A 124,336-nucleotide genomic window follows, 5' to 3' on the forward strand; every position below is an offset into this window, starting at 1 on the left:
GCCCTCTGATGCCCTTGGACAGGGTGCTCTTCAGAGCAGGCCCCTCCCCGGACCTCCTTGATCCAGATACCGGACCCCCCCCACACACAGACAGCCCCAGAAAGCACACCAAGTCATGCATCAGAGGGGGAAATAAGCAGGCTTCAGGTGAACAGTAGCCCAGCTGCGGGGTGGGGGGCGATCTGGTCCCAAAGCCAGGTGCGTAATGGTCGATGGCCCACGGCCTGCGAGTGCTTTCGGTGCGGGCGAGCCAAGGGGATTCTCTGGATGTGCATTATTCGTACACACACTTCCACCGACAGCCAGCTCGGGTGCCTTTAAGAACAGACCCAACCCCAGCTAATCAGGTGCCCCCAATACACCCGCCTCCTGCCTCTCATCAGCTTGACGTCAGGAGCTGTCCATAGGCCTCGGTGCTGAAACAAAATGGCTGGCTGCTAGCGACCCGGGTGAGGAGCAGCCCACACAGAGGCAGATGGAGCAGTATGCAATTTTCTAGCAAGCACACACCCTTTCCCAAGCAGGCACCCAGCTAAGGGCTCACTCGGAAGTCCCCGGAGCCCATGTGGTAGCAGACAAGAGGACGGAACATGTCTTTGCTCTGCGTTGGAGGTAAGGCAAGGACCAGACCGGGTGTCTCTATTATATCTCCGGGCACACACATTGGGTAGTGATGTGCGATACGTACCGCTCGGCTGCTTAACAGCTGGGAGTCGAGCTGTGTGTGTTGCAACCAAGCGACTCCGTCGATATATGGACCCAGCTAATGGGTGCAGGAACAGAGCATTAGAAACAGACACTGACCGAGGGAATGGGGGGTGGGGGAGGGCGTGAAATGGGGCTATTTAATAAATGATCCACTCTGGCAGCTGAAAGACCATTTCCTTCTTTCCCACCTTCAGCACATGGCTAATTTGTGGGTGTGCATGTGCCTGCCTTTAGGATGCCTTTGTAATAACGGAGGAAGTCGATGGAAATCGTTGCAAGACCCACACATTTTTGTTTGCATTGAATGGCTCCTATCTGCCCCCCTGTAGCGCCCGATCCGTAGGATTTTTTTGGAAGCGATTATTGCGGGTGGATGGGGTTGGTATTTATTACACGTTAGAGTCTAACTATTGGGATTTAAAGAGGGCAGCTGAATGTGGGTTAATCCTAGAGCTGCTTTCTCTGCAATGATGGTTAATCCTGTGCAGGGCATTTGCACTGCTAATTTATACCAGAATTGATTTTCACTTTTTTTTTTGGCAAGCTATTTTTGTAGCGAGGAGTGATTTGCACCTTCTCTTTAATGCGCTGGGGGGGGCGGTTTCTCTCCTTTTGAACCAATATTAATTCCAAAACTGTCTTTCTAATGCCATTTTATTCATTTTGAAGTCAGTAAGTTGAGAGGTGACATTTGGAAAGATTGCTTAGTTTATACTTGGCATTTTACAGCCCATCTGAGGGTGTGTGTGAGAGAGGGAGTGGGGGGGGGGGGAGTTTCCATGTACATCCATTTAATGTTAAACGTGTCGGTATTCTTGTTCTGATCCATTTCCAAAGAACTAGCAATGTCGTCATAAGGGATCGAGAATAAGCTGCTGGCTGGGGCTGAACTTTTAAGGATGTGGAGCATGGAATTTAGGAGCCTTTTTATGATTTTGAAAAGGGTCCCAGTGGGGAGGGAGGTGGCTGGCTAGTAGCACTATGCCTCACAGACACTAATCCTGCTTTGAAAGCACTCGGTGGGACAACCTTCAGGATTTAGACAGATGTTTATTTGGCAAAGCTCGGTTGTTTTCAGGGAGCAGTGGTGTGCTGGCTTCCCGGCTGAATATCCCGCTGCGTGGAGCCCGTCTGAAAGCCGGGGCGCTCAGCAGTGTGCGAGCCTTCCCCACAGCAGCTTCATTCACAAAACCCAACCCAGTCTAGAACACCCAGCTGGCATTGTTAGACGGTCTTTGCATATTTGGCAGGTGCACTGAAAGAAATTGCATATGGGGGGAGGGGAAGAAGAGGGGGATGACACAAATGATGCCCTCTTACCAGAGCTTGTCCCAGCAGACCTTTCTGGAGGCGATCGGCTTTGCATTAAAAGCCGTGTGTCTGGCTTTGGAGGAAACCCGCAGAAATGTTACGGAATAAAGCACCCCCTTTGCCCCCCATGCCGGCCGGAAAGAGTCAGAGCCAGCCCACCCGATCCAATTACACCGCTCCATTTACATGTTCCATTGATCAGTCCCCCGAGCCTTGGGCATATGCATGCAAATTAATAAAGAGCCTGCCATAAATGATTGGGGAAATAGCCTTTTGCTGCCTTGCGGCGCCCTGTGGATTGATGAGGGGGCGGGGTGTGCTGGGAAGGGGGGGTGGATTCTTATTATTAAAGGTTTCTCCTATAAATCACGGCGCAGATTGTTCGGTGTGCTCCAGCGACAGGCTTCGGTTGAGAACAGTTTATGAATGAATTCACTACAGAGGATGGCGTCCTGTGGTTTGCTGGGTGGTGCAGCCTTCGATTTTTGGCAGGCTCTGAGTGCCTTCCCTATATGGCACGGATGTCCTGCCTTGGGCCCCGGCCTGCCGGGGACATTGGTTGGTGGCTCTGCCATGGAGCCATGAGCATGGGTGTGTATGTGGCGCTGTTCACAGACTCCCTTGACGCCTGCCCTGCCAGGCTGCAGCCCCTCTTCCCGCTCCTACAGAACGGCTCATTGGGGTTCTAGCTGCACTTTCCCCTGCACCTCCTGGATTAGCGTCAGGGGGACCGGAACCGAGGGGCCACAGGGTCATGGCCCATCCACTTTTCACCATGGCCACAGCCCCCTGCCCCTCCTCTCCCCCCAAGGCCCTGCCCCCCAGGCCTGGCCAGAAGCTGGAGCCCAGCCCGGGGAGCCTGGACAGCTGTGGGGAACCATGGACCCTCCACCTGCCTGGGGTGGGGGTCCCAAAAGCAGCCCCCGGTCTGTGTTCCCACCCCCCAGTCCCTCCGCAGGGCAGTTGGAGGGTCTCCCCATAGCTGCCCGCGCTGCTCTTATCATGGCCCAGTGTCTGCTCTTTGGCCCCCAAGACCCCACCCCCCCAGCCAGGCCAGAAGCTGAAGCCAGGTCGCGTTAAGAGCTGCGTGGGCAGCTGTGGGAAGCCATGGGCCCTCCACCTGCCCTGGGCGGGGACACGGGCCAGGGGCTGGTCTTGGGACCCACCTCCCCAGGCAGGTGGAGGAGCCTGGGCTCCGTTCCCCTGCTCGGCTCTGGCTTGGCCAGGGAGAAGCAGTGGGGCGGGGCCATGGAGGGGGCAGGGACTCGTGCCCCTCCCCACATTGTTAGGAAGAATCCATCACCCCTATTAGCGTACACTCCATCCGTGGCCCCACCAAGTCGTGAGACCTCCTTGTCAACCTCCTCCTGGCGCTGGCCAAGACACCAACCCTCACTCCAGGAAGAGGAAGCTGGATGGGGGTGGCTCTGTGACTGTGGCGCCCGTCCCCAGCCCCTTGTCCGATCACGCCTCCAAGCAGGATTCCTCTGGGCAGGGTCCACTGACTCCTCAGACACCCGTGAGCGCAGGTGGACACTGTCCGGGGTTCTCTGGGCTCAGTGATTCCTCCCCCTCGGTTGAGAGGGGGACCCGCCTGTCCCCATCCCGGCAATAGGTATCCAGCACGCACGGCTGCCCATTGCACCTGGCTCTTGGTTTTGCCCTGGTTTCTCCCTGCCTTTCCCTTTCTTTTCCGTACAGTTTGCAAGTTCCCCCAGCAGGTGCATTAAAGGAGCGCAAGTCTGGAAGCTTCGGAAGTCAAGCCAGACCTTTGCTAAACTACTCGCCTCTGCCACTGCCATTTTAATGTCACTGTAAAATGATCAGGGAAAAGTAGGGCAAGAAATCTGATGGCACATATTTATTTTTATGCAGGGGGCTGGAGGATTTAAATAACAGGGCATGAGCCACACCCCCGCCTGCTTTTCTGACTAAGACTGACAGCTCTGAGCATCTTTCTTTAACGAGCACAGCTTCCAGGGGGCCGTCAACTCGGCTTAACTATCATTTATTTCAGAGCCCTTCACAGGCACCGTCGCTCCAGGGCAGAACAAGTTAGATTGTTTGAATGCACAAGCTTAATTAACAATGGGCCCAGCAGGGTTCGCCTCACCGTTTTTTCTGGGCAGGCTTCCGGGTGGAAAAGGATCAAGGCCAGATTCTCAGCTGGGTTAAATCGATGGCGTTCCAGTGGCGGGACCTCACTGACACCAGCTGAGAATCTGGCCCCACATCTTTAAGCGGCTTCAGATGCACTTGCTGCAACTTTGGGAAGTAACATCACTACAGTCCTCCCGGTTTTTGAGTCTATTTTTGCTTCCATGTCTGATAGAGTCAGTTCACTCTTGCCTGTGCCTCCCTGCTCTGAATTAAATCTTCTCCTCGAATCCTGAACAGGAGCCGGAGCCCTACACAGATGCCCCCAGAAATCCCAGCGGAGGACTATATTCTGCTTGCCATTGTGGGTCCTACAATGAAATACAGCACAATAATAGCCAGGGCTGCAAACTGGGGTGTAGCGTGACCTCTATGAATGCAGGAGACACAAAAAACCCAGGCCAGCGCTGACCAGTGACCTCGTCCGACGAACATAAGAACAGCCATACTGGGTCAGCCCAATGGGCCAGCTAGCCCAGTATCCTATCCTCCAAAGGTGGCCAGTGCCAGGTGCTTCAGAGGGAATGAACAGAACAGGGCAATTATCGAGTGATCTATCTCCTGTCCTCCAGTCCCAGCTTCTGACTGTCAGAGGTTCAGGGACATCCAGAGCATGGGGTTGCATCCCTGTCCATCTTGGCTAACAGCCATTGATGGACCTATCCTCCATGAACTGATCTAATTCTTTTTTGAACCCAGTTATTGTTTTGGCCTTCACAACATCCCCTGGCAATGAGTTCCACAGGTTGACTGTGTGTTGATTGAAGAAATACTTCATTATGTTGATTTTAAACCTACTGTCTATTAATTTCTTTGGGTGACCCCAGGTTCTTGTGTTTATGTGAAGGGGTAAATATCACTTCTCTATTCACTGTCTCCACACCAGCCATGATTTTATAGACCTCTGTCATCTCCCCCTCAGCCGTCTCTTTCCCAAGCTGACCAGTCCCAGTGTTTTAATCTCTCCTCATGTGGAAGCTGTTCCATACCCCTCATCATTTTTGTTGTTCTTCTCTGTACTTTTCCAAGTTCTAATATCTCTTTGGAGATGGGGTGACCAGCACTGCACTCAGTATTCAAGGTGTGGGCGTACCATGGATTTATAGAGTGGCATTATGATATTTTCAGTCTTATTATCACTCCCTTTCCCAATGGTTCCCAACATTCTGGTCGCTTTTTTGACTGCCGCTGCACATTGAGTGGATGTTTTCGGAGAAATCTCCACAATGACTCCAAGATCTCTCTTGAGTCATAACAGCTAATTTAGACCCCATCGTTTTGCCTGGATAGGTGGGGTTATGTTTTCCAATGTGCATTACTTTGCATTTATCAACATTGAATTTCGTCTGCCATTTTCTTGCCCAGTCCCCCAGTTTTGGAAGATATGCCTGTCCTTTCCACTGCACTTTAAATCGAGGAAGAGAGATCCTCAGCTGGTGTAAGCTGGCATGGTCACATTGCCTTTGGTGAACCTGTCAGTCACACCAGCTGAGCATCTGGCCCTAGGTATCTGAAATACATAGAACAGTAAGAAATCGCTCTTTCACACAGTTGGCCTGATTCTGTTTCCTTTCCTCCGGCTGGGTGGGATCCAGTCCTGCGAGGAAGGCCCATGTGCCCCTCACATCCTCCAAAGGGGGCTTGCTGGTGCACATGTAACGCGGACAGACCCCGGTTGGCGGGATCGAACATGGGACCTCTGGAGTGTCACTCATGAGCCTCTATCACATGACCCCGATTGGCGGGATCGAACCTGGGACCTCTGGAGTGTCATTCATGAGCCTCTATCACATGACCCCGGTTGGCGGGATCGAACCTGGGACCTCTGGAGTGTCACTCGTGAGCCTCTATCACATGACCCCGGTTGGCGGGATCGAACCTGGGACCTCTGGAGTGTCATTCATGAGCCTCTATCACATGACCCCGGTTGGCGGGATCGAACCTGGGACCTCTGGAGTGTCATTCATGAGCCTCTATCACATGACCCCGGTTGGCGGGATCGAACCTGGGACCTCTGGAGTGTCATTCATGAGCCTCTATCACATGACCCCGGTTGGCGGGATCGAACCTGGGACCTCTGGAGTGTCATTCATGAGCCTCTATCACATGACCCCGGTTGGCGGGATCGAACCTGGGACCTCTGGAGTGTCACTCGTGAGCCTCTACCGCATGAGCTAAAAGCCAACTGGCTGTTAGCTAAGGCTATAAAGCAGATTCATTTTATCTCTCTCTTTAAGTGGTCTCGGTGCCACTAGATGGGACAGAACCCCACCCCCAGGAGGTGTCTTGGTTACATGCACAGAGCCTGGGTGGGCCCTCTGCACATGAATGAATTCCACCTCCCAGGCCACCCTTTCCTTGGTGAGCCTCTTAGACAATGGATTCTCACCCGCCCAGCTGCACAATGCCATCTCTATTTGCTCACGAAGGCACTGATCCTTCAATCCGACCGACCCACGCATCCAATGGGGCCCCTGGTATGGGCCACATGCAGGATTGGGGGCCTCCTCCGGGAACGGGGCGGTTAGTTGCCAGCCTGACCCAATGACAGCTCCTGGGAATATATTTAGCACCAGCGCGACATTGGAGTCATTTCTTTGTGGATTCTTACTTCCAGGCGTCCTATAAATAGGAACTTGGGCGGTGGTGTTTTCTTGACGTTATTAAAGTGCCTTCCTGAAGTGTCTGTAATAGTAGGATGCCGCAAAATGTTTGTTCAAAGCCCTCGTTTTGAGAGGCTTAAAACAACTTCAAGTGGGTCAATTCAACATCCAAATTTCGCGTCGCAGCAGGGTTTGGGTGGGGGAGTCTGGAGGGGCTATTCTCCCCAGGGGGATTAAAAGACTCCCTTGGCCATCCCTTTGCGAAATGCAATTCAAAGCCAGCCCAAGCCAAGCAGGTGCTTTGGGGTGGAAGGCTGGGCCTGCCACAGCCATGGGGACAGGCAGGAAAGGAGCAGGAAGGGTCTGAGCCCCGTCTCTGCCTTGTGCCCTTGGTTACGCCTGCCCCAAACGCTCCCCGTTCGCATTTGGCCGCATTTTGCCCCCTTTGCTCTGTGCCCCAGATACCAAGCACTGCCCGGCAGTGGAGAACTGGCTTACGGTTCCCAGTATCAATAGCACAGATTCGGGGAGCTAATTCCTCAGCTGCTGCGTAACTCATGGCCTTTGACTGACACCAGCTGAGGAAGCAGCTGCTCACACACACACACCGGCCTACGCCTATAACGACTGGCTCAGTCAGAAGCAGAGACAAATCCCCAGGGTCCTTACATGGGGCCTGAGTCTGCTCTCACAGTGAGTTTAAACAGAAGAACATAAGAACGGCCAGACTGGGTCAGACCAAGGCTCCATCTAGCCCAGTCTCCTGTCTTCCGACAGTGGCCAATGCCAGGTGCCCCAGAGGGAATGAACAGAACAGGGAATCACCAAGTGATCCATCCCATATTGCCCAATCCCAGCTTCTGGCAAACAGAGGCTAGGGACACCATCCCTGCCCATCCTGGCTAGTACCCGTTGATGGACCTAGACTGTAAACTGGCTTCCATGGAGTTACTCCTGATTTACACCAGAGAGAGAGGAGAACTGAGCCTTGGCTTGCTCCATAGCTCAGCAACACCCCCTGTGACTCCAGTAAAACAGGATTCAGGATTTGACCCCACTTGGAGCCCACGACTGTGTTCTCTGGGTGGCTTTACAAGGCTTAAGGTACTCGAACTTAGTAAAAGAGACCAAGGCCCAGAGCCTTCATGGTAGCACCAAAGACCCACTGAAATCAATAGGAGTTAAGTGCCTAAATACAATTGAAGATCTAGGACCAAGTTCCCTGCTGCTTGAACCAGACACCTAGGAAATCAGAATCCTATCCATGGAGAGGGTCTGGGCAGATCGTGCAGCTTGTGTTCACAGTCACCGGGTTCCTGCTCCATTGTATTTCTGCAGGCGAGTGAATTCCAAAGGCGTGGGGCCAGCCTCCACCCCTGCGGCCATCGAGTCCCAAAGTTCCAGGGACAGGCGATGACGGGGGATCGGAGCTTTGGTGGGTTCCCTTACACGTCCTTTCTGGGCCCAATGAATTAGCATGCCAGGGAGCACTGGGTGCAGGAAGCCTGGGTGCTGGCCCTGTAAGGTACGGAGCGCGCAGCTAAAGGCAGGTGCGGTGAAAGCTGGGACCCAGGGATGGCCTTGTTAGCCTGGCCGCTCTTGCAGGGGTATTAAACACACCCCGAGACAGCAGCTGTCAGCTACTGGTCACCAGAGTCAGTGGGAGGTGGGAGCCTGTCTCCCTTTGCGGATCCCAGCCTGAGGGTAGGTTGAGATGCTAAACGACGTGGTGGTCTCCATCCATTCCCTAGCTGACCGGGGTCCCCAGCCCAAGCTGCCATCTGGCACCAGCTGGGCCCAATCTTGGTGATCAGAGCGGGGCAGTCGAGAGATGAATGAGGCTGTAGCGTGAATTGTCTCTGCTAGAGGCAGTCAGGATGGAGGTGTGTTGTTGGGGAAGTATGGAGGGGACCATCCTCTGCCCACACTGGAGATGGTATCTCATGGCCACCGTGGTTAATGTAGAAACCTTCACCACCATTCAATTGACTCAAAGGGTGGAGTCCAACCTGCACTTCATCAGACTTCAAGAGCAGAACCATGGCCCGATGTACACCAGGTGATGCCCCTGCCGGACAAAGCTGATCAGGACTACGGTTCTCACCTTCCCCCGTGGTTCTGCAGAGCGGGGCAGGGAGGGAGGAAGGTGGGAGGGGTAGGTGCAGAAGGAGGTGGAGGTGCAGAGAGGGTGGGCAGGAGCAAACCAGCAATCAGCAGAGGAAGTCCAGTCAATCGCATCGTCCTCTAGTGTCTGTCTCCACATGGACCCCCATCTCCATCACCCAGCGAGCCCAGGTCCCAGCTCTCAGCACAGGTGCCGGAGTTCGATGTGGTGATTCTAGTGCCAATGACTCCTCCGGCGGGGAGGGGATGAAGCTGGGACTGACCTCTTTCAGGCTACCTATTTATTCACACACTTTGGCGTCTGCGCAACTTATTGCTCCATTTGCTTCTGTTCCGCTCCATCAGGGCCACACGGTTCCTCTCCCATCACTTGGCGCTGGGCTGGTTTCTCTCTTGGTTGCCTTCTCCCGGCATTGATTTTGCTTTTGGAAAAAATGATTTTCGCTCCTTTTAATAGTACAATTACCGGGCCCCTCCCCTCTGCGCTGCAGCTTGTCGCTCTGGCACTGAGGGAAGGCGTTGATGCTTAGAGGAAGGGAGCTGGGCTTGCATGTGAAGGAGTGTCTTTTCCCAGTGCCCTTTGGGTGGCTGGGAAGAGATCCCAGGCTGGAAGCTCCCGGAGAATCAGGAATGACCAGTACTGGCTTGTACCTCTGAACCCCCAGCACAAGTTCAAACCCTGCAATTGACTCACACAGCGGAGTCTGTGGAGCAAGTCCCATGCTGCAGATCCCAGAGCGGAGGGGCCTGTCAGCTCAGGAATTGTTCAAATGCTCGACTTCCTGCAGAATGAGCCCCCAGAGCCGTGTGTTCCAACAGAAAATGAACCGGCCACATAATCAGAAGGAACAAGCCAGGGCTGAATGTCGACAGGAGAGTTCTAGCCTGGCTGCATGGCCAGGGGTCTATTCCCAGTTCTACCACCCATGTTCGTAGACTGCCAGCTTTCTGGGACAGGGGCTGCCTCTTTGTACAGCCCCCAGCACAGAGGGGCCCCAGTACAAATCATTAACAGCACAGACTGGCTGGACCCCCATCTCATTTATGCTCAGGGCCTTGTCTATCACCCTGTCAGTGTAAGGGGGCTGTAAAGTGGGCAGGAATGGCCCTCTGCAAATGCTCCCTTGGCCCTCCTCCCCCAGCAAGTCCTGCTCCCAGCCCTTTGCATAAGGAGCAAGATCTGGGGCATGGCCACAGCACACTGCACCATGACCATTCACTGGCCCCCAGGGGGACCATACGGCGGAAAAGCATAGATTAGAGCAGCCCCGAGGCTGTTCTAACTTACTCCAGAATGCAAGGATTACTGAGAAAGCTTAAAGCCCCTCCATCCATATCTGCCTCTGCAGGGAGTCAGGCTAACTGGGAGTCAGACCTGTTGTCTGCCCGTGGGCAAGTCATGTCCCTGCTCTGTGCCTCAGTTTCCCCATCTGTAAAATGGAGATACTCTTCCTCTCCTGGGGAGAGGATGAGCTAATGTCAGCAAAGCTCTGTGTAACTGCTCAGTGTTATTACATAGCTGAGGGGAAGGGGCTGCCTTTCAGCAGCAAGCGAATTGCCTGGGAGCGCGCCACGCTCTAGGAATGAAATTTGCATTTGGAGCGTGTTAATTTTGTGCCCCAACTCTTTGGAGGTGAGGAGGCTCTGGCTCATCTCCCCCTTGCTCTGGGCACCCTTCTTACAGAAGAGCATGAATGTCACGTTTTAAAGGAGCAGCTACAGGCTCCAAGCCTGGTTGTGCTGGGCGCTGCCCAGACCAAGTGAGAGACAATCCCTGCCCCAGAGAGCTTCCTGCCTAAAGACACAAAGGGCAAATGGGCACAGAGAGGGGCAGGGACTTGCCCCAGGTCAGCCGGCAGGGGAGTGGCAGAGCTAGGATTAGAACCCAGCTCTCCAGCCAGAGTCCTACCCACTAGACCACACGGAACCCAAAGCTGCTCTCGCCCCTTGTGGCCACTGTACACCCGGCCTTTGGGCTCCTGCCACAGAAATCCACCTGCCCGGACGCCTTGCACTTACCCCCATCTCAGCGCGCCGCTTTCCAGCCGATGGGCTGTAAACCCAACCACATAGGAACGTATCAGCTCCCCGCTGGCCCACTCTTCCAGCCATGCGTCCCTCCCCAGGGTGTCACGCTCCTGTCCAGCCACTGGCCGCGGGCTAGGCTAATGGAGCAGGCTTCTCATCCGGCAACAACAGCCCGGATCATAACGTAGCCCCGTGGACCCTTCACCAGGCCACGGCTGCCTGCTTGCTACCGAAGGGTGGGGCCTGGGGCGGATCGGCGCCACACAAGGCTGAGGGAAAGGACTCGCTTGGATTTCTTTGCTGGAGATCTCGGGGTGACTCCCTGTGCTTGGGGTTCCGGTCAGCAGGCAGCTGAAGAGAGCTGGCGCTGGGCACGGGCACTGTGCCACGTGCTGCTTCGCACAGGGGCTCATTAGACGTCCTGGCGCGGTTCTCCCTCGGATGGTGGCTTTGGGGTACGGTGATAGCCAGACTGCTCACGCAGCTGACGGCTGTCTCCGATCTAGCTCCAGACAACGCCTGTTGTAGGCAGCCTGCTGCCCAGCCAGGGAGGCGGCTAGCGGTTAGCGCCAATGGTCATGGAGCAAAGCGCGGCAACTGCTGGGCTGGCCTCTTCCGTTCCCCGGCTCAAAGCCATCGGCGCAGCGTGGCTCAGCTAACACCTGTGCTGGGGTGCTCGATAGGGCCCTGAGAGATTCAGCGAGTTCCTGCTGGCTTGTATCTTCTGGAGTCCATTTGTACTCGGAGGGAGACCCAGTTCGGTAACAGGGTTGGGGGAGGGAAGGGGAGACATTTCGTCTTAAACTTCGGCAGGTGGGCGGATTCAGCGTGGAAAACACTTCCCCAGGCTAGGCAAGGGCACATTGCACTCCCCAGAGCCAGAGCTCCTTGCTTTCATCCTTCTCCAGGTACATTGCAGGCCTCAGGGAACGTGGCACACCTTGCGAGGGCGGAAGGAATTTATACCCCCTTTACAGAGCAACGAGAAGCAAAATAACTCCCCTCTCGTCACTGCCAGGATGACAACTCCAGCATCCTGACTCCCATTCCCCTGTTCTAACCACACATCTCCCGTGTCTACAAATCCTGCATCTTGGCAGGGGTCAGGCAGGACGCCCCTGGTGGTCCCTTCTAACCCTACGTTTCTGTCGGACTCCCAGTGCTCTCCTCTCACCGTTAGCTCACACTTCCCTGTCACAAACACTCTCACATGGGGCTCCAGTGTCCGGCCCCACCTGCGATTGTCTGGACCGGGGCACAGTGGGGGTGGAACACCCCCCTTCTGGTCTGGCCGTGTTCCGCACTGTCAGACAACAGGGAGAGAATTGCCAAGTCAGATATTGTTGGCACTGCTGGCTCAGCCACCTCGCCCATCTGTCTAGCCACATGTGATGCCACCCGTACAACCGGCTGGAACGGTAGGAAAGATCAAACCCAACCCACTGCTCCCTGGGGGTCCAGTTCCCTTCTCAGCCACCCCCGGGGAGAGCGGGAAGAACCCCTCTGCTGTCCATGCAGTTAGGCAGGCAAAGGGAAAGGACAGTGGGCCCTGCTGAGCCTTGTTTAGGAGGCAGTGTTGTCTACTGGATAGATCACTGCGCTGGGACTTGAGACACCTGCGTTCTATGCCTGGCTCAGTCACTGACCTGCGGCAAGTCACGGCCCCTCTCTGTACCTCAGTTTCCCCATCTGCAAAATGGGGATAAAGTCACTGATCCACTTTGAGACCTACTGATCAGAGCTAGGTCTTATTATTATTGTTTAACAGCCTTGTGATGGGGTGTACTTGCCCCGCATTGGAGATGAAAGGGTTAAGCTAGCACTCCTGGCAGCTGAAACCGTGCCCCCTCGCCCCTGCTGGGCCACACTTCCCTATAAAGGGGAGCAGCCCTGCCTCGTTCTAGGCTGACTGCTGGAGAGGAAGGATGCACCTTGCAGGCTCCAACATGGGAGTAGTCCAAACTCTAGACCGTGGGAACCAGAGGTGCTGAGACGCAGGCAGATGCCCGGATATCTGTGGACACCCAAGGGAGGTTGGAGCTGCCGGGAGCAGGGCCAGCTGAGGAGATCGGAGAACCCGCAGGTGTCCAAACCGCAACTTCAGGAAATACAGTCGGAAGTAGCCCAGGGGAATTAGACAGTGGACCAGTTACAGAACTGGATCTTGAGTCAGCATGTTTCAGTTGGATCCCCGCTGACTCAGTGGCACACGCACTCGCCACTGCCAGGCCCTTGGCTGGGACCCCTGGAGAGGGTGGGCCTGGGTCCCCCTACCATGGCCGCCACACCCCTGCCCCAGGTAGTGGCCCATTTCCCCAACTCTGGCCACTCGGATCCATAGCACTGCTAAGGAGGGCAACCTCATTGACTCTGGCCACTAGGGCCGTACAACCGTGTTGAGGAAGTCAGTCACACTGACTGTGGCCACTAGGCCATACAGCCTGAGTGAGAGGGCGATTATATTGACTCCGGCCATTGGATCATACTGCCCTGCCATCAAGGGCCGCCATATTGGCTCTGACCATTGGGCTGTACTGCCCTGAGGCTAAGGACAAGCAGGCAGACTTAACCGCGGTGCCACGACGCCGTTGCCTCTCCCCACAAAGGGGGATGGGGTGTACTTGCCCTGCAACACGCCTGAACTTGCCCCGCCCCCCTAACCTTCCCCCCCGGCCTCACCCCTGGCAGAGCTACTTACGTCTGTGCAAAGCAGGCCTGACTCTCCCAAGCACTAGGCCTGATGTGTGCTGAGCTGGAGGCCCAGAGCCAGTGGATGCCATCATTTCAGGACTCCCCTGCCGCCTGGGAGAATCCCAGCTAGTATACAGCCACTTAAGCAGCTCCTCTACGGGTCCCACTTCCAGTGTAGAGGGTGTGTGTGACGAAGCGGGACTGTTCTTAATGTTTCCTCTGAATAGTGTGGGGGTGCCTCAGTTTCCCCTGTGCAGTTCTTAAGTCTCTAGGGGGTGGGATATGTGTGTATGATCATTGCAGAGCCCTAGAGGGCAGGTGTGTGCAGGGGTCTGGACACAGAGAATGGCCGACACCCTCTTTCCTGGCAACTGATGGCCTGGGCCCTTCCCCCCTGCAAGGTGAGAGCTAAAGGGTTGGAGAACAAAGGAATCAGGTGACCTCCTGGCCCGGGAAAGGGACAAAGCCCAGAGGAGGAGGGGATGGAGAGAGTTTCAGTTTGGGGCTGGCTGGAGACATGGAGTGAAGTGCAGACATGGCTGTCTGGCTCACTGCCCCCCAAAATGGACCCAGCTGAGGGGTCCTGTTCTCTGCACCTACAAGCTCTGTTTTAGACCATGTTCCTGTCGTCTAATAAACCTCTGTTTTACTGGCTGGCTGAGAGTCCCGTCTGACTGCGGAGTTGGGGGACAGGACCCTCTGGCTTCCCCAGGACCCTGCCTGGGCGGACTCGCTGTGGGAAGCGCACGGAGGGGCAGAGGATGCTGAATGCTCCGAGGTCAGACCCAGGAAGGTGGAAGCCGTGTGAGCTTTGTGTCCTGCAGACAGGCTGCTCCCAGAGAGGAGACTTCCCCAGAGTCCTGCCTGGCTTCGTAGGGAGCAGCTCCAGAGCATCACCCGGGGACTCCGTGACAGTTGGCCTGGGGAAAGGGGCGTGGCTATGGCTCCCAGCATCCATTTGGTCTCCAGTTGCTGGAACAGCCTCTGGGGATGGTTGGGAGGTGATCCAAAATAGAGCAGCCTTAAGGCTGCTCTACTCTGCACTGGCTATCAGGCAGGTTGGGATCAGGACGACACAAAATCTGTTTTTTGAGATGTACGCAGCACTTGCAGCTCTCCTTGTTTTCAGCTCGAGCGCAGGTGCTCCGCGAGTCTGGAACCCCAGCCCCAGGAGAGCTCAGAGACTGCGGCATTTAAAACCAATAGCCACCTTTGCAAATGCAGCTGTGAGAGTTTATGCCTCAGCGTTTGGAAATTAGCAAGGGAGTGTGTGTCACAAATCTGGGCAATGGGTGCCCTTCATGGCTCACTCCCCCCTACCATTAGCCTGATGCCTCTCTCGCTCTGAAAAAGACATGATCTCTGTATTGCAGGTGGGGAAACTGAGGCACAGCAAAATGACTCACCTGTGGTCACACTGTGAGTCAATGACATAGGTGGGAACAGAACCCAGGAGTTACGGGCTCCTGCACAGCTGCTCACTCCCCCAGTTTGTGCCTTTGTCTAGTGTCATCCATGCCACCCTCAGCACTGGAGCCTCTGACCCCCTGGTGTGGGGAAGGTGAGAGGAGAAGGGGCAACTGCATCAGGTTCCCTTTGTGCCATGGGCAGCTGGGTGGATCCCATGGGGCACATCATGGGCTGGGGCAGCTATTCCTCATGGTGATCCACGGGGGCACATTTGGGGGAGCTGCACCTGGCCTTTAGCTCCCTCTGTGCAATGGGCGACTGGAAACATTGTATGTGGGATGACAGACCGGCTGGTGGGGAGATACACTCGGGGCTGCTGGCTGCACCCTGGCGGTGGGCCCTCTTTTGGCCACTTCCATGGGGAGACACTGAACGGGTGTCCCACCAGGTTCTGCCAAAATGAAAGCTGGGAAACGCTCCCAGCTGGGGATCGGGGCTTGTTCCCCCCACCAGCCCAATGAGGGAGGTTTTGCCCTTGTCCTCCAACAGAACCCCTTTGCCTGGCCTGGGGTGAGCCGCTGAGCTTTCCCCAGCGGGCAGGTGGGCAGGAGCCTTTAGTCTGACTGTGGCTCAGGAAATCCTGGAAAGCAAGGAACACACAGATCCAGCGCGTATGGCGGGGGGCAGGTGTCCACCTGTGACTCTGTATTTGATAGGGTGGTTATTTGGGGGGTGACTTTTATTAATGGGATGGAAGGAGAATGAAAAAATATCATGTAAACCATGGATGTGGTGAGATGGGAGGAGACGCAGCTGAGATCTGAGCCACCCCCTCCCCAGTGTGCTCAGCCCTGCTCTGACATTGACTCGCTGTGTCCCAGGCTGCTGGTTTTGAGCACCTGGGTATTTGGGGGCTGAGCCTGAGACACATGGGGCCTGTTTCTCTGAAGTGCAGAGCACTCCCAGTGCTGACTGACAGCCATGGGAGCTGCAGGTGCTCAGCTCCCCAAAGAGCACACCAAAGCAGGGGGGGATTTGCCAATGCAGGTCTATGGGTGCCTCAGTTTCCCATCTATAAGTTGGCATTGATGCTGTAATGGTGGTTTCCTCCCCTAGGTTGCTAAGGGTCATGGTTTGAGACTGGCTGAGGGAGATGGAAAGTGGTTTGGGGACGGGGAGGTGCCTGTCCTGAGGAGACGAGAGCTGCTGAGGGGGGCGCTGGCTGAATCAAGGAGTTCCTGGAGTTTTAAGACCCTTCCTCGGGACACCCTGTGACACTCTGGCTCTGCCCCATCTCCCCAGGGTGTGGGGAGGGTTCAGTAGCCAGTGTTTGCAAAGTGTTTTAATGGAAACTAAGGCTTGAATTTCCCCCAGTTCTCATGCACACTGGTCTCCACTTGGTTGGACCGCAGGTGGGCTGTATGTCAGGTTCGTAAGGCTGCTCTCAGAAAGGGCTGATTCTGCAGAATTCCTGCCAAACCTTCCCTTTCCTTCCTGGTGGCCTTGCAAGAACCCCACAACAGCCAGAAATTGCCATTGTCTCCACCCTGTTCACCACTCTTACTATTTCCTGGCAGCTGTAGGGATAAAGGGACAAGATCCGTCCAGCAGAGCTAACGGAGAATCTCTTAGCAGTCAAGTGCCCATGACACGAAGTTGTGCAGCTCTGATTCCATCCAGCAGAGGGCAGGGGCACAGGCCTCTGAAGATGATTGGTGATTAAAATCCACACCTGCAGCACCATAAATGTACAGCAGGTTTTGCCAAGGCATGTTCCTTGGCTGGGTAAAGCAAGGGCTGTTATCGGCCCAAGCAGGGTCTAATGTGGATAGCTGCCCACCAGCACTGAACGGTTGAGGTGTTATATTGCCCGATGGTTTTATAAACCCTGACAGGTGCGGGGCTGTATAGTGGGGAAGTGTGCTGCAAAGGGGGCTTTAGACCACAGTTTGCCGCCTGTCAATTCAGGCCTGAAATACAATCTAATTAATGAGAATGCTGGAATGGAGAGAGAGACACGCACACACACCCCGGCAAGTCTGTTAATTAAAACAGCTCCTTAAATACAGCTCCTGCCGGAGAACAATGGCCCACTGCCACCCGGTGTTCTCTGACAGTGGCTGATAGCAGATGCTTCAGAGGACACGCTAGGATCAACCAGCAGCAGGGCATAAACTGAGGCTGCCTAAGTGCACCTAATTATATACTTAATGGGGCGGCATGGCAGGAACCCCTCCTGAGCTGGTATAAGTCAGCCTGGCTCTATTGATTTCAATGGAGGGTATTGATTTAGGATCTGGCCACATCTCCGTTGCCTCCTCTCTCTCCAGGCAGTAGCAGCTGTGGGCCTGAAGCGTGTTGATTTTAGTACGTCTGGCTTCTCTGAGATGGCCTCTACTGAAATCCTGAGTGCGCACGCACACACATGCAAACACACACTTGTGCACACACCCAAACACGTGTGCACACACACTTGTGCACACATCCATACACATGTGCCCACACAGACTTGTGCGCGCGCACACACACACACATCCGGGTGCACATACACATCATCTCCTCCAGCTCTTTAGTTGGCCTCGGTCACTGGATACAAAGGGGTTGGGGCTAGAAGGCTCTCGAGGCTCACCGGGGACACGTGCCGCATAGCCGGGAGTCCTAGCTAGCCCCAGGTACCCAGAGGGCGCTGACCAACAGCACGGGGGGGGGCGCAGTCTCCACGGCTTGCCGGGGCAGCGTGGTGGAAGCAATGCTCTGTCCCCATTGGGGAGGGGTGACTTGGCTGCACCCCCCGCTGGCTAAGGAGGGAGCAGGACCAGACAGCTCCATGCTGAGGAGGTTCCATAGGCCATTCCTGTGGGGGCCCAGCAGAGCCCATGGCAGCTCCAGTCCACAGTCAGCAAGCGAGGGGATCCTGGGGCAGGGTGGAGGTGGGGTGCCAGAATTTCCCCCTTACCGTGTGCAGTGGGTGAAAAGGAGCCAGGCTCCAGCCTCGTTCACGTGAGCCATGAGCTTCGAGATCCTTGCCGGGGAGCCGCTGGAGCGATGCAAAGCCGGGTCAGGCCGGTGCCGGTGCTGGTGTGGGACACGGACAGGAGAAACTGGGGTCTGGCAGATTGTAGGGGGTGGGAATAACACCTCATGGGGGTGAGTCAGCCAGAGACTCCCCCATCCCTCCCTTCTCCCTGACCCTTTGCTAACCCGGGCTTGAGCACGGAGGGCCTGGGGCCAGCCCCTGCACCCGCTGCAGCAGACGGAAAGACGCCCACTGGTTGCAGTGGAGCTGGGCCCAGGCAGAGGGAGGTGCCTGGTGAACTCAATTGTTTTCCATTTTCACCCCATCTCTGCAATTCCCGATCCAGAGCCAGGGCAGCAACTCTCTCGTGCTGCATTTACTGAGAGCAGAACCAGGCCCAGCTGGGTCCAAACCAACCCCTCCCCCAACGGCACCTCTTCCCGTCTTCTTCCCAGCCTGGTTCCAGGGGCTGGGAGAAGCAGCTAGGAAGGGGGAGGAGGGGCGTGCTATCCAACTACAAGCACAATGCTGGCCTGCCCTATCTATGGGGAGCCCCAGTTGGCCGCAGTAAGCAGGGGCTGTCTCTATAACCCAAGTGACACAGCACCTGCTGCGGGACCCTACCGCTGGCTTCCTCCTCTCCCTGCATTGCTGGCATTAGGGAGGGGGGTTAGACTCCATCTCAATCTCTCTGCAAATGCTCCATCTCTCCTCCTGCTACACTAAGAGCGGGGCCAAGCACGGCCTTCACCAGCTACCGGCAGCTCCAGCCCTAGGTTTTACAGGGCCTGCGTCCATGTGTGTGTGTTGGGGGTCCCAGCCAGCCTTCCACTGGGGAGTAGGGTGGCTTCAGGACCCTTGGGGGAGGCGGGATGGGGAGCTAGGGAGAGGATCCTGGCCCTTGTGGTCGCTTCTAGCCCTGTGATTCTGTAGCAGTGAGCCCGCTGGCGAGATACCTGCTTGTGCGGAAGGAGGTGCCTGGAGCAGGGGCCGTTCCCAAATGCAGGGCTGCATTGCACACAGCTAGAGCCAGACCTGGCTTGTCACACCCCGCTCAGGAGCCAGGAAACCCCCGCCCAGCTGTGCACGCTGCTCCCTTTGTCGCTTTGCACAGATGTGCAAGCTTTGTGGAGGTGAGTGATGCCTCCAGCCAGGAGATCACAGCCTGGGGGGAGGGGTCGACACAAAGTGCAGGGGCAAGGAAAGTGGGTCGCGTGTCCCCAACCCTCTGAAGCCAGTAGATTTCATTCATCTCGCTCCCCCGTGGCCAGGTCCCGGAAGATCTCCAGGCATGAATGATGCACAGAACGGAGTGAATGGAAAGGGCTGCCGCTGGCTGCTCTGCCGGATCCGGTGGCAACACGTGGCGAATACCAAGTGACCGGGGTGGGGGAGGGGACCCAGCGCAGGTGGGAAAGGGGAAATAAATGACAGGGGAGTGGGGGGGGCTGGGGAGGGGGCTGGTGTGTATGAGGCCGAGGGCAGCGTGCATGGGAGTGGGAGGAGATGGCTGGAAATTTCCAGTGCAGCCAGAGGGGAGCCAGGTTTCCTTCTCACCCAACCTTGGCACTGCTCAGAGCCCGGGGGCTGATCCTCCTCTCACGCCAGTGTGAATCGGGAGTCAGTGGAATGAGCCTGCTGGGAGCGAGAGGGGAACTGTGCCAGTTCAGAGCCAAACTGCCTTGCACGACTCCCCTTCTAGCCTCTGTGGCCTGCTCTCAGGAGGCGCCGTGCCCCAGTGATCCCCGTCGGCGGGGGTTCTCTGGCTGGCCAGGGTCAACAGCTCTGGGGTTTGCTGGGTCCATCCCCTCCTGCCTATGATGGTTGTTGGTGTACAAGGCCCCTTTCCCACAGAGCTAGTACTGCATGATACCGACACTAAACAGCTCTGCAAAGACACAGTAATGGAGCGAAAAATATCGGGGCGGGGGGGGGCGTGATTTAAGGTGTGCTTTAGGTACAGGGGAGCTGTTAAAGATTGGGTGCTAGGGATTCTGGGAACTGAGGGCCAGGTGCACACAAGACATGTAGGTGAGGGTAGTGACATTAAAGGCCCTGATCCTGAGAGCCCCCCTCCCCGGTTCCCAGTGGAAACTGAAGATGTGTGAGACTGGATTGGGTCCTGAATGAGCAAGGAATCGAGCAGAGATGTGGAACTATGGGCTGGGGTGCAAACTAGGCTCTGGAAATCAGCAGGGACTCGCGTCTGGGGCTGGATCTACAGAGTCCGGGCATCTAGCTCCAGCTCTGCCTTGGCATCGCTGTTTAATTCTTGGCAAGTCACTTCCCCTCTTCATGACTCAGTTTCTCCATCTGTAAATCCGCAATAGGGACCCACTGTTGTAAAGCCTTTGGAGATCTCTGGATGAGAAGTGAAAGGTCAGCCAACACCAGGACCCCGGCTGCCCCCTGCTATGGCTGTGTGGCACAGGGATGCTGAGGTGCTTCTGCCATGTGAGAAGTGCAGATGGGCCTGTGCTGGGGTCAGGAGCAGATGTAGTCTGTGCCCTAAGGAGCGACGCAGCCAGTCCTCTCCAGCTGGGCAGGTCCGTGCCAGGCAGTGTTCCTGGCCCGGCTGGCAGCACCATGGTGGGTGGTTAGGGGAGAAGCTTGAGGGCTCCAGGAAAAGAGTGAGTTTTGGGGAGTTGCAACAAGGGATGCTTGGCCACAGGGTGGGGAGGGCCCCCCAGGTGGCACGGAAGGGAGGGGGAGCCGAGCGATTGGAATGGGTTGGCTGGCTGGCTGAAAGAACACAGCTCTGGGCATGTGGCCTTTGGCTAAGGATCCAACCAGGGGACGCAGGTCGCCTCAGATTCCCTGTGCCCACGGGGCAGAGTCACTCAATCTACCCCATGTCAATGGTCCCTGTCTGCAAAGTGGGGGTCGTGCCCCACAACCTCTTGGCAGGGCTGGGAGGGCAAAAATCCACTGGTGGCCGTGAGGCACTCCGAAGTGTTGTGATGAGAGCCCGATAGGTCCCAGGTCCCAGCTGTGGCCTGGATTTATTTTATCGTGATTGTTATTTTAACTATGGTCATGATCCTGCTGCCATCTGCCTCAGTGGAAGATTTTGTCCCTTCACTTCACTGGAATAGGGATCTGGCTCATTTCAGACCTCCCCCCCAGCCCACCCCCGCTCCCTCCCGCTCCAGCAGAAGGGAAATGGGCGGGCGTGCTGTCCTTGGTCCTGATACTGCGCTTTCCCTATCAGCTGCTATTTCCAGCGCTGAATAATATGCCAACCGCAGTGACACCGCCTGCAAATCAGCCCACGAGAGCTGTTAATCGTAGGACCTGGAATAACACGCGAGGCGGTGAAGAGGGCTCAGAGGAGAATAAATACGTCCCTTTGTACAGCCCGACGTGTTTAAAATAATCCACTGTCCACACCATGAAAGCCACGTTTTGGGGCAGAAATACAGTTCCACTTTGGCAGATTCTCCTCCGCTCAGACGAAGGCAGCCTGGCTTATTTGTTTTCATTGCAACCTATTTCCTGCCTGCTGCCAGGGCATAAGAACCAGGTCTTGGATCTGTGCAGAGAACTTCCCACCTGGCCTGGCTTTAAGGCCCAGAGCCTTTAGCCATTCAGAATCTATTGATTGACTGTGGCTTAACCCCACAGGGTTTTCCTCCTCATAAGCTGTTTCACATCCACTTTAGCTGTCTCACTAATTTCACAGAGATTATTATGGAAAGAAAGCGCCCCATAGCTCACACACTTCCACTGACAATGTGGTCTTGGCAGAAGGCCCCAGGCGAGGGGTGCATGAATTGATGTGGTTATTCTAGCCAGGGCTGCCGCAGTTAAGGGTCTGTTGGTATGTCCTTCCCAAGCCCCGGTTTCAAAGGTTTATTACAACTTGTCCCAGATTGGAAATGGGTATGAAATGGTCTCACTCTAGGAGGAAAATTTGCCTTTGGTACGTTTGCTTTGAAATCAGCCTGAGAATTTGTAAGTGAAATGGGTCAAATTTCTGAGCAAAGGGAGGCTTATATCAAAGGTATGTGGGATTTTTATTTTATTCTAGACATCTGGTCAAATATCTTGCACAAAGCCCAGAGTTGGGGTGTGTTTGTGGGTGGGTGTGTGAAAAACAAGACAACATAGCTTCCATGGAACAAAAAAATGTGGCTTTATATGTCCCTGCTTAGCACAGTCACACCAGGATTGTTTGGCTTTTAGGGTTTTTTCTCAGCTCCTCCACCCTTTTATCCCACATGGAAATAGAAGGCCATACAGTCCCCAAATACTCAGCAATGTGAAGGATCTGAGGGGAAACAATTAGGACGGTTCTCAGGAAAGAGGGACTTTCCAACAGAGCTAGCACAATGGGGCCCTGACTTCTCCGGCCCAGACGTTTCGAGGTACTAAGGCACTGTGACAAAGTCAGGCTGGATGGCTGCAGGGGGGGCTGGCAAAACAGGTATGTTAGCCCTACAATGCTAAAGGCCCTTTTTCCTACAAGCTGGGAAGGGGTTACTTCAGGTCAGTTAGGGACATCTGAGTCCAATTAAGGGCTGTCTGAAACCTGTTAAAATATCTCTCCTGGTGAGATAAAGGTTGGGGAGAGATAGGGGGTTTGTTTGAGCTGGCTGGCTTCCTTCCTTCTCCTCCAGTGAGAGATTGTGACCCTCCCCATAGGGGACACACCCAAAACCCAGTGCCTGTTTAGGGGAAGGACTGACACCCCAGGGCCAGCAACAGGACACCTGCCCCAGTGAGGGGGCCAGGGAAAGGTATCCCCTTTTGTTGTTTCCCTTTGTTTGGCAGAGGAGCACACCTCAGGCAAGCTCTGAGGCCTCCCGGGAAGGCTCTGAGAAACAAACCCCTAAGAGGGAAGACCCCAGGGCGGGGGCTGATTTACCCCAGGCCCTGTCCCTGCCAGAGGAGGGAGCGCTAAGACTGGCGAGGCAGAAGGGGTTCCCTGCCACAGCACCTAAATATCTTTCCAAATCTGCCCCTTGACGCCTAGCGCGAGGGAGCCCCTAAGCGCTACTGTAAAACAATAAATAATAATCCGGGCAAACAGCCTCTCTTAATTTCTGATTTAAAATGAGATACTTTCACACTAGATTTCCATGACTCTTCGGGGATCTTTGTTTAAAGACCCACTTTCCACCCTCCCGCTCCCTGTCTGATCCTGATGGGAGGCATCACGTGACCTGACTTTCTGTTGCCACATTCCTTTCCATGGCAACAGACTGTGACATGACAAATGAAGGCTTATGCCTTCTGGCAGGAGAGGAGGACACACAGCTAAGGTAGTGGGTCCAGTCGGGGACTGGAGGCCAGTGACTATGGCTGGAATCCACGCCAGGGATGCATTGGCTGACACTGAACTAGCCACTATTCCTTCTGTGCCTTGGTTTCCCCAGCTATATCATAACCCCACCGAGGGGCATGAGAGGGTCAGTGCATCCCGCTCTGCAAAGTGCTTTGCGATCCCTGCGTGACAGGCCCTGTAGATGTAAATTCTGTTTTATAAATCCCATTCCAGCCGCTTGGCTCCTGACGGAGCAGTGCGTGCTGTGAGCTGTATGGGAGATGAGAGCAACTGAAAACAGCCTCTGAGGTAGGAGGCGCTGCTGGGCACAGGGCACTTGCTTATTTAGGTGCCCAGCCAAGGATTTAGGGCTTTGGGGATTTTCAAAGGCGCTTACGGGAGTTTGGTTTCCAAATGTCACTGACAGCCAATGGGATCTGCGTGCCCAACTTTCTAGGTTGCCTTGAAAACTCCAGCCGAGGAGCCTCGCTTTAGGTGCTGGTTGTTGAATCTCTTACCTCTAGGTTGCAAGAGGGTGCGGCTTTCTCTCTGCCACGCGTCAGGTTTAGCCCAGCAAAAAGAAACAGGCAGATCCAATGCTGGGGCCAAGCTAGCTGCTGAGAACGCCCCTTTCATTCCTTCCTGGGGCCTGCCAGGGAACGGGCGAGCCGGGGCTGCATTTGACCAAGAGGTGGCAACACGCTAGCTGTGAAAGCTAGGCCAGGGTGCAAAATAGCAGCTCCAGACGGCTGCAGAAAGAGACAGAGACAACAGGCCAGACTAGACGTTGTTCTCTGGGTAATTGTTGCCCTCAGCTTGGTTCTTTTCTTTTCTTTTCTTTTCTTTTCTCTTCTTGGGCTTAGGAGGAAAAGTGGCTGAGTAGTCACTATCTGTTCCTGCTTCTGGAGCATAAAGGAAGGAGCTGGAGAATCTTATTGGGGTCCTTACAATGCTTTAATAGAGGCAGGGAGTTTGCTGTCAAAGGGAGGAGCCTGCTCAGAAGCTGCTCTCTCTGCTTCCAGGACGAATGGTAGCCCTCAGGTGTTCCTTCCTGGGGCTGGGCCTGTGACTCTGAGCCACAATGGCAAATGCTTAGCTCCCACTTTTGGCTCCTTGATTTCCAGTGCGGTAGCCAGCCCCCAGCAGCTCCCGTTTTCTCAGTGGGGGCCGGGTGAGAGGGGGATTCACCCCTGTTCTCAATGGGAGCTGACTGGCTCCTGAGCAATGGAGGAAGCTCTGGTCACTCCATGTACGTGCCTCAAACGGGAGCTGAGCTCCTCTGAAAATTGGGCTCCGGTTATGGGAACGGCGCGCTTTGAAATCCAGCCTTCGGGGGGTGGCTGGGGGGCAATGTGCCAGGCGCTGCAAGCGGGGAGACATGGGTGGTCAGGATGTCTTCATGCTGAGCTGGTGTTAGACACTCCTGGGTGCCGTGGATCGAGGCTGGCCTTTGCCAAAGCGGCCTCTGATTTTGGATGCTCAGCTAGGGGCTCCTCTGGGGCATCCCAAAGGAGCAGCCCTTTCTGGCAAGGCGGGCAGGACTGCAGGGCAGTGCTTCCCGGCCACTGTGTTTGAAGGGGCGGGGGCTGGTATATTTTTCCTTAATGGCTCAGGAACTCAAATGAGCCGCACAGAAAATACTCTGAAAAGGGGGGGCTCAGGGTCCAGTTATATTGTTATAAACAGACTTTTAAGCTGTGTGAGCCGTCTTTGTCCGACTCCAGCGTCCTGCTTGTGCGGCGTTGATGTGTGGTGCTATGCGGCTCGATTCCAGGCACTCAGACAATCCCCGTCAGGAGCTCTGCACCCAGATGGGGAGCTTTTTGCTTTTCATGTGCCTCCCACCTCCATTCCACCGCGGAGAGAGGAAATGAATTTCCAGCTGGGCTCTGTAGCCTTTTTACCACCATAAAGACTAACTTGGATTATCTGTCTCTTAAGCTGAAGGGATGCTGTCAAGATAAAACCCTTCCTCCCTTAGAAAAAGGATCTCTACCCATGTGGCTAACTGCCCGATCCTGTCATCAGGTGTCAGCAGAGTCATGTCGAAGTCCACAGAGACACGCAGGCTTCCAACTGCAGGATCAGGACCTAGATGGTTAAACTGGAAGGATTTTTCAAAATGTAACTGGCTTCTCACTGTTTCTGCTGTTTGTTTACTTCTTGCACTTCTCTCAGCCTGGAGGGGGAAACTTGCCTGGTCTGTTTCACTTTTGCAGATAGTCAAGTTTCACTCTCTGGTTCTTTTGCGCTGGCCCCAGACTTTTGTGGGTGGATTCAGCTCATGGCAGGGAAATGTTGGCCAATCTATTGGGAGGGCTTTTAATTGCCTCATCGATTACCTCTATATTATCGTCCTTCCTCAGCTAAAAGAGAAGGCTGGATTCCAGGAATTTAGCCGTCAGCCTGGCACTGGGACAGCCTGTTCAGGGTAGGCTAGTTTTGGGGAGAGTCACACGCTCTCCCCAGCCACACAGAGTTTGATGAATAACTTGAAGGTGAGACAGGGTTGCCTAGTGGTTAGAACCAAGGGCTGGCACTGGGAGTCCTGACTTTGCTTCCCAGCTGTGGTTGGGGGTGGGGGGCACATGAATGAGTGGCTCAAATGCTCTGTGCCTCAGTTTCCCCATCAGTAAAATGGGTGACTGTAACCATAATAATCCATCCTTCCTTCCGACAGGGTGGAGTAGATGTTTCTGAAGTGCCTTGAGAGCCTCAGATGAAAGTCAGTCTGGGAAGGGCCAATTTATTAGTGCGACCGAGGGACGGCTGCCCGGTGTGCAATATTCCTGATCCTCCGGTGGCCCTGGGGTTAGGACACCTTGGAGTCCATCTAGCGTATGCCCGGCTGCTCCCACAAAGCAGGCCCAGGGCTGCTGAAGGAGACTGATTAGTGTAGCAGCCCACTTCGCACAGTTGCTGACCCCCTCCCAAGCTGGCAGCCAGCGATAAGCAGCTGGCTAGCTGCGCGGCTTTGAAATAAAATTCCCTTTGAGATTGCAAAGGGCTATTTCAGGCCCGTTCTAGTCACCTTGGTTTTCTTTTCAGATCACAAAGGTCCCCTCCCCTCCCTTCATTATTTCGTCCTTTTCCAGCTGGAAACCCTGTTGGGGGCCATTTCCCTGAGCTGAGATACAGAACTGCGAGCAGGCACCTGGCCCAGCCTGAGACGATGGCCGTTGAGATCAGGGCAAAGACGCCCCCTGACTTGTGCCTTCCCACCTCCTTGGGGTCAAATGCCACGTTTTGTGCAGCGAGAGAGACCCCCTCTCACCCGGCCCTGCAGCAGAGGGGAAGGCACCGGGAGCTGCAAGCCGAGGTCTCCCCAGTATCTCTGAGCACTCGATAGCCAAGGCCCTGCCTGTTTGGTGGCTAGCAGAGGTTGGACGAGGTCACTCCAGGCAGAGCTGGGAATGGGAGCCAGGTCTCTGATGTGACAGACAAACCACATCTGCTTTGCCCGCTGCCGCTCAAAGAAATGACTCTATGATGGGGGGGGGCGTCTCTCTCCGGTGTCCAGAGTAAACATAAGGGTTTGTGAGTCTGTTTCTGCCTCCGTGCTGGCCAGGATGTCTGCTCCGATGTGTAGATCCAGGGATCCCAGCTTCGAGGCCTGTAGGAGAGGCAGACGGGGACATGGTCCCCCTGGGTCTGTGCTGTTTCTAACCACCAGACCGTCCTGGGATGCCTCGAGAGGCTGGAGGAAGCTGCACTTGTGCCTCCCACCAGGCTCTGTTTGCCTGTGGGGCAGGTGGGGAGAGCCGGGGGGGTTCTGGGAGGAGGGAGAAAGAGACTGTGGGGAGAGAGAAAGAGGGGGGCTGGGAGGGGTGAGGCTGAGAGGATGGGGGACTCTGAGGGGGGTGAGGCTGGGGGGCTCTGAGGGGGTGAGGTTGGGGGGCTGGGAGGGGTGAGGCTGGGAGGATGAGGGGCTCTGAGGAGGTGAGGTTGGGGGCTGGGAGGGTTGAGGATGGGGGGGTCTGGGAGGGGACAGCTTGTGATTGGGACGGGCCCTGAGGGGGGTGAGGCTGGGAGGCTGGGGGGCTCTGAGGGGGTGAAGTTGGGGGGTTGGGAGGGATGAGGCTGGGGTCCAGAGAGAGGCGAGCCTTGGGAGAAGGTACAGCGCGTGGTAGCTGAGAGGAGGGGGCAGCATAGGGGTCTAGGGGGGTCAGGGGGAGCCTGCAAGCAGAGAGCAGACGCTGTGGGGGTTAGCAAGGCTGGGAATGCCTCTGGCTCTCCGGAGGCTGCAGCAGTCCAGGCCAGGAGCCAGGCAAAGGTGGCACCCCAGGGAAAGAGGCAGGAGGCCAGGGAGAGCTGGGGCCTTGGGAGGCGACAAGGGAAGCCTGTTGGGGAATGCAATGAAGGGGGCTTGGCTTGTGGGGCTGCAGGGGCATGTCTCTGTCCCCCTCCCCCAACACCTCCCAGCTCCCATTGTTCGCAGATGCCCAGCGTGCTCTGGGTCTGCACCGACTGGGCCTGGTGCGTTACCGGGCGAGTCCAGAGTGCTGGTCTGGAAGATGGAGGGGGCCTTCCCGGGACGATACACGGCTCAGTGTGCAAGGGGTCTGTCTGCTTCTGTGTCCGCATCACAGGGGCCCCTCCGGTCCCCTTAGGCCAGTGGGCAATTGAGCCAGACAGGGTGCCAGCCACATGCTGTGCCTCCATCCACGCAGCCAGAGAATTGACCCCTCCCTCGTCCTCCTCCTCTGGCATGCTGACTTGTGTCTCTTGCACATCTGGGCCTTTTGCAGAGTGCTTTGGATTGTGCATCAAATTATTTCTTCCCAAGCAGGAGGCTCATGAAAATGCATCGCTTTCCAGGAAACGAAATGCACTTGCAAAAACTGGCATCACCTCCGAGAGAGCCTTTAAGCCATCCGAAAAGGGCCGGCTCCTCCGGTTAACGAGATCCTGTCAGATCCGATTTGGCCCCAGCTTTCGCTTTTGTACAAATTTTAAACGTTGGCAGGAGCTAAGCTCTCTAGAAATGGCTCTGGGGTTATTTTAAATTCCAGTGGAAACAGAGTCAAGTCTTTAAGGAACTCCCCACAGTTAAGCCTCCCCCTGTAGCATTTGCGACCCAACCACTGTAGCCTCGTGCAGGTGCCCGAGAAGCTGAAAGGAGACTAGCTCGAAACCCCAAACGAGCTCGAGGGGTTCGAAGTCCAGCCCTGGGCATGTATTTTGCAGAGCAGCGATCGAGAGCTAACCCTGTTTCATGTGGGTAACATGGCTCCGAGTGGATTTTGTGAGCGAGAGGGCGACAGCTTTTTAAAAATTCAGGGTGACATTTTCCGAAGCACCAAAATGAGCCAAGCTCCATTGAAAGTCGGCGAAAGTCCTTACGGGATGGTTTTTGTGCTGATGAAAGGGGATGGACCGGGAGCCCTGCAGACTGACTACATGGCACGGGTACTGTCTGGCAAGCAATGCCCCTCACTATCAATGTGACTTGCGAGGGACCCACCGCTAGAGCACGTCAGTCTCTGGACTCTTCTCAGCAGAAGCTGCCAACAGGGGACCAATCAATGCCAGCTACAACGGGTCCTGGAGAACAGGTGAGACTCACCATCTCCTCTCCCATAGGACGCAGCTCCCGGGGCTGCCCGTCTTTCTCCACCAACCCTGAATCGGACTGCGTCATCTTGACACAGCCAGGGGTGTTGGGATTCTATCCCCCACCCCCAGGACTGCCTTTCTGAGCCCAATATACAGGGCGATCTTTTGCAGATGGCCAGGGCTTGTCTACATGGCCCTGCAGTTCGTCCTGGGGGGGTGTGATCGGCAGCTTGTTGTGCTGGAACTGCACTGCGTGAACGTGGCCGGTGCGAAGTAAAAGGTACCTAGTTTGCAGTGCATTGCATAGTTTGCATTGTCCTGTCTGAAAGAGCCTCCACTCTGTGGGCGTTCCCATGGCTAATGCCGGGCAGGAAATTTTCATCCAGTTTTCCATCAGAAAATGCCATTTGGACTAAGCCAGTTTTTTTCACGGCATCGTATGGATGTTGATGAAATTTCCCTGAAATGGGAATTCCAATATTTGACCAGCTCTGGCTACGACAAACTCTGGTTTTAAAAGGCTGGTAAACTGGCAAGTCACAATAACTAATCTGAGGCTGAAATTCACCTCCCTGGGCCTTGATACACACACACACACCCCTCCCCCGGAGGGGTTGGGGTTTGTACAAAGTTTAGAAGAATATGCTTTGGCTGATTGCTTAAGCCCTGTGCATTAGAAAGAAACCGATTAACCAGTTTGGGAGAGAGGCCGTGTGTGTGTGTGTGTGTGTGTGTGTGTGTGTGTGTGTGATTCAAGAACACAAGAACATCTTGAATCTGTGAAACAAAAGGCAACTTGGCAGTAGCCCAATCTGTAATAGGGTCTAATTGCTTTAGGAGCTTTGCAAAAGAACGACAGAGCCGCCTGGTTCCTGAGCCTTAATATTTAGCTGCTGGGCCTGGGGCTGTAACTTTCCTGGAATTTTCCTACCAACTTTTCCCAGCGTGCTGCGTTACAGACATGCAGCCCCACAGTGCCTGATCTCCAAGGCACAGGAAAGAACCAGGGCATGTTTACAAGAGAAGAAGAATGGTCTTGTGGCTTACAGCAATGCTTAGCTGCTAGTGCTTATCCATAGAGCTCAAAGCACTTTACAAAGGAGGTCTGCATTATCCCCATTTTACAGATGGGGACACTGGGAGGGTAAGTGGCATGCCCAATGCCACCCAGCAAATCAGTGGCAGAGCTGGGAATTGACCCCAGCTCTCAGTCCAGTGCTCTCCTCGCGAGGCCACAGTGTCTCCCTGGAGCAAGTAGATCGAGACTCAGGAGAACTCAGAGCATGACCTTTGGCAAGAGACTAAGGGCCAGGTTTTCCACGATGCTCAGCACGTGGGTGCTCTTTGGAGAACCAGGCCCTGGTTGTGGGTGTTGAGCCCCTGAAAGTCTGGCCCCCGGAGAGCTGGCAAAAATGTGGCCCCACAAATGTGACCAGATTTTGAAATGTCTCAGCACCCAGTGTGGCGTCTGATGTTCAGGAAATTTGACCCCAAATTTGCACCTCTATAAACAGCCCTTCCTTGCTCTGTGTTGTCTATTTCACTTGTAAACCCTTCTCACTCACAGAGGTGGAGCTCCATGGGATCCAGTGGAGTTATTCCTGATTTACACCCAGTGTAACTGAGAGCAGACTCCAGCCCCCAGGGCTGGCAGGGAGCAGAGAACCAAACCCTATATAAGCTGCCCAGAACCCCTGTGCCAAATCCTCCTGGACTGTGAAGGGTTTGAAATAAAGATGCAGGTCGAAAGCTGGGATTTGTGGCTGAGGGCTTTGTTTCCCTTGGCCCAGCGGCGGTGCTAAATGAGCTGCCCCCGGACAGAACCCTAGTGTAGATGCACTATGTTGGTGCAAGCTCTTCTTACACCATGGGAGTGTGTCTGCATGAGCAGTTTGCACCCAGAGCTGAAAACCCCCATGCAGAAAAGCCCCTCGTGCAAATTCTTGAACTGACTGAATAGTTCGCTCAACTCTCCATGCACTTGGGAGACTGGCAGATCCCCTGAGACTCCTGCTGCTTTTCCTTCTGGGCAGCTCCCCTGCTGGCCCATTGTGCCGGAGGAACTGGGAGGTGTTTAGTAGCCAGTTTGGCCAGCTTCCCCAGAGGGTAATTGCATTTTGCAGCCCTACAGCTCCCCCCTTCCATTGCAGCAGGGCATGTTGTGCTGCTCTTTCCCTGCTGAGTGGCAGAGCTGTGACGGCGTCTGGGTGGAGAGTGGCTGCCACGTGTCCACCCCAGAAGTGGCTGCCTGTTGGCAATGGATGATAGTGATTTTTATACATGTCCTAGGCCTGATTCTGATCCTACTTACCTCAGGGTGCAAATCAGGAGTAAGTCAGTGGGCGTACACTAGGGGCTGGTCTGCTCCGGGAACTTACATCGGCCTGTCTACAGCCTCTCAGGGCACCGGATTACCTACAGCGATGGGAGAACCCCCTCCAGTAGTGTCTACATTGAAGCGCTCCAGCTGGGGCACTGTTGGGCTTGATTCTGATCTGGTGTAAATCAGGAGTAACTCCACTCCAGACAGTGGCGGTGCACACTGGTATAAGGCTGATGTGACAGCAGAGTCTGTCCTCGTGTGTCAAGGGAAGTTATGCTCATTGCTTAGGCTTGGGCAGCCGTGCCGCTCAGCGGGGTGACGTACCCACACCCCAGCTGATGTGCTCTCCAGACACAAACCCCAGTGCAGACACAGTTATGTCGACGGAAGAGGGGTTCTAACACCATTCGGGAAGGTGGTGTTCCCATACTTCTGTGGGTGTGTGCTGCTTCGGCACCAGGGTGGGGCACAGGCCGCGTAGTGTAGATGTACCTTTAATGGGCCCTTCATCTTAGTTATGGAGAGGCCTTGGAGTCTGACTGTCCTTTCACTCCACTTTTACAGCTGTGTCACTCCCCTATTGTCACTGGCGCTGCTCCTGCTGTATCTTAGCTCAGACTCAGACACTTCTGAGTGCCGCAGGTGCAAAGCCCCTTGCGGTGGACTGTGTTAAAGCCACGAGGGGCCTCACAGCTTAGTGTTTGGAGGCTGTTTCAGACGAGACCTCACCCCTGTAGGTCTTGTATGTTCTGCATGGACATTAAAGATCCCACAGACCTCCATAAGAGCTTGGTTTTGCAGCTGGAACTCTCACTCTGTGCTGAGAACTAGATGTCCACCCCAGAGACGGTTGCATTTCAGCAGTGAGTGAAGTGACTCCATGTGCATGTAACTCATAAAGGGTCCTTGGGGCTAGGACGTATACCATGGTAGGGCCTGAAACAATGTGCCAGGCCTGCTGGAAGCTAGCAGAATCTGAGGAATTTTGGGTCAGTGCGAAGCGTCGGACCCGCCTCTCATGGGAGTTCTGCACTCTGGCAGCAATGTACAGAATCAGGCCCTCACATCCGAGGGCACATCCTGAGCGGGTGTAAATCCACTGAACGGAAAGGAGCTGAGAGCACAGAGCTCAGGGAGCGATTTGTCTCTCACCAATCCCAATGTAAATCAGGAGTAACTCCACTGAAATCTATCATGTAAACCGGTGTGAGAGCAGAATCAGGCCTCTGATCTCTAAACTTGCCCTTTGTAAAACAGGGACCATGTTATCAGGGAGCAGAAAAGGTTGGTTTCGGGGACAGAAGCCGACTGCAGACAGCGGGCCAGATCTGCAGCTGGTGTAAAGTGGCGTATGTGATGAAGTGGGACTGTTCTTAATGTTTTCTCTGAATAGTGTGGGGGTGCCTCAGTTTCCCCTATGCAGTTCTTAAGTATCTAGGTGGTGGGATAAGGGTGTATGATCATTGCAGAGCCCTAGAGGGCAGGTGTGTGCAGGGGTCTGGACACAGAGAATGGCCGACACCCTCTTTCCTGGCAACTAATGGCCTGGCCCTTTCCCCTGCAAGGTGAGAGCTAAAGGGTTGGAGAACAAAGGAATCAGGTGACCTCCTGGCCCGGAAAGGGACAAAGCCCAGAGGAGGAGGGGCTGGAGAGAGTTTCAGTTTGGGGCTGCCTGGAGACATGGAGTGAAGTGCAGATGGGGTTGTCTGGCTCACTGCCCCCCAAAATGGACCCAGCTGAGGGGTCCTGTTCTCTGTACCTACAAGCTCTGTTTTAGACCATGTTCCTGTCGTCTAATAAACCTCTGTTTCACTGGCTGGCTGAGAGTCACGTCTGACTGCGGAGTTGGGGAACAGGACCCTCTGGCTTCCCCAGGACCCCGCCTGAGCGGACTCGCTGTGGGAAGTGCACAGAGGGGCAGAGGATGCTGAATGCTCCGAGGTCAGACCCAGGAAGGTGGAAGCCGTGTGAGCTGTGTGTCCTGCAGACAGGCTGCTCCCAGAGAGGAGTCTTCCCCAGAGTCCTGCCTGGCTGCGTAGGGAGCAGTTCCAGAGCATCGCCCAGGGACTCCGTGACAGCATAGCTCCAGTGACTTCACTGGATCCATGCTGGTTTCCACCAGCTGAGGATCTGGCCCAGCCGCAGAGCGGGGGAAGACGGGGAGGGGAGACTGTCAATTACAAACAGTTCCTCAATGAATTGATTTTCCCTTTGAAAGCAGCGGAAGGAGTCGTGTCTCTGGGATTTAGCTCACGAGCGGTGATGGCTCAAAACTGGGTCAGTGGCTTTTCCGGGGATGGAACGTGCTGCCTGGAGAACGAGATTTAACCCTCGCTCCCAGCCAGGCCAGAACTGGGCCACCGATTTCACAGCAGCTCCCGCGTGTCCTGGGGGGTAAGGAGAGGCTGACACGGCTCCCAGCACACATCCGGGCATAAGGCCGTGGGCTGAGCAGATCCACAGGGCCTTGTGCTGCTTCTCGCTTGCCCTCCCCTCAGGCTCCTCCGATTTACACCAGGGTGAGAGAGAGGAGACTCGCTTTGCTGACGCTGATCTCCGGTGTCGCTCCACTGAGGCGCAGTGGGTGATCTCAGCCCAGTGTAGCCAGCCCCAGCATCCCCTCCCAGTAATGGTCGGGCCAGGGGAGCCTGCGTCCATCAGGAATAGCTCCTGGGACCGGCCTGGAGTCACCAGGGCTCCGGCTGACCTCTGAAGAGGGGCGCAGCCGCACGGGAGGCTCACCCAGGCCTGTGTGTCCGCACACCCTACCCGCAGAGAGCCCCCAGCATGGCCAAGCACTGGAAGGATCCTGCTGGTGGCAGATGCTTTTCCAGTCCCACCATCCTTTTGCTGGGGAGGGACCCCGGGACATGGTGGCGGGGTGGGGGCGATGCAGAAGGAATGCGCTATCTCTGGAGTGACAGCCCTGCCCCCGGCGCTGCAGCTCCCTTAACCCTCCTGGGTTACGCGTCTCCCCATGGCGGGGGAGGCCAGGCTCCCCCAGACAGATGCACGACGAGCCAGCAGTGGGTGGGGCCCAGCCCATCGCACGCAGCGGCTAAGAGGATGTGATGTGTCAACAGGCGGGGTGGATCTGCTGTGACAGGCCCTGGGGGACCTCGGCAAGTGGAAGAGCCTGGTGCACAGAGGTTGCCAGCGGCAGGTCTCATCCCCTCGCCGGGATCGCTCTTGCATGAGGACGCCCCCGCTCCCAGGGTGTTCAACAGGGATGGGTCCAGACAGCAGCTCTGTCTATGTGCCGGGTGACTGCGTCACCTGCTTCCCCAAACCCGCTCGGTGGAACTTCCAGGAGACCCCTTGCAGGTCTGATGAACGCTCTGGAATGAGACCGACCAGGACACCTGGGTTCTTAGACCCAGCTCTGCTGCTCACTCATGGTTGGGCCAGTCCCTGCCCCTCTCTGTGCCTCAGTTTCCCTGTTTTTAAACTAGGTGCGACAAATTCTTTGTTCCCTCCCATGCTCTCGGGGGACACTATGAGCTCTAGACACACACACACACACACACACACGAGTACACAACCTCACTGTTTCTCTTCCGATATTTCCCCAGTGGCAGGAGCGTTACATCCTAGCCCTCCCGGGGAGCTACGGGAGTTGGCTGCCCTTCCTTGGGATGTGGCAGGCTGACTGGCCCCCCAGCCTCCTTCATTTAAACCTCATCTGAATGCAGTGAGGTTTCAGCCCCACATAACTAACCCAGCACCTGCCTCCAAGTTCCTGTAGCGTCCGCAGCCGAGCTGGTTCCGCGCGTTCAGCCTTGCTGTTTAGATCCTGCTGCTTTAAAGGGAGCGAAGGCCTAGGGCTGGGGAGGGACAGAAACCAGTGGGAGCCAGGGGCCAGCAAGGCAGGAACAGGGCAGCTGCATGGCTGGGTTTGGGGACAGGGTAAGAGATGAGCTATTGATGAGCTAGGCTGGGTGAAGCCACTGCCGGCCTCTGGGAGCAGTTCACACAGGCTCACAGTCGGGGCTGCTCTGCGCTCGCTCCAGACGGCTGAGCCACATGCAGGGGAGTTTCCTCACTGCTGCCGGGGCTGTCTTGGCGTTCGAGGATTGGGACTGCGGGGCAGGGCTCAGATGGAGAAAGAACTGGGGGGATGGGGGCAGTGTTCTTGGGTCTTGTCTGCCCTGCCCCTGGTTGTCTGCAGTCTTGTAGCTGGGTCTGTCCCAGGATGTTGGAGTGACAAGGTGGGTGAGGGAATAGCTGTAGCTGGGCCAAGACAGGGTATTACTCTCCCCCCGCCCCCAGCCCCTGCCACTGCTTAGCTTTCAAGTGGCGCTGTTCAGCCGTGGATATCAGAGCCCTTTGCTCTATCCCCATTTTCGAGACGGAGAAACTGAGGCACAGAAAGGGGAAGTGACTGGCCCAAGGTCACTCAGCAGGTGAGCGGTAGAGCTGGGAGCAGGTCACAGGGCGCCGGAGAGCTGGAGCAGGGCCCTGGCTGCCTCCTTCAAGGCTATCGCTCTGATGGGTGTGGCTAGCATTCCAACAGCCACATCACCCAGCCCTGCTCCAGGAAGGGTCAGGCGACAGTGGTCAATGCCCAGGCATCCGTGCTCCAGCACAGAGCCATGGGGGGAGGCTTTTCAAAGCCTGCTACAGGCTCAGCTGCAGGGAGAGGGAACAGAACAACTGGCAAGTCCTAGGCTTGTGCTGGGGTGTGCGTGCGTGGTTACAGTCACAAGGGTGGAGGTCCTGACCATGGGATGAGAGCGCCGAGCCATGCGTTTCCCTTGCACCTAGGAGCCCAATCCCCTGCACTCCAGCCACTGCTGACTCCGTCTGACCTGAGTGCTTAGCCAACGTTCATGTGCCTGGGGGTTGTTTCGGGGAGGAGGAGAAACTGATGATGAAGTCAGGTATTTCTTGGATGCAATTAGGGTTCTGCACAAAGAATGTACAAAGTCTGTTTCCCTGAACACAGCCGGAATCGAACAGCGAGAGACAGCTTCTTTGCTCACAACCCCACACCTCCTTCAGCCAGCACTTTGCCCAAAAGCTCTCCCCGTTAGCTTTTTCTCAGGGCCACACTCCCAGTGTTTCTGTGGCGGGTGCTTCTCTGCCACCTTCTTAGCGCTGCCTCTCTTTTACCCGCACGCCAGCCTTCCCGAAACAATACCCAGTGAAACTCCTCCCATGTGGATCTGTGCTTTGGGTAGGGGGCTGTTACTGTTTCAGCTACCTGGTTCCGCAAAGGAGCTTGATTGTGGCTTCCATTTATCCCAGATGAAGGACAGCGTTGCCATCCAACTGTTTCAATAAAGTTTCAACCCATAACACCCGGAACACCACTTCCCATTCGCGCGGCTGGGATGGGCTGCCCCTCAGGCGGCTAGTCTGGGGCTGCTTCCCTGGAGCCAACCCCCCAGCTTTGCAGGGGCGCGGAGGCAGAGGGGAGACAGGGGAGCCCACGCAGGGGCCTGGCCGGTGTGTGTTAAAGATGAAGGCAGCACGCAGTGCAGGGGACTCGGGGAATGGCTGCCGCGTGACTCAGCTCTGGAGAGGCTGCGTTGGCCTGTCTCGCCGCGAAGGAGAGGCTGCAGATCAGGCGGCAGCCTCCCTGCCGGGCCTCGCTGTGAGTTTCGCTCTCATTGCACAAGCCGCTGAGGCCAGTATCCTCCTTGGGCTTCCTCCAGCTGAGGCCCTGGCTCTCCAGCGGGCCTTTGGGAGCCCACCCTGCCGCCCAGGGATCTCCCAGCCACTGCCAGCTAATCCTGGCCCTGTCTCGTGGTTCAATCCCGTCTCCCCACTCTCTAGCTCACGGCGCTCGGCTTCCCCCACCCCTGAGTGACTGGTCTCTTGGCGGGAAGCCGATAAGAGCGTTTCCGACATGTTTCAACTCCTGCTTTCGCTCACTGGCTTCAAAGCCAGCCCCAGCCTGTGAGCTGTGTTGGGACTGCTCCGACTGCCCAGATGGGAACTGCTCTGTGGCTAGACTCCAGCCAGGTCCTGTGGCGACCTGAGAGGCCGAGCTTCCTCTAGCCCAAAGGATCTCCTGAAAATCCCAGTGCCAGCTGGCCACCCCGCCCCGCCCTCTCTGCTAAAGCGTGATCCTTCCGGAGAGTGCTTTGGCCGGCATCACCATAAAATGCCTCAGATCAAGGGACTTCCCCTCTGCTCCTTAGGAGACTCCTCCCCAAACTAGCTTTTCCCCGCTGGCCGTGCTCCTAACTCTCACTCAGTCTCAGGGCCCAACTCTCCTCTCCCTTGCTCTGCTGCAGATTGGCAGCACCTCCACAGAAGACCAGGGGAGTTTTGGCTGAGTACCTGATTTCGTTAGTGGAATTGTTCCCCGTTGCATATGAATCTCCGCTTGTGCAGGCACAAATCCGTTACCTTCGCCTGACTTGCTCCCTAAACGAGCTCCCCTGTGATTTAAAGACCAGGTGACGCATTCAGGATCTATTGCGTTCTGGGACCAACGGGAGCTCACCATCATGTCGGAGGCAGTGATGGGAAAGCAAGACTCAGTCGTGCCCTTTAAGGTTTATTGAAGGAAACAAGGGGGCGGTGGGCGGGAATGAACCAGTCCCACTTGAACCCTCCACCCTCCGGCCACGGAGCAGAAAGTTCGGCTTGTTACAGCTGGACTCAGCCTCGACTGCTGAGACGCGCCGCTGGGTTATCCCAAATTCTGGAGAATATTTGCGGCCTCCTTTCTTACAACACAAACAGCATTTTCAGCAGGCCTAACCTCGGGCAGCTATCTAATGGGTCCTCAGGAGCGATTGTGAGGAAATGCTGGCACAAGGAAGGACTCGGTGAGAGAGAGCACAGTGGGTGTGTCTCACCTGGTACAATCTGCACTGAGATGGATGCACAAAGACAGCTGACTCCAGCAGACTCCTAGAACTGTAAAAGGAGGCGGGGGGGGGACAGGAAGTGGTTTGTCCCATCCCATGTGGGGATGAAGCCAAGAGCCTTCAAAGTTTTTCATCTAAAAACAGGGGGGTAGGGAGAGGAGAGGAGAAAGTGCCCTAGCTCAGCAGTCAAGGGCTCATCTGGAAGTGAGACTTGAACCTCGGCCATCTAGGCTATTCTGTGGCGGGGTTCTCCCCCGTGGAGTGAGTCTACTGTGATGAACTGAGCTGTAGCTCACGAAAGCTTATGCTCAAATAAATTTGTTAGTCTCTAAGGTGCCACAAGTCCTCCTTTTCTTACTGTGTATAAGTATTAGCTATCCATTATGGCAGAGTATGAGAGAGGTACTGACTCTGTAGCCCAGTGCTTGGGGCCCTGACCTCAGATGTGAGAGGCCCATGCTCCAATCCCTGTTTCTTCAGCCAGGGTCCCTGCCCCCTCCAGGGAGTGCCCTTGCTACCAGGTTATTCTGGGGTCTCTCTTCGCTTCGGTACAGGACCCGCACAGAGCCTCATCAAACCCAGCCCTTTCCCAGGACAAGCTTTGTCCATTTCATCAAGACACTCCCGACCGGGGCTGCGGCAGGGCACGTGAAAGGAAATCACTAGCTAACCAGTGACATGCCACAGTAGCATCCAGCGAGACACTGGCATTTCCTTTAGCAGCAGAGTGACAAAGTGGGACTGTTCTTAATGTTTCCTCTGCATAGTGTGGGGGTGCCTCAGTTTCCCCTATGCAGTTCTTAAGTATCTAGGTGGTGGGATAAGGGTGTGTGATCATTGCAGAGCCCTAGAGGGCAGGTGTGTGCAGGGGTCTGGACACAGAGAATGGTCGACACCCTGTTTCCTGGCAACTGATGTTCTGGGCCCTTCCCCCCTGCAAGGTGAGAGCTAAAGGGTTGGAGAACAAAGGAATCCAGTGACCTCCTGGCCCCGGAAAGGGACAAAGCCCAGAGGAGGAGGGGCTGGGGAGAGTTTCAGTTTGGGCTGGCTGGGGACGTGGAGTGAAGAGCAGACGTGGTTGTCTGGCTCACTGCCCCCCAACATGGACCCAGCTGAGGGGTCCTGTTCTCTGCACCTACAAGCTCTGTTTTAGACCATGTTCCTGTCGTCTAATGAACCTCTGTTTTACTGGCTGGCTGAGAGTCACGTCTGACTGCGGAGTTGGGGGGCAGGACTCTCTGGCTTCCCCAGGACCCCACCTGGGCGGACTCGCTGTGGGAAGCCCACAGAGGGGCAGAGGATGCTGAATGCTCCGAGGACAGACCCAGGAAGGTGGAAGCCGTGTGAGCTGTTTTCCCTGCAGACAGTCTGCTGCCAGAGAGGAGACTTCCCCAGAGTCCTGCCTGGCTTCGTAGGGAGCAGCTCCAGAGCATCGCCCAGGGACTCCGTGACAAGCAGCGTGCAGGAGAATCTGGTTCCTTTGATCTCGAGAGCAATGCCACATTAAAAGGAGAAAAAGACTCCTTGTGCAGCACAGTTCTGCCAGTTTAGGATCTGGAGTTGTCTGGCCAGTATTGGGGCGAGGGATCTGGGGCCTCTTAGTCGGTCTGTGCACAGTGCCTAGAACGGTGGCGCCTCTAGGCCCTGCCCCCCCCATAACAATACCTTCGCTAAGCAACCTGTGTAATGGGTGCAATGACACTCATCTGTCTCACAGAGCTTCTGCAAAGTTTAATTAGCATCTCTTTGACGCTTTGCTATCTGTGGCTGACGGGCGTTATTCCAGAGAGAGGCGGAGGAATTCCTGGCCCTGTCTATCCAGGAGAGAGCAGGGGTCCTCAAGTATCCTAGCCAGCCAGATGCGAGAACAGGTCTCATGACAAGATCGCAGCATCCACTCAACGCAGGCCTGGTGAGAAAGGTCCTTCTGAGCTCCTGCCATCAGCTCCCCCGTGCTCACTAGCACCAGACGACACCTGACGCACCTCCCAGGACTTGGCTGCTGTTCTCATGCAGTGAGAACCACCCGAAGCACGGCTGAGAGCCCCCCAGCCCAGCCCCGCCCTGTGTCCAGAGCGCAGCATGACGGGCAGGGTTTTCCACCGCGCTGTTTCTCTGGGGCTGGCAGACAGCGCTCTTAAGGTCGAGTCGCTCGTGTCAAGAATTCATAACTGCATGGCCGGACACGAAGGCAGTGGGGATTGGGGGGCGCCTGTGAGTGGCTCGAGGCTGAGAGGGGGCCAAGACACACAGGGGCCAGCATCTTTCCCAGAGACATTTGCTAGTGGGAGGGGGTTACTTGTCTCCATGGCATTTTGAGATGGAGATGGGGCTCAAGTCTGGATCCAGGCCCAAGTTCCAGGGGGCTCGGATCTGGGGGGTGGTTACACCCGGGACACTGGGATGCAGACCCAGTCATCCCCACCTTTCAGGGTTGTAGGACAAGGGGTGACTGACTGCACCCCAAAAGTCTCAAAGACACAGGAGGGTCCTGACCTGGGCCCGAGCTGCCAGCCCCCATTGCAGTGGGCACTAGTACATCCGGAGTGGAGGGGAGAGTGGGGCCCCTGGTTTCCTGCAGAGAGGGGATCTCCAGCGGGTCTCGGCCTGGCTCGCTAGGAGCGGGGACAAGACGGGTCCATTAGCACTTCTCAGGCAGCTCTCTGGGCATGGAGGCTAAAACATTTTATTCTCTCTCTCTCTCTTTGCAGTTAAAAAAGCCAAGTTTGATGGGGCGCAAGGTAAGTCACTCCCACCACCCCTGGTCACATGGGCTACACGAATGCTTGGGGCAGGAGCCTCTCCCCAGGTCCCCATCCACACTGCAGGAGGGGGCCGGGTTTCCCGCAGGGGGCAGCCAGGCTTCCAGTGTGGGTCTGACTTTAAAAAGCAGGATGGGCTAATGAGATGAAGGGTCATTTAGGGCCCCTGGGTGAGCAGCTTGAGTTTGCTGGGGAGAAAGGTACCGAGGGACTAGGCAAGAGGAGCCTCCAGGCCTGAGGGAGGGGACCCTGTAGCCACAAGCCAGGCCTTGCTCTAAGGACTCATGGTGCAGCCCGTCCCAGCTTCCCCAGAGTTTACCGAAAAGGATCAGCAGATACAAGGGACAAAATAGAGAGGAGGTGGGGTCCAGTGGTTAGAGCAGGGGAGCTGGTGTCCGGAGTCCTGGGTTCTATCCTTGGCTCTGGGAGGGAAGTGGGTCTAGTGTTTGGACCAGGGGAGTTGGTGCCAGGACTCCTGGGTTCTGTCCCTGGCTCTGGGAGGCAAGTGGGGTCTAGACACACATGGGTGACACACACACAGCACCCACATCTACAGGCACACAAGCATACTATGCACACAGGTGTGTCGCACACACAGATCTCACTGGCTTCCTTTCTGTGATGCCTGGGCAGGTTCACCCCATCTGTGCAGAGCTGGGGGGCACCCTGCTCCCCTACCTGGGATGGGAAGGCCCGGCAGCCCCCTCCCCCCCGGCAGCCAGTGTAGAGCAGGCGTGCAGAGGGGCTTTGCTGGGGGCAGGGGCCATCCAAACCCATCCAGAGCTGAGGGAGTTTGGCCCCTTGTCCCCGTTTGCACAGAGCTCCAAGCATCACGGGAGCTGAGCCGGCACCAGGAGCGCCCCCTGCTGGACAGCGGAGCTGCTGTCAGTCCCCTTCTGCCCCGGCCTCTACCAGCGCTGGCCCGGGAGGGTGGGAGGTGTCCCACGCACACAGCAGTCGGGTCGAGGTGGGGCTGCCCCAGAGGAGCGCCGAGCGATGCGCTGGGGGCTGTGGGAGAGGGGAGCCAGCCACGCGGCCAGAGGCAGCTTTGCTGAAACACCCAGCGGGGTGAGCGACGCCCCAGGTCCGGGGTGGGGGAGGGTGCTGAGCTGGAGGAGAGAAGTCAAGCCGCTCTCAGTTTTGTCACTCCTGGACATTTGGCACCTCTGGAGTCCCCCCCCCACCCCACCCCTGCCCACCAGCTGGTGCTGCCATCTCTGTCCAGGGCGAGTGAAACGCAGGCCAGGCCAGAGTGGGCTGGGGGGTGGACTGAGGGGCATGAGCAGAGCTGTGGGGGGGCAGATCCCAGGGCTGGGCTAGCAGGGATATGCGGGTTGGGACGGAGGGGCCCTGGCAGAGCTATGTAGGGCAGTCGGGTCAGGATAACCTGCATTAACCATGCTCCATGTGAGCTGAAGCAGCGTCGGGAGCTGACCATGCCCCTAGCTGGCGACAAACTGCTGAAAGTTCTCGCGTGGGCCAGTCCCGGCGCTGAGATGGTCGGGAAGGATGGGGGGGGTGGAGCTGGTGCTGGAGGAGTGGGGGCTGGGCCGGTCCCGGTGCTGAGATGGTCGGGAAGGATGGGTGGGTGGAGCTGGTGCTGGAGGAGTGGGGGCTGGGCCGGTCCCGGTGCTGAGATGGTCGGGAAGGATGGGGGGCTGGAGCTGGTGCTGGAGGAGTGGGGGCTGGGCCGGTGCCGGTGCTGAGATGGTCGGGAAGGATTGGGGGGGTGGAGCTGGTGCTGGAGGAGTGGGGGCTGGGCCGGTGCCGGTGCTGAGATGGTCGGGGAGTCATGGGCAGGGTCGGTGCTGGAGCTGGGCTCAAGGAGGGCAATGCAGGGAAACCCCCCTTGTGTTGTTTGGAGACTCCGCATGGGGACGGGGAGGCCCCTGGGCTGATGGGAAGAGCCAGCGGGTGGCCTTTGAGGCTAGGGGTGGGGAGCATTTCCAGCCCCACAAGGCTGTCCCACCCGCCCAGGGGACTCGCGGTGCCTCCCCGCCCGGGACAGGGCTGATCTGGGCCCAAGGCTCCACCCTCTGCTCCCTTCCCTGCAGAGAAGTTCAACACCTACGTGACCCTGAAGGTGCAGAATGTCAAGAGCACGACAATCGCAGTGCGGGGGAACCTGCCCTGCTGGGAGCAGGACTTCATGTTGTGAGTACAACCCTTGGGTGGGGCGGGGGACGCCAGGAGTCTGGGGGCTCCCGGGGCCTCCTGCTCTTGGGAAGCTGGTGTCAGATAAACCCCGTGTGCCGCATGAGTTCCACAAATCCTCAAAATCAGATATGTGCCGGATAAACTGGGAAGTCGGGAGCTCGGATGCAGGATCCTCGGAGAGTCTCAGGTCACCCCGCCTTCGATGGGTGGCCCGGAGAAACTCCCGGCCCCTCGGCAGCCTCCAGGCCATGGAGCCTGCAATCGCGTGGAGGGGAAGGGGAGGCGTCTCTTGACGCACCCATGGCCGTTGGCCCTGCTAGACCCCCAGGTGGGTGCCGGATCCCTGCTCTCTGCCTGCGCACGATGCCTGAGGCACTCGACACACCGGTGGAGAGCCAGAGAGAGCCACTGCAGTCTGCAGAGGGGTCCTGGGGAACCGGAGCAGGGTGAGACCAGGAATTCCCTACCTGTCAGCAGTGTAAGCACCTGCCATGTCACAGAGAGAGGGGCATGGGGCATGCCTGGAGGCCACAGCTAGGCACAGAGCCTGGGGCTGCTAGGAACATGGCAGCTGTTAACCCCCAAGACGAGGCAGCCCCTGGGGGAATCCCAGCAGCAAGGGAGAGACTGGCGCTGAGGACCGGGCTGCTCCACATGGCAGGAAACCGCCTGTCCCCTTTGCTCCCTCATTCTGCATCCATCTGCTTAAAGCGTCAAACACCAGCGCGTCCCAGACCTGGGGGTCGGGGGGCTGCAGGAGGGGCCGCTGCAGACACAGCCGTGACTCACCAAAGGGCCCTAATTACCATCACACTAATGATGCTCCCATCTCAGGCCACACACTCCAGTGGGAGATTAAAGTGATGTCACAGAGTGTGGGGGAGTCCGAGGCCTGCACCCCTCTTCCTGGGATTCACCGTGACTCTCAGCCAGCCAGTAAAATGGAAGGTTTATTGGACAATAGGAACACAGTCTAAAACAGAGCTTGTGGGTACAACCAGGACCCCTCAGTCAAGTCCTTCTGGGGGGCAGGGAGCTTAGATCCCAACCTTGGGGTTCCCTGGTTCCACCACCCAGCACCAAACTGAAACCAAAACCCCCCCAGCAGGCTCCCTCCTGCAGCCTCTGTCCAGTTTCCCGGGCAGAGGTGCTACCTCCCCGTCCCCCTCCTGGCTCAGGTGACAGGCTCTCAGGTCTCCCATCCCCAGTGAAACTCCCCTGCCACATTCCCAGGTCAACACTCCCCCCTCCCTGCTGCGTCACAAGTGCCAAGGGTCAAACCGTTGGCAGCTCCAGATTTGTCCTTGCTCAGAAGCCGGCTCCTCCGACGGTCGAAGACTCTGACGTCTACGCAGCAAAGCAGGAGGAGATTCGGAAGCATGTTGGTGTGGGTTAAACTCACACCTCGGATGCTGGGAAATTCAAACTCCCCCTCCACACACACGTTTCTGTAGGACCTACCAAAGAAAAAAGCGCCCCCCCTCCACAATTAACTCCGACACAATTTCCAGAGCTGAGCTGTGTCTAGATGACAAGTCACAGCCAGTGCAATCTTGGGAGCTGGCGCTGTCTATCTAACCTCCCTATGCCGTGTTCCAGCGCTGGCTGGGGGCGGGGGGCTCCCAGTTCCCCCAGTCCCAGCCTCTCCCAGCAGGGGGCGCTGTGGGGAATGGGGCAGCAGCACCGACTCCCAGCCGCTGCAGTGAGTGGCCCTCACTCATATGTGGGGCCGGGAGCCAGGCCGCCCAGGGCTTCGGGAGAGGCAGCGAGCCAGATGGGGCCAGCGCTGATGGGCACGTGGTCACTTTGCTTCCCTTGCAGTGAGATTAACCGGTTGGACCTGGGGCTGACGGTGGAGGTGTGGAACAAGGGGCTGATCTGGGACACCATGGTGGGGACGGTGTGGATCCCTCTGCAGACTATCCGGCAGTCCAACGAGGTAGGCACAGGGCGCTCTCCCCAGCAGGACCCAGACAGCAGCCACTCCCGGACCTTCCTGGCTCCCTGTCCCGGTCTCTGCCCTTCGGAGCCCGGCCAGGACTGGGCATCGGTCGCCACCTGCCGGCCTTCTAGGGGGCGGGGCGAGGGGAGGGTCTGTGTCTGGGGGGAGCCACCCGTCCCCTGGACCCCGAAGTCCCCTTCCTGTGCCGAGGCTCAGCCTCCTCCTAACCCACAGGGCACTTCCCAGCAGAGCCAGGCTGGTGGTGCCAGGAGACAGGTGGGGAAGGGCAGGTGTCCACCTGCTTGGGGGTGGGGAGAGTCAGCCAGGGGGATTTGAGGTTCTCTTCCAGCAGCTGGGAGGAAAGCAACGTGGGGGGGGGGGGGGAGGAGGAGTCTCCAGGGTGCAAAGGTTTAATGATGAGCCTGTGGACCAAGCCCTCGTGCCCCCTGCAGCGGTCGATGCTCTAAGGCGCCATGGGGCAGGCCAGGGATTTAGCTTCCCTGCCCTGGTACTGCTCCTGCGTGCTCCATGACCTAGCACTGCCGCAAATTGTCCTCTCCTGAAGGGGGGCTCGAGGCAGGGGGCGGGTGGAGTGGACATGGCTGTCCAGACAGCACAGCTCTTTGCTATGGCTGCTAGCAGGAGGGAGAGCAGGGGTCTGGGACTCCCGACTCCTGGGTTCCATTCCTGGCTCAGGAAATCTCTTCCCCCCTTGTGCCTCAGTTTCACCCCCCAGTAACAGACCCTCCCCCAGCACACAGAGCTGTGAGGCTTAGCCCCATGAAAGGGCCAGAGCAGGGGAGCATGACTGGGTTATTTGCCAGGCTGGGAGAGTCTAAACTGAGCTTCGTTCCCCTGGCATCTGTCCTGACCCCCCAGTTCTCTCCCCTAGGAGGGCCCCGGGGAATGGCTCACCCTCGACTCCCAGGTCATCATGACTGACAACGAGATCTCTGGCACCAAGGACCCCACCTTCCACCGCATCCTGCTGGACACCCGCTTTGAGTTACCGCTCGGTACGGTGCCCTCCTCAGGGCCAGGGGGCAAGAGGGGCTCCTGGCCTGTGCCCCCATCCCTATCCGTGTGCCCGGGGTTCTCCCTTCTTGGGGATATTTCCCGCCTCACACCCCAGATGTGTAGATGAGGGGGGATTGAAAGATGGGGGGGCCCAAAACTGGAAACACAATGGGGGCTGTGGTTCAGGATTGAGGGGCACCAGCAGAGCTGTGGGGTGAGCCCAGGGCGGGGATAGCTGGTGCTGTGGGTCAGGATTGAGGGGCACTGGCAGAGCTGTGGGGCGAGCCCAGGGCTGGGATAGCTGGGGCTGTGGTTCAGGATTGAGGGGCACTGGCAGAACTGTGGGGCGAGCCCGGGGTCAGGACTGAGGGGCATCATCACAGTCCTTTCCTGGATCCCCTCCCTCACGCCGTGTGCCCAGCTTACAGCTCCTCCTCTCCACCCTCCTTTCCCTTCCGGTGACGAGCTGATTGGAGTGTGGGGCTCCCCAACTCCACTCCCACTCCCCAGGCTGGAGCTGGGAGCCCTGGCTCCTGCCCATCTCGGTCCCAGCCTCTGGTCCTTTCCCCTGGTGAATTAATGCCAACAATCAATGCAGTGACATCGCTGGCTCCCTGTAAGGGCAGATTTCGCCGTCGCCCGCCACAAGCCAGCATCGGGGGCAAGGCTGGGACGGCAATTGTCCTTTCTCTCCCATCTCCTCTGGCCCAGCCTTGCCACCCCCCTTCCCTCCATGCCCCACAGATCCACCCCCCCCACCCCCAGCACAGGCTGCCTCTCCCTGCCATCCTCTGCTCAGCTGCAGGCCCAGCCAGAGGCCGGTCCCATGCCCCAGACGTGGGCCCCCATATGCAGGGCCCCAGGAGCTGCGTTGGGAGGGAGGGGCCGGGCTGCGGAGACCCCACGGGCTGCTGGCAAGGGGGCCTCTCTGCTTTCAGACATCCCCGAGGAGGAGGCCAGGTACTGGGCGAAGAAGCTGGAGCAGCTGAATGCTATGAAGGATCAGGACGATGTAAGTCAGCTCTGGGGCCTGGCACCCCCTGCCGGCCCTGATCCCTTGTGTGTGTCCTCAGCTCCCCCCGCCCCCCAGCACTGCTGGGTTGTGTGCATGCGGGTGGCGCCTGGCTGGGCGAGCGTGCCAGGGCCTCACTGGCAGAGACAGGACCAGGGGGACGGGGCAGGAAATCAGAGCGTCCCACAGGGATCTGCACTGAGTGCCCTGGGGGTCACCCCCTGAAGGGCTGCGGGACCTGGGGGAGGGGGCCGGGCCGGAGACTGCCTGGCCGGGGGGCCCGTGACCGTCCCTCTGTTCTCTCCCCAGTACGAGTTCCAGGAGGAGCAGGACAAGCCGCTCCCCGTGCCCGGCTCCCCGTGCTGTAAGTACCGATCACCTCCAGCATCCAGCCCCCAACTCCTCTGGGCCTGTGACCCGCCCGCTCCCGCAGAGCTGGGTCACAGGCGCCTCTCGGGCCAGACCCCGGGGGGGGCTGGATGGTGCCTGGACAGAGCTGGGGGGTGGGAGGAGCTTGTGGCATCTCCTGACTCTGTGCAACACCCCGGAACTTGTTTGACCCCCCCCAGGTGAGGTGGGATGAGGATGATCATAGGGCCTGTGTCTCCCTTGCCCCCCAACTCACGGTCCCCACCCAGTTCCCGTGCATGGCCCCCCCCAACCTGATTAGCATGGGGCCGACGCCTCTCACCCGCACCCTGTGCGTCGCCCGCTCTGGGTCAGCAGCTGCAGCTTGGCAGCGTTCCTGCAAGGGGGCGACAGCTGGGGAGGGGTCTGGGCTGACGACACGCCCCAGCCGGGGAAGCAGGGACTCGGCCTCGGTCGCTGGAGCCATGATCCCCCTCCTCCGAAGTCCTTGGCCCCCTTCCCTCTCTCCTTCCTCCTGCTCTGTCTCCCTCCCCTCCTCTGCCGTGTGTTCGCTCTCCTCCGCTCCCGTCCTCTGCCTTGGTCTGGGAAGCTTTGGAGCAGGGTCCATTCGGCTCGGCCCACGTCGGGGAGGCAGGTCGCCTGAACAGAGGGGGGAGCAGGAAGGGCAGGGAGCAGTTGGGACGGGGCTGAGGAAGAGCTGACAGGGATGGGGTCTCAGCAGCGGGTTAGGGAGAAGGGCCCAGCTCACCGAGGGGAGATAAAGCCACGGCATGCAGGGTCGGATCTGGCCGAGTAGCACCGAGCCTGGAGGAAGCTGGGTCTGGGTGGCCCTGCTCACGTGGGGAAGGAGCTAAGGCATCAGGGCCGGAGCATCTGAGGTAGGGAGGTGCCCACATGAAGGCAGAGTTGGGGGCTGGATCCTCCCCAAATCTCTTGGCCTTGCAGTGAGATGTGGCCCCACCCAGCCCAGCTGGCAGGAGAGTCGCTGGGTGACCTTGAACCAGTCACTTCTCCCAGCCTGCCGACACTCCGTGCCTCGGTTTCCTCCTCTGCGACATGGGGGCTCATCACACCCATGATGAGTGGGTTGAGCGTTGAGGCGTTGAAAGGGCTGGGCGTTGAGGCAAATTGGTCAGTGGGCCTAATTCTCTCGTGCCCTAAGGCCGGTGAGGTCAGTGGGGTTACCCCAGGGATGACTCTGCCCCATTAGATCTGAGCCAGGCATGAGGGGTTCTCACCCCTGCTTCTGTTGACGTCCTTCAGCGTGGCGTCCGGCCTCCTGCGTTTGCTCCCTCCTGCTGCCCCAGGCTTTCTTCCCCTGGTTCGCTGTGGCGCGAAGGCTGGGGAGCTGCGTATGCAGCTGCGGGCTCTGGCCGAACGGCTCGTGGGTCTTTTTGGCACGCTCGTGTTCACGAATTCGGAGAATGACGACCAGCCGAGATATGGCCAGGGAGCGGGGCCCCCCAGACCCTGAATGTGGAGATGGCGGATTCAGGGCCCAGTGCCAGGCTCTCTCCTCCTGGGGAGGGGGGGGGCAGAAAGAGGGGCTCGGGGTGCCCGGAGCAGCCCCACAGCGGAACACCCCTGCCCCTCCCACTCCCCATCCGGGGCGAGAAGGAGGCGACCCAGATCCACCAGGATTAAAGAGCCACTCCCCCGCCCTATGCTCTTTCTCCCAGCCTGCCCCGAACATCTGGATCTGCCTCTCACAAACCCCCGCTCTTCCCCCAGTCCTCTCCTGCCACGAATCCTTGCTCTCCCCATGTCCTTGCAGCGTGCCTCATCCGCCCTCTCCGAGCCTATGGCAGAGAGGGGCCCAGGCCGCGGCGCTCAGCTCGGGGTCTGAATTTCCCCAGCGCTTGGTGGGGGCCAGGGCTGGAGCCAGAACCCCGACTCAGCCCGGCGTAGCGCTGGAGTCTGAGCGTCGGGGCTGCGGGGGGAAGCTGGGGGTTTGCTTTGGGCCTGGCTCTAAATGGGGCTTGGTTGTCCCACCCGGGCTCTAACACCTCCTCCCACAGCCGTGTCCGTCTTATTGTCTCTGCCCCTTTTCTTTATAGGCAACTGGAATTATTTTGGCTGGGGAGAGCAGCAGAGTAAGTATCCGATCGCCTTCTCGCCCCGAATGCAGGTGGCACCCCCCTTTCCTACCCACTGGCCTCCCAAAGGGCTGCCCACGCACCCACCCCCAACCAGGGGGAGGAGCATTCTGCCTCTGGCCCCCCTAAGGCCCGGCGGCTAAAACAGAAGAGCCGTGCAGGGGAGCAGAGGGGTCCAGGTGGCTCAGGGAGTGGCATGACTAGCGGGCAATGCAGGGGGGCCTGGGACTAGACTCACCTCTGCCTTGGCCTTGCCTGGCTTTCATCTTTTCATGTAGCTGGGACGTCTCCCCAGTGCTCCTGGATAGAGGGGCACAGGACTATCTACAAATGCTTTTTTAAATGGGGTGGGTGGATGGACCGTCCCCAGGGCAGGGAGGCTGGGCTCAGGGGGATGGGGCAGCATGCAGATGGCATTGCAATCTTTGGTCAATCCCAGCACGCCGGGCCCGGACACAGGGCACTGGGCTTTTCTTGGTCCATGGGCACCAGCCAAAGGGGATTGCCCAGGGACCCCCTGCCTCTCCAAGGCAGGAGAGCAGTAGGGGTAAGTCGGCATCCTGTAGACCCCTCCTCCATCTCTTCCTCCCCCTCTCCCCTCCCACCTTATGTATACTCCCATTCCCTCCCCTCCCTCCCAGGCTGGGGTAGCGGCTCTGGCTGATTCACCAGGATAAGGAATCCCATTGCACTCCACCCCCCGGAAGGTGGAAGGTCCTTGCGGGCTGGGGGAAGGCAGCTTGGTGGGTTGATGCCCTGAAGGCCCTGGGCGCTCCCAGGCTGGAGGATGTGGTAGGCCTTGACCTCCCGCTCGCGGCACCACGGCCACGCTGCTCACATCTGCCCAAGCTGGGAACGACGCTCCAGTGTAAGATGCACAGAGCTCGACCATCTAAATCCCCCTCCTTGACTCCGCCCCAATGGCACCAGCCGAACACGCGGCTCAGTCATGCCCACCAGTGCTCAGGCACCATTGTGGAACCGTGTGGCCTCGAACTCCTGTGTCAGGCCCACTGCCTCCGAAAGGAAAGGAGCCCAGGGACGGTCGCCCTAAGAGGTGACAGAGGGCAGCCTTGAGCGGGACAGAGTTCTGCAGGATTGGGGAGCTGGCATGGTGCCCAGCCACCAGGGTCTAGCCTCTGCCAGCAGTCTGTGCACAGGGGGTGGGTTGTGGAGCAGGGTGAACGGGCACACGGAGGCAGACTGCTGCTGGAGCGCACCGGGGCAGCTTGGCTTTGGTCAGAGCCATCGGCTACCGGAGCACGAAACTTCCCTGTGTACCCAGCAGGTGCCAGCGCCCCTCTTCCCACACACACAGCCGGGGCCGGATACCCAGAGCTTCTGGGCACTGGCAGTGCCCTGGACATCAGTGCCCACCAAGCGTAGGCCCCTCTCTAGGCCTCGGTCAGTGTCTTCCAGCTGGGTCTCCTAGGAGAAAGTCCCACAGAGGCGGGGGCCTTTGAAGCAGTGGCCCGGTTCTCACTGATGCCAGCCGGGCAGTAGAGGTTGGCATTGTCCTTGCTGCTGAGACAGTGGCTATCTCAGGCCTCTCTGGCCCCTTCCCATGCAAAACACTCACCGGTGGCAGCCGGCCCTTTGCAGATGACGACCCCGACAGCACCATGGATGACCGGGACAGCGATTACCGAAGCGAGACCAGTAATAGCATCCCGCCTCCGTACTACACCACTTCCCAGCCCAATGCCTCGGTCCACCAGTATCCCATGAGGCACCAGCAGCAGAGCTCCCGCGACTCGTACACGGACTCCGTGCAGAGCTACGAGGTGGACTACTCGGATCAGCGGCCCATCAGGTAGAGTTGGGGAAGGCCGGCGCCGGCCCTCGGAAGGCAAGTGCTGCAGACACGTGGTGGTTGGCAGCCCCAGCCATCAGGTGGGAGAGGTTAGGCCAGGCTATGCTGCAACAATGACGGGGAGAGAGATGGATGGGAAGGGAGCTGTCTCGGAGGAGGAGAAAAGCCTTGCCCTTGGGCAGATTAGCTAGAGCTCTTGGCACAGGTTGGACAGAGCTGGTATGCAGTGGTGCCCACCCTAGCATTTCTGTGCCGACCCCAGCCGCTTCCTCCAGAATCTTAGCTTTCATTCAAAATTAAAATCCAGGCTCTGTGGGGAAAGCCCCGGAGGCTGCGCGGATGCAGGCAGTTAGAACCTGCTGCCTGAGGAGAGGGGCCAGCGGCTGCCTGCATTCCTCTCGCTGGATGTTTAACTCTGAAACCTAATGATGGGTCCAAGTGGTGCCCTTGTTCACTGTTCTGTGGCAGTAGAAACAGCTATTCTGGGATTGTGGGCAGAGTTTGGGATTGTGGGTGGAGTTTGACTAACGAGTGCTTCCTCCCCATCTAATCCCTGGCTAGCGTTAGAACACTGAAGGGTAAAGCAAAACCCTAAGAAACATCGGGGAGATGAAGGTTTGGGGGATCCGTCCAAGTCCCAGGGACAGTCCTCTCCACTCTGGAGACACCGAGGGCAGGGCTATTGCTGATCAGGATCTAGGTGCTCGGGCAGGGCTGTGCAGGATGGACCAGGAGTGGAGTAGCTGAAGATGCTGCAGAGACTTTGTGGAGCTGTCTGGGCCCGGCCTGGAAGTGTAGCCGGGCTGTCTGCATTGGCAGAGCTGTCGGGGGAAGTTTCCATGCCGTCTGCCTTCCCTGCACCGATCTATCTGCTGGCCGCACAGCCTCCCTGCTCTTCAGCGTTCAGCCTCAGGACCCCTCACTCCCACCCGCAGGGAGATCCCTGACTGGGGAATACCCTCCTAGCCCTCCCCCAAAATCCTACACTCCCTCGGGCATGGGGGGAACGGCCGCAGGACCCCCGGTGCCATGGCTCCGTTGGTGTGTGGGCGGATGCCAGGGGCGCGGCCCCGAGGAGAGGAGCTTTCATGCGGCGCGGCCTTACTGGGAGCTCACTGTCTGCTGTGGGGTCGTTGGTTCCCGGGTGACCGTTGCTGACCATGTTCCTCTCCTCCCCGGCAGACGCTACGATAGCGTCGATTCTGCCACAAACGGGCCCAGCGACGCTGAGTCCGCCTCTGAGTCGAGCAGGCGGGCCAGCCGCCAGTTCTCCCTTGAGAGCGGGCGGTCCCTAGACCTGTCGGAGAGGTGGGTCTCTACCTTGTCTCTAGCCTTGTGCCTGATGCAGCGTGCTGTGGTGGGTCCTTGCCGCCCGGGTTAGGCCGATACCAGTCCCGGCAATGGCAGCCCCAGGTGGCTGCCGGAATTACCCGCTGCCTCCCCCCGCCCCGGCCACTCCTGCGTATCAGATTCATCGGCCCCGGGGGGAAACGACAAGGCTCCTTTGCGTGGGTCCCTCGCGGTGTCCAGTGTAAAGTGCATTGCACATGCATCCCAGCTGCAGCGAGAGATGCCCCGAGCCAAGGGACCGGACCGGTTCTCTGACGGGTCCTCCCTGAGGCAGGGTTCCCTGGCCATCGGGCAGTTGATGCCAGTTGGGCAGGTTGGCATTGACCTTGCTGCTTTGACAGAACCAGAACCAGTGTGGGGGGGGAGAAATACCTAAAGGGGGCAGGACGGAGCCTGGCAGCTTCCTTCACCTGGCTGGGATTGAAGGCATTCTGTTCACCCCCTGTGGCCTGGGCGTGCGGCTGGCTCGGTCGGCCCACGCAGCCTTGGTCCTTCGACCAGTCCCATTCTCACCACCCCAAAGGTGGGGTCGGCCGCCCCTCGCTTGGGATCCCCATTGCCCCCTCTAACTGGCCTCCCCAGTCGGACCAAATCTCCGGGGTGCAGTTTCCCGGAGCGCTCAGCAGGGTGGGAAGCCAGGCTCCGGATCTCAGCACACCCTCCAGCCATGCACGGCCAACGTTCAAGCCCAGCTTCAGCGCTGCTGCTGGCTCCCTCCCGGGTGGCCCGTGAATGATTTAAGCAGCGAGGGGCCAGGGCAGCTGCCTGGCAGGGTAGCTCTAGGCCTCATGGGGAGGAAACACTGACGAGAATGTGCAATGCATTTGAGGACACCTACCCTTGCCTGGGGAAGCCTGATCCTGAGACCTTGGTGCGCTCGGGGTTTTACAGGATTGGGGCCTGGAGCCCCACATGGGAGGGGTGACTCCTGTGCTTTTGAGCATTTTCCTGGCTCTTTAAATTCTCTTTTGGGGGGTGGGGTTTGGTGAGGGGGCCTCTGGGTGCTGAGGAGCCCAGAGTGGGGAGGTTTTGCCTCTCTTCTCTGCCACAACCTGGCCGGGTCCCCTCGGTGGTGAGTCCCAGCTCTGTGAGCTTGGATGACCTCCCCCGGTGCGTCTATCCCCAAGCCACCCATACTCTCCCAGGCCAGGCAACCGGCCCCTCCAGCCGGCTTCCTGCCGAACGTGGGGCTTGGCCAGAAGGGCACCGGTGCCGGTGTCTGCGTGCCCTCCCCGCTCCCACCCCCCACTGCCGGTGCCGGAGATGTGGTGTCGGCCTATCCCCAGGCGTGTCCCTGTACTATGTCTGCATGCGCGCTTACTGTGAGCCTCTCGCTCGGAGGCACCGCGATTGCTGGGGCGCTCGGAGAATCGCCCCTGGTTTTCTCCCTCCTTGTGTCCAGTGGTTTGGTTTGTCACAGACCCCCTTCTCCCCGAACCCCCTCCCTCTGAGCCCTCCACCTTCCTCCCCCGGAGCCTCCCCCTGACCGGATCCCTGAGCAGTGGGCTCGGCCTGTGGGGAGAGGCCCGAGGAGCGTGTCTGGGGCGGGCGGGGGCCAGGCCAGGCTGGGCAGTGGGGAGGTGTGCCGGAGAGGGAGTGGGATGGGGGGGGCGGAAGGGAGGGCAGGAGAGAGGAGCTGTGGGGAGAAGGAAGAGTTGAGGGATTTCTGGGCGCGATGGAGGAGCGAGTGATGGGGAGAAGAGGGAATGGCCGGAAAGGGGACGTGGAGGGGCATGGGGGGGACGTGGGGGGGACCATGGGCGTGGGCTACACCTGGCTGCCCGTGCAGCGCCGCTCCCAGGGGGGCACCGCGTGCCTTGGCTGACAGAGGCACGTCTGCTCTGCCTGCTGCCTGGGGGCTGCTGAAAGGATGGGCAAGGGGTCTCTGAGGTACCCCGGCCTAACTGGCCAGCCGCCGATTGCAGGCCCCCCCCCCCCCAATTCCCCGTTCTCCGGCCCAGCCGTGAGGCCCAGGATCGGGGCCAGAGCAGCGGCGTGGCACTGGGCCCCTCCGGTGCCACCCGGGCTGAGGAGCAGGACTGGAAAGCGGCGACATTTCCCCTTCCCTGCCCCCGCTGCCGGCTCACCCGCGGGCCCAAGCCGCGGGCGGGTACCAATGGGCCCATCCTGGCACGCTTCCCCTCAGCGGCACCGCCTGGCAGCCAGGCTCCGGCAGCCTGGGGAAGGATACAGCCGGCTGGACGGGGCAGGGGGAACCGGCTTGGACCCACAGGCCCATTTTAAGCCTTTTCTGTCCTCTCCCCTCCATCCCACCCCCACGCAGCCCCACCGGGAGCAGCCACTACGCCTCGTCCGGGGAGCTGAGCCAAGGCAGCTCCCAGCTGAGCGATGACTTCGACCCCGACAACGAGAGCCTGCGGGGCTCGGAGCTGGACGAGCGGGACGGGGACTCCTACCACTCCTGCCACAGCTCCGTCAGCTACCACGACGACTCGCCCCACTGGGAGGAGGACTTCTACCCTGAGGAGGAGGACGAGGACTACAGCGAGAACGAGCGGGACTACCCCCAGGCCCGGGCCGCCCCGCTGCGGGACCAGGAGGCGGACGAGGCCAAGCCCCTGGAGCGCGAGCCCTACCCACAGCCGCCGGTCAAGCAACCGGTGCCCCTGCCGCAGACGCAGCAGGTGCCAGCGCAGAAGCAGCAGCAGGAGAGGAAGGAGGAGAAGGCAGCTTATGTCCTGGAGGAGACTCCGGAGATCCCCCAGGGAAAGCCAGCAGCGGAGGAACCCCCGGTCCCAGAGAGAGCGCCGGAGCCCCCAAAGCCGGCCGAGAGGTGAGGAGGAAGGGGGGCGCTGGCAGAGGGAGGAAGGGCTCCCAGGTGGGTGGCGTTTTCTCCGGTAGGGGCTCCAAGCTGCCTACGGTGCTCACCCACCCTGGGGCCAGGCAGCTGGGCCTGGCTGGGGCGAGCCGTGCAGTGACCTGTGCTGGCTCAGGGAACTGGAACGTAAAGCCCGGGGCTCGGACTGGCAGCGTGCTGTGTCCGCAGGGCCAGCTCTCTGGCGTGCCCCATCCCTGCGCTGGTCCTGGGCGGCCACGATGGGCGTGAGCCATAGCTGGCGGTAACAACTCATGGTGTGTATGTCACGCTAGCGACCCGTGGAGCCGGCACGCTAGCGACCCGTGGGGAGCTCACGCTAGTGACCCATGGGGAGGTCACACTAGCGACCCGGAGGCCCAGCATGCTAGCAACCCGTGGAGCCGGCACATTAGCAACCCGTGGGGGGCTCACGCTAGTGACCCACGGGCCCAGCACACTAGTGACTCATGGGGAGCTCATGCTAGCGACCCATGAGAAGGTCACACTAGTGACCCGTGGGGCCGGCACGCTAGTGACCCATGGGGAGGTCACACTAGTGACCCGTGGGGCCGGCACACTAGTGGGGACATGAGCTCCTTGCACACTGTGGCCCACTGCTACATGACCCAGGGGGGAGCATGTGGCTGCCATGAGTGTGCCCTGTGCCTGGCTGGCTGGTTGCTGGGTACCCCACTGCTGCACGGCGACCGGGCCATAGGCATGGAGGAGGGGCCCGGGCTGATGTTCTGAACCAGCCTTAGGGCCCCGTCCTGTTCTCATTGGTGCCCATGGAGCCTTTCCCTTTATGCCAGCGGCAGCTGGAGCAAGCCCCAGGACCTGGTCCCCAGCAGCCTGAAGCAGCTGTCGTGCCTCGATCCCAAGCTGGCGATGCCTTTACCACTGTGGCACCCAGACCTGCTCTGAGCAGGGGCAGACAACACAGGACCAGACATGCTGCCTGCCCCGGGAGCGCTGCCCCACCCCCTCCGGCCGGCAGAGCTGACCTGGGGCCAGCGCCCAGGGGAAAGGCTTGGGAGGAAAAGCCTGGTGCAGAGGGAAGCCCCCGGAGCTGGGTGCTGAGCTTGGGTCTGCTCTGTCACAGCTCTGGGCGCCTTTGGCACAGCGAGCTGCAAGCAGTGAAGGGCCTGCCAAGCTGTCCACAGGTCTGGTGCTCTCAGACAGCTCTGCAACAGTCCCTGGGAGGACCTCTTCAGCAGATCAGCCCCCTCAGGGTCACACAGCCGCTGGGGTCAGCCCCTCGGCTTCACTGCTCCTGGGACCGAACCTCAGAGCCTTCAGCCCCCCGGGTCATGCCGTGAGCTCCCCTCAGCGAGTCCACCTGGCTTGGACACCTGGGGAAGACTTGCACCCCCAAAGGGAGCAGTGCACCCCAACTTCCTGCCCCTGTAACAGCTGTCTGGAACACAGCGTAGAAAGTCCTTAGTTATCATAGAGAATGGAAAGTTACAGCAAAGTCCATCACGGTCAGTCCAGACCCTCTAAACCCTTCTCCCTGCCTCCAGCAGCCCACACTTACCTACACCACCTGGCCCCTCCTCAGTCCTTTGTCCTCCAGCTGCTCACACTCCGCTGGCTTCCTAAGGAGGGTGGGCCGTTCAGGGTCGTTTGTTGCTAGGTGCCAAGAGTCCGGGCAATTGGAGTGACCATTGTCTTCTGGGACTGTCCATGGCCCCCAGGCAGCTAGGCATCCATCACGCCTGTATCTCTGGGTCTCTGCAAAGAGTAAACAACCCTTCCCTCTCCCCCAGTCAACATGCACCACCTAGGGGAAACTGAGGCACGCACAATATTCATACAAAACAATATGAAAAACTCACACAAGCAGAAGAGGCAGCCTGCGCTCAGAGGTAGCGCCTACATGTGCGCTTGCAGCCAGCCATGCTGGGAGGCGAGCGCTGACCGTATTCTCTTTAGCCCCCATCAGAGTCAGGTGGAAAGAAGCTCGGTGTCTCATTTCACCTAAGGCACAAGTGTTCCGCACATCACCCCTGGTCTGGCCGTTCCTGAGCCAGCAGGAACGGCACTGATGGGCCGGCCGGCATTTCCACAAGGTGGGGTAAAGCTCCCCTTTTGGTTGGAATGGAAAGAGTCCAATTTGCCCCGCATATGAAGGTCCCTCCCATGGGAGGGGGAAGGTCCAATGTTGTGGGCTCGGCCCCTCTGGAAAACCAGGCCCCTTTTGTTCAGGTTCCCAACTCTGGATGGAGGAACTAACTTTCAGCCAATTTTTGGCCTCTTTTAATTTTTTTTAAACCTTTAAAAGTTTTCACTTGGCCGTGTCCCTTTAAACCACTCACCCTTTCCGAGGAGCCCACAGCAGTTGCTTTGCTGGCTGCATGAGTGCAGCCTTCCTGCCGCACTGGCGTTTACCGGGTTTCCAACCAGTGTAGGATTTAGTTCACTATACTGGAGTCACGTAGACCCTGGTGTGGCTCTGGTGTTCACTGGACCAGAGCCATGGGGGCTCTGGAGGGGCATCAGTCTGTTACCTGGGTGTTGTTACATGTATTAAAGCAGGAAGAAAACTTCCTGGAGGACGTTTGTCTTTCCAGGCTGCAGATAAAAGCCCGTCCATACCCTCCTGAGTTGCAGAGATGAAGAAATTTGATGGTTGCATCCCTGGAATGATGTGAATAATTCACAGATGTTAGTCTCTGCTTTTAATATTAAACAGGTCTACTTTTCTATGGTTGGGTGAGCAGAATTGCTCCAAAATGGAGGGGATGCAGCTACAGACTTCTTTCTTGGGTTTTTTACTTTGTTTAAATTATAGACTGAAGCTCTGATTTAAAAGAGCACATAGTGAGCTTTGGAATTATATATATTTATAAAATTAAGAAGGGCTGGGGAATCTCAGATGATTCTCATAAAGTTGGCCTCATCTTGCATGCTGAATGCAACATGCTTGTAAAGTGTGTGTTCTGCACTCAATGTCTCCCGCCAGTGCGGGGGGTCAACACACAAGATAACAGCCTACTACTGCTACTTACCCCTAACGGATACTCCTTCAGCTCAAGTGGTAGCAGTCTGTGTGTCTGTAGTGATGGTTGCAGACTCCAGCCCTCCTGAGACATTGTTCACTTACTTGACTGGATTAAATGACTCAAGATATGGGATGGCGTTTGGGCAGAAATCTTTGACAGCCCTTTCCTGGAGGGATTGGTGTTTAATTTTCAGTGCAGTTCTGCACATCCTGGGTCTCCTGGGACCAGAAGCAGAAGTCCCGCAGTACTGTGCCTCCAGCTCTTTCCTGTCTGAGTCCCAGCCCATGCAGGAGCTGTAAGACCCTGTGATATTGGGAGGGAGATTTCCAGCCTGGCTTGGCAGCTCCAAGGGGCTTGGACAGCTCAGAAGCCAAGTGACCTTTCAGAGGAGCAGTCGTGGTTGTTGGGTGCTTACCTGAACTTGAACCGCCAAACTTTTGGAGCTTTCCTATCACTGCTTTCGTGTCGATGCCCCAGGGCACGGCCCACAAAGGAAGTATGAGGCTGGGAGGTCAGGACTCCTGGGTTCTGTTCCCAGCTTTGCAGCAGGACTCTAGCCAAATCACTTCCCTTCCCTTTGCATCTCACTTGTTTGTGTTAACGGCTTAATTTTTGATCACGTCTGATTCTGGATAACACAACCTGTTAAATGCCACTCCTTTCTCCCTTACCAGCCCAGGGGGAGGTGAGCAACCTCTACCTCGCAGCCTTCCCAGAGACTGTGTGTGTCAGCAGTGCCATGCCCTGGAGGGCAAAGCAAAAAATGGGTAGACAAGAGCATTTTGCCTTTGCAGAGATGTTAAGCTAATTCCAGTTGAATTCCAGGCATGCTGAAGATCCCATCGCTGGTGAACTGGAAATAAATAGTTCATGCAACATTGGCTAAACAGCTAAAACAAAAAGCAAGACAGGGACACACACACACACACACCCCTATCTGTAGCCAGATGCCTTCATCAAACACTCTGGCTCTGTAGGAAAGTTGCAGACATGGGTGTCCGTGTAAGTTGGCGGGTGCCACCCCCCGGGGGCTGGGTCTGAGCCCCCCGCCCCCAGCCCCCCTCCACCCCGAGTGAGGCCCCACTAAATGCTTGATCTGTCTGTCCAGTTTCAGAGAGCGGGAGGATGTGGAAGTCCAGGACGCCAAGTCCCGGGCCAAGGCCAAGTGGCTAAGAGCATTCAACAAGGTTTGCATGCAGCTGCAAGAGGTGAGTGCGCCCCTCCTGCCCCCACCAGCCGACAGGGGGCTGGCAGGGACCTGTTCAAAGAGGGCTTAGACAAGACAGGTTGATGACTTTCCCTAGCCAGAGCAGCCCTGGGTTGGAATCGGACGGGAGATGACTCCTGGGGCTGTGGGGAGGGCGTTAGCAAGGGGTGGGGGTTAGCAAAGGCATGGCCTTGTGCAGCCCTGGCTCACTGGGCCTGGTGGGTCCCAACCGAGGGTGAAAGCCCCCCTAGCTTCTCCCGTTTGCCCTTGCCGGAGATCATGGGCTCAGGGCCTCCTTGCCATCAGCTGGGCAGCACTGACCAAGCCACCCTCCATGGAAAGGAGCAGGAGGTTTCTTCATCTAACTAGAACCTGCCTTTGACCCCAGTCCCACCCACAGAGCAAGTACCGGGGCGGCTAGTGCACAGCCCTGGAGTGCTGGAGACTTGGCCAAGATGGCGGGTAGGGTGGCTGGGGGAACAGGAGAAGGAGCTTTGGGCAGAGCCGAGCGAGCCTTCCTGTATCACCGCATGCAGCTGCCCAGCCCTTTGGCCCCTGCCCAGCAAAGCACTGAAGAGCTGCATGTTCCCAGTGAAGTCAGTGGCCCGTTTGCTGAACTGGGACTTCAGGATACGTCTACACAGCACAAGGTGGGCATGGGCCAGCCTCCCTGACCTGGCCTGAATCCAGCGGGCGTGGCTAAGCGACGACAGCGCCGCACAGGTTTCGGAGTGGGCTAGCGGGAGACCGCTGAGTCCGCACTGGGCTTGGGTTACCCAAGCTGAAGCCCCTGCTGTGCTGTCTTCCAGCTGCCAGCTGCACTCACTGGATTCAGGCTAGCTTGGGTGCTGTGTAGACAGGCCCCTAGCCCCGAAGCAGGACTTCTTCCCCAGGAGAAGGGTAGAGTGCAGAGCACTGAAGCAGGGCTCACTTCTGGATGTGTCTGGTTCGTGCAGACGTTGATCTGTCCACATGGCTCCCTCCCCCACCTCCACCCTCTGTTGCTTTTATTGAGTTGACCATTTTTTGTTCTGTTTTTAGACTCCATCCTCCATCTTTTCTTTTTCTTTTGGTTCCGGATTCGCCCCCCTGGGGCGTCGATTCCCCCCCCGCTGCTTCTCTTTTCAGTTGTTCACCACCCTGGCCCTTGTGGCCGCCTCTCCCCTCCCCGCGGGGCAGGGCGGTGGCCCGCATGCAGGTAAGCATGTTTGATTGAACCTGGACCCATGCTGCGTGTGCCCATCCTGCTGTGTGTGTGAGCGTGTGCGTCGGTGTGTGTGTGTGTGCGCGCGCAGGGAGGATGGGGTGCCACACTGAGGGGCCTTCCCTGGTGTTTGCTCCCGTTCTCCCCCAGGCTCTGCTGCTCCCCCATCTTTTTTCCCCAGTCCTGGCAAGTGAAAAATCAATTGGGAAAGCAAAGTCCTCCATGGATTTCTGGTCTCTACCCACATCCCTCTGCAACAGCCCATCCCAGATATACTCAGCATCCCATAGGTGATCTGCCAGTCCAGTGTCTTCCAAAAGAGGTCTGGACGGAACAGACCAGTCAAACCTTTCTGATCAATTCATTTGCTTCCAGATTCCCCTGGCACATGGTCCCTGTAGTTTGTGTGCTACCAGCAAAGGGTTAATCAGCTTTGTCAAACTGCTTGGCAACAGAGCTCCTTGCTAGAATCTGCATGGCCAGAGTGCTGGGCGTTTGGTTTCTCCTGCTTGTCTAGTTGAATTTAGCTCTTGGTTAAATGCAGCTGTTATTTTGCTCATTCATCTCAGGACTCTCTAATATATTTTATTACCAATTCAAACCCCTGTCCCCCAATCCACCTTACCCCCCCACCATATCTGCTGCACTGTGTATTGTTGTCCAACGCACCCCATGTGTCTCCAAGCACTTGTTCGTCAACACAGGGAAGCCCCAGTAAATCTGCTGCTTGAGCCTCGCCCCAGCTAGCTGCCCTTCCTGGTTTACCTGCATGTCCGGGAGGCAGCGCTGACTCTGTCTGTCTGTCCTACAGGCCCGGGGAGAAGGATCTGGCGAGGCGAAGTCGCTGTGGTTTAAAGGCGGGTGAGTAACTGGGCAAACCTGAAACCTCTCTGTCTTCCAGCCCCATGGCATCTGCGAAACCTGAGCCTGTTGTTGGGAGGAATGCTGATGTTCCCTGGCACTGGCAGCTGGGGTGGGGGGCACCTTGGATACATGAGCCTTATGGAGTGGCCCTGTGGGGCGGGGAGCACTCTGGAACGAGATACATCTCCCTAGCCCACGACAGCCACAGCAGTACCGTTTTTTAGAGATGGGCCTTTTCCGTAGGCCGTTCCACTGGGCACAGGTCAGTTACTGCAAAGGGAGCGTGGTGCAGATCTGCGAGCCCCCAGCAGCACCCATCCGGGATGAAAGCCAGCAAACGGCTCCACTTCTCCACGGGAACGAATCGGGCAGAACAAGCTGGGGAAGAAGAGGGAAGAGCAAGTGGGTCCGGCTGTCACCGACCCCTCTGCTGCACCTTGCAGCAGGTTCCCACCCCCTTTCTGTGTTCTAAGTGCCCAGGATGTGCCAAGCAGCGACGCGTGTGATGCCCTTTGCTCTCTGGACATGCCATGTTCGGTCCCCTTCCCGGGCGGCATGCCACAGTCCCATCTTCCAAACCGCTCGGGAAGGGCCCTGCTTGTCAGACTTCCCCGGGGAAGAGGAGGCTGAGTTCCCCTAGGGTAGGGGTTCTCCGACTTTTCGACTGGTGACCCCTTTCACATACCAAGCCTCTGAGTGCGACCCCCCTTATACATTAAAAACACTTTTTTATATACGTAACACCATTATAAATGCTGGAGGCAAAGCGAGGCTTGGGGTGGAGGCTGACAAGTCACAACCTCCCATGTAATAACTTCGCGACCTCCTGAGGGGTCCTGACCCCCAGTTTGAGAGCCCCTGCCCTAGGGGCTGGCTGGCTGAGGTGAAGCAGCAGTGACATCTCTGGCTGAGGGCATGAGGCCAAGCTGCCAGCCATCCCTTGAGAGGCAGGGAGCTGTATCAGCCACACTTCCCCCATGACGGATACAGTGGGACCTGCTTCCGGGGAGCTCTGGTCTCCTGGATCTGTGTGGAGAGACCCAGAATTAAAGAGTCAGAGAAGCCCCCACCTGCCAAGTCCCTCAGAAGACACACGGCTCAGCTGGGACGAATGGCAAGAGCATTCTGTACTGAGGCTGCTGAACATGGGCAGACCTGGTTCTCGCTGGCTCCCATCCCAAGGCGGTGGCACTGGGTCTCCAGAACTCCTGGCCTGGCCTAAGTAGCTATCGGAGCGGGTCAGAAAACCAACAGGTTTTTCCCTGAGAGATTTCAAGTTTCTAACTGACATTTCAAAACAAAACAAGCCTTTTCATTTCCCCTTCCAGCCATTCCCTTGCCACAGCAAACCGTTCAACGACCCAGAACAAAATGCCAGTGTGAGGCAAAATGCACATTTGCGTTTTGAATTGACATTGCAACGTGAAATGCTTTATCTGGCTTTAAATTCAAAAGCCCAAAACAAAGCAGCCTTTTCAGTCAAAAGAACCACTTTGTTTAGTTTCGGAGTGTCACTTGGGGATAAAAACGCCCACTCTGACGTTTAGGGCAGGAAAGATCCAAAGATTTTGTCTGAATTGACACTTAAACTGTTAGAGAGTTTATTCCTTCACCCTCCCACTTCCCTCGTCCTTCTCGCGTGAACAGAGAGCAACAATACCCGAAGTCCGAATGTGCAAATAATTCAATGTTTATTGGGGTGAACTTCTAGCAAGCTTAAATCCAAGTTCCTTTTTCTTTATTTTCTAATCCCAATTTACTTCCTGTTTGCCCCTAATTTATATAGTAATATTCTCAGCTATACCTTAACCAATCATTTTACTGAAATCTATCTAACCAATCCTAACATATTGTAACATAATTATCGAGCCAATTACATCCCACCACCTTAATTAGTTTACACGCAGCAAAATTAATTATACAGCAGACAGAAACAATTAGAGAGCCAGACAGATTAACAATAGAAAAGTGGGGGCCATAAAGATAAAACATACAGAAATGAGGGCTTCACAGCCACAACTATTGAGAAGACAGGATGCTATCAAACTAAAAGTTTTCTTTAACCATCTTTCTCTGGAGGAAGGCGATAGGCATTATCAGGACAGGATTGTATTCCTAACAGCCCAATAGCACCTTATTTCAATGTGACGAGTTTGGAATGTGAGGGCGTGACCCGTTCGCTTCCCAGCTTGTGGCTGCCTCTTCTGCCTTGCCAAAGGCCTTAGCCTACGAACAGGGCCTCAGACTAGGCTAGTGAGAGAAGGCTGATACACAGGCGGACTGTGATTTTGATTCTTTGTTTTATACCTCTATAACTAGCTAAGTGATAAAAACACACCTACATTCTTAGCGTAAATGGCCTTTACAGACATCTCTGCATATCTCTATCCTAACATAAACATTTCTCTTTCAACAAACCTGGGAGGTTTTAGTGGGAAAACGTTCTGCACAAACTAGTTACAGCAGCTGTAGTAGTAACAGAGATTGTACCCTACAGAGCCTTCTAGAGCGAGGGGGCTGGATCATCCGCTCCTGGGCACCTCGCGTCATTGTTCACTTCTGTGCAAAGTAGGGGCAAAATGCTGCCCCCCGCTCAGAAACCCCAAAGCCAGCCCAGGTGTGCAGCATTTTCCATTGAAACCAGCATAGGAGCAAAGTTCCAAGAACCACCATTGACAAAAGGCCGAAACTTACTGAAATTCACATTTGTGTTCTTCAGAATAAACCCCCTTTCTCAGTGGAAGGCTGAGCACTGGCTGAGTCCCTCCCCGTTCACACTGGTGTGAGCGAACCCCGAGCGAGGCCCTTGGAGTGATCGTCCCTGCTCTGTTCCCCTCTGTCTGTCTCTCGGGGACAAACCCACCTGCCATGCAGGATGGATCTGGAGAGCCTGGGCAGGAATGGGCACAACAGATGGGCTCAGTGCTGGGGCAGCTGGGTGGGATCTGGTGCTTTGATCTACAGGAAATCTGTCTGTCTGATCGGGCGGTTCCTTCTGGCCTTCCACTCTGTGGCTTGAAGGGGGCTTGGGGCAGGGTGTGGGCCAGCCGGGGCCAATGGACCCAGCACTACATTGACCCATCCACTGTCCCCCTTGCGGGGCAGGGACGCAGGTAGGGCAGGGGCTGTTTCACACAGTAGTGCGGCGCATCTCCGCTGCCCGCTGGGGAGACGCCGCCTCACCCCGGCATGCAGCCCGGGAACACCTGCCAGGTGCTGGGCAGAGCACAGGCCCCTCTGTGTGTGTGCGTGGGTGTCTCGATTGGTCTCCTCTTCCTGTCCCGCCCCCTCTGACTCTTGTCTCTCTTCCAGGCCTGGCGGCGGTCTGATCATTATTGACAGCATGCCCGACATACGAAAGAGAAAGCCAATCCCCCTAGTTAGCGATTTGGTGAGGCTCCTCCTAACGCCGCTGGCTTCCCTGGCTTGTCTGCTCTGCCCTGCTGGAGTGCGCCGCGGATCTGGCCCGAGCCGGGTTAACCAAAGGGCTGGTGGGGCTGCCGCTCTGAGGAGGGGGCCTCTCTTAGCATCAGTAGCGGCCTCCCCGCTCGCCCGTCAGTGGCTCCCTCCTCCCTTAATCCGGCTCAGGCGCTCTTCGCCCCGTTTGCCTCGCTTGCTCTGTTTAACACGGCTGTGTTTCTGTTCTCTTTCCTGTGGTGCTGGCTGGCTGGGTTGTACCGCAGGGGAGCGGCGGTAAAGTTTCTGCGTTGCATTGACAGCATGCCTGATATTAAGCCTGGACGCAAATCCCTCCCACTAGTCAGCGATCTGGTGAGCTCGTGGTCTTCCTGGTTAAAGAGAGAGCACCCTTTGCATCACCTGCCCGGTCCTTCCCTCCCGCACCCAGCCCAAAACCTCCACCGAGCCCCAGCAGGCTGCCTCCAGAGAGGCATCTGGATCACAGGGCAGGGAGGGGCACGGGAGTGGGGTGTGGCGGGCATGCCTGGTAGTTGGAGCAGGAGTCAGGGCCAGTGGTTAGAGCGGGAGTTGGCAGCCAGGAATCAGAGCCCAGCAGCAGAGCCGGGGTCAGAGGCTGGAGCCGAGGGTCAGGACTGGGTTATCTCGGGTGAGGCAAGGCCAGGGTAAGGCTGAGGTCAAGGCATGAGCAGGGCTGGGTTCCAGACAGGTACAGGAGCTATTGCAGCCGTGGGTGAATGCGCTGAGCAGCCGCTGAACTGCTGCTGGGCTTAAGAGCCAGTCTGCTGCCTCTTTCCCCTTCAGGCAGCCGATACAGAGAACCGCGCGGGCGAGGCCCTGATGCCTGGCAGCCTGGGTGTGCCGGTGCCGGAACCATGTCTCCGAGCGGGCGTCACTCCCTGGCTGCATGGATAGCACAGGCTCCTCCAAGCACAGAACGAGCATGCGAAAACCAGCAGTCAGCTGCCCCCCAACAGCGGCCCCACTGCTGGGCTGCCCGCCCAGCCCACCTGCCACAATGCTGACCCACTGGAGCCCTTCTTAGGCGTGCTAAGAGGAGAGAAACCCAGGCCCTGGCGAAGCCCGGGGGAGCTTGGTCACTGACTTTTGTGGGGCCAGGATTTCACCCCAAGTCCATTCAGATATTAGCCTCTCCGCAGCAGCTGGGCCTGCAGCTGGGGGCATCCAGCAGAGCGAAGGCCTCTCCTCGGACACGCCTGGGAGACTTTGCCCTCCAGACGCTGTCTGAGTGAGTGTGTATGAATTGCAGGGGGGCTGGGGGAGAACCAAGACATGGAGAAGGCAGGGGAAATCCTGACCGTCTCAACCATCAGCTGAGAGAAAGCCAGGAAGCAAAGTGACTTGGCTCGGAGAGAAGGAGCAGGGTTGGATCAGGTGTCCTGGCTTGGGGCCTACCTCTGTTCCCTGTTCGCCCTGCGTTGTGGCTCACTGAGGTTTTCACAGCCAGGCTGGACAAACCCCTGTCAGGGCCGGTCTAGGTTCACATGATCCTGCCTCAGTGCAGGGGGCTGGACTAGGGGACCTCTCAAGACCCCTTTCAGCCCGACATTTCTGGGATTCCCAGGGACTCCCCTGTTGGGAGTGAAAAGAAAAGGAGTACTTGTGGCACCTTAGAGACTAACCAATTTATCTGAGCATAAGCTTTCGTGAGCTGTAGCTCACGAAAGCTTATGCTCAAATAAATTGGTTAGTCTCTAAGGTGCCACAAGTACTCCTTTTCTTTTTGCGAATACAGACTAACACGGCTGTTACTCTGAAACCTGTTGGGAGTGTCACTTTCTGCCCTTGAAGGAAGTGGGCCATTAGCTCCGCAGAGCTGGCCCATGGGGGTCTGCCCCCCAGCCCCTCGGGTTCCTAGGCAATGAGTCAGCCTGCTCAGAGAGCGCGGAGGAGGTCACTGTTCCAAAGGGTGCTGTCTCTTTAACAGAGGTTCTAGGGGCCTTGTCCAATACGGGGCATCAGTCCGAGTCCTTCTGTGGTAACATTTGGTTTCTAATTTTGTTCCCAGATCCCTTCACAAGGGCAGTGGAAATCTTCCCAGCACATAGATGGCACCACCCAGCGCGTTCCCGTAATTCCCAGCACATAGACGGCACCACCCAGCGCGTTCCCGTAGTTCCCCGCACATAGACGGCACCACCCAGCGCGTTCCCGTAATTCCCAGCACATAGACGGCACCACCCAGCGCGTTCCCGTAATTCCCAGCACATAGACGGCACCACCCAGCACGTTCCCGTAATTCCCAGCACATAGACGGCACCACCCAGCGCGTTCCCGTAATTCCCCGCACAGAGACCGCACCACCCAGCACGTTCCCGTAATTCCCCGCACAGAGACCGCACCACCCAGCACGTTCCCGTAATTCCCAGCACATAGACGGCACCACCCAGCGCGTTCCCGTAGTTCCCCGCACATAGACGGCACCACCCAGCACGTTCCCGTAATTCCCAGCACATAGACGGCACCACCCAGCGCGTTCCCGTAGTTCCCCGCACAGAGACCGCACCACCCAGCACGTTCCCGTAATTCCCAGCACATAGACGGCACCTCCCAGCGCGTTCCCGTAATTCCCAGCACATAGACTGCACCACCCAGTGCGTTCCCGTAATTCCCAGCACATAGACTGCACCACCCAGCACATTCCCGTAATTCCCAGCACATAGACGGCACCACCCAGCACATTCCCGTAATTCCCAGCACATAGACCGCACCACCCAGCACGTTCCCGTAATTCCCAGCACATAGACGGCACCTCCCAGCGCGTTCCCGTAATTCCCAGCACATAGACGGCACCACCCAGAGCGTTCCCGTAAGTCCCAGCACATAGACTGCACCACCCAGCACATTCCCGTAATTCACAGCACATAGATGGCACCATTCAGGACACTCTCGTAATTCACAGTGTATATTCCACTTTATGGAGCACAGTCCCATAATTCAGACTCTCCATACCATTAGAGTGAGCGTGCTTTTCTAATTTAAGCTGTGTACACCACAATATACAACACACACACACCCATAAGTAGCAGTACATACCCTTACAACCAGTGCCTTCCTGTAATTAACTTCTCTAACCAACACGCTATCGTAATTCACAGACTATATACCATTACGTGCACTGCTGTAATTCACAGTATATTGCAGTGCCAAGGCCCAGTCAAGCTCCCCTCAGTGCAGACCCCACACGTTACACGCAGCCTGCTTGGTGCTATTTTCACTGGTGACAAGTACAAAATTTGAAACCAGACCCCTTGTTGCCTTCTCACCTAGGCTCCCCCTTTGCCTTCCCCTTCCCCTCTTTAATCCATTGGTTGGGGTTGTGCTTTGCGCCCCGCCCCAGGGATTCTGTTCTCCTTGTGTTTCTCTCCACCCAAGCTGCCTCACCTTGTTCCTTTGCTGCCTTGTCCACGTGGTGCCTGCGTGCTGCTCTCCCCTGGCCCTGCGGTGCGGTGCGGGGGCGGGGGGGGCAGCTGCTGCTGATGCCCCTGTGCTGAGTGGTGTTTGTCTCTCTGTGTTGGTGATGGAGCGATCCTGGGCTGGGTGGCGAAGGGAAGGTGTGTGCCCTGGGCTGTAGTATGTATAGGGGGATACGGACAGTGGGGAAGATGCCCTGTGGTTGTGATGGGGGCTGGGGGTGGCCTCCTGGTGACCCGCTGCACTGGGATGCATTTTATCCCCATCCACCATGGATAGCTTTATCTCTGTAGCAGCCGGGCTCCCTTCCTTGGGTGATCCCTTAAACCCCAACCGCGTAGAAAGATTCCCATAGACTCCACTGAGCTTCAAATCGGGCGCTAGACGCCCAGGAAGCAAGCTGGCCCTGCCCGGCGGCTGTCCCCAGGTGAATAAAGATGGGAGCATGCACCCTCTCTTCTCAGAGTGAAGAATGTGCTGTTGCCCTAAAGGAGTGGCAGAAAGCGCCCCCTCCCGACCCCCCACCAAACCCTATCGCTGGCTCAGAGCCATACGTGAATCTTAAACCTGCTTCCTCTGGTGCATGCCTAAGTTTTGTTACGCCCATGCTCAGCCACCATGAAACACCTGAGGGGTGGGGGGTCCATGCAATACCTGAGGTACAGAATGCAGCTAGTGCCAATTCCTGGCTGAGAGTGGGGAAAAGCAACAGAGAAATGTCCAGAAGTGGGTTAGCGTTTGGTGCCGTCTATTTACCCATTGACTCCCTGTGACAGAGAGGACAGAAGTAGGACTTGACTTCCCTGTGTGAAAGGGCTGATATAACTGTCTTTTGCTTTCCATCCCTCTGGCTCTGGGCTCCCTCGCAGGCTATGGTAAGTCCTGCATTGTTTCTCGCACTTGAGTTTCCTCCCTTGTCCTGTTTCTTGCAGAAAATATTCGGGGCTTTAATATAAACTGCCAGGCTCCTGCGCAGCTCCCACGTGGCGTGGCCGGGGACGGCAGAGAGTTGTAGATTCTGGCCAGGAGCGGGTAGGGGGAGGATCTGGAGGTCAATTCAAGACCACCCCAAACTGTTTGAATGGGGATGAAAATTGAGGCCAGTGTGGGCTGGTGAACTGGGTCCTGTCTGGCCACATGCTGCAAAGGCCACCTGAGTTGAGGGCCAGGCAGGTGTCTTACACCTGGCTTTGAGGAGCTTGCCGGTTGTCAGAGATGAGGTCTCTGGGCTTGAACGGTTGTCCTGCTTTGGTAGCTACCATGTGACAAATCCTGAACCCCCCCTTTCCCCGCCCAAGCTTTGGCCCATACGCCTAAAGGGCTCGTGGCCTTGGCGTGCTAGTCATTTCATCCACTCCCTGCTGCAGCAGCAGCGCCCAGGACCAGTCTGAATGCGTCCCACTGGCCTGCTGAGTACTTTGGCCATCGGGCTTGGGAGGGGCCCGGCACTGCTGGGGCATGTCCCTAGAGATGCTCTGGAGATGCTGCTGTTTCCGCCACACTGAGGAGCTGGGCATCTTGACTTGGGACCTTTGCTTTTAAAAGCCCACCTGCTGGGGGGCGGGGCTGGCTGTGACTCCTCCCTGCCGATACAGCGGTTTGATTGTGTTTCACTCCAACAGTCGCTGGTCCAGTCCAGGAAAGCCGGAATCACGTCAGCACTAGCATCAAGCACCTTAAACAATGAAGAGCTAGTAAGTGCCTCCCCTCGGCGTCTCTCACTCTGCTGCCGCAGGCTCCAGACACGAGCCTGTCAGACTGCACAAGCAAAGCAGGGTCAGGCGGGGTCGTCCGTGGGACGGGACCCTGCCACGGGTCTGCAGGGAAGCGGTGCAGATGAGTCAGCGCTGAACCAGGGTGGTTAGCAGGGGCTCTGTGCAGTGAGAGGTGTCATCTCTCAGAGGGGCAAAACTAACCAGCCTGCTGGTGGCTGTTAAAGCTCTCCCAGCTGGGGCATGAAGTGGGCTAATCCCAAGGAAGGTCGTTGCGTTCTGCCCACTTGCTCTGGTGTCCTTCATTGCCCATCCCATTGCTGCGCGCTGTTAAGCAGCGGCTGCATCCCACCCCAGAGCTGGCCGCACATCAGTGGCAGGGGAAGGTCTGCATGCCCAGTACTGGAGGGATGGAGACCACTGTCTATAAGCCCCATCTCTGGGGTCTTTCGCTGGCTGGGAGCAGCCCTGCCCCGCTGAGATAAAAGCCTGCCTGGTGTGAGCGTTTTCTCCTTTCCCCCGCCCCACTTCTTTGCTTAGAAAAACCATGTTTACAAGAAGACCCTTCAAGCCTTAATCTACCCCATCTCCTCCACGACACCCCACAACTTCGAGGTCTGGACCGCCACCACCCCCACGTACTGCTACGAGTGCGAGGGGCTGCTGTGGGGCATCGCCCGGCAGGGCATGCGCTGTACGGAGTGCGGGGTGAAGTGCCATGAGAAGTGCCAAGACCTGCTCAACGCAGACTGCCTACAGAGTAAGGGGGTGCAGCCTCTCTCTTCCTTTGGCTTCTGTGCCTTTGATGTCTTACAGACCCCCATGCAAGGGGCCCGAGGGTAGTGGGGGAGGGTCTTACGTATCCCCATTAACTCTTTAATGCCAGCACGGAATGAATTCTTGGGAGGGGGCCACCCCTGTGCAAGTGCTCCCCAAAGGCAGCCTGTCCCAGAATCTCCCCTCTTCATTGTTCCCCTCCCAATCACCTCCAGGAGCGGCTGAGAAGAGCTCCAAGCATGGGGCGGAGGACCGGACCCAGAACATCATCATGGTGCTGAAAGACCGCATGAAGATCCGGGAACGGAACAAGCCCGAGATCTTCGAGCTGATCCAGGAGATCTTCGCCGTCTCGAAAGCCACCCACACCCAGCAGATGAAGGCCGTGAAGCAGAGCGTGCTGGACGGCACCTCCAAATGGTCGGCCAAGATCAGCATCACAGGTAGGTGCAGGGCCAGGCTGACGTGCCCTGCCAGCTCTGGACATGCACCTCTGAGTGAACACTGATAGAGGGGGATGGGAGTAGAACCTGCGGCCCCCTGGAGAGCTCTGGAGGTCCCCATCACACCGAGATGGCGCTGGAGCTGGCACCATTCAGCACCACGGCACAGGGACACCCTGCCACCTTCCTAACTCCAGGCCAGGCGCCCAGCATGCTGTGTGTTGCCTTGATCCACTGGAAATTGGCTAAGGACAGAGCATTGCATGCTGGGACCTGAAGTCTGCATGGGCTGCATCTCCCTGTTAATGAGGCTCTCGACTCCCAGGGCTATGTGTGCAGGTCTCTGGAGCGCAGCTTTGTTCCCTGCTGTGGATCTCGCAGCAGGATAGATCAGGTCCCTCGTGCATCAAGGGGTAGATATTCTTCCGCTGTCGTTAGCCCATTGCAGAGACTGTGCCAGGTGCATGCAGCTGAGAGGAAATTAACCCGGCGCTTTCCTCCCTTTGGGAGCCCAGGAAGCACGTGTCTCCAGTGCGGCTTTTGGTGAAAGGAAATGAATTCCCATTAGAACCTGCACCAATCCAGCTGGATGCCTGGATCCAGCCCTTGCAATGGATCCCAAGCAAGCCAAGTCAGTCTCCTCTTTCGAGCGCTGGCTGATTTGAAAATCGCATGTTGCCCAGTTGTTCTGTATTTGCCATTGATTCCTGTTTTTATTTGTTCTCTCTGTTGTGTGTGTATTGTGTCTCTGTGGGGCTGGCTGGTGCGTGGTGCCGTGTGTGTGCATATAAACATTTGTGCCTCTGTGCGCATGGGGTGTGTGTTGTGTTATAGTTGTCTGTGCCCAGGGCCTGCAGGCAAAGGATAAGACAGGCTCCAGTGACCCGTATGTTACTGTCCAGGTTGGAAAGACGAAAAAAAGGACTAAAACGATCTATGGAAATCTAAATCCGGTCTGGGAGGAGAATTTCCATTTGTAAGTTACATCCTACTCCCAGTCCTACCTCTCTAGTCCGCAGGCCTGCCCTACAGCGTGCAGGGCCGTGTGTTCCTTCTTCTCAGTCACCCAGGTCTGCAGCTTGATTTGCGTCCGCACTGCATAATGACAGGACTTGGACCAAGTCACAATGGGTTTTGAGCTCTGTCCCATACCCCGTCCTTGGACCTGGGACCAGCACGCTTGCTGACCTGAGTCAAACTGATTTGTGTGCAGCCCGAAGGGGGGTGTGGGCTGAAATTGGAGTCAGAGCAGCGGGCTTAGCGTACTGTGTAGACATTCCCCCGCCATACCGACCTCTGGTGCGCACTGGGCTCACTGTATCTGGGATGGATTTTCTCCGGGGGTCAGTTTCTTCTGGTTGTTTCCAAACCCTGGTCAGGAATTTGGAGGGGACAGCCTCTCCCCCATGACATTACTGCACTTAATAACCAGCACTGGAGGGATTGGCTGGCCTGGGGCTTTGGGTCCTGTGGCTTCATGCCGCCTGAATGCTTGATCTTCCCACCCTTCCTGCAGGAGACCCTTGTATGACCTGAGCTTTGTGCTAGCGCTCTCTGCCGGATGCCCAAGGAGGCGGAATTCCAGCTTTCCTGGGCCAGGATTGACATTGGACGGTTCATCCCTATATAGAAAGCCTGCACAAGGTCCATGCATGCACTTAAGCCCGGTGCATGGGCCTTGTGGGAATTAAAAAGTGCGTCCGCACACCAGCACTGTCTCTCGACGGTGGGGAATTGCAGGCTCAGAGGATGCTGGTCCAGGGGCAGTTACCCACCCCCAGCACTCCCAGGAGCCTTTTGGAATAGGTCTGAGGGAGCTCCCAACTGAAAGGCTGGGTTTTGCTGCGGGATAGGGGAGGGGGTTCTTTGCTAGGAATGCCCCATTCCTGGAGGCTACCCTGGTTCACGTCATTGCTCTGGGAATTTCTCTCTCCTCCCCCAAACCCCAGCGAATGCCATAACTCCTCCGATCGGATCAAGGTGCGGGTCTGGGACGAGGACGACGATATCAAGTCCCGCGTCAAGCAGCGCTTTAAGAGAGAATCCGATGACTTTCTGGGCCAGACGATCATAGAGGTCCGGACACTGAGCGGGGAGATGGATGTCTGGTACAACTTAGGTAATTCACTAATTACCTATACAACCCTAGGGCCCGCTCCGGCCCCCGCGCCAGTCAGTGACCTGCTCCCATTGATTCCACTGGCTGCGACTCTGTGGTATGTAGCGATTTCCGTGCAAAGGAGGTTGAAAAGCTTTTCAGAGTTAGCAAGTCAGAGTGTAGTCGCTATTAATCATTTCCATGGCAGGTGCGATTCATTGTATTGTATTTATTTGTTACTGCATCATTGGACAGAGGCCCCAGGGCTGGCAGGGACCTCCCAGGCCCCCGAGTCCAGTCCCTGCTAGCGCAGGCAGCTCCGGCTGATAATCCTGCTCTGACACACGTCACGCTCCATCCTCAACCCAGCTGGGTCCTGTGTCCCCAAAGCTCCTCTGGGGAGGCTGCTCCAGAGCCTCTCTCCTCTGATGCTTAGAAACCTGCATCTCCTTTCCGGCCTGCATTTGTCCCTGGCCGGTTTATCCCCGTTCGTTCTTGTGTCCCCCTCCGTGGCGTCCCCGTGTATGTATCGAAAGCAATCAAATCCCCTCCCAGCCTTTATTCTGCCGGGCTGTACAAGGCAGGTTCTTGTCTCCTCTCGTGAGGTAGGCCCCACGTTCCCCTGATCACCCTAGGAGCCCTTCTCAGCACCTGCTCCATCCTTCACCGGTGGTGACCGGAACTGGAGGCAGGAGTCCAGACAAGACTAAAGCTCCAAAATTCATTGTTGTTTGTGTTATAATACCACCTACAGGCCCCATTGTGCAGGGTGCTGTACATACACATAGCAGGAGACAGTCCTCACCCCGGAGAGCTACAGCTGAATAGACCAAGGGAACAGCATTATCCCCTTTTACAAACAGTAGCTGAACCCAGCAATTTGCCCAAAGCCCCCAGGGCATAGCCAGGCATTGAACCAAGCCTGCCTACGTGCCAGGCCCCGGCTGCACCCCCCAGGCCAGCTTTTTCTGCTGCCGTTTGCTATTGGAAAGGGCCATCAGTGAGCTGATGCTTCCTCTGCGTCCTGCTCTCTGGTCCTCAGACAAGCGGACGGACAAGTCAGCCGTGTCCGGAGCCATCCGGCTGCACATCAGCGTGGAGATAAAGGGAGAGGAGAAGGTGGCACCGTACCATGTGCAATACACCTGCCTGCACGAGGTGAGCCATGCCCCAGGAGCCCCCACCCCACCCCACCCTGCTGCCTTTTATCGTCAGAACGTTGGTTTTAAAATGTCTTAACGTTTCAAGTGAATTTGAACAGCCTGGTCTGGGAGCCCCAGAGAGCGAAGGGCTCCCGTCCTCTCCAGAGCGGGCACAGCATGGGCACAGATTCTGTCTCACACTGCCCCATGCCAGCGTGCCTCACCTGGGACTCGAAGGGACCGTGTAGGGAGCTTGGTCTCCAGGGCTAGTGGACCTGTCTTCCTAGGGCATCTGTTTATATCGCCCCCTGCCCCCCCAGGATCTGAGTATCCCTGCCCACTACCAGCTACAGCCCGAGTCTCCACCACGGCACCAGGTGCACCCGTGCCAATCAGAAAGGCAGTGTTCTTGCAGTCACTTTCCCTGGTGCAGATGCTTACCAGGGCGCCAGAGAACTGAGCTCTCCGTTCACAGTGTCCGCTCAGCAGGGCCCGGCCTCTGATACACACAGCAGCGAAATAATCCCTCCCCAGACCCACTCGTACTGATTCTCCAGTTTAAGCCTTTCCTAGCAGTGATCCTGAGGGCTCTCTTCTGTCCCGTGCGTTAGAACCTCTTCCACTTCGTGACGGACATACAGAACAACGGGGTGGTGAAGATCCCCGAGGCCAAGGGGGATGACGCCTGGAAGGTGTACTTCGACGAGACAGCCCAGGAGATAGTGGACGAGTTCGCCATGAGATACGGGGTGGAGTCCATCTACCAGGCCATGACGTGCGTCTCTCCCATTTTCTCCCTGTTTGTTTGAAGGGGTTAAATTAACACTGGGCAAGGGGTAAAGATACAGGGTCAGATCCTTGGCTGGTGTCACCAGGGGCAGCTCCCTTGAAGTCAATGAGTGAAGTTGATTGACACCAGCTGAGTCCTGCCCTGTGCCATGGGAGGGGAGAAAGGCGTGGAACGTCCCTCTCTGCGCAGGGCCTGGGATAGCTCATCACCAAGAGCCCCTGGCACTGGTGTCCACTTGTTTTCCCCGCATGGGGTGGGTGCAGAGCGTTTGGTTAGCCCAAGCCCAGGGGGCGGGTGCCCCTGCACTCCCCGGTGTTAGCAGGGAGCGAGTTCAGCCGTTCAGACAGACACATGGAGCCTGCAGCGTCCCTCCTCCAGCTGGCTGCTACGGAGTCGCCCCCGACGGGCAGGGGAGAGGCGCATGCCACCTCGGAGCATCAGATTTGTTCTGGTTTTAAGAGAAAGGTGCAGGGCTCAGTCTGCTCCCAAGCATACACACTGCACACAGCCTACGCACACTGCACACAGCCTACACACACTGCACATGCACACACACACATACATTCTTCACCCCCTGCACACACACCCCCTGCACACTGCACACACACTATGCACACTGCACGCACACTGTACACACACACCCTACACTTCCGCACACACACTGAACACATGCACACCCTACAATCCCTGCACACATGCACACTCTTCATGCGGTTCACACACACCCCCCCTACAGACACTGCACACGCACACCCTACACATGCTGCACACACACACACACTGCGCACACACATGCGCCCTACATGCATTGCACATGCACACCCCTACACATACTTCACACACCCTATGCACACTGCACACATGCACACCCTATGCACACTGCACACACCCTACACACACTGCGCATGTGCACACTGCGCACACTGCATGTGCACACCCACTGCCCACACTGCAAACACCCTACACACACTGCACACACACTGCACACTTTGCACACACACTGCACACACACTGCACACATTGCACACACACACTGCACATACACATACGCTGCACACACACTGCATATGCACTACATGCAGATCACACTATTCACACATGCACACACCTTGCACGCACACACATGCACACACTACACATACTGCATGCACACACATTGCACACACACCCACACACCCTCTGCACACCCGTCACATACACACATCATGCATGCACACACAGAAACACACACCTTGCACACTCTGCACACATGTGCACACCCTTACACACCCACACTCACACACCTTGCACACCCTTCACACACCACCACACAATCTCCAAACCACCCCCTACACACACCCATTCTACAAGCCACACACCATGCATACTTAAACAGATGAACACACTCTATGCACTATCCCTTTCTGACACACTTGCTTCACAACCCACACTGCGCACAGGAGCACCCACAGCAGCCCCTTCTGACACACAAGGCTCATGCTCTACAAAGCACACCCGCCACACGGCACATACACATCCTACATCCCACGGCCTTCCCCTGCCACGCTGCACCCTGCATACCCTGCTCTCACACCCAGACCACACCAGACCCGTCGTTCAGCATACCCCATAACTGCAGCATCCCGGCCCTCACCCATGGCCCCGGACTGTGCGGGCCTTGCAGCCTGTCATCTCTTCTCTTTCAGGCACTTTGCCTGCCTGTCCTCCAAATACATGTGTCCCGGAGTGCCGGCCGTGATGAGCACACTTCTAGCCAACATCAATGCATACTATGCCCACACCACCGCCTCCACCAATGTGTCTGCCTCAGACCGCTTTGCTGCTTCCAATTTCGGGGTAAGTCCGATGGTGCGTAGAACTCTCCTTCCTATTTCTCTCTTCTCGGCGCTCGTTGGGAGGGGAGCGGAGTAGAAGGAGCCGTGCAAAACCATCACCACCAAAGGGCAAGTGCTCCCCGCTTGATCGCCACTTTGAAAACCCTCCCATTTTTCTTGGCAAATTTGCGACTATTTCACCTAAAAGGAGAAAACTTTGTTTTAAAAAAAGCACTGGAAGTTTTGAGTGAAATCTGGCCCGTTTTTTACCACTGGTGGAAATCACAATGAAATCAAATATAAAAACTCACCTTTGTGATGCCAAAAAACCTCCCCACCCACCAGCAGAAAGCAAATCTTTGCAGGCGGGCAGTTGCCCAAAGAAAATCCCGAACGCTTTCGCCAACACCCGTTGTGACTTTTGCACGGCCCTGGTAGTTCTCGGTGAAACCTGAATTCAGAGGAAACTCACCTGGTTTTATGGGTATCTATAGAATCACAGACTGCCCGTCCGGTTTGGACAAACCTCAGAGAGATTTGCATTTTGGCCCTGATCCTGCAAAGACTGTGGAATGTGTTTGACTGTACTCATGTTGACCAGCCCAGGGGAGTTCAGGGGAATACTCACATGTGTAAAGGGAAGTATGTCCATAAGTGTTGGCAGGATTGGGACATGGGGCTGGAACCTAAAACCAGGAAAGTTTCTAAAGGTGACAGATTAACACGTTAGTTAGTTGAGTTAAAAATGATGGTTCAATTCTTGATCTCTGTTCACCCCGTGCAATTCTGGAATAACCCCATAAAAGTCCCTAGCAAATCCCTTCCCCCACAGAGAGACCTTGCAACCAGCACTGGGGAGGGATATAACAGCATGGGCCAGCGTCCCAGCAGGAAACCAGCCTGGCAGACCATTTCCGTGCTGAGCATTCTGGCTGTGGAAGCAGGCTCAGTCCCTTTCCCATCCTGGCCGCCGGCCAGTGGAAAGTTTACTTACTTACGATTATTAGTTATTAGTATTTACTATTTAGTTAGTGCTGATGGGGCACAAGCCCAAGGCCTCAGCCTGAACGGTCTGCCTTAGGGCTCTCCCTTCCTGTGCCGTAAACCCAGAGTGACTCCAGGGAACTCAGTGGAGTTACTCCAGATTTACAGCAGTGTAAATGAGACCAGATTCCAGCCATTAGGGTTTATTCCAGCAAAGTTCCCATTATCCTCACTGAGTAAAGACTTCAGGCCCTTTTAAGGTGGCGTCATAGAATCGTACGACTGGAAGGGGTCTCGAGAGATTGTCCAGTCCAGTCCCCTGCACTCAGGACTCAGTATTATCTAGACCATTCCTGACAGGTGTTTGTCCAGCCTGCTCTTAAAAATCCCCAATTGCGAGATTCCACAACCTCCCTGGGCAATTTATTCCAGTGCTTCACCACCCTGACAGTTAGGAAGCTTTTCCTAATGTCCAACCTAAGCCACCCTTGCTGCAGTTCAAGCCCATTGCTTCTTGTCCTATCTCAGAGGTTAAGAACAACAATTTTTCTTCCTCCTCCTTGTAACTTGTATGTACTTGACAACTGTTATCATGTCCCCGCTCAGTCTTCTCTTCTCCACACTAAACAAACCCAGTTTTTTCAGTCTTCCCTCACGGGTCATGTTTTCTAGACCTTTCATCATTTTTGTTGCTCTTCTCCGGACTTTCTCCTGTTTGTCCACATCCTTCCTGAAATGTTGCACCCATTTTGTAGTCCAGTTTACAGCTGTGTACCAGCTAATACAGCTCCTAATAGAGGAGAGCTCGGGCTCCCCTGCAATGGATCTAAAGGGGATTCTCTACTGAAGCTGCTGGACTCAGACAGACCCTGTGGTTCTCTCTGGCTGTCCAGCTCCCATCCCAGTCTCACCAGACAGGGGCTGCTGACAACCCGGCTAGGATTAAGTTGCTCCTGAGTTTATGTTTGTTCTGAACCTTCCTGCTAAGTGTAACAGAGAGATCGTAGCTGGCATCAGTAAACACGCTCCCCTCACCCAGCACGGCTCTGCTGAACCCCCCCCGCCTCCGTGCATGGGTGCCCCTCTTGCAGGGGGTAGCTGCAAAGGGACAGAGGCGGGCGGTCTGTCAACCTTGCGCTGGAAACGGCTGAGCTGGGGAGGTGGGGAAATGGGCTTTGGTCGCCCTTCTCCCGTTTACCTGGCGCCGGGGTGTGTCTTTGCAGAAAGAACGTTTCGTCAAGCTGCTGGACCAGCTGCACAATTCGCTCCGGATTGACCTGTCCATGTACCGGGTAAGGGGAACCAACCCCACAAGGGGTGGGGGATGGGGACGAACGCCGGCAGACTTTTAAACGGGCTTCAGAGCTGCTCCCTGATCACCTGCAGCTTAGTCCCTTGTGCGAGGAGTTTCCTGCCACCAGGCTAGAGCCTGTCAAGCGCTCAGGCTGGTCCAGTGGATGAGGTGCTGGAGGGGGATTCAGGAAACTGGATTCTAGGCCCAGCGTCTGCTACTGGCCTTGGTGAGTCATTCTATGCCTCAGTTTCCCCAGCTATGGAAACAGCGCTGCTCAGCTTGGAGAGCTGTGGATGTAAATGGGAGGTTTTCCACAGGTTTCAGTGGGAGCAGGTTTGGTGTTAAACACCAGGTGGCTGTGATCAGATCACTGCTAGCTCTGAAACTCCAGCCAGGGTACCCCCTGCTTGCTCTCCTAGCCGTCATGTGGCCCTCTAAACTTCTCTCTTTCCTGACAGAACAACTTCCCTGCCAGCAGCCCGGAGAGGCTGCAGGATCTCAAGTCGACGGTGGATCTGTTAACCAGCATCACCTTCTTTCGAATGAAGGTAATGCCCGGTGCCTGCTGGCTGGTCCCTCCCAGAGGGAGAGATTCCCCCAGCTCCCAAAGGAGCAGCCACTTGGCCTGGGATCCCTCTGCTTCCAGAATGCAGCTGAGGAGCTGTGCCACATATTAATTAGCTTAATGAATTGCCCATCCTGTGTACTGAAATCCAACACGAACCACCATGGAGTTCAGTGGTAATAACAGTGCTTCTGTCGAATGGCATCTAGAGATCCTGGAAGTGACAGCAGTCCCATGCCAGGGGTCTGCCTTGCAGGCTCAGAAGGGGTGGGATTTCCCACCACGGGAGGCATCCTGCTCCAGGCAAGCAGCCCTGGGCTGGCACTGGGCACATGGGCACTGGGCAAGGCTCCTTGTGTAACTCAGGGGGCCTGTGATGCATCCCATGGCAGCTTCCTGAGTGACACCTGCTGTCTGGGGTCCCGCCCCTGAGCTCCCGGCGACATGGGTTTTCTCTGCCAGGCAGCGAGTCCGTCTCGGGAGGCATCCGTTGCAAAGCGTGACCATGTCTCCCTTCCCCATCCCACAGGTGCAGGAGCTGCAGAGCCCACCTCGGGCCAGCCAGGTGGTGAAGGACTGCGTGAAAGCCTGTCTCAACTCCACCTACGAGTACATCTTCAACAACTGCCACGAGCTGTATAGCCGCGAGTACCAAACCGACCCGGTACGTGGGGCGGGGCGGGGGGGAGTGCCCCACCTGGCCGCCCTCCCCGCCGTGTGATAGGTAGGGCCTTTAGGCGGGGCAGGTGTTTCACTCAGCACTTCCGGACCAGAGGTTTTGGTGAGCCTTTGCCCGGAGCAGAGCTTGTCAGCTGCTGGGTAGCAAGAATCTCAGCTCCTAGTTCCCAGCTGTGGGAGCTTTCCTCGTAGCTGTCCGCACTTCCCGTAACCAGCTCCCCTTCCCAGCCGGCTGCCTCCTGCTGGACCAGGCTCCGCCGGCTGGCTGTTGGGTGGGGATTGAGCCCAGAGGAGCTGCAGCCTTCCTTTACTCGGTGGAGCATCACGCCGTTTAAGGATAAGGCGAGGCACGGGACAGGAGGCAGGAGTCTCCGGGAGTGCCTGTTGGCCGGCTGGGATCTCCTCTCCCAGAAAAGCCGCCATTGTAGAACGGGGCCCGAGTCTCCAGGTTTCCCATGTGGGGCTGGAGGGAGGACTCTGAAACGTGTGCAGAGATGCTCCCTATGGGGAGCCTGGCCCTAGACTGGACCCCAGCCTGGTTCTGTGCCTGTGTCAGAGCAGCCCTCTCCTGGTCCCCAGAGGATGGGCTGGAAAGGAGCTAGCAGGTCACAGCCATCGCTGATTTCCAAGCCAAAGGAAAATCTCAGCATCTGGAAGCCAAACTGAGGTTGTGCCCCATGGGACAGCAATCCCTGCATTCCCACACGCGATTAACCAGAGACTTTCCTTCCCTTGTCTTTGGGCTTTTCCCAGACAAAGAAAGGCGAGGTCCCCCCCGAGGAGCAGGGGCCCAGCATCAAGAACCTGGATTTCTGGTCCAAACTTATCACGCTGATTGTTTCGATTATTGAAGAGGATAAGAACTCCTATACGCCCTGCCTGAACCAGTGAGTACCGGCCTGGGAACGGTCACACCAGCCCTGCCTCCACCAGGGAGTGTCAGTAAAACGGAGATCTGAGCTGGTTCGCAGACACTGTGCTGGGAGCATCAACGTATGAGCCATCAGGATTCTGCCTTAGCCTGGGGAGAGACCTCCATAGGAGACTTCCCTCCTTGCACCTCCATGGGCAGCTCTGGCCTTGTCCCTTGCTTGGGATTCCTGTCACCTGCCCTTCTCCTGCCTGTTCGGAGCTGAATGGAGAAGCATGGAGCCTCCTGGGAAAAGCCCTGGGTGGCCCATGTGTGTGCCACCGTTCCTGGGTCTGCACTGTGCCGTGGGGGCACCAGGGAGACCGTCCCTCTCTGTCGGAAGCAGTTGGTTTGGGGATTTATTCTGTAGCTGTAGGATTCATCCATTTTTCCTCCCTTCCTGCCAGGTTCCCCCAGGAGCTGAACGTGGGTAAGATCAGCGCCGAGGTGATGTGGAACCTCTTTGCTCAGGACATGAAATATGCAATGGAAGGTGAGTCTCTCCTGGGCTGAATTTTGTCACTCCCCTGCCTCCTGCTGGGAGGTGACGGGGGATCAACCTCCGTTTCACCGAACCAAAGCCACGGCGACCCCCAACTCCACCGCGGTCCCTGTGCTGCGGGTCCATGCGGCCGCAGCCGTGGGGATGGGACGCAGCGCGTTCCCCTGCTCTCTGAGCTAACCGAGAGTCTCTGCTAACAACACAGTCCCATGATGCCACTCCGGACACACCCAGCAAAGGGCAGCACTGCACGTACCCACTCAGCTAACGCACGACAAGACCCACCAGGGAAAGGGGCATTGGGAAGAAGCAGCATCCACCATGAGGCTGGCTGCTGGGCGGGGGTGGAGAATAGTCCCGTCCTCTTCCCGGGGGAGATGCAGTCGTATTTCCCTCTCTGCTCTGGTTGCAACAATTTCAGCTTGGAAAATAGTAACATTAACCCACTGCTCAGGGTGGGCCAAGCCCCCGTCCCCGCTCCTCTCCTGCGTGGAGACCTGTGCATCAGCAAAGCTCCAGGGCAGACAGTCACCGGCTAGCTAGGGTGCCTTCGCCTTCAGGGATTCCAGGTCATCGAGTCCAACCTCCTGCACAGCCTTCCCCAGGGATTCCTGCAGTGGAGCGGGCTGTTCTGCCCTCTTCCATCCTGTGATCCTGCCAAACCCACGGCTGAACGTTCAGCTTTCAGAAAGACAGCCAGGCTCGATTTAAAGACCCTGAGAGCTGATGATGGTAGCTGGGGAAGCTGCTCCTTCCTATTAAGGATTTGCCCCTTGTTTCCAGTCTGTGTTTTCCTAGCCTCACCCTCCAGCCATCGGGCTTCGTTAGGCTCAGGCCTTTATCCACTAGCTGAAAGGGCCCCAGTGGTCAGATCTCTTTCCCCAGTTAGGTGCTTAGCCCACCTCCTCGCTCCTACCGTCCATTGACTTCAGTGGAAATACTTTGGCAGATCTCCGCCTTATAGACCATGATCATAAGAACAGCAAAGCTGCCAGACTGGGGCAGACCATGGCCATCTTGTCCAGTATCCTGTCTCCGACTGTGGCCTGTACCAGAGCTTTGTGGGGAGTGTACAGAGCAGGGCAGTTGGAATGATCCACCCCTGTCTTGCCCTCTCGGCTTCTGGCAGTCAGAGGTTTGGGGTCACCCCGAGCATGGGATTGCGTCCCTGACCATCTTGGCTGGTGGCCATTGATGCGCTATCCTCCAGAAACTTACCCAGTTCTGTTTTGAGCCCAGTCATACTTTTGGCCTTCACAATATCCCCTGGCAATGAGTTCCACAGGTTAATCATGCACTGTGTGAAAAGGTACCTCCTCCTCCTTGTCTGAAACCTGCTGCCTACTAATGTCCTCAGGTGACCCCTGGTTTTTGTATTGTGGGAAAGGTAAACAACACTTCCCTACTCACTTTCTCTGTACCATTCATGATTTCGTAGCCCTCTGTCATATCCCCCCCCCACCCCCGCCAAGTCTCTCTTCTCTAAACTGCACAGTTCTCACCCTTTTAGTGGCCTCTTCCCTTTCCCCCGATGCGCCAGGCAGGTGGTGAGCCCCTCCCATCTCTCTCTGGGCCCTGACGCCCAGCCCCGCTTACAGGCTGTCGGCAGCTGTTCTAGCCCCTCCAGGAGCACAGCACTGGGTCGAACTCCACCCTGGAAAGGAACCATGGTGGCCGGAGTGAGTCTGTGTCTCCCTGCCAGCCTGCTGGCCAATGGCCGCTCTCCGCTGTGCCCAGGCTAGAAGCCTATGGGGCGGGGGGACCTCCAGCCTGGGAGTGTCCCCCCCCCCGGGTCCCTAGCATGGCCCCCATTGCACTAAGCCCCCTGACCTCCCTCCCTGCGGGCACCTAGCCTGGCTTGCACCTCTCGAGATGAGTCCCGGGGAGCTTAGCCTGAGCCAGGGCTTTGGGATTCAGCCCGAGTGGGGTGAAGCAAGGGAGAGATCCCCCCACCCATGGCCTCCCTCTCTCCTCACCCGCAGAGCACGACAAGCATCGCCTGTGTAAAAGTGCTGACTACATGAACCTGCACTTCAAAGTGAAATGGCTTTATAACGAGTATGTGACTGAGCTCCCTGCCTTCAAGAGCCGCGTCCCCGAATACCCCGCGTAAGTCCTGGCGCTGCGGGCGGCCGGCCGGCTAGCGGGGGGGTCTGAGCCACGAGGGCCTGACAGGGGCGGGTCAGGGGCCGGGGACTCCTTTTAGTTAAAAGCAGGAGGCAGATTTCAAGGAGCCAGGCACACGCCCCACTCACAGCCGATGCCCTGCACACTCGCAGGGGTGTAAGATAGAACATTGGTTGCAACAGTGTCTGCCGTGTGTCCCCAGGCGCTGGCAGCGCGGTGCCATTGGGGGCTGGTTCTCTGCTGCCCAGCCCCTCCCGCAGCCCTTTACCCTCGGATCTGCTGCATTTCCACATGCACAGGTGTAAACGCCAGCCCAGGGTGCCAGGCAGGGCGCCTCAGCACTCCTGGGGGAGAGGCAGGTGCATTTAACCCCTCAGCTGCTGGATTGAGGCACTGGGCAAGGCACACATCTAGGGTGACCATACATCCCATTTTGGCTGGGGCAGTCCCTCTTTTAAGCCCTGTCCTGGCCGTCTTGACTTTTTTGGTGAAAACGGGCATTTGTCCCATTTGTTCTTGCCAACTGCAAACGGGACAAAGGCCCACTTTTGCCAAAAACGTGGGGCACACACTCCTTTGGGGGGGGTACAGCTACACCAGCCCTGCGGGGGGCGGGGCAGGGCTCCAGTGAGCAGCAATGCCAGCCGCACAGTGGGGAGGCAGGGTGCGGTGAGCGGAGATGCCAGCCCCATGTGGGAGGGGCAGCAGGGCTCGGGCGAGGAGCGACGCCAGCCCCATGCGTGGAGCAGTTTGGGCTCGGATGAGAGCCCTGCGTGTGGGGAGGCAGGGCTCAGGCCAGCGACTCATGCGTGGGGGGGAAGGGAGGGCACAGTCCTGCCCCATGTGCGGAGTGGGGGAGGTGGGGCAGGGTTTGGGCAGGTGGCTCGGGCCAGCCCCATGTGGTGTCCTCTTTTCCCTTTTGGGAATATGGTCACCCCACACACTTCTAACACTGGGCGTTCTCTCCCATTGCAGTCAGAGGGTGGGGAGAGGAAGGAGGGAGGAGGAACAGGATCTTACCACCCTTTGCCTCTGTCATACCGACCTCCTCCTCCTCCCTCCTGTTCCTCACCCCTCCATTTGCTCCCTCCCCTTCCCTTCCTCCCCACTAAGGGCCCGGCTGCGCTCGGAGCTGGAGCTGGAGTGTCCCGCTCGAGGCGACATGCCTGCACTCCATGGATCACAGGTGCGGTGGGAAGGGCTGGCCCCCCAGACACTCGTCTGGCATCGCCTTGTGCCTGGCAGGTCCAAAGCAGGCCGGTTTCTGGGCTGCTGCCGCGTGTTCCCGGAGCTCTTTCAGCCTTTCCGACTCTGCTCCGGGTGTTACCCAGCAGGCTCCCTCCCGTCAGCGGGAAATGCAGGGGCCCGAGGGATCAGTCGCTCTGGATCAGTAATTAAATCCAGCTGCAGCATCGATTCTCCTGCCTGCTCTGGTGGGTTTCAGATCTACAGCTCAGACGGGAGGGGCGCTGCGAGCCGAGACAGAAAACCAACACCCACCTCCTCTGGGATCTTCCCCTCTGGCACCCAGTCTCGGCTGGGCTCTGAACGAGGCTCTCTTAGTTATCCACTTAATAAGGCTCCGCCGGAGGGTGCTCGGGGGGACAGTCAGGGAGCTGTCATGCTTCAGTTGATTTACCAGTGGGTCAGTGCGAAGCTAGTATTTCACTCCAGCAGCTAAAGGCTTGAAGCCCTCAGCACGTAGGTTCGTTAGTGCTCCAGGGGCCTGGGAGACAGACGAAACTCCACACATCCCTGTGGGACAAGGTGCCCGCTCAGTTCACCGGGGCCAGGACTTGTCCTTCCCTAGGCGACCATGGCACTGAGTGGCCAGCCCGGCTTCTGTCTGTTTCCACTGACGGGGCTTGCGGACAGGGGTGAAAAGTGTCTTCCAAGCCCTGGTGCCTGTTCCGCTGGGGTAGGGGAGCGCCTGGCCCCAGAAGCTGCCTCCCAAGGGAGCTGGGGCTCCCCCTCCGTAACAGAGCCGAGGCGTGTCTCAGTGCGCTCTGGGAAGGGACCGAGGCCAGGCGCCACGTGTGCTTCAGGAGATGGATTCTGATTTCTGATTTGGACCCCGTGCAAGGAGTACCAGGCAGCTCCTTCCACCAGCTCAGGCCCAGGCAGGGGTCTGTGGACAGAGCGGGGTGAGCAGGTCCAGGTTCGAATGCGGGAGGCCGGATTGTCAGAGGTGCTGAACCCCTGCAGCTTCCCTTGGGGATGCTGAGCACCCCGGAGACTGAGAGAATGGTCCCTCCTGCTCTGAGATCAGGGTGATGGGACACGGGTCGGATTCTCCTCTCATTGTCCCCGGTGTAAATTGGGAGCAGCTCCCAGAGACGCCACTGAGCGCAATTGTCCTTCTGCTCTCGTGAGCACAGTCCCACTGGCCTGCAGTGCAGCTGCCCCGCGTTATCCCGGGGAGTGCAGACCTGGGCTCAGTGGGATCATGGGTGGAAGAGGAGAAGCCAGCCCGATGGATTGGAAGCCAGTGGAGTAAATGCCAGATCCACCCCTGGATAACAGAGGGCAGACGCTGGCTGGGAATCCCTCTTCTCCCCTCTGCCGTGTGGTCTATGCGGGCCAGATGTGGAGGGCAGCCTGCCCAGGGACTGCATAGCGCATCAAACCGACCTATTTCCCTTCTCTCTTGTGAGCTTGTTGGAGCGTTATTCCAAACAGCGGGGACGTGAGACCCTCTCCAGCTGCCCCATCTCTCCGTCTCTTTCTCTTCCAGCTGGTTTGAGCCTTTCGTTATCCAGTGGCTGGATGAAAATGAGGAGGTGTCCCGGGATTTCCTGCATGGAGCGCTGGAGCGGGACAAGAAGGACGGGGTATGGTATAGAGCCAAAAAGTGACCTGGACGGAAGTCTGCCACGTGGGGGTGGGCTCAAGTCTAGCCCAGGTGCTGAGTCTTCATTCTAGGAGCCAGTTCTCCCCTCCCGCGGGTGTAGCACACTGGGGTTTCCCTCGGAGTGAGTGAGCAGAGCGTCCAGCCCTCCAATTGTAGCCATCTGTCAGGACAGCCCTGTGAGGGTTTTGCATACAGCCCCGAGATCTGTACCTAGCGCTCCACCTCCCCGTGGGAACGAGATGGGGCACATCTGAGGTGCCTTAGAAACAGCCATATTCACCCACTGGTACCAGAGAACCTCTGCCCCATGGGGTGGGAAACCAGCCAACCTGTCCAACCTACCCCCTCCAGTGACAGCTGGAGAGGGAAAACTTCAAGAGAGCTGACCCAGGCCATCCCCCAAAACAGGAGTTGGATCCAGGCCATGCTTGGTTAGAGATCAGTTAATCCTCGCCCCCGGTTGTTTTTCATTGTTTGCTGCCAATGCACTTCTGGGTCCCACCGGCCGGCTGGACATGCTGTAGGAGAGGCTCTCTCCGGGTTATTTCTGATCCTCCATCTTGAATCAGGCAGCAGCAGGCACATGGCCAGCAAGCCTGGTAGCGTGAGCATGCAGGGCCAGGCTGTTCGGAGGAAGCCAAGCTTGGCAGCCGGATTTATGAAGAGAGAAGCCTTGATCTGAACAGGGAACTGGGAATAAGGACCCCTGGGTTCTATTTCCAACTTCACTCCTGACACCTCTGTGATGTTGGGCCAGTCACAGCCCCGCTCTCTGCCTCAGTTTCCCCATCTATACAATGGGATGCTCACCTGCCTTTGCAAAATGCTTTGAGATGCTCAGAAGAAGGCAGGACGTAAAGTCGGTGCAGCAGCTGCCTCTGTGACATATCACCCAGACCCGAGGCTCTAGCTCTGAGCCCAGAAAATAACCCGTTCTTTCCTATGCTCTGCTCCCCCTCTGTCTCCTGCTCCAGTTCCAGCAAACCTCTGAGCACGCTCTCTTCTCCTGCTCCGTGGTGGACGTCTTCTCCCAGCTGAACCAGAGCTTTGAGATCATCAAGAAGCTGGAGTGCCCCGACCCGCAGATCGTCGGGCACTACATGCGGAGGTTTGCCAAGGTAAGGAGCCCGGTGGGGCCAGGCGACGTGCTGGGTCCAACCTTGTGTTTACACTGCTGTGACCCCCACCCCGGAATGGCAATGGTCCCAGCTTAAACAGCGCAAGACCTCAGCTGGAGCAGCATCTGCACCCGTTCAATCGTCCAGGCTGCAACATGCTGCAGAGTGAGAGATGGCGCTAACCGGGACGTGCACCTGGGCTGCAGTGCCCCAATGGTGGAGAAGGCGTGGGACCGGGCCATATTGTAACTAACGGGGATTCTTTGTTGAGGCTGCTGGACCCAGGCAAACCCTGCGGTTACCCCAGGCTCGCTAGCTCCTGGATTAATTAAACACTGCAGGCTTGAGTCTCCTGTGACTCACAATGGGTAAGTCAGGGTCACTCCACTGACTTCCACGGGGTGGCACCATGGAAGGGAGCTGAGGCCTGCGCCGCCGGCCCCGTGTCAGCACATCGCCTCTCCCCGGCAGGAACAAACAGCTGTGGAATGTGCTCCTGTCCCGGGGCCCTGCCATGTGCCGTGTGCCAGCCATGGAAACCTGAAGCACTGGTGCTGGGGAGGAACGGCAGCGCTGGGAAGTGCCTCCTGCCCACACGTATCTCCAGCGCCTCCTCCTGGGCAGTGTGGGCGCAGGGAACGGGATTTTATGGGGTTAATTCAGGTCTTGCATAACAAAAAGTTGTGGGGGGCCAAAAGTGGGAATGGGAGGGTGGCAGCATCCCCATTGAAATGCCCCCCACCCCGACAGTCACACCTATGCACAGCGCTGACACACAACGGGGGCCTTTTTGTTTCCTGGAGTTCAATTTGCAGCTTCGTAGGCCCAAAGCAATCCTCAGGCACTTTATTTCAGACCAAACCTGGATTTCACAGTCTCGTTCCTTTCCTTTTCTCTTGCCTTGCCTTCCTTTGCCCCTTCCGGCTCTCCCGGCTCGCTCGCTCTGCTCCGCCCGCGGCCCGGCCTGGCCATTCCTGCCTGCAGACCATCAGCAACGTGCTGCTGCAATACGCCGAGATCATCTCCAAGGATTTCGCTTTGTACTGCTCCAAGGAGAAGGAGAAAGTGGTGACGTATCCCCTCCTCCTGCCTTGCTCTCTTGCCTTCCGATTGGCGGGGCCACTCTCTGTCGCGGTGTCTCCATGCCACCGATGCCACCAGATCCCCCCGGAAGCAATTAGCGCCAGTCTCCTCTGCACCCTTCCTCTTCTCTCTGTTCTCTCTTGGTTGCCTTGAAAGGCCCCGTCTCTGCTATTTGCAAGCTGCTCTTGGGTCTTATGTGACTCTGGGGCACCTGTTCCCAGGAGTGATTCTACCAGGCTGGATCCAAACCCCTGGGGCACTTTGGATGCACATGGGGTTCTGAACGTGGCAGCCTGTCTCTACCGTGGGCAGAACCAAAGCCCATCCTATCCAAACCCCGCCAGAGTCTGGGGAGCTCTAGATCCGCACCCGGGTCCCAGCTCCATAGCTCACCCTGCTGTATGGGTACACGGGACACACTGACGCGTGCTTACACACCCATCCAACCCCCACACAAGCAGGTGTGTCACACCCTCATTCCCATGCACTGGCGTACAAAGGCGTCACGAGGCAGCCCTGTTCCTCACTCATGAGACACGCTCCCTTTAATCCAGCAAAGAGGTCTCTAGATATGGGAGGGCCCATTTCTCCTGCTGAAGCTGGTGTAAAGCAGGAGTCCTTGCCCCAGTGTCCATTGAGTTCAGTGATGTAAAGCTAGGGTAAATGAGAGGAGAGTCATACCCGGAGTCACCCCACGGACTCGGATGGAACTGGCAGACCTGCCACCAGCTCAGAGCAGGCTCTGGGGGTTTAAAGGCACCGCTGTCAGGGGGCAGATAGACCCCACCTGCATACTCGGGCCAACAGGCCAAATTCACCCTGTGGTGTAACTCCATTGGCTTCGCTAGAGTTCTGCACGGGGTGGATTTGGCCCAGTGTCTAAAATGCCAGGCTGTCAGCCAGCCGAATGTGTGGAACAGTGACGCTGACCCACTCCCAACGACCCTGCCCCCCGGCCAGCAAGCCCCTGGAGTTTCCATGCAGGGCCAGAGAGCCGGTAAATCCAGGCCTGGGTGCCTTGCTATCATGACTGGGGAGCACCGGCCTCTCCTGTGTGTGTCACACCCATGCCACAAGGCGAGCCTGAGCAGCTGGGGATGTGGAGTTTGGGGGCTCCTGTGAATGGAGACGGAGCTGCTGGCTCAGGTCGGAGCCCCTCCCCCCCTCCCTCACATCGAGTCACGTGGGCTGAGAAACCTCTTCTGGAAAACGCTCCCACGCTGACCACCTCCCCTGCCCTCCTGCCACCCGTGTACTCACACCCCGGGTCAGGATTCCCGAGCCTTCCCCCCCACCAGCTCTGGGAATTGGGAGATCGCCATCTGCCCCCTGCTCTGCGGCTGACTCTCCAGCTCTCGCTCCGAAGTTTGGAGGCCTTCTGCTGGGCCCCTAAATCCTGCAGCAAGATCTCCAGGTGCTGAGCACCCCAACCCCCAGTGAAATCAATGAGCACTGAGAGGGCTCAGTGTCTCTGGCATGTGGCCACTTAGCCAGGTCACTAATGTGGCTATAGATCCCTCAGTGGGGGCAGCTGAGCCGTGACCTCTCTGCCCCGCATCTCTAATGTGAGCTAAAGAGATGGGGGAGGTCCCCACACACCTGGGCTGCGAAATCCCCCGGCTCAGGCATGCAGCCGCTGGCCCAAGGTTTCATAGTTAACACTAGCACAAGTGTTGGCTGGCGGGGGGCGGGGTGATGAATGCTCCAGGGCTTCAGCCAGGCTCTAACTACTAGAGACCCAGAGATCAGATGTGGGGCAGCCTACCCCACCATGCCTGCTGGCCAGGCCACTGACAGCGACGGGACCCAGCGAGCTGGGCCTTGGGTCTGAGCCGGTCTGGCTGTTGCTGCGTTCCCCACTGCTGTGATCGCAGCCAGCAGGGTGTGAGGAGCGTCCTGCACTAACCGCCTCTCCCTCTGGTCCCCCTCTAGCCCTGTATCCTGATGAACAACATCCAGCAGCTCCGTGTCCAGCTGGAGAAGATGTTTGAAGCCATGGGGGGGAAGGAGGTTTGTACCGGGGTGCCCCGCTCTCTCCTGCAGCTGGACCCCTGGACAGGGTGTGCCCCGACGTTTCCAGACGCTGGCCCCATAGTGAGGCTCTGCAGTGGTACGTCCCAGTCTGGTGGGATCTCCCACCCCCAGCGGGGTGCTGCTGGCCCCCAAGGCACGGCACTGCATTGACCCCTGGCCCCTGGGCAGGAGTGCCGTCTTGCGGTGCTGTGAGAGACCCAGCGACCCGTGGCCCGGCTTTCAGGCCAGCTTCCACCCAAGACAGACTCGGCCCTTGCTTCTCAGGGCATTCTGGGAGTATTCTGGGGACCACGGGCCCCCGAGTGTCCGGCGCTGCCCGCAGAGGGGCAGCGTCTGTTAACCAGGCGCGTCCCCCTGCAGCTGGACGCCGAGGCCAGTGACACCCTGACGGAGCTGCAGGCGAAACTCAACAGCGGCCTGGATGAGCTCAGCGGAGTTTTTGCCACCAGGTGCGCCGGGCGGAGGGGACCGGGGGCTGCCGGGGAGAGGGCAGGGGGAGGGGTATAAATCGTCGGGTGCAAAGCACAGGGTCAGGCTCTGCTCCTGTTTGGAAGGAGGCTCCTTGTGTGGTGCTTCTGGGGATGAGCCCCGAGGGTCACGGTCGGGTTTGGGGCTGCAGGAGTTGGGGGGAGCCTGCAGGGATGGGGGGGGTCCTAGGAACCAGTGTGCTGGGATGGGGGTCCCAGGAACCAGTGTGCAGGGATGGAGGGGCCCCAGTAACCAGTGTGTGCTGGGATGGGGTTCCTAGGAACTAGTGTTCCAGGGTGGGGGGTCCCTGGAGCCTGAAGGGCTGGGAGGGTCCTGGGCACCAGAGTGGGCAGGGATGAGGGGGTCCCCAGAGCCTGCAGGGATGGGGGGGCCCAGGAACTAATGTGCAGGGATGGGGGGCCCCCAGTAACCAGTGTGTGCTGGGATGGGGGGTCCCAGGAATTAGTGTGCAGGGCTTGGGGTCCCTGGAGCTGGTAGGGCTGGGGGGTCCCCAGAGCCTGTGGCTGTGGGGAGGGCGGATTCCCCAAAACCGGTGGAGCAGGGTGTTCCTGGGCCATGGGGAGGGGCTCCCCGCCCTGCTCACGGAGCTGCCTGCGCCCTGTGGCGCCCAGTTTCCAGCCTCACATTGAGGAGTGCGTGAAGCAGATGGGCGACATCCTGAGCCAGGTGAAGGGCACCGGGAATGTCCCCGCCAGCACCTGCAGCAGCGTCGCTCAGGACGCCGACAACGTCCTTCAGCCCATCATGGACCTTCTGGACAGCAAGTGAGTGCAGGGAGCTTGGGGGGCACTGCGGGGAGGGGCACAGGGGGCTCCGCAGGGGGGCTGGGGCTGGGAAGGGCACGTGGGGTGGGGGAATGAGGAGGGCACAGTGGGGGAGGGGGGCTGGGGAGGGCACTGAGGGGGGCAGGGCACTGCAGGGGAGGGGGCCCTGCGGGGGAAGGTCCTGTGCCCTGTGATCAGCGGGTGCCTGCGCAGGGTAAGGCGTGGCGCTCGGTGGGCAGCGTCCAGCGCTCCGTGGCTTCCCCCGGCCCAGGGGTGCTCTGCTGGGCCCAGCGGTGGCTCTCGTGAGCGACAGGATCCCTCCCTGCACCCCAAGCCCTGTGCCCACCCAGTCCCTGCTGTCCCCAGGGCACAGCCTCTCTCTGCCCCGGGCATGTCCTCCCTGCTCTGCCCCTGTCACCTCCCCCCTGTGCCCCGAGGTGAGCCCTCTGCCCCCGTGGGGTGCTCTGCAGCCAGCCGCGGGCCGCGTGTTCCTTTAATCCCCATGACCTCAGCCTGGCAAAAGGCCGAGCCCGTGTCGGGTGCTGCTTTTGCTCCCTGGGTTACACAGAGCCCTGTGACGACTAGCACTGCCCGGGGTTCGGGTGGCTGGGGTGGGCCCTCAGGGGAAGGGGGCCCTCAGGGGAAGGGAGGGAAGGAGCTGCCAGTGCAGAGCACAGGAGTCAGACGTGGCCGGCAGCTGGCAGGGGGGAGCAGGGCCCGGAGCACCAGGACCAGCCCACGCAGGCTGAGGTTGTTGGAGTATGGGGGGGGGTCCTATGGGAGAGTCCTGGAGAGCATGCGGGGGGGAGCATTTTGTGTGTGTGTGTGTGTTTGTAGGGACATTGTGTGTGTGTGTGTGTAGTGATGTGTAGGGGCTGTGTGTGTGTGTGTGTGTGTAGGGGCTCTGTGTGTGTGTGGGGGGTCTGTATTGGGGGTGGGTGGCATGCCCAGAACCCAAGTCCACCCTCTCCCTCCCCGCCTCTGTTCCCAGCCTGGCTCTCTTCGCCAAGATCTGCGAGAAGACGGTGCTGAAGCGTGTGTTGAAGGAGCTCTGGAAGCTGGTGATGAACACCATGGAGAAGACCATCGTCCTCCCGCCACTCACCGACCAGACGGTGAGCCCCCGGGGGCGGGAGTCAGGACATGGTGGGCAGGGAGGGAGGGACACGTGGGCACCCTGCTCTGGGCTCTCCATGGCGGAAGCTCAGCTGGAGGCGATCCGCTCTGGAGCCCTGGCACCGCGTGAGCCTGGGCATCGAGCGCTTAGCGGGCGGAGCTTCATCCAGAGCGCCCTTGAGCTCTCTAGCTCCAGAGCTCAATCAGGGAATGAGGAGCTCAGCTCCCCCCTGCCCTGCCCAGGACGTTTCCAGATCACTCTGGTGGGGGGGGGGGAACTCCCCCAGCATTTACATCCCCCGAACAACGCCTGGGAATAAGGGTCTGGCTGGAGAAGCGTGTCTCCACCTCACCCCTCTGTCCCGGCCCAGCGTGCCCAGCGAGGACACGGAATGCCATGGCACATGGAGTCAGGAAGTCGGGCCTCCCACTTCAGCAGCAGAAACAGAACCGTGGTGCCCCCCTTCCTCTTAAGTGTGGGGTGCCAGGCAGGGGAGCACCCTGATCTGTCCCCTGAGCACAAGGCACTGGGCAGGCGTGTCCTGAGCATGGCTCCCTGGCAAGGGAAGGACTTTGTCTCCTCTCCAAGAGCTGCTCATGCTGCTTAGGGCAAAGGGGGCTCCTCTTAGCATCTGTTGCCGCTTCTGGGCATCGGCCTCTCCGCGAGGTTGGCAGAGGGCGTGGGGGAGAGAACATCGGGTTGGGTTGTCTCTGGGCGGGAGGGTGAGGGTGGGGAAGGAAAGGGGACGGGGCGTGTAACGAGGCTGGTTCTGGTGGGACCCAACTGAGAGTGCCAATTCAGGACAAATTGCTTCAAGCAGGGCAGTTACAGCCCAAGGTTGGGGTTCCTTTGCACACCAAGGCAAACCAAACCAGCCAAACAGAGAGGACTTCGGTCTCACCCCACTGGCTAATCATAAGTCACACAAGCAATTCCCTTAGACACTCCAGTTTCCCAGTATCACCACCAGTGCCCCTCGTTATGGGGACAGATGGTTATGAAAACCAATACTCCAGTAAAAGAAAAACGGTTCTCTCGATCCCAAAGGACCAAGCCCCAGACCCAGGTCAATAGACAAATCAGATCTTAGCCACAAATCATGCTGTTGCCAGTCCTTTAGAATCTAAAATCTAACGGTTTATTCATAAAAGGAAAAAGATAGAGATGAGAGCTAGAATTGGTTAAATGGAATCAATTACATACAGGAATGGCAAAGTTCTTGATTCAGGCTTGTAGCAGTGATGGAATAAATGGCAGGTTCAAATCAAGTCTCTGGAGAACGTCCACACCTGGGATGGGTCATTCAGTCCTTTGTGTAGAGCTTCCGTCTGTAGCAAAGCCCCTCCAGAAGTATGAAGTAGGATTGAAGACCAGATGGAGGAGCTACAGCAGTCTTTTATAGTCTTTTCCAGGTGTAAGAACCCCTCTTTGCTCTTACTGTGGAAAATCACAGCAAAATGGAGTTTGGAGTCACATGGGCAAGTCCCGGCATACCTGGCTGAGTCACAAGGCGTATCTGCCTTCTCTCAATGGGTCATTGTATGCTGACGGTCCTTAATGGGCCATCCAGCAGGCTAGGCAGAGCTGACACCAACTTGTCTGGGGTGTCACCCAGAAGCACAGCATAAGTTTGAAATACAGACAGTATAGAGCCAATATTCATAACTTCAACTGCAAAATGATACATATATACAGAAATCATAATTATAATAGCCAATCATAACCTTCCCATAGACACCTCACACAACAACCTTTGTACAATATGTGCTGCAAATATATAACAGCGGTTGCAACAGTGATCTATACCAGGTTTCAGAGTAGCAGCCGTGTTAGTCTGTATCCGCAAAAAGAAAAGGAGGACTTGTGGCACCTTAGAGACTAACAAATTTATTTGAGCATAAGCTTTCGTGAGCTGCAGCTCACTTCATCGGATCTATACAGTTACAGATTTTGTCAATAACGTCACAGGGGGACATTTGCAGGGGGATTCCTGGGGGCCTCTGTGGTTCTCCACGTATTGCATAAAGGGCCCATAAGGTAGGTATAAAGAGCCCCTGGAGATGCCCCTGGAGTAGGCCATGCTAACAGCCCTGGGGCAAGGGATGGATTGGGGGCACAACCGGGGAACACTTTCCTCCAGCCCGGGCCTTGCTTTCCAGGGCCGTGGGAAGCAGAGTGTCAGGAAACACCGCCGAGCTGCTCTAATGAACCCCAGGGGCTGGACAAGCCCCTGAACTGCCCCCCGAAGTGCAAAGATGGCTTAAAGTCCCCTTAATTCCTCCTCCTTCCTGATCCCAAGTGCAGCAACTGAGAACCGAGGCCAGAGACTCCAGAGGGACCGGGCCTGCTGCCCCATTTGACCGGAGCTTTGCCTTTGAATTTCCAGGCCTTCTACAGGATTTGGGCGGGTTTCCCCTTCAATGGAAACATGCTGCTGAGGTTTTCTGAGATGGCTGCTGGCCCATCCACTTAACTTTAATGAAGCTTTTTGCATGGGAATTTCCTAGTCTAGCTTTAGTGTCCCAGGCAATGGGAGATTTTCACTCCTGGGGAGCCTGTCGCGGGGGCTAACAGCTGCTCCCCAGGGAGATCTACCCAGGCAAACAGATGCACCAATCCCTCTGGGAGAAGTGTTCTGGCATTCCAGCTGACTGCTCTCTGCCACTCCTGAGTCACTCCTACAGCCGCGCTGCCATTGTTGCAGTGCAGGGAGCTGTCTCACCAGCTGGCTGATGGCGGGCATATTTTGAGGGGCCCTTTAAACTTGATCAGAGACCTGACAGCTCCGTGCCATGAGTCACAGGAACCCAGACAGCAGAATGCCATGGAATCTCCTCCACGCAGCATGAGAGGATGCTTTCCGCTGCCACGCGGCGGCCCAGCCGTGAGTCAGCCTCGCCCGCATTTAGCTCAGCCGCCCTGGAACTAAGCAGGCTGTCTGCTCTGGCACCGCAGCCCGTTCTCTTGTCACAGCTAAACAGAGCTCGGCTTGCTCCATCTGCGTCTGGGGGACCGGGAGGACAACCCCCGAATTGTGCAGGGAGTGGTGGTGGGTGGAGGTCAGTGTTGACCAGTGGGAGACCAAGGAGGCCTGTGCTGCTGGAGGTCACTTCTTAGGGGTCTCAGGGTGCATTTTGGAAGCCCATGGGGATTCACCCCAGGAAGCTGCTGCGTTTCGGCGTAGGTGATTCCCCATTGCACTTTCACTTGGATCTGAAATTCTTCACGTCCTGACGACACCTTGCGTAGCATTGCCGTGCGCTGCTAAGCAGCTGCCGCGCTACACTCCAGCACTGAGTGAGCCCTGCATGACCGTGGTCGTTTAAGACAAGTGTTGAGCATTTTCAGAATGAAAGGTGGTGATTCAGCCATTGCTAGTTACAGCTTCTGAGCAGTAGAGAAGGATTTTGCCCATGGCCACAGGCTTATCTCCTTGGGGAGCAGGGGGTTCTGCCTTTGGCACCGTTGAGGAGACACCAGGGCAAGGGTTGATTTATTCGAAAGGCCTCACAGGGGGTTTGATTGCTTGGTGTTTTCCTTTGTTCATAGACCTTTATTGTGAGGTTGAGAACATCCCCTTCACCAGGGATCCCCCCTCACCAGAGTCCCCATCACCGGGGATCCCCCCAGCTCAGCCCCTTGCGCCCTGGAGCTCTGGGTCTGCCGGGGGTTATTCCTGGGGGTGCATGGGGGGAGTGGGCCCGGTGGTGGTGGTGGTGAGGCTGGCGATGGGGGACAGGGGAGGCAGGAAGGCAGGCGGGCGTGACACTCATGTGACGGTTGTTCTCTCCAATTGTTCCGCTCCCCTCACAATGGCAGATGATTGTAAGTACGGCAGCTCCCTGTCTGTCTGTCTGTCTGTCTGCTGTGTGTCAGTTCCGATCTCAGCCGGTTATTGTCTTGTGTGGCTGCCCTCGCCCCCTCCCCGCCCCCGCTCTGCTCCCTCCCCGAGTGACCCCACCTCTGTCCCCCCGTTGCTCAGCTGCTCCTCATCCACCGCCTGTGCCCCGATCTGTAGGGCGAGCCTGTCTCCCAGGGGCCAGGCAGCGCCGCGGAAACTCAATCTGGCTGGATTCGGTCGGGGGACAATGTGGGGGGGAGAAGGGGGTGGAAGGAAGAGATGTGGAGTCCTTTTAGGGACAGCTCCCTCAGACCGGCCTCGGCAGCAGGCTGGTGCCCTAGTATTGGAGGCCAAGATGGGACCTGCATTCTCATGCCCGCACGCCCCTTGGCGGGGCTTCGGGGGCTTTCTTTCCTGTGTGCTGCATTGGGGCTTAGTGGCTGGTTCCCTCCCTGGCCCAAGCAGCCCAGCAATGGCCCATCTTTATTTAAGGGACTGTCCTGCAACTCCTAACAAAGAGCCCTTTCCGTCCTCTTCTGGGTCTTGGCGTGACGCCCGTTTGGTGACACTCCTTAAGCCCAGCGCTCTCAGCTAGCAACCCCTGTCTCTGGTCTCTGTCCTTTAGGAGAAGTGGGTGAATCTGGGGACTGGGGCGATGCAGAGAGGGCTGGGGGGGGACCTTGAACCTGGGGGCCCCGGGCACTGCAGGGTTGCAGTCCAGCTGGTGTTTAGAGCAGCACGGAGTGGGATGGGGTGTGGGGAGCGGCTGTGTGAAATCCCTCTGTGTTTCCTGGCCCAGGGTGTGTGGGGAAGGCAAAAGAGTAGCAGCGTGTTTCAATAGCTAGCAAACCAGGCTCTGCTGCTTAGTTCTGCCAGGCTGGCCCAGGCCTAGGTTGCTGCTCAGAGTGTGGGAGTGAGAACCAGGCTTTCCTGGCAGCTCTTCCCCGCTCTGCCACTGACTGTCCGTTTGGCCTTGGGCGAGACACTGCCCCTCCCCATGCCTCGGTTTCCCTAGGTGGGTGATGAGACTGAGCTCGTCTGAATGGAAACGTAAGGCCCCTCCTAGGGGTTATTACTGAGCGAAGGATCACGGAGCGTGAATCAAGAGCTCTTAAATAGGTGCCCTACGTGCATTTGTACTTTGAGCACTGTTCACAAGGCCCAGTGCCTCGCTTTTCAGTCATCGGAGCCTGTTCAAAGGGCACTGTCAGTTCTTCCATTTCACAGGCAATGGCCTCACGTGTTTAGAACAGGGGACTTGGAGCCAGGACTCCTGGGTTCCATCCTCAGCTGTGCCGCTCGCTCAGCACGCAGCCCCGTCACATGGGGAAGTGGGAGCTGTAATGTAATGGTGGTGAGGGTACGGGGCTTGCTAGCGAGTCAGAAACGCTACTAGTGAAGGCTCTGTTCAGTGTCAGGCATTTTAATTCCCTTCCTATTGGTTTGTGACTATCCAGCTTTCTCGCCCGCCCTGTTGGCCACCTGCCACGCTGCATTCCCCCCTTCCCCCTTTTGTTTCCGCTGGAGTTTGAGACGCTTATTCAGGTTTAGTCCCTGCTGTGTGGGATCTGGCCCAGTTCTGGACATGGAGCCTAGTGCTCCCCTGGCGAGGCAGCGCCAGCGGGTGGAAACCCCTTGGCGTTTTTCGCGGTTCCTCCCGAATTGTGGAGTTAGCCGTTCAGCTGCTGAGGAGATGGTGCCAGTGCGGGGCTGATCCTTCCCCCGACACTCCAGCTCTTTAAAGGGGATGCCCTTGTGTCCAAGCGACTCACCATCGTCCCTCTGGGGCTCTCCTTCGCTAGGGTAGGAAGACGAGCTTTGCATGCGATGGGTAGCATGGGTAGCTGGCTCACTGAAGAGCCTGAGTGGAGGCCCGCAGGCGGTACCTGACCTACAGCGTGGCCATGGGCCCACTGCCTGCTTTCCGCTAGGGATCTCCAGAGAGAAGAATGCCTAGTGCAGGCAGCCTTCGGCTTTTGTCCCCTCCTCCCGGGCAGGCCGCTCGGGGCAGAGCGATGTGACCTCTGCTGCTTGGCTTCTCCAGCTCCCCCACCTGTCTGTACAGCAGTGGATTCCCAGGCCCCCATCCCGCCTGGGGATTTTTGTCCTTTCTGGATGCCCACCCACCCCCCATTCATCCCACTGCTGGCTCTCTGCTCCCCCAGCTCAGCTGTGGTGTCTTGCATAATCCCAGCCATGCTGTGAAACCCCTTTCGAAGGACACTCCTAAAGCTCCCCCCTTTGCTGGGAATGGGCACGCCCCCCCCCCTTTACCAGCTGTGCCCCCTGCCTCCTCTCCTCCTTTTTAGCTGACTGTAAAAGCAGCGTCACCCAGCACTGTTGCCCTGCTGTCTCCAGTGCCACGTTCACCTCCAGGGGTCCACAGTGGGAGAAGCCTAGCAGGCAGGTGGGATGTGCCTCCCGATCCACTCCACCCTCTGCCCGCAGACCCGTCAGCCTCCCCGAGCAGCAGGGGGCGGGGCGGAGTCTGGCACCTGGGGCCTGACCTCGTGCCGTGAATCCCTCAGAGTTAGGAGCCTGACCGCCTTATGGCCAAGTGACGTGCAAGGTATTGGCCCTGCAGGGAAGGGCCCCTTTGGGCAGACACCAGCTGGGCTCCCAGGGCAGGGGCCTGTCCCATTTCAAGGCCAATCCGCACCCATCCTGCCAAGGTTTTGGGGGCAAGAATGCGCAGCCACCCTGCCAAGCTGCCTGGGATTCAACGAGTGCTAGGCTTCCCCCGCGGATTGCCAGTGAGGTGCCTGAGCCCCCCCTCCCACACACACACACAGACACACCCCCACCATCACGGTCATAGGTGAGGACCGAGACTAGCCCAAGACGGGAAGGTTGCGAGAGGCAGCCATACCGCCTCCTATGGCAGTCCCTCCCCTTTTGCATCCCTAGCTGCCAAAGTCCCCCAGTCTGCAAGGGAAGGAGGATGGGGGGAGCGTGGGGGGGAGTCAGTTAGTGCATCCTTCCCCTCCAGTGAATGATCACACACACACACACACACACCCCGGCACACTCACACCTCTCTGGACCATTGATCGACTTCTGACGTTGTTTCTGCAGGGGACGCTCTTGAGAAAACACGGCAAGGGGACAGAGAAGGTAACTAGCCCTCTGGCTTCTTTGACTGTCTGTGCTAGCCGTGTATCGTCCCCCCCCCCCCCCCCTCAAATCAATCTGCTAGCCCTGCTCAGTACAGCGAACAGAGACAGACCCGGCTGCCTATTGCCTGGGGACCCGGGTGTCGTGCTTCACATGTTGTGTCGTCTGGATGTGCACTGTGTGTGTGTGTTGTCGTACAGAGGTGTAGTTGTGTGTTGTGTTGTCTGGGTCTGTATTGCCCGGGGATGTATGTGTGCATGAGCAGTTACACGTGTAGGTGTTTGGCGGCGGGGGGGGGGGGGGGGGTGCGTCTGTGTATATCGGGTGTGCTGGGGATACCCATGCATGTGGCGTCCAGGCTGGGGAGGTGGTGTCTTGCCCGTGGCCTGGGGAGACTGGCGGCCGGGCGCTGGAGCAGAGCAGGTGCGTGCCGGGAACCAGGTCTGCTGCAGGTCAGATGAGCCGCAGTGGGGACGGCCCAGCCGCGGCTCTAGCAGGCTCTCGGGGACGGTTTGCCAGGAATGAGCAGCAAGGCGTCTGCATGGCTGTACCACAGCCCAGCTCTACCCTTCCTGTGGATTTAATGGTCTGGCCCCTATGATTAGAGAGGGGACAGAGCTGCCCGCCCATGGCCCCAGGTACTGGAGAATGAGGAACCCTGGTGCTTTGGGGGAAAGGCAGCAAAGCCCATCCTCTACGGAATGCCAGGGCTGGTGCACCTCCAGAGAGCCCGGCGGCACCCGCCCGGGCAGGGACCGATCTGCCGGCGTGGCAGGCAAGGCAATTGTGTGTGTGTGTGCGTGTGTGTGGCAGAGGAGCTATTTGATGCCATATTGAGGTGTGGGGGAGCCTTTCTGCTCCTGACGCCGGCTAGCCAGGGGCTGCTCCTGCAAAGTGGCCTGTACCGTCAAGGCGAGGCAGGCAGGAGTCCTGTGGGACTCCGCCGTGCACGGGAGCAGATGCCAAGAAGTGTCCACTCCAGGTGGGCACAGAAATCCAGGTCCTCCAAACCTGCCCACCTGCAATGGGTTTTGTCTAAAGAGCAGCAACCCTGGCTAGCCAGCACCCTAGAGTGAGTGACAGAACGTCTGCCCATGGGCGCAGCTCTTCGTTGGCTCTGTGGAGTGTCCGGAAACCTTCACCTGTGCTGTGGACAGAAGCAGCAGGAGGCCAGGACTCCTGGGCTCTGCCACTGATTTGCCATGTGATTTTGAGCAAGCCACTGCCTTGCCGTGTGCCTCAGTTTCCCCAGTAGTAAAACAAGGCTACAAGTAGTGAGAGGTTGGTGGATTAGTGCATTGTAAAGGGCTTGGAGACTCTGGAAGGGTATCATCATTCAGGAGCTTCCCCCCACTCATCCCAGGAAGGCAAACGGAGCCCCATAATACCTGTGATGGGGATCAGGGTAGACTTCCTCCTGCAGCCGCCACCTGGGAAGGCAGGGAGAGCTCCCAGCACACTCTTGCAGGTGGAGCTGCATGAGAACTGGTGAACTCATCACAGGTATTTCCTGAAGTTTGCAAGCAGCCAGCGGAGCCATTTCTGGGGGTGGAACAAAGCTCAGCGAGCACAATGGGCCAGATCCTCTGCTGGTGTGCGCCGGCGCCAACAAAAACAGCACCAATTTACCCCAGCAAAGAATTGGGCCCAACTCTTTCTGCGCCTAGCTGGCCAGAGGAGCGGACCCGGGGGTCCGATCCCGCTCGGGCTGGTGGGCTTGGCCCTGGTGAGGTGCTCCGGGGGGGCGGGTCCGTCCTCGGCCGGGTCGGTTTGCTGACGGTGATAACTATATCCAATGCTGTTCTCTCTCCAGAGCAGGGTGAAGCTGCCCAGTCACACAGATGTAAGGAGACTCTTTGATTCTAAGCCTGCTCGGTTTTGCTCTCTCCTCTGTGCCTCTTGCTGTCGTTTTCTCACCCCCTGCCCCACCCTGTGCTCCCCAGGGACTGTGTCTCCTCGATCTCGCTGCTGACTGGGGCTCAGCTCGCTGGCCTGCCTGCATGCGGGGGCGCGGGCTGGGCTTTGAGGCCAGCACAGGAAGGGCTCCTGGGGGCCCCTCTGCTGACAAGGGCTATGGAACCATTGCTGACCGGGGCCGGGTGTGTAGGCAGGGCTGGGCCCTGCTCGCCCAGCAATCCAAACCCTGCAGAAGGGAGTGGGGCCTAGTGGTTAGAGCAGGGGACTGGGGGTCAGGACACCTGGGTTCTTGCCTGGCTCTGGGAGGGACTAGGCCTAGTGGTTAGAGCAAGGGACTGGGGGTCAGGAGTCATTCCTGGCTCTGACACACTGTGCGGCCACTTTCCGGCTGTGCCCTAGTCCGCCCCACTGTGGCGTGGGACAGGGCCCATTGCAGGGGCAGCTGGGTTTGTCGGTCACAGGTGGGAGCGAAGGGCTCTGTGAGGCCCTAGGGTGGGTTCAGCATTGCCGTTCCTTCAGCTGCTCCGTGGGGGGCCCTGCAGACGGTGAGCTGGGCCCGAGGGCAGTGACTTCGCCTTCCCACCCCGCCACGGGCAGGCCACAGCCTGATTCACCCCAGGCCTGGCTGGGCCGGGTTTCCTTCGTCGCAAGGGGCTGAGGGGAGCAGCCCTTTGAAAGGGGCACTGGGGGAAGGGTGACCTTTCCCCTGTGAGATACCCCTCCCCAAGGGATGTCAGCTTTCACGAGCCCCAGCTCTGGTGAACCTGTCGACCAGCACGTTGGCCAAGGGGTGCCCTCTCCAAGCTGGCACTGCAGCAGCTGCCGGGCAGTGGGAACCCCTACAACAGAACTGCTGTCAGGGAGGCTAGAAGGACGCTCAGAGGCATGAGCATCACATGGCCACCGAGTGCCCCTTAGGGCTCCCCGGGGACCCAGGCTGGTCCCTGAAAGCTCAGCAAGCTGGACCTTCCTCCTCTAGGCTGGAACCTGTCACCTGTGTGTCGCCTCCCAGCTCCTGTGTGTCTCTGCCCTGTGTCACCCGCTCTCTCACTCCTTTCCTGTTAAAACGTCCTCTCTTCTTTTGCTCTCTGGCTCAGTTCTCTGTGGGGACGGAGGGGAGGGGGGAAGCAAGGTGGGTGTCAGACTGTCTCTCTGACCTCCCCTGCCCCCACCCTGAGCCCCAGGGGTTGGTCCCAGGGGGTTAAGAGTGAACATTGGACTCATGCACGTCAGAATCAGACCCGGGGTGGGGATCCTGCGGCAGGAGGGAGCAAGGGTCAAATCTTGACTCAGGCTTGCTGGGAGGCTGAAAGGCAGCTTGTAGGCCAGTCAGAGCGGAAGGTGAGCAAGTGGCCCTGGCTCCCACTCTGCCCTGGGGAGCCATCCGGGGGGCGAGGGGGGGGCCCAGGGCTTGTCTCTTAGGTCCCCTTTGAAAATTCCAGCAGCAAACTGCAGGTCAGGGAGGGAAGGACTCCACCCCTCCTGCCCAGAGCCATTCCTGGCCAGTGCAGCCATCGGGGCCAGGTCACAAGGGCCTGCACGGGCCAAAGGGAGAGCAGCTGCTGCTTTGTAATCAGAGAGTCAGTCATGGCTTAGCTCTGGCTGGGGTTAGGCCAATGCACCCTCTGGGAGCTCCTCCCCAGAGCCACACAGCTGCCGTGGGAGTAGGAAGGGGAGCAGCCCTCATGAAGCCGGAGCCGCGTGCAGTGGAGGGAAGTCAAGCACTTCCACTCTCCAAGCCCAGCGGGAGGAGGGGTGCTGCACACGTACCCCCGCAAATCATTTGGACTGGTGCTCCGAGGGTGTTCGTTAACATCAGCCTGCGTGAGTCACAAACATCTCCGTGGCTATCCAGCAGGGGTTGGGGCCTGGGGACCCTGCCAGGCAGAGAGCTGCCAACTCGCTGCTTCCTTGGCACAAATATAGGGGAGTCCATTTTTTCACATGCCGGCTGGTCCGTCTGCCGGGTGGAGCCCCAGGCCCCTGGGTTGCTCAAGTGCGTCACGGCAGGGGGATCTGGTGAAATTAATTCAGGGAAACCCACAGGGCACTATTCGTACACATCCCCCCCCCCCATTCTATACCCTAGTATTGTCCCTCCTCCGCACTGCCCTGCGATCCCCTGCTAGGCAGTCTCTCCTCCCAGCACTAGTGACTGGGGGTGGGCCCTGCGCGCAGTCAGCTAGCGTGGGGAAGAATCGCTTTCAAGCCTCTTCGCCTTTTGTTCTCTTTCTTGTGCACTGCAGGGCACCCAGATGATCTTCAATGCGGCCAAGGAGCTGGGGCAGCTGTCCAAACTGAAGGTAAAAGGAATGGGACAGCGCGGGTATATTTAATCTCTGGGTGAGGCTGCTCCTCCTCAGAGGTCAATTAGCCAGAGATTGTAATGCTGGGATATAAGCAGTAGCACCTGGAAGTCTCTTTAGCTTATCAGAGACATTGTTAATATAAAGCAAGAAACCAGGCTAATTAAGGGGAGGGGTAGCTCAGTGGTTTGAGCTATTGGCCTGCTAAACCCAGGGTTGAGCTCAATCCTTGAGGGGGCCATTTAGGGATCTGGGGCAAAAATTGGGGATTGGACTAGATGACCTCTTGAGGTCCCTTCCAATCCTGATATTCTATGATTCTATGACAAGGACCTGGTATAGTAATTGAGAGACATCAGGCACCTGTCACCCCAGCTTGGCAGGGGGGGAGGCAGGTGCACCATCCTGGGAACTGGCGTGGGACAGCACTGGCTCTTACTGAGTGACTTGCTGGTTTCAGGACCACATGGTGCGCGAGGAGGCCAAGAGCCTGACCCCCAAGCAGTGTGCCGTGGTGGAGCTGGCCCTGGACACCATCAAGGTAAATCTGTGCCGTCTCCCCTGCACCTGGTCGGCTGCCTGCCCACCTTTCCCTCCTGCTAAAGGGTGGGATACATGCAGTCTGTCAAAGCCCCCCTTCTCTGGGAGTGGAGACAGAAGAGGTGTCCGCACCATCCAGCCAGGGAACTGCAGCAGGATTCCCCATCCGCCCATGACAGCACCATGGCACGAGCGAGAAGCAGAGACCTCCCTGCTGGGGTGTCCTGGGACTGTGCCCGCAGCAGATTGCCCACCATGCTGGTTCCTCGGGTAGCTGACCAGCCATGCTCACCATTCCCTGAACCCCCACATGGCTCCCTTCTCACCTGGTCTCCTCTGTCTCCCCCTCAGCAATATTTCCATGCCGGAGGAGTGGGGCTGAAGAAGACCTTCCTGGAGAAGAGCCCCGACCTGCAATCGCTGCGCTATGCCCTGTCCCTGTACACGCAGGCCACCGACCTGCTCATCAAAACCTTCGTGCAGACTCAGTCATCTCAGGGTAAGAGACCCCACGGCCCCCTTTGCGCAGCCCCCGCCAAGGGCTGCCACAGCCGCTGCGCCCACCTGTTTGACTGGTGTCCTGGGTACGTCCACCTAATGTCCTGGGTGCATCCAGGATGGGGGCACCGGCCCAGCCCAGCGAACTCCACCCGGCGTGCCGGGCAGGTCTGTGGGGAGGGCACCTGCTGGGGGTGTATCCTGCTCTTCCTCGGGTAGCAGTGAAACAGGACTCTAGCTGCAGTGGGGCATCAGCCCTTCCACTGCCCTGCCTGGGTGCTGGAGAGTTGGTGGGCAGGGGGCATTGGTGGTGGGGCCCTGGCACTGCTAGGGAAAGGGGCTGAGAGCCCCCAGGCCGGCAGCCTGGCCCCTGTTATAAGTGCTACGTGCACCTATGGAGCACACGCAGCAGGGGAATCTGGGGTGCATGCAAAGGGATCCTGCAGGACGCCCAGGAATAGCAGCTGTGCTGGCTGCGTCCTGCACTCCCGGGCTCCAGGCCCAGGGGAGCCAACAGCCGGGGCATCGCAGGGGCAGGAGGGGGCCTTCCCAAGGTGGCCACTGGTTTTGGTGCCGCAGCTTTTGGAAGCTCAGCCTGGTGCCTGATTGTCAGAGGCACGGAGCCCCCCAGCTCCCTTTGACGTTACGGGCCACCAGCACCCCCAAAAATCAGGCTCCAGATGCCTCCCTCCGGGTGCCCCAACTCACTGGCCACTTCCAAAAATGTTTAAATAAAATTCTCAGCGTGCCCCAGGAGCACTGGGGGATGGACCCTGTGTGCAGGGCCCAGCTCGGAAGGGGTTAACCCTCCACATGCAGCTCCCCCCAGGCCACAGCTGCCAGCACTGGTTCCTGCCTCGCATCCAGGCCTGTTCCTCTTCAGGTTAGCACAGGGAGCTCCCCCTGGTCCGGACCGCTGCGGGAGGGGAAACCGAGTCAGGGATTCTCCAGACAGCAGAAGGAATTACCCGTTTCGGTGCTGGACGGCGCAGGCAGGCCCTCCAGTGTGTGCGCGTGGGCACCGGCCAGGCACTGCAGGGGTCGGGTGGAGCCCTGGCAGGCATAGTGGGGAGTTTGTCCTGTCTGTGCCTCCCGTCTGGTGGCCGAGCGGGGGGTGCAGAAGAGGCTGTGCTGGGAGATGGTAATGCTGCCCGCTCCCCCTTGGCAAGGGCCATGTACGTCCACAGGGCTCTAGTGACTCGGTACTGGTGGTGGATTGTGGGATTCCACTGTTAGTGGGACAGGAGGCCACAGACCCACCCTCCCAATTGGTGCTAATTAGCCCCCAGCCGGCAGTAACAACCTGTATGAAAGCACCGGGGATCCTGGAGTAACCATGCAGCGAAAAAAGCCCCCTCCCAGGCAGTGCGATGCCCACGACTGCTGGCAAATTCCACAGACCCTAAATCTCTGTTGTCCGCGGGGGACCCCAGCTGACGCTGGCCCCAGATTGCTCAAACCCTCCTCCTGGAGGCATCCGGCTCCCAGCACACCCTCCTCTCCCCCCCGCTGTCTAACACAATGTCGCTGTAACGTCTTGTTTTGGATTCTCTAGCTGAAGCCGGCGCCTGTCTGCGAGATCTGATCTCTTTCTCTGTTGTTTTTCCTCCCTATTTTTCAATGTTTCCCTTTGCCTTCCCTTACACGTGCTCTGTCTCTCTGTGTGTGTGTGTCTCTCTCTCTCTTTCTCTCCTTCCTCTCTCTTCCCTCTCTCTCTCCTGTTTACCTTTTTACTAGTCCATGGTGGAAAAGGTATTAGGTTTACCCTTAGTGAAGAAATTTATCCTGAGAAGGGTACGTCTAACACTTCCGAACCCTGATGCACCCGTCCTGAGCACCCCACCTCCAACCGGCCAGAGCTAGTAACAGTCCCTCCAACCCCGACCGGGGCGCAAAGGCCTGGAGAGCTGGGAGGATGGGGAGGGGGTGTGGTGTGGCTTACGGGGGGCCTGTTCATTCAGGGCTGGGGAATGCCCGCTCTAAAAGCAGCTGGGGATGGGGAGAGAGGAGGTGGTTGTGTCTTTCTTTCCAGCCAGACCCCTAACCTGCCTCGGCCCCACAAATGGGCACTTCTTCCCAATTCCTCTCCCCCCCAAGTCATCCCTTCTTGGCCACTGGCTAGACTCCTAGGCCCAGAGGCTCCGAGGCACCTCACTCGATGAGAGTTGGCCTTCAGTCGGCACTTGCCCTATTGAAGTGGGCGGATTTGCCCACTAACTGAGGGCTACACCCAGCCCTCGTGTTTCTCACTGGCTCACTGCTGAGGTGGCCCCAGGGAGGGTCATTAACCACGGGAACGGCCTACCAAGGGATTCGCTTGGAGTAACCCTAGACTGGGGGTCTTTAGCTAAGATCTCTAGCTCAACCACAAGCTATGGGCTGGATGCAGGAATCCGTGGGTAATGTTCTAAGGCCTGTGCTCTGATCACAGGGGTCTCTTCGGGCCTGTGAATCTAGGTCACTGGGCGTTGATCCCAGGGACCCAAGGGCTCGGTCTTATTCTGCCTCTGCCGGACCCCCTCTCCCATGGTGCAGGCATTCACAGCACTCACAAGTGGGTGGGAAATGACAGGAAGCTGGCTGAGGCTCCCCCTGCCCCCACGGTGAGATGGCTGCAGCAAAGAGCCGAGAGCTTCCTCCCAGCGCTGAGCTGCTGAGCCTCAGCAAAGCAGCTGCCTGCCTCCAAACCTTTGGGGAGCCCGGGGCAGGGTGGGGGAGGTGGAAATCCGAGCCAGCCCAGCCTTGGCCTTTGAACACTGGGCTCCAAAGAGAGCCGAGGGGGCCCAGATGTGGCCAGCGGCTCACCAGCCTCACAGAGACTCTTACTAGCCTTGCTCCGGGTACAAATAAGTCCTGCCCGCCTTAAGACTGCATCCAAATGCGGGGGTGGGGCTGCCCCATCCCCTCGGGCCCCCCCTCCCCCCCATGCAGCTTGGCCCTGCCACTTGCATTCCAGCCCTCATGTGTTGGTGCCATTCAGCCTGGTGCAGGGGTCACTGCGTTTTGTGTTTTCCATGCTTGCACTGAGCACAGAGATGATCACTCCTCCCTCCCTCGGTTTATGGACTGAGCGAGTCTCAGCATGTGACTCCGGGGGGTATTGTTTTAGTTTGGTGCAGCTCTGGAGGGAAAAGAAAGAGACATGAGTTTGGCCACGCAGAGGCCAAAGGCTATGGATCCAGAGAGTTTCCCCCTCACCCCAGCCCCCCACCCCCTTTGGAGCAGCAGTGGGGCCCGGTCCCATCACCTCCACCTTTGAGATGGAGCTGTATGCACCAGCTACCTCCCGTCCACTACAATCATTTGAATCCAGCTGCTTCAGTGCTGCAGAACAAACCTCTGCACTACAGGAGGAGCTCTAGTAGCCATTAGCAGTAGTAGGCTGTTATCCTCTACCACACACCCATTTGGCCATTAGGTTACAGGTCCCAGTGCACCCTCTGGGTATATGGGCAACATGGCTGCATGGGATAGAGGCTGAGACTTTGACCCCTTCCCCAACAAGGGGGGGAGGGGGCTTCAGTGCAGACCCCCCCACACATGCCCCCTCAAAGGCTGTCTCACTGCTCCCCTCTTTCTGGTGCCCCCTGTCACAGACTCCCTGGGCGATGCTCTGGAACTGCTTCCCGTGAAGCCAGTCAGGACTCTGGGGAAGTCTCCTCTCTGGGAGCAGCCTGTCTGCAGGACACACAGCTTCCACCTTCCTGGGTCTGACCTCGGAGCATTCAGCATCCTCTGCCCCTCCGTGCGCTTCCCACAGCGAGTCCGCTCAGGCGGGGCTCCTGAGGAAGCCAGAGGGTCCTGCACCCCAACTCCACAGTCAGACGTGACTCTCAGCCAGCCAGTAAAACAGAGGTTTATTAAACGACAGGAACGTGGTCTAAAACAGAGCTTGTAGGTGCAGAGAACAGGACCCCTCAGCTGGGTCCATTTTGGGGGGCAGTGAGCCAGACAACCCCGTCTGCCCTTCACTCCATGTCCCAGCCAGCCCCAAACTGAAACTCTCTCCAGCCCCTCCTCCTCTGGGCTTTGTCCCTTTCCCGGGCCAGGAGGTCACCTGATTCCTTTGTTCTCCAACCCTTTAGCTCTCAGCTTGCAGGGGGGAAGGTCCCAGGCCATCAGTTGCCAGGAAACAGGATGTCGGCCATTCTCTGTGTCCAGACCCCTGCACACACCTGCCCTCTAGGGCTCTGCAGTGATCATACACCCTTACCCCACCCCCTAGATACTTAAGAACTGCACAGGGGAAACTGAGGCACCCCCCACACTATTCAGAGGAAACATTAAGAACAGTCCCACTTCATCACACACCCCCCCCCCGAAAGTCACCAACCCGGGCAAGTCAGTAGAAGCCCAGGCATAATGCCCCCCTATCCAGCAGTAGCTCACCCTAATCCCTGGTGGGAGGGACCTTTGGGTGTCCTTCACCATCCCCCGACTCAGAGCCCAGCCGTGATTGGCTAAAAGCCGGCTGCTGGGGCTGGCGAGGGACTCCTGCTCTGCGATCCATGGTCTTTGCTCGTCAGACTCAAGCCCTGCACAAGAGGACGTTAGCCTTTCCTTCTCCGGCCGGGGCTGTTTTCCATGATGGTTTGGAAGATTCCGCCCACCCACCGTCTAAATGTTTTACCCCCACCCTCGCCCCCACCCTCAGTTGGACTGAATTGTTCATCATGCACCTGCCCCCATCCTCTCTCCCCTCCCCGTCCCCCCACCTGCATGCAGAGCCCCAGGGAACCCTGTCTGGACTGTGAACCGTCTTGCGGGTCAGGATTTGCCTGTGGGGTAAGGCGGGGTGGGGGGTCAGCCTTCAGGGGGTAGGATAGGGTGGGGGAGCTGGGTGCTGGGCTGGGGAGGTGCTGGTGGGCTCAGGTCACGTGGGCTTGTGCTCTGCTAGTCTGTGACTGTGGCATTCTGGCTACTGGGGGTGACTGGGATCATCAAGGAGACGCTGCTGCCAGAAATCAGGTGGGCTCTGGGCTGATGGCTCCAAGCAGGTCCCGGTGAAATATGATGGGGGGCTCTGTGGAGCCGATAAGACTCTCCCCCCTGCTCCCCACAGCTCAGCAGAGCTGTCAGCATCTGCCGCAGGCAGGGCACTCTGACTCTGGGGCTGCCTGGGTGTCCTTAGCAGGGCTCGCCCCTGGTAGCTCTCTGGGACAGGAGCCCCCCCGTGCCCGTGGGCAGCCTCCTCCACTCCTGGGCACCACGCAGCAGGTGGGGATGTAGCAGCCTCCCTCGCTGAGCCCAACCTGCCTGCGGCCAAAGTCGAGTCGCTTCCCAGGGACTCATTAGAAAAGAACAAAACGAGTGGTAATTGGCCCTCACTCAGCCTCATGCACGGTCCTGCCCAGAGGCCCAGCCTCTGCCCCCGGATGGACTACAGGGTCTGAAGCCTGGCCTGGCCCGTCCCCAAAGCCATGAGCCTGTGAATTATGGCTCAATAACTGAGCGATTTTGTTATTGCAATTAGCTTGGGCCCTGCCGTTCTCTACGGTTCATGGCGAAAAGAGCCATGAGCCCCCCTCCTGCCCCGTCCGATGGGCGGGGAGCGCGGCGCTGGCTCTGGCACGTCATTCCGAATACATTGGCAGGGTGACACTTCCTACGCGGGCTGGGCGGTCACAGGCACAGGGCTGCCTGGGTGTCTGGAGCTGCACAGCAGAGCGGGGACGTGGGGGGGGTCAGGGCTCCTGGGTTCTAGGCCTGGTTCTGCTACGGCCTTGCTGGGTAGAATTTGGCCATGGCGTGGGCATTAGAGCTGCACCTAAACGTGCAACCCAAGAGCAGCCTCACGTTGTGCTAGGCACGATCCAGGCCCCGGGTTAGCCGGTGACACTCCACAAAGACACGCCGACCATGCGAGGGGAGAGCCCAGCTCCTCAAAGGGGCTGGGAGCTTGGCCCCTCAACCCCTTTGGGGCTGTAGGCCAAAGGGACTCTTGCGGGAGGGTGATGGAGCCAGGCCTAGGACGCTGAGCGCCTGCCTCCCAGCCTAGTCCTCTCAGCCCACAAGCCCGCACTGTTTCTGGGCAGCTGTTTCCTCCTTTACTCAATAGAATCAGAGAATCCCGGGGTTGGAAGGGACCTCAGGAGGTATCTAGTCCCACCCCCTGCTCAAAGCAGGACCAATCCCCAACTAAATCATCCCAGCCAGGCCTTTGTCAAGCCTGACCTTAAAAACTTCTAAGGAAGGAGATTCCACCACCTCCCTAGGGAACCCATTCCAGGGCTTCACCACCCTCCTAATGAAACAGTGTTTCCTAATATCCAACCTAGACCTTCCCCACTGCAGCTTGAGACCATTGCTCCTTGTTCTGTCATCAGTGGGTAGTTGAAGGGTCTCAGGTGTCCGGGTCAGAGCCGAGCTCACTTAAACCAGCACAGAGCCCGTGCTGGCTGTGGAATTCCTCGATTGCCCCGGTGTGGGTGGAACACCAGGCCCAGAGTGGGTGTAGTGCGTCTCAGGGGACCGCCCTAGGGAAGGCAAAGGAAACACTTTCCATGGGCCAGGGGGCAATGGGACAACCATCGTGCTCCTTTCACCGGGGCCCTGCTTAGAGCAAGGGGAAGGCTGCAGCTGGCTCTCCACAGCCCCCGGGCCGTCTCATGCTGGCTCTGGGTGGGAAAGGGAACAGGAAAACGCTGAACGTGTCGGGGGGGGACATCCATGAGCAGTTGTCTCCTCTCTGCCTTTGAGGTGCTCAGCCCAAGCTGGTGACCTGATTCCTCCAGCAGGGTGGGCCCAACTTGGCCTGCCGTGTGTGCTTGGCTGGAGGGGGGGCTCACAGCTTGCCTTGCCTTTGCGGCGCAGGATCTGGCGTGGATGACCCAGTCGGGGAGGTGTCGATCCACATAGAGCTCTTCACTCACCCTGGCACCGGGGAACACAAAGTCACCGTCAAAGGTTGGTGCCCGGCATGGGGCGTGCCCAGTGCTCTGAGCACAGGGAGGGAGGCAGGAGGCCAGGGGTACCCTCCCGGCTCTTTGGGGACATGCACATGCCCGAACCCCTTCAATAGCCCTACCTGGCTGGCCCAGGATGTTGCCCTGCCGCCAGGGTTGTTGGGAGATGGGCAGGCGTGAGTCTCCTGTGGTCACAACGTTTCAGCAATTGAACTTTCGGTTGCCAAAGGCTAGGAGCAGCCAGCACTGCCTGGTCTGGGCTGCACCCTTCCCACCAGCCCTCCCAGTGCCCCCCATCCTCCCCACGGCCCCAAGCGACCAGCTGATGCACCCTTTCTTTTCTCACAGTCGTGGCTGCTAATGACCTCAAGTGGCAAACATCGGGCATCTTCCGGCCCTTCATCGAGGTCAACATCATTGGGCCCCATCTCAGTGACAAGAAGAGGAAATTTGCCACCAAGTCCAAGAACAACAGCTGGGCCCCCAAATACAACGAAAGCTTCCAGTTGTGAGTGGCTTTGACACAGGTTTCAGTCGTCCCTGTCCCCCCCCCAGTCCATCATCTCCCCCCTGCCCCGCCCCGCCTGATAGACCAAGATCTTATGAGCGAAGCAGGGCAGGGATTTGCAGTGGAAAATGAACTGCACGTGAGCGGTGGTGATTCAGTGATGTCTGTGCTTCTCTCTGAGTCAGCTGATGCACTGGGGGGGGGGGGGGCATGCTGTTCAAAGTGCCACCTAGGGCTGGTCAAAAATGTTCCCTCTAAGATGATTTTTGATGGAGAATTGGGGTTTTGACTAAATGAAATTTTTCACAAAAAACGGTTGGGGGAGGGAGAGCTCAGTGGTTTGAGCATTGGCCTGCTAGACCCAGTGTTGTGAGTTCAATCCTTGAGGGGGCCGTTTAGGGATCTGGGGCAAAAATTGGGGCAGGGGGTTGGACTAGGTGACCTCCTGAGGTCCCTTCCAACCCTGACATTCTCTGATTCTATGTCTCCCATGATGCACTGTGGCCTGGGGTTCCCCTAACGCACCACCGCCCATGGTACGCCATGGGAGATGGAGTCCAGGCGGGGAGCCACACCTATAGAAGAGAATGGGCGCATGAACTACAGCTCCCATGAGGCACCACGGCTGGGGCTCCCATGAGGCTCTGCTTCCTTGCTCCAAGGAGGGGACCATGGGAGTTGTAGTCCAGCCAGGGAGCTCTGCCTGTAGAGGAAAATAGGAGCGCGAGGCACCTGAACTAAGCAGCTCCCATGAGGCACTGCAGCACCATTTCCAAAGTCGAAAAAAATCGACCTTTTCTCCCCACGTTGCTCCACCATCGCTGGAGTCAGGCTGATCATGAAACACCCCCTTCGCTATGAATTGCCGATATTTTCCCCCAGCGATTACTAGTTACAATTAATGATTCAGCTGACGCTCTCCCGGCTGGTTTCTGGTAAGAGGCGTTTAGCCCTGGGGTGGCAGGGCGGTCGCTGCATGGCTGGCCGCCTGGGCCCGCGATGGCAGCTGGAGCTCAGCTTCGGCGCCTCCAGCCTCTGGGAACCTCGCCCTGCGGCCAGCAGCGTTTTCCCTTCCCTCAGAGCCAGAGACGGCCACGCTGGGCTGGGGCACCACCCCCACTGCCCAGGCAGCTGCTGTGGTAGCCCAGGGACCCAACAGCTGCCAGGGAGAGACAACCACCGGGGTCCCAGGGCCCTGCCCCTCCTGGGGGCCTGGGGGCCACGTTCCCGCCTGGGTAGGTGACCAGCGCCACTCTGCAATCCCCCCCCGCCCAAGGCTGATTCCTGGGCAGCGACGCAGCAGTGCCCTGGTGCACGCAGCGGCTGGCACGCAGGACCCTGCGGGCGGGGCCGGTGACCGTGTCCGTCCCCTTCCCTCCCGCGCAGCACCCTGAGCAGTGAGACGGGCCCCGAGTGCTACGAGGTGCAGGTGTGCGTCAAGGACTACTGCTTCGCTCGGGAGGACCGCACGGTGGGCATCGCTGTGCTTCAGCTCAAGGACATCGTGCAGCGGGGCAGCTGCGCCTGCTGGCTGCCCCTGGGCCGGCGCATCCACATGGACGACACGGGCCTCACCGTCCTGCGCATCCTCTCTCAGCGCAACAACGACGAGGTGGCCAAGGAGTTCGTCAAGCTCAAGTCGGACACGCGCTCGGCCGAGGAAGGCAGCAGTTAAGGGCCTGAGCAGGTGTAGAACATCCCCAGCACCACCCCCGTCCTGTCCCTTTTCTACAGCATCCTCCAGCCACGTAAAAGCCATAAGGTCGTCCACAGCCCCCCACCGGTTAGGGAAGGGAGCCCCCACTCCGGGCAGCCACAAGCAGGCGCCCACTTCCCAGTGCCAGGGATCAAAACAGACACTCTGTGCCCCTCCCTGCATCCCTGGGCTGCAGTTCAAGGGCACTGCCCCGGCTGCTGTGGGGCAGAGAAGATGCAGCCGCCCCAGGGAGCGCAAGCTGCCCTCGCTGCTGGCAGGGGTGGACTTATCGCCTCTTCCCAAACCTGTTTCTGTCGCAAAAGATGCTGGGAGAGGCAGAAGCCGAGGCCTGGAGCTGACCGTGAGGCAGGAGCGTTTGAACAAATGTGAGCCACTCAGTATGGCCGCAAGGCTGGCACAGCACTTCCCTCCACTTCCAAGGGAAGCAAGGCTCGATCCCAGCCCTTCCAGCCCCCACACTCGTCCCTGAGCTCCAGGAGAATCACCCTAGCTGGTAGCAGTATAGAGGATATGACACATGATTGAGTAGGTTGATTCCCTCCAGTAGGAGGCAGCATCACATGTCCAAATCGCCCTGTGGTCATGGCAACGTCATTCAGCAATAGAGATGAGCCAGGCAGCAATGGGCACAGGGAGATTGAGCGGGGGCCTTAGTTCCTCCTCCAGGGCTACCGTCACGGAGCATGGTTGCTAAGGATACACACGGGCCAGCATCAGCCTGCTCTGGCTGGCAGCTCTGGGAGTCCGCTGCCCCCCACGCCAGAGCTTGCCACAAGCTGAGTCAGCAATAGCCAAGCCCTGTACCGTATCCCCCATGCCCAGGGCCTGTGCAGTCCTGGGCAGGTGGCTCAGAGCAGCTTAGTCTGAGGCCAGGCAGCAGGGCTGGGGCCGATCTTGTCCACCCAGGCCAGTGGCAGGAGAGTGCTAGCAGGAGAGCAGGGCAGGGGAGGGGGAGATGTGAACCAGGACCACTGACAGGTCTCTTCTACGGGGCCGCACACACGTGGGGTGGCATCATGCTAAGGAACCAGGATCCCAGCTCTACCCTCCCTCCCCGGCAGGCCCGGAGATGGCAGGAGGCCAGTGCCGCCGGGAGGAGGCAGGGCCTTGTGCTGTTAGGAAGGGGTCCTGCCCCCAGGTATAAATAGGGTGCAGCCGCAGCGCCAGCATCCTTCCCAGGCAGCGCCTGCGTTGGGACAGGGACGTGCCATCTGCAGCACCTTTGCAAACACCATCTCCCCCCTCCCCGCAGGCAGCCCTTCCTGGGGGGCTGAAGCAGGGTAGGCTCCCTGGGAGAGGAGGAGCCGCAAAGGGGGGTGGGGATGCCTCAGGGTCAAGGGCCGCTCCTTGCCAGCCTGCGTGGGGGAGCCGGTGAGTAAAGGAAGGCTGGGTGGCGGGCGGTGGAGGTGGGAGGGAGTGAAAACGTCGGAGTCGCAGCATGGGTGCAAGTGAGTTGATGCAGCAGGTGGGACAAGGGGAGGCACCCGAGGAGGTTGGGTCACTTTACAGGCTAAAAGGCAAAATATTTCTGCCAAGGGGGAGAGTGGCACAGGCCCGTGATTCCTGCCTTGGCGGCGTGCTGAGGGCCCGGTGGTGCTGGGGTGGGTGCTCCCAGCCGGTAGGCAGCGGGACTCCCACACGGGCCCAGGGTGCTTGAAAAGCAGTGGGGCAAAGAGCGCTGCCCCTGTGCGCAGAGCGCTGCACGATGGTCCTGGGGGCCCTAAACCTTCCCCTGCCCGCCACCTGGGAGAGCTCCCACCACCCCCGGCCTGGCTGCAGGGGCGAGTGGAGTTCAGCAGCAGGGCCCGGGCTCAGCAGGGCGCCTGCCTGTTCCCCAGCGACGCGCTGCGAGCACGGGGGGGAGGTCCGTGGGCTTTATCCATTCCCTGGCACAGCCTGAGCCCAGGTGTGCCAAGAACCCTCCTACCCGCTCTGCCTGGCTGGCCGCGCCTTGGCCCTGTCAGCATGAATCCCCTCTCCCCAGGAGAGTGCCAACTCCATCATTTTTCTGCAGGGACCGTGCCTCCCTCTTCCATGCCTCGCTGGCCATCGGCCGCCAGATGGAAACATAGAGCCCATCTCTTCCTGGCAGCCAGGAACCCGGGTACCTCACGGGTAGGAGAGAGACCCCATCCCCACCTTCACTGCAGCTTCCAGCCCTTCCCGCCACAGCCGTGGGGCTGTGCCCATGGGCAGCACTGCCTGATTTAGCAGACCCAAGTGCATGGGGCCTATAGGCCAGGGTGGGCTCAGCTGGTCCCTAAAGCAAGAGTCTTTGCCACAGCCCCACCATGTGGGGCAGCTGGATGGAGTGATGGCCGGACCCAGTGGAGAGCCCAGGGCGCGCAGTTGAGCCTGGGGGAAGGGGGTGCTCTGCGCACAGATGATTTGAGGCCCCAGACAGAGCCTGTAGCCACCCCGCCCTTGCCCCGGAAAGCCGAGAGCCTGGCCCAGCTCCGTGGGCAGCAGCTGTCCAGGAAGGCCGGATCCTGTAGCCAGAATAGCCTCACGTCAGGCCAGAGGCAGCGCTCACCCTGCTCGGGGCCCGGGCTTGGTTCTGACCTCCAGCGTCTCGTACGCTCACTCCCGGCTGCCCCAGTGACTCAGCAGCGCCCAGGCCCAGCTTACGCAGCGAGGGCTCTGGCCAGGTGCAGGAGCCGTGCCCCAGCACCCGCTGACGAGGGGTCTGAGAGTCAGGAGGCTTGATTCAGACCGGGCACTGCGGGGCCCATGCAGCGCGGCTAGGCCCAGGGTGGCAGGGGGAGGCCCAACCCTCTGCTCCTCGTGCCCACACCGGCCTCTCATCCCCATACGGGGCAGGCAACCTCCTACCTCCCCGCAGGCAAAACGGGGGCACAGCAGCCTCCAGGCCCAGGCACCAGCTCCCCCCTCCCTGCCCTGCCCGGTACCAGCCTTGGCAGCCGGGCGGCTGTGGATTGAGTTGCACCAGGGAGCTGTGCCCAGGGAGAGGGGATGGGATGGGACGGCCTGGCCCCCACCAACAGCTCTGTAAATATGTAAATAGCTGTAAATACAGATGGTTTTTCCGTGTTCTCTACCTGACTGCAACAGCTCCAAAGGGCTATCGCGTCAGACCACGGCCACATGGCGCAGGGGACGGAGGTGCAGCCCTTGTAACCCTGTGCCCTGCTCTGCCATGCTCACTTGTCCATGGCAAAGGCACCGCTTGGTCCCAGTCCCCTCCCCTTAGAGAGGAACCCCAAACCCAGCCAGCTGCCCCCAACTGTGTAAACACCCACCAGCCCTACCACAAAGGAAACCCAGCAGCACCTTGGGAGCCTCCAAGAACAGCGTGGAGCTGCCCCAAGGTCCAGTGCAGGATCCTGGCTCTTCCCATGGCCAGAAGCAGGTAGCTGAGAGGAAGGGGCAAGAACCACTACTAGCCGCTGTGGGATAATCTGCCCCCCACCCCTTCCTGGCCTCTTAATAGCTAGGGAGTTTTAATACCCCCCCCCCCCCCGACCTCCATTAGTAACTTGCTGCTCTTACTCTCCCTGGCACTGACTGGTCACTTCTGAGCCAAGAGTGGCTGCCTCTGCTACCCCCAACTCATTTCAGGCCCAGCCCCATGCTGAGCAGAGGGGCTGGCAGCTGGGCCTCCCTGGCTGGATGCACTGGGGGGCTAGCAGAGGTAGGGCTGGTTTCAAGGCTAAAGGCCAAGCTGATTTGGGCACCTAACACCCCTCCTCCCCCCCACAGCTGGACTTAGACATTACCCCTCCAGCTCCCTGGCACTGGTCCGGGACAGCTGGGCCCTCTGCAGTGTTGTATCACGGCCAGGAAGGAGCTCAGGTTTTCCAAGCTGCCAGCCAGTCTCCCGGGGCAGGGGTAGGCACTGCCAGCAGGGCTCCCGGGGCAGCCTGGGGCTGGCATCGAAGTGGGGAGCTTGAGAGAAACTGGGGTAGCTTGACCAAGGTCACAAGCCACGAGGGGCTGATTGGAAATGGCCCCTCTGCCCTGGCACAGACCCCTGAGTGCTTGAATCCCACAGCCAAAGAGATTTAACCTGATCCAATCCTGCCCCAGCCCGATTGAATCCAGGCCCCATACGCACCCCTCAGCCCCTTTTAAGATATGTGGGGCACAGGAGGGCAGAGTGCCCACCACCACCAGCAGAATTCACAGCGCAGACACTGCTTTCCTCTACGCACAGCTGGTTTCTAAAAGGTCGGGGTTAACACCACCCAGGGCCCCCAAACAGCGCCAGCCAGGGCTGTAGTTTGCACAGGCCCATGGCTCAGGCAGGGGGAGCAAGCCCTGGAGCCCCATTTCACACCTGGGCTTACGTTTTCCCACAGCAAAGCCAACAAACCATCTTCAGCTGAGGGGTGCAACGTCCTAGAACTAGCTCCTCTGCAACAGCCCACCCAGATCGGCATGAAAGCAGAAGATGCGCTGGGTGTCAGGGGAAACGCAAGCAGCTGGAAAGGGACAGGGACAGGGAGCCTGGGTGGGAGCGGAAACGGGGCAGCGGGCACAGCCCTGCAGTGGCCGATCCGTTCTAGTGCCTAGCACAGTACCCCACGGTGTGATGCAGCCTTGGCCCTGGCAAAGCAATATTAATGCCAGCAGGGCCCTGCTTAGGTGCAAGCCTTCCAGGGTAGCCTCGGCTCCAGGCCTCGCTTGGGCCTTTAAACAGCCAAGCTCCATGGAGCAGCAGGGCCGCAAAGAGCTTCAGGCCCTGCCCCGAAGAGAGCTGGAAAAGCAGCCATTTGCTTCATGGGGTTAGAGGGCAGGGACCCTGGGGGAGCTTGGAAACAAGGAGCTGGCAGGGCCAGGAGTGCACCTGCCCTGTGCTCAGAGGACTGGGGGCTCACTCCTGAGCCCTGTTCCTTAACAGCACAGCCCTGCTGTACCTGTCAGACCATGCAGGCCCCTGCTAGGCACAGGGTATGGCCAGGGCATTAGCAGCCCTCTAGCCAGTGTTGAGGTGGGGAGGAGCAGCTTCAGGGATTTGGCTCTACCCCCCCCATTTAAGAAGGGAGGCCCCATCCCCATAAGGAGTTGAAGGCCAGGAGCAATAGGCTCCTTTCCCCACACAATGCAGGGGTAGGGGGCAGTGACCTAGCCCAGTACAGCAGCCTGAGCTCATGCCAAGTAGACAACATGCAAGAAAGGAGAGCCCCCAGGCATGCAGGTAGGAACAGAGATTGACAAGGGGGTTGCTCTGGCCTGGGGGACCATCTGAAGTGCTGCAGGGAGCTATGCAAAGAAACCCAGTGTGCTGGAGCAGGCAGAGTAGGGGCAGACCCAAGGGGGTGCAGAGCCCCAAGCACTGGGGGTAAATGTCAACCCTGGCTGACGTCAAAGTGGACGTTCTTTCTCCCTGGGAATGTCAAGTCTGGTTAGGGATGCTGACCCTGAGCAGCTCCTGTCTCCACCCTCCCGCCTGTGGTCCTACAATGCCCTTTCCCAGACAGGGCGACCAGACCTCAGCCACTCCCCTTTGCCTCAACATCCAGTCCTTTCTGTAGTACGTGCCTGGGACCAAAGCATTAGCTGCTCACACCTGTTTCGTTCAATGTTTACACCCCTTTCCCAGCTCCTGCAGCGAGCAGCAATGCAGCCTCCTGCCCTGCCACCCAACGGGCTGCAAAGGAGCAGCCCTGGCCGTTCCCCACCTCTCGCCCCTGCACTGACTGACCTCATCCCTGCCTGCAGCGCGGCGAACTAGGCCCCCGCTGAGCCCTCCGGCTCCCGGGACACAAGACCCGTTCCCTGGGCTCCCTCTCCAACACGCCCCTCCGAGAACTTCCGGTCGGCATGTGATTGAAACTCAAACAAAAGTAACTTCTGCTCCTGTAGCACATCTGTCAGCAATGGCCTGTGTGTCTGTCCAGACCTGAACGGGAGCAAACACTGGTAAACATGGATGCATGACAGTGAGATGTTTTGCACTATTTTGACTTTTTTGGGCTCTGTAAAATAATTTTATTATAACTGACATTAAAACGAAAAGCACACCCGGCCGCTGTGTCTGCCTCCCAAACTGTAACCCGCTGAGCGCCATGATATGTTGTGATGAAGTGGGACTGTTCTTAATGTTTCCTCTGAATAGTGTGGGGGTGCCTCAGTTTCCCCTATGCAGTTCTTAAGTGTCTAGGGGGTGGGATATGTGTGTATGATCATTGCAGAGCCCTAGAGGGCAGGTGTGTGCAGGGGTCTGGACACAGAGAATGGCCAACACCCTGTTTCCTGGCAAGTGATGGCCTGGGCCTTCCCCCCTGCAAGGTGAGAGCTAAAGGGTTGGAGAACAAAGGAATCAGGTGACCTCCTGGCCCAGGAAAGGGACAAAGCCCAGAGGAGGAGGGGATGGAGAGAGTTTCAGTTTGGGGCTGGCTGGGGACATGGAGTGAAGGACAGATGGGGTTGTCTGGCTCACTGCCCCCCAAAATGGACCCAGCTGAGGGGTCCTGTTCTCTGCACCTGCAAGCTCTGTTTTAGACCATGTGCCTGTCATCTAATAAACCTCTGTTTTACTGGCTAACTGAGAATCACATCTGACTGCGGAGTTGGTGCAGGACCCTCTGGCTTCCCCAGGAGCCCCGCCTGAGCGGACTCGCTGTGGGAAGGGCACAGAGGGGCAGAGGATGCTGAATGCTCCGAGGTCAGACCCAGGAAGGTGGAAGCTGTGTGAGCTGAAGACAGGCTGCTCCCAGAGAGAGGCAACTGCCCCGGAGTCCTGACTGGCTTCATAGGGAGCAGTTCCAGAGCATCGCCCAGGGACTCAGTGACATATGGGCGCCCATTGTGTACCCAAGCCCCAGAGGAGTGGAGTGACCCAGCCCAGCAACAGAGTTTGCCTCTTAGCTCTCAAGCCATAGAGACTCAGGCTTAACTTTACCCCTTCAGACAAGGGATTGAACGAGGAACCCAGTCTGACCATTTATACATATGAAATGATAGGGTCTAAATTAGCTGTTCCCACTCGAGAACAAGACCTTTCAGTGACTGAGTGGATGCGTTCAGAGAACGATCCACACAATGTGCAGCCGCCGTCCAAAAAGCAAACAGAATGTTGGTAATTATTAGGAAAGGGACAGAAGACAAAAATATCATGTTGCCTCTATATAAATCTTGAATACTGAGTGCAGATGTGGTCACCCTGTCTCAAAGAAGATGTATTGGAATTGGAAAAGGTTCAGAAAATGGCAACAAAAATGATTAGGGGTATGGAACAGCAGCCCTATGAAGAGAGATTAATAAGACTAGGACTTACCTGCTTGGAAAAGAGATGACTAAGGTGGGATACAATAGAAGTCTATGAAATCATGACTTATGTGGAGAAAGTAAATAAGTGTTATTTTCTCCTCATAACACAGGAACTAGGGGCCACCAAATGAAAGTAACAGGCAGCACGTTTAAAAGAAACGAAAGGACGTGTTTCTTCACACAACGCACAACCTGTAGAACTCCTTGCCAGAGGACGTTGTGAAGGCCAAGACTACAACAGGGTTAAAAAACCCAGAGGAGTTCATGGAGGATAGGTCCATCAATGGCTATTAGGCAGGATGGGCAGGGATGGTGTCCTTAGCCTCTGTTCGCCAGAAACTGGAAGGGGCAGCAGGGGATGGATCACTTGACGATTCCATGTTCTGTTCATTCCCTCTGGGGCACTGGGCTGGATAGACCATTGGTCTGACCCAGTATGGCTGTTCTTATTTAAGGTCTCTGCCCAAATGTTCCCAGCAGGGAAAGGCCACCCAAGGAGTTTGGGCTGGTGCTATCACATCAGCCCCAGGAGGGCACAGCACACACCCCAGACCCATAAGCCCTGGACTCTCCCAAATCAGGGGACTCTACCAAGCTGAAGTACAGGGGTAAGAGTATCCCTCCCTGTCACAGAGTCCCCGGGCGATGCTCCGGAACTGCTCCCCGTGAAGCCAGGCAGGACTCTGGGGAAGTCTCCTCTCTGGGAGCAGCCTGTCTGCAGGACACAAAGCTCACCCGGCTTCCACCTTCCTGGGTCTGACCTCGGAGCCTTCAGCATCCTCTGCCCCTCCGTGCGCTTCCCACAGCGAGTCTGCCCAGGCGGGGTCCTGGGGAAGCCAGAGGGTCCTGCCCCCCAACTCCGCAGTCAGACGTGACTCTCAGCCAGCCAGTAAAACAGAGGTTCATTAGACGACAGGAACATGGTCTAACACAGAGCTTGCAGGTGCAGAGAACAGGACCCCTCAGCTGGGTCCATTTTGGGGGGCAGTGAGCCAGACAACCCCGTCTGCCCTTCACTCCATGTCTCTAGCCAGCCCCAAACTGAAACTTCCTCCAGCCCCTCCTCCCCTGGGCTTTGTCCTTTTCCCAGGCCAGGAGGTCACCTGATTCCTTTGTTCTCCAGCCCTTTAGCTCTCACCTTGCAGGGGGGAAGGGCCTAGGCCATCAGTTGCCAGGAAACAGGGTGTTGACCATTCTCTGTGTCCAGACTCCTTCACACACCTGCCCTCTAGGGCTCTGCAATGATCATACACCCTTACCCCACCCCCTAGGTACTTAAGACCTGCATAGGGGAAACTGAGGCACCCCCACACTATTCAGAGGAAACATTAAGAACAGTCCCACTTCATCACACTCTCCCCTAGCAAGTCTCCAGCCAGACTCCTCTAGAGGAGAGGCCAGGTGTCATTGTCTGGAGCTGGGCAGGGGCAGGAACTGCTTTGAGGTAGAAGTTCTGACCCTGCCCCACCCCCACAGCTTGAGACCCCCCTGCATCACTCCCAGACCCAGCCAGAGCTCCTTTACCACTGGGATTCACATCAGGCAAACCGAGGCTGTTGATAAATCCAGGCCAGGATCCAGGGCTGCTAAGTAACGCTGCTCTTGTTGGAGCGCTGCGAGCCGTGCTGCCCCCGCTCAGCCCCTGCTGGGAGTTTACTCTGCACAAATGGCAATTACACACACACACACACACACCCCCCGCCACCTCTGAATAGCAGCATCCCTTGCAAGGGGGGAGGGGACTAGATGGACCCGCATGCCATGTGCTAACACAGGGGCTGGGGAGCCTGCGTTTTCTGCCCCACCTCCCCAGAAATTTTCGGGCAGAAGCAGAGAGAGAGAGGAAGGCCCAGGTGCTCGCTGGGGATGGAGCGTGTAGGCCCCTATGGCAGCCCAGGATACCTGGGTTCCCAGTCCAGCTCTACCATGGACACATCCACTGCCCCAGTTTTCTCCCCTTGAAAGTGGGGAAAACGTTCC

At 58.0% G+C, this 124,336-nt stretch overlaps 1 protein-coding gene across 22 annotated transcripts; it reads left to right on the forward strand.

Moving 5' to 3' along the window:
• The first annotated feature begins 399 nt into the window (after positions 1-399).
• On the forward strand, positions 400-115,246 carry UNC13A (unc-13 homolog A). Of its 22 annotated transcripts, none has more exons than XM_043535929.1 (46): positions 400-612; positions 40,729-40,758; positions 42,834-42,933; positions 44,758-44,875; positions 45,771-45,894; positions 46,834-46,907; positions 47,217-47,271; positions 49,334-49,369; positions 50,975-51,185; positions 52,368-52,493; positions 54,820-55,329; positions 59,467-59,566; positions 61,581-61,630; positions 64,946-65,024; positions 69,355-69,360; positions 70,108-70,179; positions 70,738-70,957; positions 71,190-71,417; positions 72,252-72,393; positions 73,367-73,536; positions 74,558-74,673; positions 75,269-75,432; positions 77,133-77,295; positions 79,469-79,537; positions 79,998-80,087; positions 80,634-80,768; positions 81,536-81,669; positions 82,100-82,185; positions 84,177-84,303; positions 87,056-87,152; positions 88,147-88,290; positions 89,275-89,358; positions 91,306-91,383; positions 91,768-91,856; positions 92,508-92,660; positions 93,652-93,775; positions 97,597-97,602; positions 100,694-100,732; positions 102,546-102,575; positions 104,896-104,952; positions 105,416-105,496; positions 105,847-105,994; positions 107,731-107,787; positions 112,807-112,899; positions 113,247-113,406; positions 114,793-115,246. In XM_043535929.1, the coding sequence occupies exons 1-46, from the start codon at positions 591-593 to the stop codon at positions 115,079-115,081; spliced, it is 5,286 nt and encodes a 1,761-aa protein (XP_043391864.1). In that variant the 5' UTR covers positions 400-590; the 3' UTR covers positions 115,082-115,246. The 22 variants fall into 22 exon arrangements, with proteins under 22 accessions (XP_043391864.1, XP_037741846.1, XP_043391862.1 ...); XM_037885918.2 differs by having other exon boundaries at positions 77,133-77,283; XM_043535927.1 differs by lacking the exon at positions 64,946-65,024 and adding an exon at positions 65,317-65,404.
• Positions 115,247-124,336: the final 9,090 nt, after the last annotated feature.

Source organism: Chelonia mydas, chromosome 25 (genome assembly GCF_015237465.2).
Source record: "Chelonia mydas isolate rCheMyd1 chromosome 25, rCheMyd1.pri.v2, whole genome shotgun sequence".
Taxonomy (NCBI): domain Eukaryota; kingdom Metazoa; phylum Chordata; order Testudines; family Cheloniidae; genus Chelonia; species Chelonia mydas.

What these genes read in the sequence shown, in the direction of transcription:
- UNC13A (XM_043535927.1), top strand. Translation starts at nt 591, where the DNA reads ATGTCTTTGCTCTGCGTTGGAG. An exon ending in TCGCTGTGGTTTAAAGGCGG is followed by an intron (nt 61,631 to 65,316) that starts GTGAGTAACTGG and finishes GTTGTACCGCAG; the next exon opens with GGGAGCGGCGGTAAAGTTTC. An exon ending in TCACCTTCTTTCGAATGAAG is followed by an intron (nt 80,088 to 80,633) that starts GTAATGCCCGGT and finishes CCCATCCCACAG; the next exon opens with GTGCAGGAGCTGCAGAGCCC.